Consider the following 121,896-nt stretch of genomic DNA (forward strand, 5'->3'; position numbering starts at 1 on the left):
ATGGATCTGCCCCAGCCCTCTTAAATCTTGGGTCTGGAGCCCACACAGCACCACATCTGGCATCATGCATTGGTGAGTCGCAGGCAGCTCAGATTCAGTGTAGGAGGGGACAACTCCAGAGAGACAGCACCAGAGATGTAGTTCCCAGGGGCCCATTGCTAGGGACTAGACACCAGAGATGACGTTATCAGCGACCTAGGGCTGCTGTAACAGGCTACCACCAACTTGCTGGCTTAAAATAACACACATTTATCATCTTACCATTCAGGAGGTCAGAAGTTCAAAACAGGTCTCACTGGGCTGAAATCAGGGCATAGAAAGGCTGTATTTCCTTTCTGGAGGCTCTGGAAGATAATCTTTTTTTTTTTAACACTTGGTCTAGCTCTGGTGCCCAGGTTGGCATGCAGTAGCACAATCAAAGCTCACTGCAGCCTCGACATCCTGGGCTCAAGCAATCCTCCCACCTTGACCTCCCACAGTGATGGGATTACAGGGGTGAGCCACCACGCCCAGCTGGAAAATCCTTTTTCTTGCCTTTTCCAGTTTTTCTTTTTTTTTTTTTTTTTCTTTTTGAGACAGAGTCTTGCTGTGTCGCCCAGGCCAGAGTGCAGTGGTGCGATCTCAACTCACTGCAACCTCCACCTCCTGATTCAAGCGATTCTCCTGCCTCAGCCTCCTGAGTAGCTGGGATTACAGACATGCACCGTCACACCCGGCTAATTTTTTGTACTTTTAGTAGAGACGGGGTTTCACCATATTGGCCAGGCTGGTCTCAAACTCCTGACCTCGTGATCCGCCCGCCTCAGCCTCCCAAACTTCTGGGATTACAGGCGTGAGCCACTGTACCAGATCCTTTTTTCTTCTTTAAGCCTTCTGCCTCCTCTTGTAAGTACCCTTCTGATTACACTGGGCCCGCCTGGATAAGCCATCGTATTCTCCCCATCTCAGATCAACTGATTAGCAACCTTAATTCTATCTACAAACTTAATTTCTCATTGCCATGTAACATAACATATTCACAGGTCCCAGGGATTAGGACGTGGACACCTTCTGGGTCATTATTCTGCCTACCTGCCACAGGTAGAAAGAAAGTCACTTTATTGAACTTACACCATTTCCTCCTAAAACATTTTTAGAGATTAAATTTATTATGAACCATGTTTCAGGAAAAATGTTCCTTAAACTCTTTGTTTTTGTTTTTTTGAGACAGGGTTTCACTCTGTCGCCCAGGCTGGAGGGCACTGTTGCAATCATAGCTCACTGTAGCCTCAATCTCCCAGGCTCAAGTGATCCTCCCACCTCCTACTTCCAAGTAGCTGGGACCACATGCACACGCCACCACACCCGGCTAATTTTTTGTTTTGTAGAGAAAAGGTCACAGTATGTTTTCTAGGTTGCTCTCGAAATTCTGGGCTCAAGAGATCCTCCTGCCTCAGCCTCCGAAAGTGCTGGGATTACAGACGTGAGCCACTGCAGCTAAATCAAACTCTTAAATAAATTCTCTTTTGCTTTTTTTTTTTTTTTTTTTTTTTTTTGAGACAGTCTCACTCTGTCACCCAGGCTGGAGTGCAGCCCAGGCTGGTGCAATCTCGGCTCACTGCAACTGCAACCTCCGCCTCCTGGGTTTAACCCACTCTCCTGCCTCAGCCTCCCAAATAGCTGAGACTACAGGCATGAGCAACCATGCCTGGCTAATTTTTATATTTCAGTAGAGCTGCGGTTTGGCCATGTTGGCCAGGCCGGTCTCAAACTCCCAACCTCAGGTGATCCACATGCCTCGGCCTCCCATAGTGCTGGGATTACAGGGTTGAGCCACTGTTCCCGGCCTGTTTGGCTTTTTTCATTCACAAACATTGCTTGAGTTACAAGCACCATGTAGGCAAAAGGAGACACACAAAACATGGTCCCTGCCTTCGAGAAGTTCGGTGTGGTTCCCCCAGCAGCCACTTTCCCCACTTCTTGCTCACAAAATCTCAGTTTGTGCAGATGAAAATAGGCCTTGGCTGGACGCGGTGGCTCATGCCTGTAATCCCACAACTTTGGGAGGCCAAGGCAGGCAGATCACTTAAGGCCAGGAGTTCGAGACTAGCCTGGGCAACATGGTGAAACGCTGTCTCTACTAAAAATACAGAAATTAGCTGGTATGGTAGCTTGCGCCTATAATCCCAGCTACTTGGGAGGCTGAGGCAGGAGAATCGCTTGAAGCCAGGAGACGGAGGCTGCAGTGAGTCAAGATCACGCCACTGCACTCCAGCCTGAGCAACAGAGTGAGACTCTGACTCAAAAAAAAAAAAAGTTACTAGGTCTGAGGATTGTCAGCCTTATAATACTGACTACTTATTTGATGGCTCCCGCTATGTGAGTTTCTTTGGGAAATTGACATATTTGCCAACTTGAGTCAGGCTTGGTAATGCATTATAAGAATTTAAAATCATGGCCAGGTGCAGTGGCTCATGCCGGTAATCCCAGCACTTTGGGAGGCTGAGGCAGGTGGATTGCTTGAGCCCAGGAGTTCAAGACCAGCCTAGCCAACATGGCAAAACTCCGTCTCCACTAAAAATACAAAAATTAGTTGGGTGTGGTGGCATGTGCCTGTAATTCCAGCTACTTGGGAGGCTGAGCCACAGGAGGTGGAGGTTGCAGTGACCAGAGATGCCACCACTGCACTCCTGCCCAGGTGACAGTAGGAAACTCTGTCTCAAAATAATCAATAGACCAGGTGCAGTGTTGCATGCCTGTTACCTCAGCACTTTGGGAGGCCGAGGCACGTGGATGACCTGAGATCAGGAGTTCAAGACCAGCCTAGCCAACATAACAGAACGCCGTCTCTACTAAAAATACAAAAATTAGCCAGGCGTGGTGGCACATGCCTGTAGTCCCAGCTACTCGGTAGGCTGAGGTGGGAGGATCGCTTGAGACCAAGGGGAGGAGGTTGCAGTGAGCTGAGATTGTGCCACTGCACTCTGGCTTGGGCAATGAGTGAGATCTTGTCTCAAAAAAATAAAATAAAATAAAATGAAGGGGGAGGGGGGAGGGATAGCATTAGGAGATATACCTAATGTTAAATGGCGAGTTAATGGGTGCAGCACACCAACATGGCACATGAATACATATGTAACTAACCCACACATTGTGTACATGTGCCCTAAAACTTAAAGTATAATTTAAAAAAGGAAAGAAAAAAATAAAAAAATAAAAATAAAAATGAAAAATAATTAATTAATAAAATAAAATAATGCCAAGCTGGGCGTGCTCACTCCTGTAATTCCAGTGACTCTGGAAGTGGGAAAGGGAGGATCACAAGCCTGAGAGGTCGAGGCTACAATGAGCTGTGATCGCACCACTGTACTCCAGCCTGGACAACAGAGTGAGGCCCCATCTCATAAGCAAATAACATAACATAACACAATAAAATAATGCCAAGTCTTCAGGAATAAATCCTAGAAATAAAGGGTATTCCACCCTGTCCCTGCTCCCTGGAGCTGTCATGACAAATGACAATGTGCTTAGCATTATGCCTGGGACCAAGATCTACATTAGACACAGTGCCTGGGTCCCTCAATATTTTTAGGGGCCCAGGGAATTGTTTAAATTTCTTTTAATATTAGAAGTAAAAAAAAAAAAAAAATAGGCTGGGTGCAGTGGCTCACGCCTGTATTCCCAGCACTCTGAGAGGCCAAGTTGGGTGGATCACTTTAGCTCAGGAGCTCGAAACCAGCCCGGGCAACATGGTGAAACCCTGGCTCTATAAAAAAAAAATACAAAAATTAGCCAGGTGTAGTGGCTTGTGCCTGTGGTCTCACCTGCTTGGGAGGCTAAGGTAAGAGGATTGCTTGAGCCCAGGAGGCAGAGGTTGCTGTGAGCTGAGATGATGCCACTGCATTCCAGCCTGGGTAATAGACTAAGACTCTATCTCAAAAATAAGTAAATAAGAAGTGAAAAATGAATATAATCCGCTCTCCCTTATATTTCTCTTTGTACCAATACAGTCATGAACGACAATATTTTTTCATGAAGGAAGGGTCCATGGAAGTTATAGTGTGGCCCCAACGGTACCTGGCACAGAATAGACCTCAGTAGGTGTGAGTTGTTTGACTATCCTCATCCTTGTCACTATTATTGGCAAGAATGAGGCACTCCTCCTTACACTACGGTCACCAGACCAGCCTAGCCAGCTAGGAGGGTAAATAGAACCAAAGTAATTATAAGGCTGGGTGCGGTAGCTCACACCTGTAGTTCCAGCTACTCCGGAGGCTGAGACAAGGACATTGCTTGAGCGCAGGAGTTACAGGCTGCAGTGAGCTATGACTGCTGTGATTGCAACACTGCACTCCAGCCTGGGACACAGAGCAAGACCCTATCTCTTTAAAAAAAAAAAAAAAAAAAAAAAAAAGGCTGGGCGAGCTGGCTCACACCTGTAATCCTAGCACTTTAGGAGGATCATGTGAGATCAGGACTTCGAGACCAGTCTGGCCAACATGGTGAAACCTCGTCTCTACTACAAATACAGAAATTAGCCGGGCACGGTGGCCGGCGCCAGTAATCCCAGCTACTCGGGAGGCTGAGGCGAGGGAATCGCTTGAACCTGGGAGGTGGAGGTTGTGGTGAGCCGAGATCGAGCCACTGCGTTCCACCCTGGGTGACAGAGTGAGACTCTGTCTCAAAAAAAAAAAAAAAAAAAAAATTAGCACAAAGTAAGCTGGGTGTGGTGGCTCACGCCTGTAATCCCAGCACTTTGGGAGGCCAAGGTGGGTGGATCACGAGGTCAGGAGATCGAGACCATGGTGAAACACTGTCTCTACTAAAAATACAAAAAATCAGCCGGGCGTGGTGGCGGGCCCCTGTAGTCCCAGCTACTCAGGAGGCTGAGGCAGGAGAATGGCGTGAACCCGGGAAGCGGAGCTTGCAGTGAGCTGAGATCGTGCCACTGCACTCCAGCCTGGGTGACAGAACGAGACTCCATCTCAAAAAAAAAAAAAAAAGATTAGCCAGGAGTGGTGGCATACACCTGTGGTCCTAGCTCCTTGGGAGGCTGAGGCAGGAGAATCACTTAAGCCTGGGAGGCCAAGGCTGCTGCGAGCTGTATTCAAGCCATTGCACTCCAGACTGGGTGACACAGTGAGACTCTTTCTCAAAAAAAAAAAAAAAAGAAAGAAAACACCATGTAATAATAATATGGACTCACAGTGGTAAGTGCTCATTACACACTCAGCTCTGTGCTGAAGACATCATTGTCCCTACAAGGTGGATATTATCATCCCCATTCCACAGCTGAAGTAATGGAAGCCAGAACAGTGAAGTGACTTGCCCAGGATCACACACCTACCAAGAAGGGGAGGCAGGACTTGAATCCAGGTCCCTGGGATGCCACAGCCACATCCTGTATGTGCTAAGAGAGCTGATGCTAATCAGACGGTCTTGCACGAAGTCTAGAAAATTTGGACTCACTCACACAGAAGACAGTGCTGGCAGGTTTTTGGAAAGGAGCTAAGTGGTGCTTTGGGAGATGGATTTGGCAGTGGTGCTTGGAGTCTCAGCGGGTTGTCATAATTCCAGGGAATATTCCAAGAGGTGTCTAAGATTGGTAAAGGGAGGCTGGGCACAGTGGCTCATGCCTGTAATCCTAGCACTTTGGGAGGCCGAGGCGGGCAGATCACAAGGTCAGGAGGTCGAGGCCAGCCTGGCCAGCATGGTGAAACCCCATCTCTACTAAAAATACAAAAAATTAGCTGGGCGTAGTGGTGCGTGCCTGTAATGCCAGCTACTCGGGAGGCTAAGGCAGGAGAATCACTTGAACCCAGGAGGCAGAGGTTGCAGTGAGCCGAGATTGTGCCACTGTACTCCAGCCTGGGCAATAGAGCGAGACTCTGTCTCAAAAAAAAAAAAAAAAAAAGATTGGTAAAGGGGTGGGGTGCAGTGGCTCACACCTATAATCCCAGCACTTGGGAGCCTGAATCAGGTGGATCACTTGAGCCCAGGAGTTCAACACAATGTAGAAAGACCTCATCTCTACCACAAATTTTTGTTAAATAAAATTAGCCAGGTATGGTGACACTTGCCTGTGGTCCCAGGTACTTAGGAAGCTGAGGTAGAAGGATCATTTGAGCCTGGGAGGTCGAGGCTGCAGTGAGCCATGGTCCTACCACTGCACTCCAGCCTGGGTGACAGAGCAAACTCCAGCCTGTTGCAAAAAAAAAAAAGCAAGAAGAAACAGGTGAAAATAATTTTAGCGACATATTTTATTTAACCCAGTATGTGCAAAATATTATCATCACAACTTAAAAAGTATTAACTAGGCCCAGCAGGGGACTGGGGTGCTTTAACTAACATTTTGGAAGCTCCTTCCGGCCAGCCTCGGTGGCTCATCCCTGTAATCCCAGAACTTTGGGAGGCCAAGGCGGGTGGATCACCTGAGGTCAGGAGTTTGACACCAGACTGGCCAACATGTCAAAACCCCATCTCTACTCAAAATACAAAAAAAAAAAAAAAAAAAAAAAAAATTTGCCGTGCTTGGTGGCTCACATCTGTAGTCCCAGCCACTCAAGAGGCTGAGGCAGGAGAATCACTTGAACCAAGAGGCAGAGGTTGCAGTGAGCTGAGATCTCGCCAATGCGCTCCAGCCTGGGTGACAGAGGGAGACTCCATCTCCAAAACAAAAAAGCTCCTTCCTTTCTTCCCCTAGTAAGTTTAATGCTGGAGTTCACCATTGTGTGTGATTAGTCAGACTTTCCAGGTTGAAATCTCTGCTCTGTTTCGTACTGCTGTGTGACCTTAGACAAATTCCTTAATCTCTCTGTGCCTCAGGAGGCACAACTGCCTATCTATAAGGAGGAATGATAATAATATAACTTACCTTGGGAGTTGTTGCAAGGAGTACATGTTAAGCACTTAGACAAGCGGTGAGCATGCGGTTAGCATCCTTTTTTTACACTTGGAAAGGTTTTCCACTCCTAAATTAATGATATGCAAGAGGCCGGGCACAGTGGCTCAGGCCTGTAATCCCAGCACTTTGGGAGGCTGAGGTGGGCGAATCATCTGAGGTCAGGAGTTCGAGACCAGCCTGGCCAACATGGTAAAACCCCGTCTCTACTAAAAATACAAAAATTAGCTGGGTGGCACACGCCTGTAATCTCAGCTACTCAGAAGGCTGAGGCACAAGAATCGCTTGAACCTGGGTGGTGGAGGTTGCAGTGAGCCGAGATCACTCCACTGCATTCCAGCCTGGGTGACAGAGTGAAACTGTGTCTCAAAATAAATCAACAAAAAATAAGGCCAGGCAGTGGCCTTTTTGGGATTACAGTGTCTCACACCTATAACCCCAACACTTTGACACACCAAAGTGGTGAGATAGTTCAAGCCCAAGAATTCAAGACCAGCCTGGGCAACATAGTGAGACCTCATCTCTGAAAAAATTTTTTAAAGAATTGGCTGGACACAGAGGCTCAAGCCTGTAATCCCAGCACTTTGGGAGGCTAAGGCAGGTGGATCACTTGAGTCTGAAAGTTTGAGACCAGCAATGGCCAACTCCCCACTCCCAGCCTCCCAGTCCATCTCTACAAAGCAATACAAAAATTAGTCAGGCGTGGTGGTGCACACTTTTAGTCCCAGCTACCAGCTAGTAGGAAGGCTGAGTTGGAAGCATTGCTCGAGCTCAGGAGTTCAAGGCTACGGTAAGCCATGATTGTGCCACTGCACTATAGCTTGGGAAAACAGTCCCAGACCTGTTTCAAAAAAAAAAAACGCCAGACACGGTGGCTCACACCTGTAATCTCAGCACTTTGAGAGGCCGAGGCAGGCAGATCACTTGAGATCAGGAGTTTGAGACCATCCTGGCCAACATGGTGAAACCCTGTCTCTACCTCTACTAAAAATACAAAAATTAGCTGGGTATGGTGGCCTATGCCTATAATCCCAGCTACTCGGGAGGCTGAGGCAGGAGAATTGCTTGAGCCTGGGAGGCAGAGGTTCCAATGAGCCAAGATCGAGCCACTGCTCTTCAGCCTAGGCTAGAGTGAGACTCCATCTCAAAACAAATAAATAAATAAATAAGGCCAGGCGCAGGGGCTCACATCTGTAATCCCATCACTTTGGGAGGCTGAGGCGGGCGGATAACCTGAGATCAGGAGTTTGAAACCAGCGTGGCCAACATGGCAAAACCCCGTCTCTACTAAATATACAAAAATTAAACTGGCATGGTGGCAGGGGCTTGTAATCCCAGCTACTCAAGAGGCTGAGGCAGGAGAATTGCTTGAACCCGGGAGGTGGAGGTTGCAGTGAGCCGAGATCATGCTACTGCACTCCAGCCTGGGTGACAGCAAGATTCCATCTCAAAAAAAAAAAAAAAAAAGCCATGGTGGCACACTCCTGTAGTCCCAGCTATTCAGGAGGCTGAGACTGAGGGATTACTTGAGGCTGAGAGGTCAAGGCTGCAAGACTCTTGTCTCAAAAAAAAAAAAAAAGTAACTATTTTAAATAATGAATGCAGGTTAGGCCGGGCGCGGTGGCTCACGCCTGTAATCCCAGCACTTTGGGAGACCGAGGCGGGCAGATCACGAGGTCAGGAGATCGAGACCATCCTGGCTAACACGGTGAAACCCCGTCTCTACAAAAAATATAAAAAATTAGCCGGGCGTGGTGGCGGGTGCCTGTAGTCCCAGCGACTCGGGAGGCTGAGGCAGGAGAATGGCGTAAACCTGGGAGGTGGAGTTTGCAGTGAGCCGAGATGGCGCCACTGCACTGCAGCCTGGGGACAGAGCAAGACTCTGTCTCAAAAAAAATAATAAAATAAAATAAATAAATAAAAAAGAATGAATGCAGGTTAATCACTTAAAACTGTGCCTGAATGGCTGGGCAAGGTGGTTCACACCTGTAATACCAGCATGGCTGAGGCAGGTGGATCACCTGAGGGCAGGAGTTCGAGACCAGCCTGCCCAACATGGCGAAACCCCGTCTCTACTAAAAATACAAAAAATTAGCTGGACGTGGTGGCACATGCCTGTAATCCCAGCTACTCAGGAGGCTGAGGCAGGAGAATCGCTTGCACCTGGGAGGTGGAGGTTGCAGTGAGCCGAGATCACACCATTGCACTCCAGCCTAGGTGACAAGAGCGAAACTCAGTCTCAAAAAGAAACAAACAAAAAACCAAAAAAAAAGAAAAACAACAGTGCCCGATACATGATAGATATTCAACAATTATTAGCTCCCATTATTCTTGTTGTTGTTATGAGTTGTCTTGCAGAAATGGGGGTGATGGGACACGGATGCTCCAAGCTAATCCTCATACTGGTGTGATTAAGGGCATTAGCCTGGAAGCCAGATAGACCCAGCTGTGCCATTTACTAGCTGAGTGACTCATTTATATTACATAACTTCTTTGAGTTCAGTTTTCTCAAATGTGAAATGAGAGTAATATCTACATATATCCACCAGATGTTTTTGGCTGTAAGGAACAGAAATTGGTTAGAAGCATAAGAGAATACATTATCCTACATAGCAAAAATCCCAGAAGTAGGCTGGCCTTCAGAAATGGCTGATCCAGTATCCAGTGCCCGGTAAGGTGGCTGACGCCTGCAGTCCCAGCTACTCGGGAGGCTGTGGTAGGAGAATCACTTGAACCCAGGAGGCGGAGGTTGCAGTGAGCTGAGATTGCGCTACTGCCCTCCAACTTAGGGAACAAGAGCCCAACTCCGTTTAAAAAAAAAAAAAAGAAAGAAAGACAGAAAAAGAAAAAAAAGGCCAGGCGCAGTGGCCCAGGCTTGTAATCCCAGCACTTTGGGAGGCCGAGGAGGGCGGATCATGAGGTCAGGAGTTTGAGACGAGCCTGGCCAACACAGTGAAATCCCGTCTCTACTAAAAATACAAAAATTAGCTAGGCGTGGTGGCAGGCGCCTGTAGTCCCAGCTACTCCGGAGGCTGAGGCAGGAGAATTGCTTGAATCCAGGAGGCAGAGGCTGCAGTGAGGCGAGATCGTGCCACTGCACTCCAGCTAGGTGACAGAGGTAGACTCCGTCTAAAAAAAAAAAAAAAGAAAAGAAAAAAGAAATGGCTGATCAAGAAGCTGAACCTGGTCACCAAGGACCCAGAAACTTTCCATCTCTATATCTAAGATTCACCTTCAGCTTAAGGTTCATTTTGTTTTTGCTTTTGTTTTTGCTTTTGTTTAGAAACACGGTCTGGCTATGTCACCCAGGCTGGAGTGTAGTGGCACTATGATAACTCACTGCAGCCTCAAACTGCTGGGTTCATAAACCTTCAGCCTAGCTTCAAAGTTGTGGGGTTTTTTTGTTTTTGGTTTTCGTGTTTGCTAGATGGCTTCTGGTGGTAATTCAGGCCACATGCCTGTTGTTGTTCATATCCAGTGAGCAATAGATAGTCCTCCCCCATCGTGAAATAAAATTCCTTCCTTTCAATGTAATTGGTCCAATATAAGTCTCATACCCACCCATAGACTGAGAACCTATTCACGGGGTGGGATGCCTGAAGCTGATTGGCTTAGGTATGTCTACTTGAACCAATCACAGGCAGGGAAATGGGATAACCATGTTCAAACCAATCAGAGCCCATCCTTGGAGCTGGGAGTGGGGCTGGCCCCCTCCGTCACATGGGCTACATGCAGACGTTTGGTCTTAAGAAAACGCAGAGTGGATGCAGAGCTGCAATCCACAGTGTGCCTTATGCTGCCTCTCGGGTTTCTCAACAAGATTAAATATGAAAATGTCTTTAAAGCACTTAGCACAGTACCTCACACCTATTATTAAGCTTTTCTGTGTTGTTAGTGGGAGCTGAATTGAGTGCACGGAGCTGCTAAATTGGTTACTAGAGGAGAGAACAGAGAGTACCGGTGAGATTAATTTTTTTTGATACAGTTAACAGAGAAACAGTATAAATATTCTTAACCATTTGCCAGCTATCAGGAGCCTTGTAGACAGAGGCTAATGCAGTCAAGACACAATGCTTTAGCTTAATCTGACATAAGTTCAGAAGAAAGTAATAACTGAAAACAAATGAAGTGACTGATTCTGGGGTGCAAACAGAGGTGACTTCACGGTAGAGTCATGAAGCTTGAGCTTTGGGATCCTAAATTGTCCCTTCCGAAATCCTGGAATGGACCCTAGCAATTTTTGTTGTTTTTTGTTGTTTTGTTTTGTTTTGTTTCGTTTTGTTTTGAGATGGAGTCTCGCTCTGTCGCCCAGGCTACAGTGCAATGGCGTGATCTCGACTCACTGCAACCTCCATCTCCTGGGTTCAAGCGATTCCTGTGCCTCAGCCTCCAGAGTAGCTGGGACTACAGGCGTGTACCACCACACCTGGCTAATTTTTGTATTTTTAGTAGAGACCAGGTTTCACCATGTTGACCATGGCTGGTCTCAAACTCCTGACCTCAAGCCTCAGCCTCTCAAAGTGCTAGGATTACAGGCTTGAGCCACTGTGCCTGGCCAATCCTAGAGAAAATTCTGATTGGTCCAGCCTGAGTCACATGCCTGTCTATTGAGCCAATCCAGTGGCCAGGGGGGAGGAGTCAGTCTGACCAGCCTTAGGCATACCGAGAGATGAGAAGAGACAGGACCACCTGAAGTTCTCCCAGAGAAACGTAGAGAAAAGGCAATGAAAATGCACACTGTGGCCAGGCGTGGTGACTCACGCCTGTAATCCCAGTACTTTGGGAGGCTGAGGCAGGTGGATCACTTGAGGTCAGGAGTTCGAGACCAGCCTGGCCAACATAGTGAAACCCCATTTCTATTGAAAATACAAAATAGGCCGGGCGGGGTGGCTCACGCTTGTAATCCCAGCACTTTGGGAGGCTGAGGCGGGCGGATCACGAGGTCAGGAGATCAAGACCACGGTGAAACCCCGTCTCTACTAATAATACAAAAAAATTAGCCGGGCGTGGTGGCGGGCGCCTGTAGTCCCAGCTACTCGGAGAGGCTGAGGCAGGAGAATGGCGTGAACCCAAGACGCAGAGCTTGCGGTGAGCCGAGATTGCGCCACTGCACTCCAGCCTGGGCGACAGAGCGAGACTCCGTCTCAAAAAAAAAAAAAAAAAAAAAAAATACAAAATAGTCAGCCAGGTATGGTCGCGAGCGCCTGTAGTCCCAGCTACTCGGGAGGCTGAGGCATGAGAATTGCTTGAACCCAGGAGGCAGAGGTTGCAGTGAGCCAAGATAGTGCCACTGCACTCCAGGCTGGTTGACCGAGCAAGACTGTCAAGAAAGAAAGAAAGAAAGAGAGGGAGGGAGGGAGGGAGGGAAAGATGGAAGGAAGGAAGGAAGGAAGGAAGGAAGGAAGGAAGGAAGGAAGGAAGATGCACATTCAACTACAGTCCCTTAAACCAAAGGACCGCAGCCACCTATTCCAAGCACGTCGTGTTATCACTGAGGGTACTGTGACATAGCAGGCGACATTTAGATTTACGCAAGGTTGCCAGGCGTGGTGGCTCACGCCTGTAATCCCAGCAGTTTGGGAGGCTGAGGCAGGTGGATCACGAGGTCAGGAGATGGAGACCATCCTGGCTAACACGGTGAAACCCCGTCTCTACTAAAAATACAAAAAATTAGCCAGGCATGGTGGCAGGCGCCTGTAGTCCCAGCTACTCTGGAGGCTGAGGCAGGAGAATGGTGTGAACCCAGGAGGTGGAGCTTGCAGTGAGCTGAGATCGCGCTACTGCACTCCAGCCTGGGGACAGAGCGAGACTCCGTCTCAAAAAAAAAAAAAAAAGATTTACACAAGGTTATGTTATGTTTGCACAGTAGATCAATCCATATGATGAAATCATGGATCTGGCCGAGCTGGGTGGCTCGCACCTGTAATCCCAGCACTTTGGGAGGCTGACTGGCCAACATGGCAAAACCCCATCTCTACTAAAAAATACAAAAATTAGCTGGGTGGGGTGGCAGGTGTCTGTAATCCCAGCTACTCGGGAGGCTGAGGCAGGAGAATCGCTTGAGCCTGGGAAAGGGAGGTTGCAGTGAACCAAGATAGCGCCACTGCACTCCAGCCTGGGCGACAGAGTGAGACCCTGTCTCAAACAAACAAACAAACAAATCATGGATCCAATATAAAAAAATCCTACTCCTGGTGTTTTACAGAGCAGGGAGAAATCACCACATTCACCATGAAAAGGACATGGACTCACTGTCCTGGGCATTGTGACCCAGAAAAATGGGAGAGACCTGTAGTCAAACTGTCTAGCAGGACGCTTTTAGGGTTCATCAAAAGGATTTCTTTTAATATACCCACGGAGCCTTCTCCTTGTGGAAGCTACTCTCACTGATGCCAGAGCTGCTTCCTAGAATAGCTACAGTTCAGGGGGGTGGAAGTGGGTATATTCTCATCCATCAACCACAAAGAGTCAAACATCATTTTTCATCACTACCTCCAGGGACAGCCAGCATCACCACCACCAACCCTTCCTTGGTAAACTGGGTATAATCCCAATCTCACCTCGCCGGGGTATTTGGCAAGTCTCTCCCTGTTAACGCAGGAGAATGATAGCTGTAACCAAATGCTTCCTCTGTTGTTAGGCATCTGCTGAGCCAGGAATGCAGCTATCTTAAGCAAAAGGGAGGGTTTGCTATAAGGATACTGGGCATCTTGCAAAACTTAAAGGCCCCAGGAGGACCCAGAAATGGAAGCCATCAGAAACACTGGCCAGGGGTCGGGCACAGTGGCTCATGTCTGTAATCCTGGCACTTTGGGAGGCTGAGATGGATGGATCACCTGAGCTCAGGAGTTCGAGACCAGCCTGGGCAACATGTTGAAACCCCGTCTCTACTAAAAATACAAAAGTTAGCTGGGTGTGGTGGCACATGCCTGTGGTCCCAGCTACTTGGGAGGCTGAGGCAGAAGGATCACTTGAGCCTGGGAGGTGGAAATCGCACTGAGCAGAGATCATGCCACTGCACTCCAGTCTGAGCAACAGGGTGAGATAGAAAGAAAGAAAGAAGGAAAGGAAGGAAGGAAGGAAGGAAGGAAGGAAGGAAGGAAGGAAGAAAGAAAGGCCAGGTGTGGTGGCTCACGCCTGTAATCTCAGCACTTTGGGAGGCCAAGGCAGGCGGATCACTTGAGGTCAGGAGTTCGAGACCAGCCTGACCAAGATGGAGAAACCCTGTCTTTACTACAAATACAAAATTAGCCAGATGTGGTGGCGCATGCCTGTAATCACAGCTACTCGGAAGGCTGAGGCGGGAGAATTGCTTGAACCTGGGATGTGGAGGTTGCAGTGAGCTGAGATTGTGCCATTGCACTCCAGCCCAGACAATAATAGCAAAACTCCATGTCAAAAAAAAAAAAAAAAAAAAAGAAAGAAAGAAAAAAGAAAAGAAAAAGAAAAAAGAAACGCTAGCCAGGGGGAGTGTGGTGGCTGTGGCCTGTAATCTAAAAACTTTGGGAGGCCGAGGCGGGCGGATCTCTTAAGGTCAGGAGTTTCAGACCAGCCTGGTCAACGTGGTGAAATCCCGTCTCTACTAAAAAGACAAAAATTAGCTGGGCATGGTGGTACTCACTTGGAATCCCAGCTATTCGGGAGGCTAAGGCAGATGAATCTCTTGAACCCAGGAGGCGGAGGTTGCAGTGAGCCGAGATCCTGCCACTGCATTCCAGCCTGAGAGCCAGACTCCATCTCAAAAAAAATATAAAAATAAAAAATAAAGTCAGCTTGGATCAGGCGCAGTGGCTCACACCTGTAATCCCAGCACTTTAGGAGGCCAAGGCAGGAAGATAACTTGAGGCCAGAAGTTTGAGACCAGCCTGGCCAACATGGTGAAACCCCATCTTTACTAAAAAGACAAAAATTAGCTGGGTGTGCTGGTGGGCGCCTGTAATCCCAGCTACTCTGGAGGCTGAGGCAGGAGAATTGCTTGAACTCAGGAGGTGGAGGTTGCAGAGGGCCAAGATTGCGCCACTGCACTCCGGCCTAGGTGACAGAACAAGACCTTGTCTTTAAAAAGAAAATAAAAATTAAAAATAGCTGATTAGCAATCTTAATTTCTGCTTGACATGTGACGCAACATATGCACAGGTTCTGGGGATTAGGGTGTGGACATGTTTGGGGAGCCATGATTCTGCCCATCACACCACCCCTCTGAGGAAATGAGTAACTGGAGCAGCCACAAATCAGGTCTCATTTTACATCTTACATAGAATCCGGCTCTGCTGGCTGCTGCGAACCGGGGGCTACCCTGGGACGCAGAGTGCATGTGGTTCTCACAAACCGGAAGAGACAAAAATAAGCAGGGTCTCTCAGAGGCATCTCTGACCTCTGCAGAGGAGACAGGGACCACCAAGTACCATACCTGCTATCTGCTTTATCTTCCCACTGTGTTGATTTGCATAGGGATAGGGGAATAATCATCAATGTTTATAGCAATAAAATAAGAAGCAATGTTTATAGCATAAGTGGTGCCCTGCTTAAAATAAGCTTATTGTTTTGGGGGGGTGATTTTTTTTTTTTTTTTTTTTGCTGTTGTTTTGTTTTGTATTTTTGAGATGGAGTTTCACTCTTGTTGCCCAGGCTGGAGTGCAGTGGTGAGATCTTGGCTCACCGCAACCTCCACCTCCCAGGTTCAAGCAATTCTCCTGCCTCTGCCTCCCAAGTAGCTGGGACTACAGGTGTGCGCCACCACGCCTGTTTGGACTTCCTGTTCTTTCTGCTCATGGGAACCTACCATATGCGTAGGGTATCTAGTCGATGAAAGCAGCACAGCCTGGGGGTTAAACACTCAGCGTTGATTTCAAATTCCAGCTCTCCCATTTACCAGTTGGGATTGGCTGTTTCCTCTGAGAAATGGAGATGATTATTATAATACTGTCTCCTGGGAGTGTTGTGAGGGTAAAAATACAACTGCGGATGCAAATGTCATGCAAATTTGCCTAGTAGGTCCTAAATGAATGTTTGCTCTTGCTTTTACTATGATCTCAATAGGAGTGATTAGAAATTAAGAGCTCAGGCCGGGCGCGGTGGCTCACGCTTGTAATCCCAGCACTTTGGGAGGCCGAGGCGGGCGGATCACGAGATCAGGAGATCTAGACCACGGTGAAACCCCGTCTCTACTAAAAATACAAAAAATTAGCCGGGCGTGGTGGTGGGCGCCTGTAGTCCCAGCTACTCGGAGAGGCTGAGGCAGGAGAATGGCGTGAACCCGGGAGGCGGAGCTTGCAGTGAGCCGAGATTGCACCACTGCACTCCAGCCTGGGTGACAGAGCAAGACTCCATCTCAAAAAAAAAAAAAAAGAAATTAAGAGGTCAGACATTTTCCAGACCCGGGTGATTCTATCAGCTGTTACAAAGGTGTGTGAAGAGAGAAAAGACATTCACGCCCAGTTTAGCCATTCTCATGTAAAATTAAAATACCTTTCTAAAAGCTGGACATGGCTAGAACCCAGGAGTTCAAGTCCAGTCTGGGCAATGTAGGGAGACCCTGTCTCTAGAAAACATAAATTATGGGGCCGGGCGTGGTGGCTCACGCCTGTAATCCCAGCACTTTGGGAGGCCAAGGCGGGCGGATCACGAGGTCAGGAGATCGAGACCATCCTGGCTAACACGGTGAAACCCCGTCTCTACTAAAAATACACACACGAAATTAGCCGGGTGTGGTGGCGGGCGCCTGTAGTCCCAGCTCCTTGGGGGGCTGAGGCAGGAGAATGGCGTGAACCTGGAAGGTGGAGCTTGCAGTGACCTCCGATCACGCCACTGTACTCCAGCCTGGGCAACAGAGTGAGACTCTGTCTGAAAAAATTAATTAATTAATTAATTAATAAAATACCATATAGGCTGGGCATGGTGGCTCACGCCTGTAATCCCAGCAGTTTGGGAGGCCGAGGCGGGTGGATCACTTGAGGTCAGGAATTTGAGACCAGCCTGGCCAACATAGTGAAACCCTGTCTCTACTAAAAACACAAAAATTAGCCAAGTGTGGTGGTGTGTGCCTGTAGTCCCAGCTACTTGGGAAGCTGAGGCAGGAGAATTGCTTGAACCCCAGAGGAGGTTGCAGTGAGCCGAGATCACACCACTGCACTCCTGCCTGGACAACAGAACGAGACTCCGTCTAAAAATAATAATAATGATAATAAAACACCATATTGCATTCCTAGGGTTTCTCAAAGGGTAGTCCAAGAATCACCTTTATTTTTCATCTTTAATTTTTTTGAGAGTGGGTCTCACTGTGTCGTCCAGGCTGGAGTGCAGTGTCGTGATCTTGGCTCACAGCAGCCTCGACCTCCTGGGCTCCAGTGATCCTCGTTCGTCAGCTCCCCAGGTAGCCAGGACTACAAGCATGTGCCACCACGCCCCGTTAATTTTTGTAGTGTTTCTGTGAGCTCAGGCAATCTGCCTGCCTTGGCCTACCTTGGCCTCCCAATGCTGGGATTACAAACGGGAGCCACTGTGCCCAGCCCATAAGAACCACCCTTCTGATGCTGGGAGGGGAGGTGGTGAATACCGCAGAGGTAGGAGGACCGAGGAATCTGCTTTTTAAAAACTCCCCAGGGATTCTTGGATTCTTATTCTACTAAATATAAAAATGATTCTCTCTTTGTAAAGAATCTCAGCAGGAAAAGGGAAATGACTGTGTATGTGTGGTTTTTGTTTGTTTTTGAGACAGCGTCTCGCTCTGTCCCCCAGGCTGGAGTGCAGTGGCACAATCATGGCTCAGTGCAGTCCCGACCTCCCGGGCTCAAGTGATCCTCAGCACCCCAAGTAGCTGGGGCTATCAGTGTGTGCTACCACGCTGAGATAGATAGATAGATAGATAGACAGACAGACAGACAGACAGACAGACAGGCAGATAGATAGATAGATAGATTTTAATTTTAGTAGAGACGAGGTCTCACTATGTTGCCTAGGTTGGTCTGGAATTCCTTTTTTTTTTTTTTTTTTGAGACGGAGTTTTGCTCTTATCACCCAAACTGGAGTGCAATGACATGATCTCAGCTCACTGCAACCTCCACCTCCCAGATTCAAGCGATTCTCCTGCCTTAGCCTCCTAAGTAGCTGGGATTACAGGCATGCATCTCCACGCCCAGCACATGTTTGTATTTTTTTTAGTACAGACGGAGTTTCACCATGTTGGTGAAGCTGGTCTCAAACTCCTGACCTCAGGTGATCCGTCCGCTTTGACCTCCCGAAGTGCTGGGATTACAGGAGTGAGCCACCGCGTCCGGCCTGGTCTGGAACTCCTGAGCTGAAGTGATCCTTCCACCTCAGCCTCCCAAAGTACTGGGATTACAGGCGTGAGCCACTGTGCCCACCAGGTCTATGCTTGGGATGTCCTGAGCATCTGGGAGTGGCAGCTGGAGGGATGGAGCCTCTTCCTTGCCACTGTCTGGCGGTTCTTTTCCCTCTGATGGCAGACAGGCTGAGAGGAAGCTGAGTGCTGGGCCTGAATCAGCTCCCATCCTGCCCATGTCAGGACTGAAAGAGTGTTTTGTGGTTTCCATGAGGGCAGCAGAGCCGCTCACAGGTCACAGCTGGTCACAACCCCTGGGGAAAAAGGCACTCGGAAGCTCATGACCTGCTTCCCGCCCAACAAGCGACAGCCAGGCTAGAAGAGGCCACACATCAAAGAGAAGGGGCCGGGGGGAGGGGGGTGGGCAGGAGGATGCCTTCTGGGAATCCGCCCTGTTTCACTGCAAGCAGCAGGTTTGTGCCACCTACAGGTGGCGCCTGGGTTGAGTAAACCAGCCCCTGCCCCCAGCCCCCAGTTATTCCTTGGGAAGCTTTAATTTCTAACCCTGTCCTGCTTCTGGGAAAACACCAACTGCTCTGGTTTTGCCTCAGGTTGGCACTGCATGGAGGTTAAGAGTGTGGACTTTGGGCTGGGTGCGGTGGCACACGCCTGTAATCCCAGCACTTTGGAAGGCCGAGGTGGGAGGATTGCTTGAGCCCAGGAGTTCAAGACCAGCCTGGGGCAACATAGTGAGACTTTGTCTCCAAAAAAAAAAAAAAAAAAGTGGGCGTGTCTCTGGCTTGAGCCCAGGACTTTAATACCAGTCTGGGCAACAATGTGAGACCCCGTCTCAACAAAACAATAAAATGAAAATTAGGTAGGCATGGCCATGCACACCTGTAGCCCCAGCTTCTCAGGAGACTGAGGCAGGAGCATCACTTGAGCCCAGGAAGGTCAAGGCTGCAGTGAGCTATGATTGCACCACTGCACTCCAGCCTGGACAACAGAGCGAGACTGTCTCCAAGAAAAAAAAAAAAAAAAGAATGTGGACTCTGGAACCAGGCTGAATCCCCATCTCTGCTGTGTGATATTAGGCTGGTTACTGAACCCCTCTGTTATCCTCGTTACTTCATCTGTAAAATGGGGATCACATAACCTGTACCTCATTGAATTGGGAAAAGGACTGAATGAATTTACAATTGTCCAGGGGCCCAGAGCACTCACTGCTTGCGCGGACAAGTGTAAAATAAGTGTTTATTGGCATCATTGTCACACTACTACTAATAATTAGCACCGTTTTTGGCCAGGTGTGGTGGCTCACACCTGTAATCCCAGCACTTTGGGAAGCCGAGGCGGGTGGACCACAAGGTCAGGAGATCGAGACCATCCTGGCTAACACGGTGAAACCCGGCCTCTACTAAAAATACAAAAAAATTAGCTGGTGCGGTGATGGGTGCCTGTAGTCCCAGCTATTCAGGAGGCTGAGGCAGGAGAATGGCGTGAACCCGGAAGATGGAGCTTGCAGTGAGCCGAGATCATGCCACTGCACTCTAGCCTGGGCGACAGAGCAAGACTCCATCTCAAAAAAAAAAAAAAAAAACAATAATAATAACAATTAGCACCGTTTTGAAAGCATTTCTCCCATCCCTGAGCCTGGGCTGAAAACTTTAGGACCATAATGTCACCGAATTGCACACCTGAAAATGGTGAAAATGAAGCTGGGCACGGGCCTGTGGTCCCAGCTACCCAGGAGGCTGAGGTAGAAGGACTGCTTGAGCCCAGGAGTTCAAGCTTGCAGTAAGCTGTGATCCCACCACTGCAGTCCAGCATGAGTGACAGAGCGAGACCCTGTCTCTAAAAAACAAAGAAAAGAAAATGGTGAAAATAGTAATTTTTTTGTTATACATATTTTAACTCAATTTTAAAAATTCAATAGGCAATCGGGCAAGGTGGCTCACACCTGTAATCCCAGCACTTTGGGAGGCCAAGGGGGTCGGATCACTAGAGGTCAGGAGTTCAAGACCAGCCTGGCCAACATGGTGAAACCCCGTCTCTATTAAAAATACAAAAATTAGCTGAGTAAGGTGGTGCAAGCCTGTAATCCCAGCTATTCAGGAGGCTGAGGCAGGAGAATTGCTTGAACTCTGGGAGGCGGAAGTTGCAGTAAGCCGAGATCAAGCCATTGCACTCCAGCGTGTATGACAAGAGCAAAACTCTCTCTAAAAAAAAAAAAAAAAAAAAAAAAAAATCCAATAAAGCAGGAGCTACCGTGATCACTCCATGTTACAAATGACAAACAGTGAAGTTCAAAGAGCCCACACACCTCACCCAGGTTGGGCCCTGGGAGTGGCTAAGCCTGGACTTTATCCCAGTGTGCCTAACACTGTCATGAATGCAGAGACCTTTGTGCATTTATCCTTCTGTTCTTTCATTGAACAAACCTTGCCTGGGCACGGTGGCTCAAGCCTGTAATCCCAGCACTTTGGGAAGCCAAGGCAGGCAGATTGCGTGAGTCCAGGAGTTTGAGACCAGCCTGAGCAACATGGCAAAACCTCGTCTCTATCAAAAAATACAAAAGTTAGTCGGGCATGCTGGTGCGTGCCTGTAGTCCCAGCTAGTCGGAAGGCTCAGGCGGGAGGATTGCTTGAGCCTGGGAGGTCAAGGCTGCAGTGAGCTGTGGTTGCACCACTGCTCTCCAGCCTGGGCAACAGAGCGAGATCCTGTCTCAAAGACATAAAACAAAAAAACCAAGTTGCCTCCCTACTAAATGGCAGGCCCTGTATGAGATACTGAGGGTTCTGCAGACAACAAGGGAGTCGATTATTAAACACTTGCCCAAATAAACATGTATTGACAACAGGAACAAGTACTGAGGAGGAAGGTGCCCGAGGGAGATGTTGATGAGGGGTTGAACTAGTCGGGGAGTGCATGAAGGGAAGTAGGAAGCAAAGAATTTTCTGGGCAGAGGGAGCCACTTTTGCAAAGGCCCTGTGGCCTATGTGGCTGGTAAGGAAGGGTTGGGAGAGGTGGAAGCAGCCAAGGATGCAGAGAAGTGCAGAGGCCAGACCACCCCCTGGAAAGCTTCACCTTTGTCCCAAGAGTAATGGGGACCCTTGAGGGTTAGAAGCCAGGCTGGGTGTGGTGGCTCACGCCTGTAATCCCAGCCAAAGCTGGCAGATTCCTTGAGGTCAGGAATTCAAGACCAGCCTGGCCAACATGGTGAAACCCCATCTCTACTGAAAATACAAAAAATTAGCTGGGTGTGGTGGTGGGTGACTGTAATCCCAGCTACTGGGGAAGTTGAGGCAGGAGAATCGCTTGAACCCAGAGGGTGGAGGTTGCAGTGAGCCGAGATCGCACCACTGCACTCCAGCGTGGGTGACAGAGCAAGACTCTGTCTCAAAAAAAAAAAAAAAAGAAAGAAAGAAAGAAAAGAAGAAGGAAGAAGAAAAACAAAGAACCCAGGGAGCCAGAAGGAAGAAGAAGAACAAAGAGCCCAGGGAGCCAGAGAATGACACACATCTAATTCACCACCCCTAGAAAAGATCGACCACCTCTCCCTGGCCCCAGGCTTGGCATCCCATCAGCAGCAATCAGAAGTCCCAGCTGTTGGCCACTCCTGATGAGACCCCTCCTGCCACACCCTCCCCACACCCCTCCCTGCCTGGACACCACCCTGACCTCCAGAAGCCAGGGTTCTCCTGGTTCTTCGCTCTCCTCCTGCTTTCTCCCTGACCCCAGTCCACTGAGACTCCTGTGTATTTCACTTCTCGCCTAGTCTCTCTCCCTGAACTGGAATAAAAGCTCTTCAGGGTCAAAGACGTCTCGCTCCACAGTGACCACAATACCTAGGACAGGGCCTGGCATCTCATAGGGACTCAATAAAAAGGCACTGAACTGTTCAGTGGAGTCCTAACAGCCCCTGCAAATGGGAAGGGAGCAAGAGTAGCCATGGGAGGTAGAATAGGTACCAACCGCAGGAGACAGTCTCACTACGTTGCCTGAATTTTTGTTCATTTCTTTGCAGCCCTGTGTCCAAGGACCATTGCCCCCTGCACAACCATCCCAGACAGAAATGGGGTGCGGGGGAGGCAATGGTGCTTGGACACACGGCTGCAAAGAAACCAGGAGGCAGAGGTTGCAGTGAGCCAAGATCCCACCCCTGAAATCCACCCTGGGTAACAAAAATCTCTCTCAAAAAAAAAAATGGCCGGGTGCGGTGGCTCACACCTGTAATCCCAGCACTTTGGGAGGCTGAGGTGTGTGAATCACGAAGTCAGGAGATGGAGACCATCCTGGCTAACACGGTGAAACCCCGTCTCTACTAAAAATACAAAAATTGGCCGGGCACGGTGGCTCACGCTTGTAATCTCAGCACTTTGGGAGGCCGAGGCGGGCAGATCACGAGATCAGGAGATCGAGACCACAGTGAAACCCTGTCTCTACTAAAAATACAAAAAATTAGCCGGGCGTGGTGGCGGGCGCCTGTAGTTCCAGCTACTCGGAGAGGCTGAGGCAGGAGAATGGCGTGAACCCGGGAGGCGGAGCTTGCAGTGAGCCGAGATCGCGCCACTGCACTACAGCCTGGGCGACAGAGCGAGACTCCGTCTCAAAAAAAAAACAAAAAAAACACAAAAATTAGCCGGGCGTGGTGGTGGGTGCCTGTAGTCCCAGCTACTCGGGAGGCTGAGGCAGGAGAATGGGGTGAACCTGGGAGGCGGAGCTTGCAGTGAGCCGAGATGGCACCGCTGCACTGCAGCCTGGGCGACAGAGAGAAACTTCGTCTCAAAAAAAAAAAAAAGGCCAGGAGCACTGGCTCACGTCTGTAATCCCAGCACTTTGGGAGGCTGAGGCGGGCTGATCACCTGAGGTCAGGAGTTCGAGACCAGCCTGGCCAACATGGAGAAACCCCATCTCTACTACAAATACAAAATTAGCTGGGCATGGTGTCGCATGCATGTAATCCCAGCTACTCGGGAAGCTGAGGCAGGAGAATCGCTTGAATCCGGGAGGCGGAGGTTGTGATGAGCCGAGATCGCGCCATTGCACTCCAGTAGCCTGAGCAACAAGAACGGAACTCTGTCTCAAAAAAATAGAATAGGACATGGTCCAGAAATGGTCGGGAGCACCCCTAGAAGGGCTTCTAAAGGTCATCTCATGGTGGGAGATGAGCCAGTGTTTCCTTCTCAGAGGAAAGATGGCTTAAGATCAACCTGGGTGTTGGAGCATTGGAGCCGAAGGAGATGAGAAGCTAAATCTAATCTCCACTCAGGAGCCCAGGGGCTTTTTTTATTTAATTATATTTTTAGAGATAGGGGTCTTATTGTGTGGCCCAGGCTGGTCCCAAATTCCTGAGCTCAAGCCAAACTCCTGGGCTCAAGCAATCCTTCCACCTCGGCCTCCCAAAGTGCTGGAATTCCAAGGTCTTCTGAAAACCCAAGTCTGATCAAGTCGACCCAGGGAGAGCCCATCCCAGTCTTCTCACTGCTCCAGAAACAGCCAGTCACGTCCCTGCAGGCGGGACACCTGATGCCTTGGAACTTCTGTCTGTGTGGTTCTTCCCCACCATCTTTGTCTAGCCTCAAGGCTCGATTTATTTTGTTTTATTATTAGAGATGGAGTCTCACTCTGTCGCCCAGGCTGGAGCGCAGTGGTGCAATCTCAGCTCACTGCAACCTCTGCTCCCCGGGTTCAAGCGATTCTCCCGCCTCAGCCTCCCAAAAAGCTGGGATTACAGGCACCCACCACCATGCCTGGCTAATTTTTTTATTTTTATTTTTTTTATTTTATTTTATTTTTTTTTTTTTTGAGACGGAGTCTGGCTCTGTCGCCCAGGCTGGAGTGCAGTGGCGCGATCTTGGCTCACTGCAAGCTCCGCCTCCCGGGTTCACGCCATTCTCCTGCCTCAGCCTTTGGAGTAGCTGGGACTACAGGTGCCCGCCACCGCGCCCGGCTAATTTTTTGTATTTTTTTAGTAGAGACGGGGTTTCACTGTGGTCTCGATCTCCTGACCTCGTGATCCACCCGCCTTGGCCTCCCAAAGTGCTGGGATTACAGGCATGAGCCACCGCGCCCGGCCTTTTTATTTTTAGTAGAGACGAGGTTTCACCATGCTGCCCAGGCTAGTCTCAAACTCCTGACCTCGTGATCCGCCCGCCTTGGCCTCCCAAAGTGCTGGGATTACAGGCGTGAGCCACCGTGCCCGGCCTATTATGTTGAGCGTTCTGTATGGAGGTGAATGGACCCATTCCTCAGTCCCAGGCACAGCATCAGAATCAAGGCAGACGTCTTAGAAACAGGGCTTGCTGCCCGCACACTCAGGATAATAACGGCGCACACCTGGGGGCCTCTGTTTCATTTCATTGCCTCATTCCATCTTCAGAGTAACTCCAGGGGGGACCATCAGTACCTCCATTGTTACGAATTCAAACACTGAGACAGACCCAGAGGGGGGCCTCCGCCTGAGAAGCAGTGGTGCTGGCTGTCAGCGAAGCCCAGGGCTGTCTGACTCTTGGTCCCGGTCACCTCCTACAAGATTGTCTTAGGCCCCATTCTGGGAAGAGTGCCCTCCACCACTCTCTCCCCCCTCTGCCTCCTGCCGCTCACAGATGTGTTCATTTCTTGTCTCACTTTCCCACCAGAACGTAAGGTGAAAGGGACACTCAAAGATGAATTATCCCCTGCCGGTGGCATCACGGACACAGCTGAAAGTCATTTGATTTAGGGAGAAATGAGTATAACAGACTTGAATGAACCCTTTAAAATCATGCCACTTTGTGTGTTTTTTTTTTTTTTTTTTTTTTGAGACAGTCTCACCCTGTCACCCAGGCTGGAGTGCAATGGCACGATCTGAGCTTACTGCCACCTCCACCTCCCAGGTTCAAGCAATTCGCCTGCCTCAGCCTCCCAAGTAACTGGGATTACAGGCATGTACCACCATGCCCAGCTAATTTTTGTATTTTTAGTAGAGACAGGGTTTCACCATGTTAGCCAGGCTGGTCTCAAACACCTGACCTCAAGTGATCCACTGGCTTTGGCCTCCCAAATTGCTGGGATTACAGGTGTGAGCCACTGCGTCCGGCCAAACCATATCACTTCTGGCAGCTCTCATAGTTGCTGAGATGGTTGCCACACTTGTTTTGTTCACACCTGTGTTCCCAGTGCCTAGTACAACACCAGGCACACAGTACGTGCTCAGTAAATGCCTGTTGAGAGATTTAATTAATGAATGGAACGATTTCAGTCTTTTCTTTTACTGCTAAATTATATCCATGTTGTCCTCATCCCCTTCCCTCCTTCCTTCCTTTCTTCCTGCTGTTCACAGCTTTTGACCCCCTACCAGATGTCATGCACGTTTATACAGGCTGCTATAAAAAGCTAAAAGTGACATGAAGCCCATGATAGTTGCTTCAATGGGTGTTTTAAAACTCCCCCCTTCTTTTTTTATTTTTATTTATTTATTCATTTATTATTTATTTATTTTGAAATGAAGTCTCATTCTGTTGCCCAGGCTGGAGTGCACTGGCACAATCTCGGCCCCCTGCAACCTCCAGCTCAAGGGTTCAAGTGATTCTCCTGTCTCAGCCTCCTGAGTAGCTGGGATTACAGGTGTGCACCACCACGCCTGGCTAATTTTTGTATTTTTAGTTCAGACGGAGTTTCACCATGTTGGCCAGGCTTGTCTCGAACTCCTGATCTCAGATGATCTGCCTGCCTTGGCCTCCCAAAGTGCTGGGATTACAGGTGTAAGCCACCACGCCCAGCCTAAAAATTCCCTTTCATATAATCTGAAGGCTGGGCACGCTGGCTCATGCCTGTAATCCCAGCACTTTGGGAGGCTGAGGCAGGCATATCACCTGAGGTCGGGAGTTCGAGACCAGTCTGAACAATATGGAGAAACCCCATCTCTGAAAAAATACAAAATTAGCCAGGCATGGTGGCGCATGCCTATAATCACAGCTATTCAGTAGGCTGAGGCAGGAGAATCACTTGAACCTGGGAGGCGGAGGTTGCTGTGAGCTGAGGTTGCACCATTGCACTCCAGCCTGGGCAACAAGAGCGAAACTCCGTCTCAAAAAAAAAAAAAAAAAAAAAAAAAATATATATATATATATATATATATATATATATATATATATATATAAAATGTGAAAAGCACTATTTTATTTTTTCGTCACTTGTTCTTTTCTGCAGCTTTATTGTGGTATACTTATTTATTTTTTGTGGGTTTTTGTTTTTTGGAGACAGGGTCTCGCTCTTTCTTGCAGGCTGGAGTGTAGTGACACCATCACCGCTCGGTTCAGCCTTGACCTCCTGGGCTCAAGGGATCCTCCTGCCTCAGTTTCCCAAAGTGCTGGGATTAGAGGCATGAGCCCACACTTGGCCTACTCTGCCATTTGATAATGGACTTCAGCATCCTCAAATTGTGGAATCAGTGGAACCAGTCTCCTGCAGATGCAACGGTGGACTTTGTGCCTTTTTTTTTTTTTGAAACAGAGTCTCGCTCTGTCGCCAGGCTGGAGTGCAGCGGCACGATCTCGGCTCACTGCAACCTCCACCTCCCAGGCTCAAGTGATTCTCCTGCCTCAGCCTCCCAAGTAGCTGGGATTACAGGTGTGTGCCACCACGCCCGGCTAATTTTTGTATTTTTAGTAGAGACGGGGTTTTACCATCTTGGCCAGGATGGTCTTGATCTCTTAACCTCACGATCCGCCTGCCTCCACCTCCCAAAGTGTTGGGATTACAGGCATGAGCCGCCATGCCCTGCCAATTTTGTACATTTTAACAAGCTTGGACATATGCATATACCCATGATACCATCACTATAATGAAGGTAAGAGACACATCCATCATTCCCAAAATATTTGCTGGGTCCCCTTGCTTTCTTTTGTGTGGTTTTTGTGGCAAGAACACCTAATTAATATGAGATCTGCCCTCTTCACAAGATTTCCAGTGTACAACACTGTATTGTGTATTAACCGTAGACACAATGGTATCGAGCAGATCTCTAGAACTTATTCTTTTGTATTCTAAAAACAAAATTAGAGGCTGGGTTGGTGGGGGCAGGGGGTTGGTGGCTCATGCCTGTAATCCCAGCACTTTGGGACACCAAGGTGGGTGGATTACCGGAGGTCAGGAGTTGGAGACCAGCCTGGCCAATATGGCGAAACCCCGTCTCTACTAAAAATACAAAAATTAGCCAGGCATAGTAGTGGCATGCACCTGTAGTCCCAGCTACTTGGGAGGCTGAGGCAGGAGAATCACTTGAACCCAGGAGGCGGAGGTTGCAGTGAGCTGACATTGTGCCACTGCACTCCAGCCTGGGTGACAGACTGAGACTCTGTCTCCAAATAATAATAATAATAATGACGTTACCAGATTATTTCACATTAATAAACTTATGAGCAGAAGTAATGTATAAACTAAGCAACTTGGGAACTACTTGTAAAGATGTAATATAAATAAATAAGCAACAACAATATATAGTATGGCCTGCAATTGTGCTATGTTAAATTATGTTTCTGTTAACCACGCAGAGACCCTGTTCTGTAATGTAAACAATGAGATACTATGGTGAAGACGATAAGGATACTATCCAAAGTGGACCTGTCTGCATAGCCCCCCAAGGCACATGGCAGAAGCAAACACTGGGACCCGTGAAGGGCTAAATCTGGAAAACAATATGTACAATGAAATGCACAACATTTACATGGCAGACACTTATTTGGACCATTGCTAAATTTATCTGTGTATGTATGTATTATTCATCAAATTGTCCTGGCAGATATTTGGAGAGTGACAGTGTTTTTTCTTTTTACTTTATTTTTGTTTTATTTTTATTTTTTTGAGATGGAGTCTCACTCTGTCGCCCAGGCTGGAGTACAATGGCACGATCTTGGCTCACTGCCACCTTTGCCTCCTGGGTTCAAGTGATGCTCCTGCCTCTGGCTCCTGAGTAGCTGGGATTACAGGCGCCCACCACCGTGCCTGGCTAATTTTTGTATTTTTAGTAGAGACGGAGTTTCACCATGTTGGCCAGGCTGATCTCAAACTCCTGACGTCAGGTGATCCACCCACCTCAGCCTCCCAAAGTTCTGGGATTACAGGCGTGAGTCACCACTCCCAGCCTTATTTTATGTTTGAGACAGGTTCTTGCTCTGTCGCCCAGGTTGGAGTGCAGTGGTGTGATCATGGCCCATTGCAGCCTCAACTTCCTGGGCTCAAGTGATCCTCGCACCTCAATCTCCCAAGTAGCTGAAACTACAGGCATGTACCACCATCCCCAGCTAATTATTTTCTTTTTGTCTTTTTTTTGTAGAGACGGGGTTTCACTATGTTGTCCAGGCTGGTCTTGAACTTCTGGGCTCAAGCAATACTCCTGCCTCTCAGCCGAAAGTGCTAAGATTGCAGGCATGAGACATCATGCCTGGCTTTATTTTTATTTTTCATTTAATTTTTGTAGAGAGGCGGTCTTGCTATGTTGCCCAAGCTAGTCTCGAACTCCTTTGCTCAAGTGACTCTCCCACCTGCTGGGATTATAGGCTTGAGCCACCACACCAGGTCCTGTTTGTTTGTTTGTTTGTTTGTTTATTTATTGTTCTGAGACGGAGTTTCATTCTTGTGGCCCAGGCTGGAGTGCAGTGGTGCAGTATCGGCTTACTGCAACCTCTGCCTCCCGGGTTCAAGTGATTCTCCCTGAGTGGCTGGGACTACAGGCATGTGCCACGAGCACCAACTAATTTTTGTATTTTTAGGAGAGAGTTGGGTTTCACTACGTTGGCCAGGCTGGTCTCAAACTCCTGACCTCAAGTGATCCTCCTGCCTCGGCCTCCCAAACTGCTGGGATTACAGGCATGAGCAACTGCTCCCGGCCTGTTTTTACATTTTTTAGTGAGTCAAGTCTCACTCTGTCATCCAGCCTGGAGTGTGGTGGCGTGATCACAGCAATCCTCCCACCTCAGCCTCCTGAGTAGCTGCGACTATAGGTGTGAGCCACTACTCTTGGGTGATTTTTTTGTTTTTAAGTTTTTTGTAGAGATGGGGTGGCCATGTTGCCCAGGCTGGCCTTGAACTCCTGGCCTCAAGAGATCTTCCTGCCTTGGCCTTCCAAAGTGCTGGGATTATAAGTGTGAACCACCAGGACCAGTGCCTGCACCTTTTTCTAAGTACACTACAAAAATGTCTCAGGTAAAGACTTTCATTCTCTCCTTTACTTGGGAGGCTGGGGTGGGAAGATCACTTGAGCCTAGGAAGTCTAAGCTGCAGTGAGCTGTGATTGCACCACCGCACTTAGCCTGGGAGACAGAGAAAGACAATAAAGAAACAAATGAAAAGAAAATGAAGGAAGAAATGAAGGGAGGAAAGAAGGAAAGAAGAAAAAGAAAGAAAGAGAGAAGAAAGAAAGAAGTGCAGTAGTTTCTCATAGAAATTTCTGGGGCGGCACATTGCCAAGACAATCCTAAGCCAAAAGAACAAAGGTGGAGGCATCACGCTACCTGACTTCAAACTATACTAGAAGGCTACAGTAACCAAAACAGCATGGTACTGGTACCAAAACAGAGATATAGACCAATGGAACAGAACAGAGCCCTCGGAAAGAATACCACACATCTACAACCATCTGCTCTTTGACAAACCTGACAAAAACAAGAAATGGGGAAAGGATGCCCTATTTAATAAATGGTGCTGGGAAAACTGGCTAGCCATATGTAGAAAGCTGAAACTGGATCCCTTCCTTATACCTTATACAAAAATCAATTCAAGATGGATTAAAGACTTAAATGTTAGACCTAAAACCATAAAAACCCTAGTAGAAAACCTAGGCAATACCACTCAGGCCATAGGCATGGGCGAGGACATCATGACTAAAACACCAAAAGCAATGGCAACAAAAGCCAAAATTGACAGATGGGATCTAATTAAACTACAGAGCCTCTGCACAGCAAAACAAACTACCATTGGAGTGAACAGGCAACCTACAGAATGGGAGAAAATTTTTACAATCTACCCATCTGACAAAGGGCTAAGATCCAGAATCTACAAAGAACTTAAACAAATTTACAAGAAAAAATCAAACAACTCCATCAAAAGTGGGCAAAGGATATGAACAGACGCTTCTCAAAAGAAGACATTTATGCAGCCAACATACACATGAAAAAATGCTCATCATCACTGGCCATCAGATAAATGCAAATCAAAACCACAATGAGATACCATTTCACACCAGTTAGAATGGCGAACATTAAAAGTCAGGAAACAACAGGTGCTGGAGAGGATGTAGAGAAATAGGAACACTTTTACACTGTTGGTGGGACTGTAAACTAGTTCAACCATTGTGGAAGGCAGTGTGGTGATTCCTCAAGGATCTAGAACTAGAAATACCATTTGACCCAGCCATCCCATTACTGGGCATATACCCAAAGGATTATAAATCATGCTGCTATAAAGACACACGCACATGTATGTTTATTGCAGCACTATTCACAATAGCAAAGACTTGGAACCAACCCAAATGTCCATCAATGATAGACTGGATTCAGAAATGTGGCACATATACACCATGGAATACTATGCAGCCATAAAAAAAGGATGAGTTCATGTCCTTTATAGGGACATAGATGAAGCTGGAAGCCATCATTCTGAGCAAACTATTGCAAGGACAGAAAACCAAACACCGCATGTTGTCACTCACAGGTGGGAATTGAACAATGAGAACACATGGATACAGGGTGGGGAATATCACACACCGGGGCCTGCTGGGGGGTGGGGGGAAGGGGGAGGGATAGCATTAGGAGATATTCCTAAAGTAAATGACGAGTTAACGGGTGCAGCACATCAACATGGCACATGTATACATATGTAATAAACCTGCACGCTGTGCACATGTACCCTAGAACTTAAAGTAACATTTAAAAAAAAAAGGAATGTCTGGGGCTGGGCGTGGTGGCTCATGCCTGTAATCCCAGCACTTTGGGAAGCCCAAGGCTGGCGGCTCACTTGAAATCAGGAGTGTGAGACCAGCCTGGCCAACCTGGTGAAACCCTGTCTCTGCTAAAAATACAAAAAAATTAGCCAGGTGTGTGGCACGTGCCTGTAATCCCTGCTACTTGAGAGGCCGAGGCAGAAGAATCATTTTAACCCAGAAGGCAGAGGTTTCAGTGAGCTGAGATCGCACCACTGCACTCCAGCCTGGGTGACAGAGTGAGACCCTGTCTCAAAAAAAAAAATTAAAATAGAAGAAAAAGGAAAGAAAATAAAAACAAAGGTGGAGGCTTCAAAATTACTTTAGCCTGTTCTTTTGTTCTGGGACCGCCTTAAGTAAACCTTTAAGCTATGCAAATAAGGTAAGGAGTCCAGATCCAGCCCTCAGTGAACGGGGTGGGGAAGGGTGGGGAGGTGGGAGTTGAATTATAAGAAGCTGGAGGCAGAGAAGGCAGGGATCACATCACTTTCTCTTATTTCCTATTTTCATCTGAATGGGCTCAGAAAGCTCAGGAAGGCCCCAGAGAGCTTGCTTGCCGGAGATTCCCCATGCCGCTCTTAAGACCGATTCGGAAATCGAGGCATCAGCCAAGCTTCAAGGGTAGCCAGAGGCGCAAATCTCAGCCCCTCCCCAAGGCCCTGAGGTACCTTTCCCAGGAAGACCCAAGTACCAGCCACCAGTCCCTGTGGCTACTGGCTGAGTTCAGCTGCAGTGATCGCAGCACAAAACAAGGTATGTTTTGTAAAATTATATTTTCCAACTTTATTGCTGGCTATAAGAAAACTTCATGGACATAGATAATGCTGTTGGTCACTTGAGAGAAAATGTACAGTGCTTTCGATAGCTTGTGTTTCCTCTGGAGGGTTTTAGGCATGCAAGCATGACATTTCCACATCCGTGTTTGGCCTCTTCTGCTGCAGTTGAGCTTGTGTTTTCTCTTCTTGCCTTTCCTGGTGTTCCTTGGAAATGGATTGGATTGATAAAAATGGAGTTGGTCGTGTTTTTTTTATTTGTTTATTTGTTTGTTTGATTTTTGAGATAGGATCTCGCTCTGTCACCCAGGCTGGAGTGCAGTGGTGCCATCTTGGCTCATGCAGCCTCAGCCTCCCAGGCTCAAGCAATCCTCCCATCTCAGCCTCCCGAGTAGCTAGGACTATAGGCGTGCACCACCATGCCCAGCTAATTTTGTTTATTTTTTGTAGAGATGAGGTTTCACTGTGTTGCCTAGCAGAATCCCCCTCATCTTGGCATCCCACAGTGCTGACATTACAGGCATAAACCACAGTACCTGTCTAGGAGTTGGTCTCTTGAGCAACAAGTGGAAGGATGAATTTGGGACACAGGCTAGAGGCAGGGTGAAGAGCAAAGGGTGAGATGCGACCTAGGGCAGCAAGGGTAATGGCTAAGGGACTCCTGCATAGAACAGAGGTTCCGAGATTGAAACAAATGCCAAAATCAAGTAGGATCATAATTACCCTTAAATCCCTTAAATCACCTTTGTAATCTCTTCCAAACTAGAACAGATCACCTCATTGAGTGCTGCTGAATTGACTATTTAGCAATATCATTACATCTCGCCAACAAAGGTCTGCTGGCATTATCGATGTGAGCCACTGTGCCCGGCCCACACTGAACGTTTTCAATACTCAATGTACAATTCAATGGTTTTCAGTGTATTCACAAAAGTATGCAACCATCACTACCATCTAATCCCAGAACATTTTCTTTTTCTTTTTTTTTTTTTTTTCCTGAGACAAGGTTTCACTCCAGTTGCCCAGGCTGGAATGCAGTGGCACAACTTCGGCCCACTGCAGCCTCGACCTCCTGGGCTCAAGTGATGCTCCCAGCTGAGCCTCCTGAGTAGCTGGGATTACAGGCGTGCGCCACCACACCAAGCTAATTATTTGTATTTTTAGTAGAGATGGGGATTTCACCATGTTGCCCAAGCTGGTCTTTAACTCCTGGGCTCAAGTGATCTTCGCATCTCAGCCTCCCACCATGCTGGGATTACAGGCGTAAGCCATGACACCCAGTGTCCTCAGAACACTTTCATCACACCGAAAAGAAACACCATACCGGGGGTGGGCGTGGTGGCTCGTGCCTGTAATCCCAGCACTTTGGGAGGCCGAGGAGGGTGGATCACTTGAGGTCAGGAGTTCGAGACCAGCCTGGCCAACATGGTGAAATCCCGTCTCTACTAAAAACAAAAAAATTGACTGGACATGGCGGCTTGCACCTGTAGTCCCAGCTACTAGGAATGCTGAGGTGGGAGGATCACTTGAACCCAGGAGAGGGAGGTTGCAGTGAGCTGAGATCCTGATACTGTACTTGAACCTGGGCAACAAATTGAGACTCTGTCTCAAAAACAAACACCGTACCCATTAGCAGTCAGTCCGCTTTTTTCCCCCTCTTTTCAGCTCCTGGCAAAAGCTAATCTACTTTCTGTTTATAATTTGCGTAATCTGAATATTTCTTATAAGTGGAAGCATATGTGACCTTTTGTGTCTGGCTTTTTCTCTTAGCATAATGTTTTCAAGATTCATCCAAGTTGTAGTATGAATCTAGTTTATTTCATTTTATGGCTGAATAGTATTTTATTATATGGAAGATATATTTTATTTATTATTATTTTTAGAGGTCATGTCTGTGCTATGCTGCCCAGGCAGTTCTTGAACTCCTGGCCTCGAGCAACCCACCTCAGCCTCTGGAGTAGCTGGGATTACAGGCAGCTGAGAGCATAGTGCTCAGCTGTTAGATCCCATTTTATTCATCCATTCATTCTTTGATGGACATTTGGGTTGTTTCCACCTTTTGGTGACTGAATAACACTGCTATGTGTGTGTACATGTATTTGTTTGAGTCCCTGTTTTCAGTTCTCTTGGGTGTATACCTAGGAGTGGAATTCCTGGGTCCTGTGGTAACTCTTTAGCTTTTGGAGGAACTGCCTTTCACTTTGTAGAAGTTAATGTCGGGCGCAGTGGCTCATGCCTGTAATCCCAGCACTTCGGGAGGATCACGAGATCAGGAGTTCAAGACCAGCCTGGCCAAGATGGTGAAAACCCATCTCTACTAAAAATACAAAAATTAGCCGGGTGTGGTGGCAGTCGCCTGGAATCCCAGCTACTCAGGAGGGTGAGGCAGAGAATTGGTTGAACCTGGGAGGCCGAGGTTGCAGTGAGCTGAGATCTGAATTCGCGCCACTGCCCTCCAACCTGGGCAACAGAGCGAGACTCCATCTCAAAAAAAGAAAAGTGGCTGGTACAGAGTGGATAAGGGAAAACAATGGCTATTTGTATACATTCAGTGGCAGAATATTAATTTAGGGTTTTCTTTGGATGTGGGTTTTGAAAAATTGATAAGCCTGGGTGAAGACATGATAGGACTCATTAAGAACTCCAGTGGGGAGTTGAAACCTCTTAAAAATAAAAACTAACAATAACAGCTTTTTTTTTTTTTTTTTTTTTTTTTTTTTTTTTCTGAGACAGAGTCTCACTCTGTTGCCTAGGCTGGAGTTCAGTGGTACAATTTTGGCTCACTGCAACCTCCACATCACAGGTTCAAGCAATTCTCCTGCCTCAGCCTCCTGAGTAGCTGGGACTACAGGCTCCTGCCACCATGCCTGGCTAATTTTTGTATTTTTTGTAGTGACAGGGTTTCACACCATTGGCCAAGCTGGTCTTGAACTCCTGACCTCAGGTATCCACCCACCTCAGCCTCCCAAAGTGTTGGGATTACAGGTGTGAGCCCCCACTGTGCCCGGCCAATAACAGTTTTATTGAAATATAATTCACCTACTGCACAATTTATCTGTAGTAAATGTACAATGCAATGGTTTTTACTATGTTCAGAGAGTTGTACAACCATTACCACAGTCAATTTTAAGACATTGTCATTTCTCCCCCAAAATCCTATACCCATCCGCAGCCACTCCCCATTACCCACCTCCCGTGAACCGCACGCGATTGCTAGTCTGTTTTCTGTCTCTATGGATTTGGTTATCACGGGCGTTTCATAATCAATTAATCATATAATATTTCTCCTTTGTATCTACTTTCTTTCACTTAGCATCGTATTTTCAAGGTTCATCCATGTTGTAGCATGAATCAGTACTTCATTCTTATTTATGGCTGAATAATATTCCATTGTGCTGATAGATCACTGTTATTTACCCACTCACTTGTTGATGAATACTGGGGTTGTGTTCAGAGTTGACATCTTGGTGTTGCTTCTTACTGGACCAGTTTTGGGGCCATTAGCCTCTTGCTGCCTTCGTGTCCTGTTCTGTAAAATGGGAGTAATGATAGCACCTCTCATAGGCAGGGCTGGCACTAGCTTTTTTTTTTTTTTTTTTTTTTTTTTTTTGAGACAGAGTCTCACTCTGTCGCCCAGGCTGGAGTGCAGTGGTGCAATCTTGGCTCACTGCAAGCTCTGCCTCCCGGGTTCACGCCATTCTCCTGCCTCAGCCTCCTGAGTAGCTGGGACTACAGGCGCCCGCCACCGCGCCAGGCTAATTTTTTGTATTTTTAGTAGAGACGGGGTTTCAGCGTGGTCTCGATCTCCTGATCTCGTCATCCGCCCGCCTCGGCCTCCCAAAGTGCTGGGATTACAGGCTTGAGCCACCGCGCCCGGCCAGCACTAGCTTTTACAGTGCCCTTGTGCAAGCTAATGGTGCCCCTCTGGGCAGACACCTGCCTCATCCCATGGCCACGTAAGTAGGTGAAGCCTTTGGTGCCAAAAGCAATGTTGGTTGGGGATAGTTCTTGGGCTAAATTGAGTCCTACCCCTCTTTAAAACATGTAGTTTTAGGCCGGGCACAGTGGTTCACGCCTGTAATCCCAGCACTTTGGGAGGCCAAGGCCGGCAGATCAGCAGGTCAGGATGAGTCCATCCTGGCTAACACAGTGAAACCCTGCCTCCACTGAAAATACAAAAAATTAGGGGCCAGGCACGGTGGCTCACGCCTGTAATCCCAGCACTTTGGGAGGCTGAGGTGGGCGGATCATGAGGTCAGGAGATCGAGACCATCCTGGCTAACACGGTGAAACCCCGTCTCTACTAAAAAAAAAAAAAAAAAAATGCAAAAAATTAGCCAGGCATGCTGGCGGGCGCCTGTAGTCCCGGCTACTCGGGAGGCTGAGGCAGGAGAACGGCGTGAACCCGGAAGGCGGGGCTTGCAGTGAGCCGAGATCGTGCCAATGCACTCCAGCCTGGGCGACAGAGCGAGACTCCATCTCAAAAAATTAGCCAGAATGTGGTGGCATGTGCCTGTAGTCCCAGCTACTCGGGGAGGCAGAAGAATCGCTTGAACTCGGGAGGCGGAGGTTGCAGTGAGCCAGGATCGCACCACCACTCTCCAGCCTGGGCAACAGAGCAAGAGAATCTGTCTCAAAAAAAAAAAAAAAAAAAAAAAATGTAGTTTTAAGGCCGGGCATGGTGGCTCATGCCTGTAATCCCAGCACTTCGGGAGGCCGAGGCGGGAGGATCACCTAAGGTCAGGAGTTTGAGACCAGCCTAGCCAACATACAATGAAACCCTGTCTCTACTAAAAAGATACAAAAATTAGCTGGGTGTGGTGGCACACACCTGTAGTTCTAACTACTTGGGAAGCTGAGACAGGAGAATCGCTTGAACCCAGGAGACGGAGGTTGCAGTGAGCCGAGATTTGGCCACTGCACTCCAGCCTGGGCGACAGAGCAAGACTCTATCTCTTAAAAAAAAAAACAGGTAGTTTTAAATTTTAGCTTTACACTTTCCATTTAAAATGCCATTTTCTAGCCAGGAGTGGTATAATCACAGCCTATAATCCCAGCATTTTGGGAGGCTGAGGTAGGAAGATCACTTAAGGCCAGGAGTTCAAGACCAGCCTGGGCAACAGCAACATAGCAAGATCTTGTTAGTAACAATTTCACCGATTTTCCTAAAAATAAAAAATAAGAAAAGAAAAAGATGACGCTGATGCTGCCTGTCCATGTTCTCACTGACTGTCATTGCAACTTCATCTAAATGTGAGCCAACCCAGTCACTCTACCAAAGCATCTCTGTCAAGCTGTTTTCTTAAAAATGTTGGCCGGGTGTGGTGGCTCATGCCTGTAATCCCACCACTTTGGGAGGCTGAGGCGGGTGGATCACCTGAGGTTGGGAGTTCGAGACCAGCTTGACCAACATGGAGAAACCATGGGCATGGTGGGGCATGCCTGTAATCCCAGCTACTCTGGAGGCTGAGGCAGGAGAATCGCATGAACCCGGGAGGCGGAGGTTGCGGTGAGCCGAGATCGTGCCATTGTACTGCAGCCTGGGCAACAAGAGTGAAACTCCGTCTCGAAAAAAAAAAAAAAAATGAACACGACTCCAACCACTATACACACACCTGGCCAACTGGGAGCAGTCGTTTTGGCATAAAGCTTACATTTGCCTTTGGCTGTCTCTCTTCCAAAACCAATCCCAGAAGAATGCTGGTCACATGACTTCCTTTTATTTAGCCACTCTGTGGCAGTCACTTTTGCTATTCATTTAGCCTAAGGCAACAGGGTCCCTATCTCATAATAGGCACTCATCCCATAAACACATTTGAGTGAAAGGATGGTGGATTTCGGGGGTCAGGAATTGGAGGCTGGGGTCTCATTCTGTTCTTTTTTTTTTTTTTGAGAAGGGGTCTCACTCTGTTGCCCAGGCTAGAGTGCAGTGGCGCGATCTTGCCTCACTGCAACCTCTATCTCCCGGGTTCAAGCGATTCTCTTGCCTCATACTCCTGAGTAGCTGGGATTATAGGTGCCCGCCACCATACTTGGCTAATATTTTTGTATTTTCAATAGAGGCGGGGTTTCACTACATTGGCCAAGCTGGTCTCCAACTCGTGACCTCAGGTGATCTGCCCGCCTCAGCCTCCCAAAATGCTGGGATTACAGGCGTAAGCCACTGTGCCCAGCCTCATTCTTTCTGTTCTTAGAACAATGATCTCACAACCTCTGATTTTTTTCCTTTTTTCTTTTCTTTTCTTTTTTTTTTTTTTTTTTGAGGTGAAGTCTGTCTCTGTCGCCAAGGCTGAAATGTGGTGGTGAAGTCTCAGCTCACTGCAGCCTCCACCTCACAGGTTCAAGCGATTCTCCTGCCTCAGCCACCCAGGTAGCTGGGACTAAAGGAGTGCACCACCACGCCTGTTTTTTTTTTTGTTGTTGTTGTTTGTTTGTTTGTTTTTTGAGACAGGGTCTCACTCTGTTACCCTGGCTGGAGTGCAGTAGTGTGATCTTGGCTCACTGCAACTTCCACTCCTGCCGGGCGCGGTGGCTCACGCTTGTAATCCCAGCACTTTGGGAGGCCGAGGCGGGCGGATCACGAGGTCAGGAGATCGAGACCACGGTGAAACCCCGTCTCTACTAAAAATACAAAAAATTAGCCGGGCGTGGTGGCAGGCGCCTGTAGTCCCAGCTACTCGGAGAGGCTGAGGCAGGAGAATGGCGTGGAGCTTGCAGTGAGCCGAGACTGCGCCACTGCACTCCAGCCTGGGCGACAGAGCGAGACTCCGTCTCAAAAAAACAAAAAAACAAAAAAAAAACTTCCACTCCTGGTTCAAGCGATCCTTCCATCTCAGCCTCCTGAGTAGCTGGGACCATAGGCGCAAGCCACCACACACATCTAATTTTCTTTTTTTTTTCTCCCCCTGAGAAGGAGTTTCACTCTTGTCGCCCAGGCTGGAGAGCAGTGGTGCCATTTTGGCTCACTGCAACCTCCACCTCCTGGGTTCAAGCGATTCTCCTGCCTCAGCTTCCCATGTAGCTGGAATTACAGGTGCGCACCACCACACCCAGCTAATTTTTGTATTTTTAGTAGAGACAGGGTTTCACCATGTTGGCCAGGCTGGTCTCGACCTCCTGACCTCAGGTGATCCATCCACATCAGCCAACCAAAGTGCTGGGATTACAGGCATGAGCCACTGTGCCCGGCCACACCCCGCTAATTTTCTTGTATTTTTTGGTAGAGACAGGTTTTCACCATGTTACCCAGGCTGTTGTCAAACTCCTGAGCTCGAGCAATCTGCCCACCTCGGCCTCCCAAAGTGCTAGGATTACAGGCGTGAGCGAATGCACTGGCCAACCTGTGGATTTTGAAGCGTTTAATATTCTATGGTTCCAGGTAGACTGTTTTCCCATTTCCCTGATAAGAATCCAGAATTAGAAAAGGTTGGGCCGGGCACGGTGGCTCATGCCTGTAATCCTAGCACTTTGGGAGGCCGATGTGGGTGGATCACCTGAGGTCAGGAGTTTGAGATCAGCCTGACCAACATGGTGAAACCCCGTTTCTACCAAAAAGGCAAAAATTAGCCAGGTGTGGTGGTGTGCACCTGTAATCCCAGCTACTCAGGAGGCTGAGGCAAGAGAATCGCTTGAACCCAGGAGGCGGAGGTTTCAGGTAGCCGACATTGCGCCATTGCACTCCAGCCTGGGCTGGACTCCATCTCAAAAAAAAAAAAAAAAAAAAAAAGAAAGAAAAAAGAGAAAAGAAAAGGTTAAGTAAGCTTCCCAAATTCAAGTTTATAGAACCCTGTATAGAGCTGGGTTCCATCTGGTTTCTGAATCCTAAAGCCCCTTACTTTGCCACACTGCTTGACCTTGGCTAGGTCCCTTATCTTCTCTAAACCCAAATCCTCATCAGTAACCTTGTGGTATGGGATTAGGTCATCTTTCTAGGTATGGATTATTTAGGAATTTAGTTATCCCGGCAGGGCGGGGGTGGGGGCACATGAAGGCGTGGAGAGGGAGAAAGCTGGTAATCCCATTTCTTCTCTGACACTTCTATTAAATAATTTTAGACCCTGACCAACATAGCTTCCAAGTAGATAAATATTTTGGTTCTCAAGAAGAAAAACCAACCCTCTGTTTATGCCAAGTCATGGCATGGCCCTGGGAGCAGCAAAATATGTTTTGCTCCAAGTAATGATAGCGTGGCCCCTCCCTGCCCTTTACTGGCTCTAGCTAATGACAAGTCAGTTTCTCCAGCGGTTCCTGTCTCCCCGGTTTTTCATCGTCTCCTTAGTCCCCAGTTTCTGAACCACGGTAGGGGATCATGAATTTTTTTTTTTTTAAATTGGCAGTGATCAAAAATGGTGCCCTCAGTCATCTTCCCCTTCAGAGCCCTTCATGTTCTTTGGAGGCATCTTGGCATTCACCCTCCGAGGAAGCAGGCATTACTCAGCGGATTCACTTCTGCCGAGTCCTTCCAAACACACCCGTTCTGTGTGCAAATGGACTTTATAGCCAATGCAGGCTCAATTCTACCAGGGGAGGAAGAAAACAGGCCAGCCGAGCCTGCTGGAATAATCGAGTGGGGGCCTTTTTAGTGGGCCTCCAAGGGCACTGGTCTTGCTTTTCTCATAGCTGTGGTGCCCTAGAAATGAACTCTCCCTCCACCATCCACTCCTCAGTGAAAGATGTGTACCAGCCAGGAAGAAGCAAAGAAGTGCTGTTTTATTGACTCCAGATGAGAGGCCTTCCAAGCAAGCAGGCACTGTCATTCCCAGCCTGTATCCCAGAGGCTCTGAGCTCCTAGCAGGCAGTAAACAGTTGCAGGGGTGAAAGCATTCATTCGGCAAATCGGCAAATCTTCACTGAGCATCTACTATAAGCTTGGTGCTGTACTGAGGATAGAGCTGTAGACAAGACAATTTCTTCCTCAAGGTGCTTCTATAAAGAAAGATAGATATTGTTTTTTGTTTTTTTTTTGAGATAGAGTCTCGTTCTATAGCCCAGACTGGAGTACAGTGGTGCAATCTCGGCTCACTGCAACCTCCACCTCCCAGGTTCAAGCGATTCCCGTGCCTCAGCCTCCTGAGTAGCTGGGATTACAGGCGCGCGCTACCACGCCTGGCTAATTTTTGTATTTTTAGTAGAGATGTGGTTTCACCATGTTGGTCTGGCTGCGAACTCCTGACCTCATGATCCGCCCGCCTCAGCCTCCCAAAGTGCTGGGATTACAGACGTGAGCCACCGCGCCCAGCCAGATTGGTTTTGAACTCAGTGATGAGGATAAGGTTGGCCAGTGTGAACTGACAGCCATGTACATAACTTTCTGCCACCTCTTCCTCTGCCAGAAAGGCACTTTCTTCCCTCCTCCAAGCTTCTAGAATACTAGAGAGAAGGATTCTTTTGCATCTGAACACTGTTGATTAACATTTGTGAGAATCTGTGTGAATAACAATACCTCTTCTTCAGATTCTGGGGGTGACCCAAGGGATTCCTTTGAAGTGACTGGGCTCTCCCCTGCTCACCTCTGTGGTCTGGCAGGAAATATACTGGTGAGAAACCTTCAAGTGTACGAAATGCTGGTGAGGGGGATCCAGTCACGCTTGGATCATATGTTCATTCAACCAGTTGACTGATGATTGATTAATTGATTGGATGATTGAGATCAGGTTTCCCTATGTTGCCCAGGCTGGTCTCCAACTCCTGGGCTCAAGTGATTGATCCTCCCACGTCAACCTCCCAAAGTGCTGGCATAAGGGGTGTAAGCCACTGTGCCTGGCCCATTCAACCAATATTTATTTATGTATTTATTTATTTTAGATGGACTCTCGCTCTATTGCCCAGGCTGGAGTGCAGGGGTGTGATTAGCTGACTGCAGCCTCCACCTCCTGGGTTCAAGCAATTCTCCTGCCTCAGCCTCCTGAGTAGCTAGGATTACAAGCGTATGCCACCATGCCCAGCTAATTTTTGTGTGTGTATTTTTAGTAGACATGAGGTTTCACCATGTTGGCCAGGCTGGTCTCGAATTCCTGACCTCAGGTGATCCGCCCACCTCGGCCTCCCAACGTGCTGATATTACAGACGTGAGCCACCGTGCCTGGCCCAACCAAATTTTTTTTTTTTTTTTGAGAAGGAGTTTCGCTCGTTGCCCAGGCTAGGGTGCAATGGCGCGATGTCGGCTCACCGCAACCTCCACCTCCCACGTTCAAGTGATTCTCCTGCCTCGGCCTCCTGAGTAGCTGGGATTACAAGGCATGCGCCACCACGCCCTGCTAATTTTGTACTTTTAGTAGAGACGGGGTTTCTCCATGTTGGTCAGGCTTGTCTCAAACTCCCGACCTCAAGTGATCCACCCGCCTTGGCCTCCCAAAGTGCTGGGATTACAGGTGTGAGCCACCTCGCCCAGCCTGGCCCAACCAATTTTTATTGAGCACTTGCTGTGTATCCCAGGCATTTGTGATACAACAGTGAGCAAAACATTCTTTCGGGGGGCGGGGAGATGAACAGTACATAAACGGGAGAAAAATGCAGGGAAAGCTGGTATAGGGAGATGGAGAGAAGACAGGTACCACAATCTTGTGCCCTTGTTAGGGCGAAATTCTATTCTCCCCTGAGATGTGTAGAAATGTATATCGGTTTGCTCCATTTTTATTGACCCACACTGCCTTGATTAACTGGAAAAGTTGAGACCCTAATCATCAGTCTGTCAATGACTGAATGAGATAGGACAGCAGATACATTCACTGAATGTCTCCTGGAATAGGGAGGCCCCAGGTGAATGATCCCAGACTGGGTTGATAGGAAGGAAGTAAATTAATGCCAAATGTGAGGGGTAGTGGGCTTGTTTTATTTTTATATTATTATTTTATTATCATTATTAGTTGAGACAGGGTCTCATTCTGGAGACTGGAGACTCAGGCTGGAGTGCAGTGGCGCCATCTTTGATCACTGCGGCCTCAGTCAACCTCCCAAGTGAAACTCCAGCCTCAGCCTCCCAAGTAGCTGTAACTACAGGCGCGAGGCACCACACTCGGCTAATTAAAAATACATTTCAAAAATATAAAAACAAAAACCAAAAACTTTGTAGAGAGGGTGGTGGTCTCTTACTCCTGGCCTCAAGTGATTCTCCCGCCTCGGCCTCCCAAAGTGCTGGGATCACAGGTGTGAGCAGGTGCGCCCCGCTTGGGGTTGCTCTTGAGGAGCCAAACTTTGCCAGATTAGGCTGACAGTGAGAAAATAAATTCTTCCACGGTAGATATTGGGTGAAAAAGTGCAGGTCAGCGGGCGTGGGTAAATAACGACAATAACAGGAACTTCTAGGCGCTGACCCCAAGCTCCCTTCCGGGCCCTATCCCGAGCAGTCCCCGGGCAACCTCCGCCGGTCGCCACGGCACGCTAGGCTAGGACCTGAACCCCGGCTGCCGGGTGGCTTCTGGGCCCCTCCTCATTGCCGCTCCTGGGTCTTTCGGGGTGTTCGGCTCCCCAGCATGGGGAGGATTCCGCATCACCCCCGCAGGGCTAAGTCACCGGGCGGCCCGCCTGGGCCCCCAGGGCCCGGGGGCGGCGAGCGCCGAGGGTCCGCCGCGGGGCTGCGGGGCAGGCGGCGCCGGGGCGCGGCGCTGCGGGACAGGCGGGCCTCGGCGGCGGCGGCAGGCGGGTCGCTCCCTGCTCCGCCTCCCGTGCTCCGCCCTGCGCTCCCGCTCCGCCCTCCTGCTCGGCGCCCGCCCGCTTGCTCTCCTCGCTCGCTCGCTCGCTCCGCGGCCCCCCATGCGGATGTGACATTTCACGCCGCCGCCATTTTGAGAGCGAGCCGAGCCGAGCTGCCGGGCGCCGCGTCCGCTGCCGGAGCCCCGACGACGACGCCGAGGAGGCGGAGGCCGCGGCTCTCGGAACGCGGCCGGCCCGTCGCCCGCCCGCGCCGCCGCTCCCGCCTGCCCCAGGGCCCGCAGGCCCGCCGCGGCCGGCCAGGCCTCCCGTCCGCCGCGCCCGGCCCGAGGCGGGGCTGACTCCGCGGCCCCCGCCCGGCCGCCCTCCGCCCCCGGCCGGCCCGCGGCCCCGCAGCCCCGGCCCCGGCCCCGGCGGCGGGAGGCGGGCCCCGCGGCGGCGGCGGCGGCGGCCGCAGCGAGCGACGAGGCCGCCCGGCCCGGCCCGCCGGCCGCCCGCCCGCCTCGGCGCCGAGATTGGGCGAATCGCGAGCAAGTACGTGCGCGTCTCCCTGCCGCCGCCGCCGCCCGCCGCGGGCCGCCCCGGGGCCGCCGTCGCCGACGACGCGCGGGAGGAGGAGGAGGAGGCCGCCCCGCCGCCGCCGCCGCCGCCGCCGCCCCGGCTCGCCGCCGCCCGCTCGCCGGGCTCGCAGCCCCGGCCCCCGGCCGCAGGCGAGGCCCAGGCCGCGGCCGACATGAACCACCAGCAGCAGCAGCAGCAGCAGCAGAAAGCGGGCGAGCAGCAGTTGAGCGAGCCCGAGGACATGGAGATGGAAGGTGAGGCCCGCGGGCCAGCCACGGCGGGGCCGGGGGCGCCTTTCATTGTGGCCGGGGGAGCCGCGGGAGCCACGCGAGGGGCTCGCCATCTTTAACCAGGCCCCGGGCGGCCGCCGGGCCTCGGCCTGGCCTCCCGGCCCCGGCCCGGCGAGGCTGCAAAGTCATGCCGGGTCCGCGGGCGAGGGGCGGCCGCCGGGACCCCGGCCCCGTGCATTGTCCCGACCCCGCGTCCGCCGGGCCTCCCCGGCACAAAGCGCCCGGAGTTGTAAATTCGAGCGCTGTGGTAGCGGAGGGACCGGAGGTGTTTTGTCACCCAGGTTGGGAGGCGGACTCCGGGAACTGTCCCCGTTCTGGGGCGTCCGGTTGGATCTGGTGTGGCTGGGGAACTCCTGACCTCCCCGGGCGCGGGGCTCGCCCGCACCTGCTCCGGTGCGCTCCCCCGGAGGGCGCGCCGTGGCTCGGAAGCGCTCTTCCAAATCACTTTCTAACAGCACTACCTAGCGTCGTGCTTAGGTTCGAAAACACCTGCAAGGATCGCAGATGTTGTCAGGCTTTGGACTGGCCCAGAGTTCTGACCCGGGCGCTGTTGGTTTCCGAATGCACCTGTTTTTCGGGGAGTTTGTACCTGGCAGTGTGTGGTGCAGCCAGCATCCGGCCAGGTGTGCGCTTGCAACCGTGCGAAAGCCTCGCCGCACATGGCTGACTGCATCAGAATCAAACCTGACTCGAAAGGTAACTCGGTTTTCTGCTGATGTGGCAGTAATTTTCCAAGGCACTGTAGTTTGAGGTATAGAGTCTTGGTTATAAAGGTTGGATGTAAAGACACTGTAAAGAGAAGGGTGTTGGATTTACGGAGTTGGTCATTGGAAGGCACTTTTTCTCACGACCCATTCCACTGAAACAAAGCAAAGTCCAAATGGTCTTTAAAAAGTTTTCTTACCTACGTGACGAGTTCAGGCTATCGGGAGTCAAATGGAGGCCACCTGAATGAAAAGGGCGTGGAATGCTTTAGTTTTGCTTTTAGCAAGGGATCTTGGGTTGCCTCAATGAATGAAGCTCCAGGGGAGCTCAGGAAAAGCAGTATTTGTCCTGTGCGGTGGCTCCAAGTGTGGGGCGCTGCACACCGGTTGGTGGGAACACTTAAGCGTGACTGGTGTTCACCTCTGAATAACTTACTTCCAGCGATTGGATAGTCACTGAAAAAATGGCTGGCCAGGTTGCAAATGGCAGAGTGGCTGGGATTCTGCAGTAGGCACTCCCCAGTGGTATTTATCAATGGCAGTAATGGGGGACAGAAGAGCGGAGTCCACGCCAAGGACTGGGTTATCTGTTTCACTTGGCCCCAGCAAAGCAGCAACTAAGCAGAGCGCCTGGTATATGTGATTAAACCAAATAGCTGAAAAGAAGTACTTTACTGAGGGAATTTTGTGTATTCCTTTTGTGCTGTATTTTGCAGCCCATCTAAAACATAAAAAAAGGTTGCTTTTCGGTTTCCTTTTCAAATGGTACCCGGTCAAGACAAATATCCAGTAACACAAGCATATGGATTTCCCATGACATTGTCCTACCGCTTTCCAGGTGTTTGGACACTAGTGAGAATAAACAGACGTTACTGCAGAGCATGTGTGTTACAGACCTGTATCTTTGGGAAAATGAACAGGTCCACAAATTTCAAGGTTTTTGCCCCCCCGCCCCCCTTTTTTTTTTGAGACGGAGTTTTGCTCTTGTTACCCCGGCTGGAGTGCAGTGGCGCGATCTCGGGTCACTACAACCTCCGTCTCCCGGGTTCAAGCGATTTTCCTGCCTCAGCCTCCCAAGTAGCTGGGATTACAGGCATGTGCTACCACGCCTGGCTACTTTTGTATTTTTGGTAGAGCCTGGGTTTCTCCATGTTGGTCAGGCTGGTCTCGAACTCCCGACCTCAGGTCCTCTGCCCGCCCCGTCCTCCCAAACTGCCGATGTGCCCGTCTCTATCTCCCAAACTGCTGAGATGACAGGTGTGAGCCACCGCGCCTGGCTGATGTTTGCTTTTAAAAGACTAGAGGGTGTTGAATTTTTAGAAATTCAGCAGTCTCCATGCACGTTTTCAGGGCTACTTTCTTTTCTCATAAAATGAAGCTTTATTTTCATATTACAGTTTGTATTGGAAAGGTAACCCCTAGGACAGTTAATCTGTAAATTTACCAGAATGTCAAATTGGATGGCAGAGGTTTTAGTTACTAATGCTGATTCCTTAAACTTAAGAAACTCATTTCTTCTGACTGGGCCTCTGTTTCAATTTCATTACCCAGAAGGTCCCTTGTCTTGTAGTGAGCACATGAGGCTGTGGACAAATAATAGTGCCCTGTGAGTACCCACTGGTGTGTGGTTTCAAAAGCTACTTGTGTCTTAGGCCATCTATTTCAGCCTTCCCAATCCTGAAATGTGGTGCTAGCCTTACGATTAGAATGTGACTTAGGACCCGAAAGAGTGACAGAACACTTCTGTTAAAAAGCCAGAAGGGTGGAATTTAGTGGACTCTGGTTGGCTTCATGGACCAGGCTGTGAGTGGGGTGCTGGTCAGAGCTGGAGACTTGGCACCTGTTTAGTGTCTGCCTCGGTTCCTAACGAACTAGCAGCTGGAAACTGTCAGGGTCTGAACAGCTTGAGGAAGGGAAGGCTTTGTAATAAACCTGGAGCATCCTGCCTGCACCTCCTGGGCAGAGTGGTTTCGAAGGAGCCTGGGAGACTGGTTCGGTTGGTTGGTTTTTCTCTATCAGTAGGTCAGCGTGAGTTTGTTCTCCGGCCTCACATTCTTGGGGTTGCATTTGGTTTTGAGTGAACTCTGCACAGCCCTTGCATATTCACTGGAAAACAGCGGTGCTCTGGAATAGTTGTTTTTGAAATGCCCTGAGCAGTTAGGAAAGTGATGAATGGTGAAGTGCGGAGAGGGAAGAGGTGAGGGGCCTGATGCAGTTTGCTGGGGTTGCAACCACACACTCCCTGTAAGGCCTGAAGCAGCCAGTTGCACGTTTCTAGTTGGAGGGCAGATAGAGCTGTGGAGGTGGTGGCATGATTAGGTCTGGCTGGGAATAAGGTTGCTTGGCAGTGTATTATTTATTCGCCAACTTTGGTGGCCATGGAGGTCTACGGGCTGAAGGGAGTGACTTGCATGGGTCTCTGCCCACTGAATACTCAGATGGTCCGTGTAGACGCTATTGAATCAACAGGAAGTTATCCGGAGGCCTTGCTTCTGCATACAAACTGTTTTTTCCCTGGTGTGGTTCTTCTGCCCGAGTGAGCAGTCTCTGTTTCAGTGTCAGCTCTGAGACGAATGGGATAGATGTTAGACTTTTGTATGACACTTAGACTGCTGCTATTAGGAGCAAATTAATGGGTCAGCTGCAGCTTCTGATCTAGGCTTCTGTGTTTTTGTTACGGGGGTGGTGGTGGGTTTCTTCCAAACTCGTGCAGTCAGTTTTCTGCTGAAGCACGTTTGGGAGTAGAAAGTGAGTTCTCTTGAATACACCCAGCCAGATAAACTTGTGCTGTTGTAATTATAACCAATAGAAGATTCTTTCGGGCCGAGCGCGGTGGCTCACGCCTGTAATCCCAGCACTTTGGGAGGCCGAGGCGGGCGGATCACGAGTTCAGGAGATCAAGACCATCCTGGCTAACACGGTGAAACCCCGTTTCTACTAAAAATACCAAAAAAATTAGCTGGGCGTGGTGGCGGGCGCCTGTAGTCCCAGCTACTCGGGAGGCTGAGGCAGGAGAATGGCGTGACCTCTGGAGGTGGAGATCGTGCCACAGCACTCCATCCTGGGCGACAGAGCAAGACTCCGTCTCAACAAACAAACAAAAAAGGATTCTTTCAAATAGCACTGTAACAAGACAAAAGTCAAATAATTCGAGGGTGTTGATTTTCCTTACATTGGCTTATGTTGCTAAGATAATTCTTTGCAAAGTTACAAGATGAACATCAGCTCAGACAACCCAGTAGAGAAGAAATTAGGCCAAACCTAGCATCTCACTCTGATGTGAGCATGTCAGGTTTTAATGATTCAAAGCGATTCCCCAGGCTCCAGCTCTCCTGATTCTTTCAGGCTGCTGATATCCTCATTATTAATTTTTTCTCTATAATGAAATGATCGATATTAGCAAATATAGGAAGAAAGTATCCTTTTTTTTTTGAATTGGTGTTTTGGAAAAGGAAAAAGAGGTCATTAAGTTAAAATTCATGATAGAACAGACTGTGGTGGCTAAGGCAGTCTAGATTTAGAGCCATGCCTGGGTTTGAATCTGGGTTTTGCCATTTAATTGCTGTGGGACCTAATGCACATTGCTTAAGCCCTTGGTTCCTCAGTTTCTCCATCCCTTAAAGGAGGTCATTCATGCCCGTCAAGGTTGTTGTGAGACTGGAATCGCCAGGCACGTATAAAGTGCCTGGCATGGAATTTGCAGCATAGGAGGTGTTCAGCGCGTAGTGTTGCCTTGGTAGTAGGGCTTTTGCAGCCAAGAAAACGTGACGCTTATGTTAGAACTAAAGTGGGGCACACACCACAGGTGGGGCCATCGAAATGGGTGCTATGCCGAAAGGGCCCACAGTAACCATATTCGATGTGGATTAGGAAGAAGCCATCCGGCCTGTGCCTAAGCAATGCTATTCATGAAATCTTGGGCTTGATGTGCCTGAATAGGGATTTTAATATTAAATGTGTAATATTTTGAGAATAATTCACTGTATGATAAAAGTCAAGGGGATTTGGTGCCATGCGCCACTGATGCTTAACTCTAGTCAGCCTGGTGGCCTTCTGATGATTCTTGCATGAGTGCTAGAGCTCCCTGCGATGAGTGTGGGGAAGTGGAGCACTAGATAGTGGCAGGAAACCAGGTCCCTTAGTGTGCAGACGTTGGGAGTCGGCCTTGAACTCTGCCGTCTCTATCCCACATCCTGTTGCCAGGCCCGTTTGGCTTTCTCAGACATCCCCTGAAAGCAGGCCCTTGCTGCCTCATGCTGGAATTGTGGTGGTAGCCTCCCTCTTGGTCCTGCTTCCAGCCTACCCGACCCCACACATTATGAAAGCTGCTGCCCACAGGACTTCTGTCGTCACTGCCTTGCTGAAAAGGACTCCTTTTCTACAGGAGTCCTGCCTTCTCTACAGGAAGTCGCACAGCCAGAGTCTCAGGATGGCCCCAGCCTCCTTGGTGCTACTGGTTCCCAGCACACATGCACTTGTGTGGGCACAGACAGGACAGATACCCCAGGAAAGTGGTTCAGAATCTCACTCAGGGGCCACCTTTCCCCTAAGCCTTTCTGGTCGCCTCTCCCCGTTGGCTTGCATAAGACCCATGCACGTTTTGCCCCACTTGCTACTGTGCTGGTGGGATGGGCGCTCGGGTGCCTCTTCTACACCGTTAGCTTGTTTGCTCTGAAGGTGACCATCTCAGTTTCCTTTTTTGTTAAATTTATTTGCGCGAGATGCTCATTCAGGAAACACTTTTTTCAGTGTACTCTGAGAATAAACGGTAATGCAGGAGATGGCTGGCTGGCAAGTGGCTCTGAGAAAGAGACACTGAAGCCATAAAACGGTATTGCTTTGATAGACGCTCATTCAGTTTTATTGCTTTTAACGTTAATGTAATGGTGTTTTTTTGATCCTTTTGAAAGCAGAAGCCCGTTTTCCAGACAAAGACATTGATAGACTTTCATAAATAACTGAAAATTTCTTTTGGGTATTTTGTAAAGTCTATTTTTGTTATCATTTTTGTGTTTTTAAAATTTTTTTGTTTTTTTTAATTTAAGAGACAGGGTCTTGCTCTGTTGCTCTGGCTGTAGTGCAGTGGGTGATCATAGCCCACTGCAGCCTTAAACTTCCGGGCTCAGGTGATCCTCCCACCTCAGCCTTCCAAGTAGCTGGGACCACAGGGTCGGGGTGACCACATTTGGCTAATTTTTTTTTTTTTTTTGAATTTTAAGTTTTGTAGAGATGGGGCCTTGCTATGTTCAGGCTGGTCTGGAATTCCTGGCCTCAAGCAATCCTGCCTGAACCTCTCAAAGCACTGGGATTATAGGTGTGAGCCACCTCACCCAGCCTGTTTATGGTTTTTTGCATGAGTAACAAATAGCGTGGATACCCTGCTTGATTTCCAAGGCAGAGAAATTTTATCCTGGAGAACAAGAGTTGTAACAACATATTTCTTGCCATGTACCATGACAGAGTTAGATGTTAAATGTCACCTACTTTAGAAATTACTTGTTCTGAACTAATTTGGACTTAAGAAAGTTGGAGGAAGCAGGGTTTTAAGTGTCATGCGTAGGCAAGAAAGTCAGTTATGCCATTTTTCTAGTAAGTTAACACATGCCTCAGCTAATGAGAAGTCAGACGTGTTGAAATTTTTGAAGAGAGGCAGGTCTACTTCTGAGGGTTGGTAATTTTAACTTTTTATTTGGAAGTTGGAAACAATAATTAGTACGTTTCTTGTATGGGGAAATACACCAACCTGAGCCAGAGCAGGGATGCTTCCAGAATTCAGTGATGACACTCCTGAGAGAAGCTGGCAAGAACCCAGCATGGGATGGGCAGAGGGGTGTCTGGGAGAAGGCACCCTGAGAGATAGTGTCGACTTGTCTGTGTTGTGCTGCCCAGAAGAGCTGGGCATGGCTGAGGCTGCGCTGGGAGTCCTGGTGGATAATGGGGCACTGCCTGCAGGGGGGCTGGGCTCTCACTGTCCTGTGCCTGTGGCTGTGTAAAGCAAATTCAGTTTTTTTTTTTTTTTTTTTTTTTTTTTTTAATACGAAGTCTTAATTTGTTGCCCAGGCTGGAGTGCAGTGGGACGATCTCAGCTCACTGCAACCTCTGACCCCTGGGTTTAAGCCATTCTCCTGCCTCAGCCTTCTCAGTAGCTGGACTATAGGCACACGCTTACCACGCCCGGCTAATTTTTGTATTTTAGTAGAGATGGGCTTTCACCATGTTGCCCAGGATAGTCTTGACCTCCTGAGCTCAGGCAATCTGCCCGCCTCGGCCTCCCAAAGTGTTGGGATTACAGGCATGGGCCACCGCACCTGGCCCGAATTCAGTTCTTAGCATGCCCCTTGAGGGGTGGAGACACTGTTGTGAGGTCACAGCTGTTCATAGTTGCAGAGATGCCCATGTGTCCTTGGAAAGAGCCCATGTTATCTGCCAGGAGCTTTAACTTCATGAATGTTTGAAACCTGAGAGCAAGCATTGTGGCCCATTCTCAAGGTGGTGATCATTCTCTTTGGGTCATTGAGAATCTAAAAGCTATGTAGAAGGAAGGAGGCTCCCTTGTGAAACCAGGACAGGTCATGTGATTTTCCTGCCTGCCATAGAAGATTAAAAAATCCAGGCCCCTCTGTTTTGATTACATGTCAGTAACTAAGGTTTCCTGACATCCCGATACTGGGAGGACAGCGTCCTGTGTTATGTACTAACCTCCAGCTCTCGCGATAAATTGTTAAACTGGCATCTGGTTTGGAAAGTGTGCTGTGTGAGTTTGGTAGGGTGACTTGTATTGCGGAACGTGGTCCCATCCCAGGGTGGGGCTGCAGGTGTCTGGGTGGTAATCTAACTTCTGGCTGTCTCTCTTGCCACCCCATTCACAGTACTTCAGAAAAAGTTGAGAGGAGTGTTTCCAGGGGACACCATGTGGCATTGCTCTGAATGTGTAGGCTGAGCAAACCTTTCTACTGCACAGCCCCTTCAAAAAGCTGTAAGCCATTGATCTCAAGTTGCAAGCACAGTTCATCAATAAGACTTTGGGGAATAAATTATATTTCATGACTCTTAATTGACCCTGTGCAATGTCTTTTTTTTTTGAGATGGAATCTCGCTCTGTTGCCAGGCTGGAGTGCAGTGGCGTGATCTCTGCTCGCTGCAACCTCCTCCTCCCAGGTTCAAGCGATTCCCCTGCCTCAGCCTCCCAAGTAGCTGGGACTACAGGTGCGTGCCGCCACACCCGGCTAATTTTTTGTATTTTAGTAGAGACAGGGTTTCCCCATGTTGGCCAGGCCTGACCTCGTGATCTGCCCACCTCAGCCTCCCAAAGTGCTGGGATTACAGGTGTGAGCCACTGCACCTGGCCATGCAATTGCTATTTTAAAACAAGCTTGTGAGCCTGGGCATGGTGGCTTATGCCTGTAATCCCAGCACTTTGGGAGGCCAAGTGGGGGAGGATCACTTGAGCCTTGGAGGTCGAGGCCACAGTGAGCCAAGAGTGCATCACTGCACTCTAGCCTGGGGTGAGACACTGGCCCCAGTACTGTCCATCATATGGAAATGAAATGCAAACAGATTAATAAGAAGTAAAAAAAAACAGCCTTACAGAAAGAGAAACCCCAGTTTATTAAATACAACAAATGTAAAATTACATTTCAGCAGTTATTCTTAGAACAAGCATACGTGGGAAGAAATAAAAGAATTGCAGAAACTGCAGATTCATAGAAAGTGGGTATAGGTGGTTAATTGAGTGACTCGTCCACACATCACTGTCATTCATCCTGTGGTAGCTGAACAGAATGTTGTGTGAAACAGCAATTGCTGTTACTGTTTTTTTATTTTGTTTTTATTTTTTGAGATGGAGTCTCGCTCTGTTGTCAGGCTGGAGTGCAGTGGCACTATCTTGGCTCACTGCAACCTCTGCCTCCCAGGTTCACGCCATTCTCCTGCCTCAGCCTCCTGAGTAGCTGGGACTACAGGCGCCTGTCACTGCCCTGGCTAATTTTTTTGTATCTTTAGTAGAGGCGGGGTTTCACCACGGATGGTCTCGATCTCCTGACCTCGTGATCCACCCGCCTCAGCCCCCCAAAGTGCTGGGATTACAGGCGTGAGCCACCGTGCCAGGCCCGCAATTGCTGTTATTAAACTACGAAAACCTCAAATGAATACATATCTTCATATTTAGTTAGTAAAGTTTTTGGCAAGTCTTCATCTCTGTAGAAAGCTTCCAGAATACATCCTATAAACTTATAGCTAAATTGTCTTCCTTTGCAAAAAATAGATTCTGGATTTGACTTTTTGAATTGTGGTTAACAGGGCAATCCTAAAATCTCACAAGCTGTAATGTGGTCCCGTTGCACGTGACCTGAATGCAGTCATGCCTCATGTGATGAGTTTGAGAACACCCGAGCTACCTCATGCTCTGTTTAGAGAGATGAGCAAGCCCACTGAACACGTTTGGATGTTGCAGCAGAGTCAGATTTCTTAAAAAGGTATCTAAGGCTCAATCTCCATTTCCTTTAGTTTCCCAGGGGCACCTGTTCGAAGCCTCTGCTTCCAGTGGCACTGCATGGGGCATGTGTCTTCTCCCCAACCCCCGTTTCTTACTGTCTCTGTTTCCCCTTGGATCGTAGCTCAGACTTGACTTAGTGGCAGCAGGGGTGTCCTTGGTGTCCTGTAGTGTCTACAGAGGCTGGTGTAGGCTTTCATTCATCAAACATCTCCTGACTGGCAGGAACGGGTCTGGCTGCTGGGCTATGGTCCCAGCTCTGCCCCCGATGGGACTGCCTCCGAAAGTGAAGGAGCCCTGAAGACGTGTGCAGGGGAGGGCTTCAGCAAAGTAGCTGTGGCATAGGAGAGACAAGAGTGGCTTACCACGGGGAGGGGGAGCCTCAGGGTAGGCCTCACAGAGAAGGCGACACAGCTGATTGTGAAAAGAGGAGGTGAGGCCAGGCATAGTGGCTCACGCCTGTAATCCCAGCATTTTGGGAGGCCAGGGCGACAGATTACGAGGTCAGGGGTTCAAGACCAGCCTGACCAACATGGTGAAACCCCATCTCTACTAAAAATACAAAAAAATAGCCTGGCATGGTGGCACGCGACTGTAACCCCAGCTACTTGGGAGGCTGAGGCGGGAGAATCGCTTGAACCCAGGAAGCAGAGGTTGCAGTGAGCTGAGATTGAGCCACTGCACTCCAGCCTGGGCGACAAGAATGAGACTCCATCTTAAAAAAAAAAAACGAATGTGGTCACAGGCGGGAGGGGTGGAATAGCAGGATGAGTTTGGGAACTGCCACACTCTGTGACTAGAGGTTTAGGGTCTGTGGTTGGCAGAATGATGCTCCTGTCCCCGAAAAGTGTCCATGTCCTAATCGCTGAAACCTGCAAATGTTACGTTACGTGGCAAAGGGATTTTGCAGACCTGATTGAATTCAGGATCCCTAGTGAGGAGGTGGGCCTGCATGCCCCAGGTGGGCCCAGTGTACTCAGCGTCATCAGTGCCAGAGTGAGGGGACCTGAGAAGACAGGTGCAAGGGGGAGCCCAGGAATGGGGTGGCTCTAGGACCTGGAAGCGGCAGGGAAACTTTTCCCCCTAGAGCCTCCAGAAGGAATGCGGCCCTGCTGGCACCTTGGTTTTAGCCCAGTGAGACTCATTTCAGACTTCTGACTTTCAGAGCTGTGAAAGAACAAGGTGTGTCAACTTACGGTCCCTCCAGGCGAGTGCATGCGCATCTCCCCCCCCCCCCCCCCCCCCCCCCCCCCCCCCCCCCCCCCCCCCCTATTTTAGAGACCTCCCTTCCAGACTCTCCCTGACCTTTCCCCCCCCCCCCAAGCTGGAACAGCACCACCGCCCGCTGTGTCAACTTACCTGGGTCACCCAGAGCAAGTGGCAGAGCTGGGATTGTAACCCATGTGGTCTGGCTTCACCATAGCCAGTACGTGCTATTGGTCATAAAGTAGTGGTTACTGATTTTTAATTAATTAATAATTAAATTTTAATTATTATTTTTTTTGGAGTCAGGGTCTCCCTCTTGCCGAGGCTGGAATGCAATGGTGCAATCACCGTTAACTATAGCCTCAAACTTCTGGAGCTCAGGAGTCCTCCCACCTCAGCCTCTCTAGTGACCGGGACTACAGGCACACCACCCCCAGCCAGTTTTTTTTTTCTTTTTTGTATAGCTGGGGGTCTACTTTTTGATTTAAACACCCTCCTGCGTTCATCCATTTTCGTACCTCACCACCCAAAAGTCATGAACTGCAGTTGGGCTTCCCAGTCTGAAGGTTGTGGTGTGGTTCCCCACATGCTTTGAATATAGAAAGTAGCCCACTGCCTGAAGTAGGCCAGGGCCACTGATACGCTGCAGGTGGCATTTGGTGGCATCAAAAGAGATGAAGCAAAATAACGCACGTTGGTAGATTTCTTCCTTCGTGAATCAGGTGTTCAGTAACAAGTTTTAATGAGATCCTGAGCTGAATGAATTGTTCCTAAAGCAAACCATCCTGAGCTGTATGTGTCTGAGTGTATGGAGAGATTTAAATGTGAAAAGGCCTGAGTCTTGTCTGCCAGGGCTCAGGGTGCAGGTGCACAGCGTCTCAGCATACCCAGGTCTCTAGATGTACAGAGTTAGATATTACAGCATTTTACACCTAAGTATAGCCTCATGCGCTCAGGTCCTCAGTCATCCTCATGCCCACAAGCCCTCTGCATTTACAGATGAGCAAATAGGATATCCAGGCGCTCTCTCCAAGCCAGCAGAGCTCATCACATGAATCCGGCTGGCTCCGGGCCAGGTGGGTAAGTCCCCTGCTCCGCGGGCCGTGTTCTCTGTGGAGCCTTGGCCAGTTGGGGTGGTGTCCTTCCTGTTGCCTAAATCACCTGGTTTCTTTAAGATGGCAGCTTTCCCAAGGTGGAAGAAAAACTGGGTCAGGGCTACCAGAGGCTCAGGATTCCTTAACTGAGCAGAGGTTGAAGGAAATTAGGTGACTTAAGAGGCCAGTCTCCTTGCTTCATTAACTTGTAGCTAGCTGTGTGGTATTTATTGTTTTTGTGGCATATTTTGAATATTTTCCATGTGGGCCTCATTCCCTGACAGTAGATTTTAAAGATTAAATATATATATATGATGTACATCTTCATAGGCAACTTTGGAAACAATATTTAGTTTGTAAAGTGACTGTAGCAGTCAAACAGTGGCAAGACTACAATTTTAAATACAGAAATCCTTACTTGGTTTGACTTTAAGTCTTGCCTGTTGAGTCACTGAAGAAAGCCGAAATAAACGTGGCTTTTTAATCTTAGTTTTCTGCATGTCGCTGCTGCTTACACAATGCACAAGAGCTGTGAATTCTTGGGACGTTGCATCAGATCAGTTTTTTCAGTCCGTGCCCAGATAATAGCTTGAATGGTTACTTACTGGTCACCAATTGTACATGAGGTTCTCTTGGGAAAAATAAGACAGGAGACCCAAGTTCTGGCTCCAGTGAACTTGGTCAGGAGTGACTGTGTGCGCAGAAACAAATGACACATAGTGCCCGCTCAGATCACTGTCGTGCGCTCGTCAGTGCCTGGGGAAGACATGCATGTAAGCCAGGTAACCCTTGGGTCCCTCGCCAGTAGGATGTGGCCCTCCAGGTGAGTGGTTGAGCTTCAGGATGCAGGGCAGCCAGGCACATAGCTTCTGAATCTTGGACAATTAGCAGTGGCATATTCGTGGCAGACAGGGCTGGGGTGGTAACTGAGACTGTTGTCTCTGTCAGCGCCCAGTCCTCTGGGAAATGTGCTGCTGAAAGCTTTGTCTCAGCCCAAGTGATCAAAGTCTTCAGTGTTCTCAAGTTGGGGTTAATTGCCTTGGGGTAAGGGGTCTGGAGAGGAAGAACTTGCACCACACTTATTCTTAATGATCACACTTTACTCTTAATGATCAGTATTTCCTTTGGAAATCAGAAGCTGTTACTTAAAATCGAATTCTTTTTTGATGACATTAAAGGGCTTTTATTTTTCTTAAAATACTGTTTTAATCTTGAGTGTTTATCAGAGAGCACTGGGTCCCATCTTTTTTTAGAGCAGAAAATGTCTGTTGTGTCCTCTACTCTACAAGCCTAGAAAGCAAGGCTCTGAGTGATAAAATTATTTCTAGACCTTCGCTGTCCACTGTGGCAGCCACTAGCCACATGTGGTTGATTAAATTAAATACATAAATATTTGATTTTTTGGTCTCCATGGCCATATTTCATGTGCTCAGTAAGCACATGTGGCTATTTAAATAAAATTAAATTGAATAAGATTAATAATACCAATTCCTCTGTCACAACAGCCATGTTTCAAGTGCTCAGTTGCCACAGGTAGCTCCTGGCTTCTGTGGTTGATGGGACAGCGCTGCTGTTTAGACAGAGCCTGTGAATGGGGGTTTTCATTTGCTATTCTAGGGAATAGCAACCGTTAGACCTCCTTGACCAGGATGGTTTAGAATATGGAAAGCCAGGCATTTTCATGTAATAACTTCTTAGAAGGAGCTTCCTCAAGCTCAGCTTAGGGCATACTTGCTGGTAATCACTGCTTCAGGCCCTGGGGGCTTGGAGGGGAAGCAAAGATGAAGTGATAAGGTGTCTCTGCCTAAGGAAAGCCAGCATGGTTCAGATAGGTCATATGAGCAAATAATGAGGGCAGAAGGTGATGAATGCCCAGAGGTGAGCAGATAGGGGCCTGGAAATTGAAGAGTAGGATTGCACTCTGAGAGCAGGAAGGCATGGTGAAGAGGTGGTGTTGTGGTGGGCCTTAAAGTAGGGTTAGGACTTGAGCTTGGGGAATTGGAGGTAAGGATGGCAGCAGCAAGGTTTCTGGGTGGATGAAAATAGAAGCACCGGCTGTCCTGGGCATGTCCATTGTATTGGAATTGCCACGTTGTGTTGTGTTACTTTGCTTTTTTTCTCCACTAGACTTTGAGGTTGTAAAGTTCAGGGACTGTTCCCTGGGCATTTTCAATGCCTCAAACAGTAGTTTCTCCCTCCATAGTACCCAATAATCATTTGCATTGCATTTTTATGTCTTAGTTTCAATCCGAGTGGAATGTGCCATGATGTTAAATGCCAGTTAACCTTAATTTTACCTGGTTTGGTAACAGTTGTAAAGGATTAGATTTGCATCTGTGCTTTTTGATAAAGTTCGCTAACAATCATGATTTTTAAAATAACTTCTTTGAGAGATAATTCACATACCACAATTCACTCATTTAAAGTGGGTTCAGTGGTTTTTAGTATTCACAATTGTGTGACTATCAGCATTCAATTTGAGCACATTTTCATCACCACAAAAGGAAATCCTGTACCCATTAGCAGTCACCACTAATCTATGGATTTGCTTATTCTAGACATTTCTTTTTTTTTTTTTTTTCTTTTTTTTTTTGAGACGGAGTCTCGCTCTGTCGCCCAGGCTGGAGTGCAGTGGCGCAATCGCAGCTCACTGCAAGCTCCGCCTCCCGAGTGTGCGCCATTCTCCTGCCTCAGCCTCTCCGAGCAGCTGGGAGTACAGGCGCCCGCCACCATGCCCAGCTAATTTTTTTTTTTTTTTTTGTATTTTTAGTAGAGACAGGGTTTCACGGTGGTCTCGATCTCCTGACCTTGTGATCCGCCCGCCTCGGCCTCCCAAAGTGCTGGGATTACAAGCGTGAGCCACCGCGCCCGGCCTATTCTAGACATTTCATAGACTGTAAGCTTTTTTTTCCCCCTTGGGAGACAAGATCTTGCCACCCAGGCTGGAGTGCCGTGGTTTGATCATAGCTCACTGCAGCGTTAAGCTCCTGGGCCAAAGCCATCCTCTCCCATCAGCCTCCCGAGAAGCCAGAACTACAGGCACACGCCACCACGCCTGGCTAATTTTTGTATTTTTTTCTAGAGACGGGGTCTTGCCATGTTGTCCATGCGTATTTTTGGCTGCTCTTACTTAGCTTAATATTCTCAAGGTTCATCCACATCGTTGCCAGTAGTCGTTCCCTTTTCTTGCAGAATAGTATTTCATCGTGTGGAACTTCACCATGATTTAGCAAAGAGATATGCAGGTTCCTAGGATTGTGTCATCTGTAATAGGCTTTAGTCAGTATTTTTAAAGGGATTTGAACTTTTTTTGTAGTTAGGAATATGCTTCACTTACTAAGTTGAGTTAACTGGGGGCCAGGTGTGGCAGTTTATACCTGTAATCCCAGCACTTTGGGAGGCTGAGGCTGAGTGGATAGCTTGAGCCCAGGGGTTTGAGACCAGCCTGGGCAACACGGTGAAAGCTCGTCTCTACAAAAAATGCCAAAAATTAGTCAGCCATGATGGCGTGTGCTTGTAGTTCCAGCTACTCCAGAGGCTGTGGTGGGAGGATTGCTTGAGCCCAGGAAGTTGAGGCTGCAGTGAGCTGAGATGGTGCCACTCATATTCCAGCCTGGGCTGGTGGGAGGGAGGAACCAAGGTCAGTTGAGGGTTCCATCAGGGGAGCAGAACCGTGGGAAAGGGATACGGGGATTTATTACTGGGATTTTACCGGACACAGTAGTGGGTGCATCTGGGTCTGGTGCTAGAGCTGACTGACGTCTACAGGGCATGCAGTCTTCGAGAGGTGGTAGGTGGGAGAGGGGAGCCAGGCAGTGCTGTACTCCAAAGTGCCTGTCACCATGTCCAAGCCTCCAGGGCAGTAATGGAGCCTAAAGACCCTGGAGGCAGAGAAACCCCCAGGCATAAGGGCATGTGGCAGCTGCTTTACTCTCATGTTCCAGATTGCACACTGAGGGTTTCAAAAGTGGGAGCTATGCAGGGAGGGGCATGGCATGCCCACCTAGTTGAGGCAGCGTGGCACAAACCCATCACGCAGTCCCACATCTGGAATAGCTAAGCATTTGATGGCAGGATCCTGTCCTACTGTTATTTACCATATAGAAATTAAGGCCAACCTTAAATATTTATTGACTGAAAAACAATAAGCGCACACTGGTAATCCCAGCATTTTGGGAGGCCGAGGTGGGTGGATCACTTGAGGCCGAAAGTTCGAGACCAGCCTGGGCAACATGGTGAAACCCAGTCTCTTCTAACAATACAAAAATTAGCTGGGTGTGGTGGTGCATGCCTGTAGTCCAGCTAATCAGGAGGCTGATGTGGAACAGTCGCTTGAACCTGGGAGGTGGAGGTTGCAGTAAGCCGAGATGGCACCACTGTACTTCAGCCTGGGTGATAGAGTGAGACCCTGTGTGTGTGTGTTGGGGGGCGGGGGGGGGCGCTGTGGAACAACAATAAACCAGCACATGGTAATGTTGTATAAAAGATAATTATTTTCCAAAAGTGTATTGAGAGGAATGGCATTGCTTTACATTTTTGTGAATTTCTTTATTGTCTGTCGCAATAGAAGACTTCTTTTTTTTTTTTTTGAGACGGAGTCTTGCTCTGTCACCCAGGCTGGAGTGCAGTGGCGCAATCTCGGCTCACTGCAAGCTCCGCCTCCCGGGTTCACGCCATTCTCCTGCCTCAGCCGCTCCGAGTAGCTGGGACTACAGGCGCCCGCCACCACGCCCGGCTAATTTTTTTTGTATTTTTTAGTAGAGACGGGGTTTCACCGTGGTCTCGATCTCCTGACCTCGTGATCCGCCCGCCTCGGCCTCCCAAAGTGCTGGGATTACAAGCGTGAGCCACCGCGCCCGGCAATAGAAGACTTCTTACCTGCCTGTGCGTTCAGTCAGCTGCAGTGTAATTTTAATTAAAATATGAAAAAAACCCAATCTTACAGACATATACCGAAAAAAACAGGAGGAATGCTTTAGTAGCCTTTTTGGATGACTGGCTATTCTCAGATACTACAGCAAAGCAAAACAAGTGGTGACTTAATGGAGGTTAACTACCCCCCTCCCCGTTACCTGAAGTTCGTCATGCACTTTCAGTGGATTTTTTCCAGTTGCATTAATTGGCCATTTGGAAAATACGGATTCATCAAGTTATAGAGGTCTGCTCAATGTTGATACATTTTATTATACAGTTATATTAAAAAGTTGAGTTTATATGCCCAGACATCTGCATTGTTGGAAACCGTGCTGCTGTTTGCTCTGTAGGTGGAGCCTTTTGTGTGCTGGCAGTTGGTTGAGTGGTGGAGCGTGGGTGGCTGTGTGGAGGCTGCCTTTGCATCTGCCGGCGTGTGGGGCTGGGGTACAGGCCAGTGACCAGACTATCGGAGGTGTGCATTTGCCATGCCTGTGTGCTCTTCAGAGTGCCAGTTCAGGTGTTCTGACTTTTTAGTTGGGTTGTGTCCAGCTGTTGAGTTTTGTGAACTGTTCATATATTTGAGATTTGAGTCTTTGTAAGATATGCGATTTGCAGATATTTTCTGCTGGTCTGTAGCTTGTGTGTATTCTCTTAACAGCTTCTTTCTGGAGCAGAAGTCTTTCTGGAGTGCAGTTGATCAGCAGTTTTTTTTTTTTTTTTTTTGAGACGGAGTCTCGCTCAGGCGCCCAGGCCTAGAGTGCAGTGGCGCGATCTCGGCTCACTGCAAGCTCCGCCTCCCGGGGTCACGCCATTCTCCTGCCTCAGCCTCTCCGAGTAGCTGGGACTACAGGCGCCCACCAGCACGCCTGGCTAATTTTTTGTATTTTTAGTAGAGACGGGGTTTCACCGTGGTCTCGATCTCCTGACCTCGTGATCCGCCCGCCTCGGCCTCCCAAAGTGCTGGGATTACAAGTGTAAGCCACTGGGCCCAGCCTAGTTTTTTTCTTTTTAGAGATGCGGTTTCACCATGTTGGCCAGGCTGGTCTTGAACTCCTGGCCGCAAGTAATCCTCCTGCCTCAGCCTCTCAAAGTGCTGGGGTTACCGGCGTGAGCCGCTGCCGTCTGCCGTTTTTTTTTTTGTTTTTTTGAATCTTGCTTTTGGTATTATGTCCAAATATTTGCCCCACCTATCATGACAGATGTTTTCCTGTGTTTTCTTACAGTCTTATGGTTTTACATTTCATCGTGAGCTACGTTTTGTATAAGGTGTGAGGTTTAGGTTGAGAGTCTTGTGGGGGAGGGGCTATAGAGTCCAGTTGTTCCATGGTTCCATGACTTTTGTTAGAGACTGTCTTTGTCCATTGAATTGCTTTTGTACCTTTGTCAAAAATCAAATGGGATCTGTTTCTGGACTCTTCCATTCTCCCCTGTCCGTTCCTTTGCCAGCAGTGCTGCCTTGATTATGGAAGCTTCACAATCGGGTAATGTGATTTCTCAATCTGTGCTGTTGTTTTTTAATTTTTACTTTTTTTTTTTTTTGGAAATGGGGTCTCGCTGTGTTGCCCAGGCTGGTTTCTGACTCCTGGCATCAAGCAGTCTTCTTGCCTTGGCTTCCCAAAGTGCTGGCATTATAGGGTATGAGCCACCACACCCGGTGGATCTGTGTTATTCAAAATTGTTTCACCTACTCAATCTTTTATTGTTCCATATAAATATTAGAATCAGCTTGTCCATAGCTATTAAAAATCCTGCTTTTTAATTGGACTGTGTTTAAATGTATGGATTAATTTGGGGAGACTATCTTTACTGTGCTGTCTCCCACTCCACGGGCACGGTATGTCCCCAGTCTCAGTGATTTTACCTCTTACGAATGGCTAGTATTCACAGTACATCACTAGTGCACAGAAATGTTCAAGGTGTCTGTTGGTTTATAGGTTGAACTGTTCCCCAAGCCCCCACTACCCCATGAACAAATAAAACAAGATTTCCTTTGCTACTCTCTGGACAACTAGTCATCCCAGGAACTTTTTGTTTGTTTGTTTGAGACAGCAACTTGCTGTGTTGCCCAAGCTGGAGTACAGTGGCATGGTCTTGGCTTACTGCAATGTCCACCTCCCAGGTACAAACGATTCTTGTGCCTCAGCCTCCCGAGTAGCTGGGATTACAGGTGTGCACCACCACACCTGGCTATTTTTTTTTTTTTTTTTGAGGATGGAATTTCGCTCTTGTTGCCCAGGCTGGCGTGCAATGGCAGGATCTCGGCTCACTGCAACCTCTGCCTCCCGAGTAGCTGAGATTACAGGCGCCCGCCACCACGCCCAGCTAATTTCTGTATTTTTAGTAGAGATGGGGTTTCATCATCTTGGTCAGGCTGGTCTTGAACTCCTGACCTCAGGTCATCTACCTGCCTTGGCCTCCCAAAGTGCTGGGATTACCGGCGTGAGCCACTGCGTCCGGCCCACCCGGCTGATTTTTGTATTTTTAGTAGAGGCAAGGTTTTGCCATATTGGCCAGGCTGATCTTGAACTTCTGACCTTATTCCATCTGCCTCCCGCCCCCCGAGCCTCCCAAGTGCTGGGATTACAGGCATGAGCCACCGTGTGCAGCCGCCAGGAACTTTTCAAAATACCTTTGACGCTAGTTTTTCAAAAGATCTGACAGCCCTTGAATTGCAGGTGTTCCATGAGAGTCTGCGTAGGTCTCCTCTGAAGGAGATTAAAATCTGAATGGTGTTCTGTGACTCCGGTGGCCTACAGTAGACTGGCAGCCTGTGACATGGTGCAAAAGAAAAGAAGTAGTTTTCTTTCTGTACTAGGTTGTTCCCATTTGTGGTTTTATTCAAATAAAGGCAACTGTTTGAAGTTGGTTATGTTTGACTATTTTTAAAGGACTTAAATTAGCGCAACCAACAGTTTGTATAAAAATCTCCTTTCTACCTCTGACCTCATCCCCAGTCCCCAAACTGGCCTGTCTTTTCAAATAATTTTTAGGGAAAAACAGACATTTAAGAGAGGAAGCTGCTAGTTAGTTGCCAAGGTGTAAATGGACCTTCCAGGCCACAAATAGCCCAGGCAATTCCTTTGTTCCGGGACACTGGCCTCCTCCTGACTCCACGAGGGCAGCTGTTGCACCCCCTCTCTCAGCTGCCAAGGGGGTGTCAAGCCTCAGCCAGTATTTTGGCTGTGCTTTTTTTGCACCTCTGTTGCTCTGCGTATTTTTGCTTTTGTTTTAAGAATAATGCATATTCCCAGAAACATTCAAACATGCAAGCAAAAAGGCAAGAAGGAGAGTTTCTGTTCCTCAGAGGGAACTACCATTATATACTTGATGTATTATGGATACCATCCCAGTTCATTCTTTTTTGTTTGTTTTTAATTTTAGAGATGGGGGTCTCCCTGTGTTTGCCCAGGCTGGTCTTGAACTCCTGGATACTGCCTCCCCTGCACCTTACAGTTTTGCCTTAAAACCCAATTATTGTAGAATAAGCAATAAAATAAATTTAATAGAGAAATGAAATTTTAAAAACCAAAATGTTTTCCTGTAAAAAATTAAACTTATGTTTAATTTAAAGTTGTGTGTCAGTGCAGGAAGCACTGTTTGTGTTTATCCCCGGGTATGAATGCTCATTTTCTTGGGGAATGGGTTTTTGTGGTGACATTTCAAAATGAGTGAAAGGACATTCACCATTTTGGTTTTGATACATATTGCCTTTGGGAAGGACAGTTTAACTCTAGAAAAGTGTGTTCCCGCCAGCCATTTGACGCTACCCATATGCTAGACCTTCAGTACTGGTGGGTATCTCCATTGCTTTTCACCATTAATCCAGTAGAGGAAGAGTGGTATCCCATGTTAACGAGGGAAGTGGAGCCTGTTGGTTAGTCCTTTGTGTTTCTCATGGCATTGGGGCCCTGCATTCTCGGTGTTAATCCTTTGGCTCTTGTGTGTCACAGATCCCCATCCAGGTGGTGGCATCCCTTGCCCTAACTGCGTCTGTGTAGCTTGCTTCCGGCCATGCGTGCTGCGGCTTCCACTTGCGTTGTGCTGCACAGTTGAGCAGATAATCCTGTTTCTTTTGTGGAGCAAACTATACATGTAGGAGCAGTACAGGCATAATTATAAGCTCTTTACTTGTGCTGTATTTTAAACCCCTGTCAGTGTGCGACACAGCATTAAAACCAATCATCAGTGTTTGGATAGGCACTTTTGGTAGTTAGGATGATCTCTAGGGAACAGATGATTTTTACATAATGAAGCTAAACTGAAAGCTCCAAACAAATAGTTTTATTTAAGGATCACATATTATATGTGGCCTTCTTTGGGGCTTGGTTTTCATATAGCTAATTTACATCAGGATTATTTCAGCATATAGAACAAACTGTCAAAGTGGGTCCACTTCGAACACTCAGGCTCCAGTGCCTTAAAGCCAGGTGGGTGGCTGACCTCAGGGCCCGCAGTGCCTGAAAAGGCACAGGACTGAAGGCAACCTAGCTTAGTAGGATAGGACTGTCCCCTGGAAATGGCTTTCCAGCCAGCCTAATGAGGGTGCATATGGCCAAATAACTAGAGTGTATAAAATCACAAAGTGGCTGGACGTGGTGGCTCATGTCTGTAACCCCGACACTTTTGGAGGCCGAGCTGGGAGATTGCTTGAGGCCAGGAGTTCAAGACCAGCCTGGACAACGTAGTGAGACCCAATCTCTACAAAAAATACAGAAACTAGCTGAGTGTGGTGGTGTGCACCTGTAGTCCCAGCCACTCGGGAGGTTGAGGTGGGAGGATTTCTTGAGCCTGAGAGGTCATGGTTGCAGTGAGCCATGGTGTCAGCACTGCACTCCAGCCTGCCCAACAGAGCGAGACCCTGTCTCAAAAAATAAATAAGCCATAAGCCAAATATTGTTAATAAGACCAGGGGAATTCAGAGTTACTTAGGAGGGCCCCTGTTTTAGAGTACACAGGGATCTACTTTGACAGGCTGGGGTGAGGTGCGGGTGGTCACACCCTCACAGTCCTGCAGAACAGCAAAGGAGCTTGTAGGGAGACCCCTAGCATGTGATAAGGGTGGGACAAACGCCACTGCTGTGATATTTGGCAAGGGCTGGCACCAGGATTCCCATGCTGGGGCTGTCTCAGGTCCGACAGAGCTCTCCACCAGGCATCCCAGTCACCCCGAGTGTCCCATTACCTCCCAAGGACACGGATGGCTTCCTGTTCATTGGGTGGAGCACCTGCTGGGAGGGAACATTTTAGAGTGAAGTTAAGAATCCTTATCATGGCCTTCAAGGCCCTCCACAGCCTAGGCCCTGCCCACCTTCTACTTCCCACCCACCCCCTTCCCACTGCCCTGTTCCTGTTCTTGTTCCTGTTGCGGTTTGCTCTACCTGGACGGCACTTTTCCATCTCTGGCAGGCAGGCTTCTTGCACTCTGTGCTTGCCACCCAGTTGTCTCCTCCTTCATGACTAAGGGACATGAACCAGCCCCGTGGCTGTCACTGTGTGCTGTTTGCCCTCTATTGCAGTGATCACCAAGGGATTTGCCTCGCACTTTCTAGTGAGCACCAGGAGACCAGGGGGCTTGTCCACCCAGTTCCCTACCGAACCCTGGGCCCAGCCATGCTTGGGGCACGTGCAAGTTACTGGACATGTCGGTTGACCGGCGAGAAGTGGGTGGGCTCTGCTGAACTGCGGCTGGAGATACATGCCTTTACCTCTCAGGTCCTTCCTGCCTTGAAAAGTAATGTATTAGGCTACAGAATAAAATGTTGCCTTTGTTAAAAGAGTTGTTTTTTTTTTTTTTTTTTTTTTTTTTTTTGGTGTTGTTTTGTTTTTTTGAGACAGAGTCTGGCTGTGTCCCCCAGGCTGGAGTGCAGTGGCACCATCTCGGCTCACTGCAAACTCTGCCTCCTGGGTTCACGCCATTCTCCTGCCTCAGCCTCCCGAGTAGCTGGGACTACAGGCGTCTGCCACCACGCCCTGCTAATTTTTTTGTATTTTTAGTAGAGACAGGGTTTCACGATGTTGGCCAGGATGGTCTCGAACTCCTGACCTCGTGATCCGCCCACCTCGGCCTCCCAAAGTGCTAGGATTACAGGCTTGAGCCATCGCGCCCGGCCTAAAAGAGTTGTTAACTGCAGACTGCAGGATATATAGGGTATGTCCACCCTTTAGGGGATGCATGAAATCCTAGCTAGTGGCAACAGCTTAGAAAGGTGCTTTCAGGATTATTTTTGAGCATAGTTGAATTTTTCCACTTAGGTTCATGTTCTGGAATTGGTTCCTTCCAAGAGGTTTCAGGTGTCCAGTCAGGCACAGAGAGCGTGAGGGCTGGGAAGTATTTGGGGGGGGGGGTCCTCATGGCCCATGGGCATGGGACATGGGCCCCATGTGAGTGGGGCAGCAGCTTGTTAGCAAACAAGGACAGTGTGGCCTGGCCAGCACCTACCACTTTCCAACCAGTGGCTGGAAGGGGTGGTGAACCTTGAGTCCCTGAGTGCTGGACGAGAAGAAGGGTCCTGGGGTGGGAGGAGAGATAATTATTTCCTGCTGTTTCTGACTTGATTGTATCCTTTTATGACCTTCACCCCCACTTGATTACCTCCACGTTCTGGAGACTGTATATATTCCAGGTTCTGGACACTGTATATAAGCGATTTTCCTGCCTCAGCCTCCCGAGTAGCTTGGATTACAAGTGTGCGCCACCACGTCCGGCTAATATTCCAGGGCCCTACCTGAAGCCAGCTTGAGCTTCACCTAGGAGACACCTCGCAGAGGGGATTGATCTCACTCCACAGCCTCTGATCTTTCCCACTCCCTGGAAATGTCCAGAAGATGGCTGTCAGGAGCTTCTTAGGGAGTGTGGTAACTCCGTCTTTTTTGGCTACCGCCATCGTCCCTGTTTCTGTGGATGCCTTGGGAGCTCACAGGCTCCCACCTCTTCCTTCCTGATGTGGGGGCCATTGCTGTAACTGCCCCACCTCCTGCCCTGGGTTGCCTGGTCCCAAGGTAACCCCTGCCCTCCCACTCTGATCAACAGCCCTGATGGTGGCACTCAGCTTCTTGGACATTCCTAGTACACCTTCTGCCTCTCATTGTGTTCAAGAAGCTGAAGAGTTCTCCTGAACACTGTGCTGGAGCTCGCCAGAGCATTTGGTGGTGTTCTGGTTCTTGGATAACAGTGTTGACATTTGCCATTGGACAAAGTATGGTTAGCTACTTGCAGAGGCCAGATGTGTATATGACCTGGTTATAGGATGTGTAGACAGGTGACCTGGCTATAGGATGCGTAGGTAGGCAGCAGAATGGGGAGCCACAGGACAGAGCTGTTTGTGAGAGCATCATTTGGAGTCACAAAAATAAAGAAAAAACCTGGATGGATGTCCAACAATGATAGACTGGATTAAGAAAATGTGGCACATATACATCATGGAATACTATGCAGCCATAAAAAATGATGAGTTCATGTCCTTTGTAGGGACGTGGATGAAACTGGAAACCATCATTCTCAGTAAACTATCGCAAGGACAAAAAACGAAACACCGCATGTTCTCACTCATGGGTGGGAATTGAACAGTGAGAGCTCATGGACACAGGAAGGGGAACATCACGCTCCAGCGACTGTTGTGGGGTGGGGGGCGGGGGGAGGGACAGCATTAGGAGATATACCTAATGCTAAATGAGGAGTTAATGGGTGCAGCAAACCAACGTGGCACATGGATACATATGTAACAAACTTGCACATTGTGCACAAGTACCCTAAAACCTAAAGTATAATAATAAAAAAAAAGGACAAAAAAAAGAAAAAAAAGAAAAAACCTGGATGGAAACAGTCTTTTTTTTTGTAGACAGAGTCTTGCTGTGTCACCCAGGCTGGAGTGCAGTGGCGTGATCTCAGCTCACTGCAACCTTCGCCTCCCTGGTTCAAGCGATTCTTGTGCCTCAGCCTACCAAGTAGCTGGGATTACAGGCATGCGCCACCATGCTTAGCTAATTTTTGTATTTTTAGTAGAGTCGGGATTTCACCGTGTTAGCCAGGATGGTCTCGATCTCCTGACCTCGTGATCTGCCCGCCTCAGCCTCCCAAAGTGCTGGGATTACAGGCGTGAGCCACCGCACCTGGCCAGAAACAGTCTTCTTTAGGGGAGTGGTTGATAAATCATGACAATGTTTTGGAGTTACTAAACCTACCCACATAATGTGGATAGTATATCTGTTTTCCTTCATGAGAAAAAGTGCATGCACAATGTACATAATATGTACATATGAACATTACATTGAGAATGCCTGGAGGCGAAACATTCCTGGTTTCCTTCATGTTAGCAGTCGGGGAAGGCCAGTTGATTTCTCCTTATTCACGTTTGCATCGTTGCTAGCTAACATTTGCTTGCTTGTGTTTACGTCTTTGAGAACTCAAAAGTAGAAATAAATAGAAACCAGGACCAGTCAAATATTTTCATAGCAGCTTTATTTGTGAATTTCCTCTATCTGGAAAGGACGCAGAATGTCAGCAAGTGAATGGTGAAATGGCGATCCATCCCTGCCATGATATCCTAGAATACCAGAGAAGGGAACAACTCATTCCACACTGTGTCCATTTGTATAGCATTGGTGAAGTGACAAGATCCCAGAGATGCAGAACATATGAGGGTTGCCAGGGATGATGGGGGAGCACGCACGCCAGGGTGGGTGGTCATAACAGGGCCACCGAAGGGATCCTTGTGGTGTTGGAACTGTTCAGGAACTTAACTGTGGTGGTGGACACACAAATCTACACACAAAATAAAATTGCAGAGAACTAAATACACATAAGTACATGTAAATGTGGAGAAATCTTCATTGGGTTGGTGGGTTACATCAGGACGCTGGCTGTTGATACTGCAGGGTAGTTTTGCAAAGTGGTGCTGTAAGGGGAAACTAGGAAAAGGGTACGTGGCCTCTCTCTGTCCGTTGGTGTTAATGAGGGATTGGTTCCAGGACCCCTCTCGGTATCAAAATCCACAGATGCTCAAGTCTTCCTCATACAAAACAGTGTAGTATTTGCATATAATCTTCACACATCTTCCTGTATGGTTTAAATTATCTCTAGGTTTGCTTATAATATCTAATATAGTGTAAATGCTATGTAAATAGTTGGTAGACTATTGTTTTGGAAATAATGACGTGGAAAAAAATCTGTACATGTTTAGTACAGACTCCCCTCCCGCCAATTTTTTTTTGAGATGGAGTTTCGCTGTATCGCTCAAGCTGGAGTGCAGTGGTGTGATCTCCCCTCACTGCAACTCTGCTTCCCGGGTTCACGCCATTCTCCTGCCTCAGCCTCCCGAGTAGCTGGGACTACAGGCGCCTGCCACCGTGCCCAGCTAATTTTTTGTATTTTCAGTAGAGACGGGGTTTCACCGTGTTAGCCAGGATGGTCTCCATCTCCTGACCTGGTGATCCACCCGCCTCGGCCTCCCACAGTGCTGGGATTACAGGTGTCAGCCGCCGCGCCCGGCCCCCCGAGTGTTTTTGATGTGCAGTTTGTTGAATCCACAGATGTGGAAGACTGACTGTATTATTTCTTAAGACTGCGTTTGAATCTACAGTTATCTCAAAGTTTAATCAAGAAAAGTTTAATCAAGTCAGTATAGTATGGTGTAGTAGCAGTCCTACAGGAATCTGGGTTATTTTGGGAATATCCATATTTAAAAGCATATGTAGTCAAAGAACTTCAGCCTTCTCGGAGTGTCGTGCCTGTTTGCTCAGGACTTTTCCATTCTTCCTGCCTAGGGCCTCTTTTGGCAGTGCCTTTGCCAGTCCAGCTGTGACCCTGGTCTGGTAACATTGGGAGGATATTCTGCCCTACCTTACCCTGGGGCCAGTGACGATTACCTGAGAATTGTACAAGGCCTGGCACATAATAGGGGCTCATTGGAGTTACTGATTCATGAAATACTTAAGCAGATGGTAGTTCCTTCTCACGTGGTCAATATTTTCTCTCCCCCTCTTGCGCCCACGTAGATGCAAGCTCCCCAGACTGGCGACAGGTCTCCTGAGCAATTCTCTTGTCCAGTTGTCTCCTGGCATCTGTGTGGGAAGTGTTTTGTGTTTCAGCTCCCAAACTGCTTTTTTGTCTGCCTTGAATTGCTTGAGAATTTAAGCCATGCTTCTATGTAGGTGCATAGTGCTGACATTTTTCCTTTTCCATTTTTTTTATAGCCTATTTAGAGACAGGGTCTTGCTTTGTTGCCCAGGCTGGAATGGCAGTGGTGCAGCCGCTGCTCTCTGCAGCCTTTACCTCCCACCTCAGCCTCCCAAGTGGCTGGGATTACAGGTGTGCACCACCACACCCAACTTACTAATTTTTTTTTTTGAGACAAGAGTTTTACTCTGTCCCCTAGGCTGGAGTGCAGTGGCGTGATCTCAGTTCACTGCAACCTCCGCCTCCTGGGTTCAAGTGATTCTCCTGCCTCAACCTCCCGAGTAGCTGGGATTACAGGCATGGGCCACCACGTCGGGCTAATTTTTGTAGTTTTAGTAGAGATGGGGTTTTGCCATGTTGGCCAGGCTGGTCTCAAACTTCTGGCCTCAGGTGATCTGCCTGCCTCAGCCTCCCAAAGTGTTGGGATTACAGGCTTGAGCCACCCTGCCTGGCCCAGATTGCTTATCTTATGCACGTTGTTTCCTGTTAATCCTTTTTTTTTAAAAGACAGAGTCTCACTGTTGCCCAGGCTAAAGGGATCTTCCTGCCTCAGGGTCCTAAGTGCCTGGGATTACTGATGTGTGGTAAGGTGCCCTGAAATTTTTCACTTACATCAATTATTCCTCCTGGTTGTTAGGCTGAGAGGGCATTCTACTTTGCCGTTTTAAAATTAGCTTTTAATTTTGGAGTAATTCTAGATGTACAGAAAAGTTGCAAAGTTATGACAGAGCTCCTGTGTGACCCCCACCAACTTTCTTGGGTTGTTAACAATTTCTGTCACTGGTGTTTGATCCAGTGTTTTAAACTAGAGTTCGTCACAGCCAAGGAACTGGCATTGGTGTGTTATTGTTAACCAGACTCAAATTCTTTCAGGATTTCACCAGTTTTTCCATTAATATCCTCTTCTGTTCCTGGACTGCCTTATCTAAATTGATGTTGATTGAATATGTTTCTGGTCCTAAAGACAAGGCTTCTGCGGGATGCTTTAAAAAATAAAAAAGAATGCTGAGGTAGAGCTCCTAGAGATTCTATGCAGTCACTCTGATGTGGGTAAGAGAACCTCCCCCATCCCCCAGCAGACGCCACTGCAGAGCCATGCAGAGATGGCTGGGAACCACAGGCTTGGGCTGGAAGGTGAGTCAGGTTTTCAGGTTGGGCTCCTTATGCTGGTGATGGATGGAGATAACCAATACTGACATGTCTCAGCCAGACTTCTGAAGTATATTTGGGGCTATACATGTAGAAATTGTATCAGTAAAATTTATATAAAGATCACTGCTTTCTTTTTTTTTTTTTTTTTTATTATACTTTAGGGTTTTAGGGTACATGTGCACAATGTGCAGGTTTGTTACATATGTATCCATGTGCCATGTTGATTTCCTGCACCCATTAACTCGTCATTTAGCATTAGGTATATCTCCTAATGCTCTCCCTCCCCTCTCCCCCCACCCCACAACAGTCCCCGGAGTGTGATGTTCCCCTTCCTGTGTCCATGAGTTCTCATTGTTCAATTCCCACCTATGAGAGAGAACATGCGGTGTTTGGTTTTTTGTCCTTGCGATAGTTTACTGAGAATGATGTTTTCCAGTTTCATCCATGTCCCTACAAAGGACACGAACTCATCATTTTTTATGGCTGCATAGTATTCCAAGGTGTATATGTGCCACATTTTCTTAATCCAGTCTATCGTTGTTGGACATTTGGGTTGGTTCCAACTCTTTGCTATTGTGAATAGTGCCGCAATAAACATACGTGTGCATGTGTCTTTATAGCAGCATGATTTATAGTCCTTTGGGTATATACCCAGTAATGGGATGGCTGGGTCAAATGGTATTTCTAGTTCGAGATCCCTGAGGAATCGCCACACTGACTTCCACAATGGTTGAACTAGTTTACAGTCCCACCAACAGTGTAAAAGTTTTCCTATTTCTCCACATCCTCTCCAGCACCTGTTGTTTCCTGATTTTTTAATGATGGCCATTCTAACTGGTGTGAGATGGTATCTCACTGTGGTTTTGATTTGCATTTCTCTGATGGCCAGTGATGATGAGCATTTCTTCATGAAGATCACTGCTTTCTAATTTACCTCTATAGCCTCTATTTTAAGTCATACATTTAAATGAGGTCAGTGTGGGGAGAGGAGATGAGAGGTCAAGAGAGGACCATGCAAAAGCCAGAGGGAGTTGAAGGTCAACTGATGGGGGTGGGGTGAGATTGGCTGTAGGGCGCCATTTGAGCTGCCCAGAGACCAGGTGTTGGCCCGTGCGTATCTGCCGTAATAACAGCTGTAGTTTTGATCACTAGGTTGTCACTATTGGAAGGATCTGGGGGGCTGAGTGGAGACACCTGTGGCTCAGAGGCTGAGCTGGATCTTCATGGACAAGGCACCACCTGGTGGCAGGACATGGACTTTTAGTTTCAACACATCAGGGTTTTATTGTGTTCACAACCCCCGCCTCCTGCCAGCTTTTTCGGGGAGGATTGATAAATCTTTGTGAAGTGGCAGAAAACATCAAAGCCAGCCAGTTGGAATCTTGCTTATTGTGATCTGTTATCTCAGGAGTGAGATTCGGGTGCTGAAGTGGTCTACCTAACTTCTATAGCGATTGGGAGGTGTTCTCTGGTGGGGTAACAGTTCTGTGTTATGACATCACAAATGGAATTCATGGGGAGGAAAGCTCGGTATAGGAGTAGGTGCCCAGTAGAGCAGGTGGGAATATAGGCCCTGGAACTAGCCAGGGAGCCTACTTGGTGTTTCGAAAACATATTTTCTGCCTTTTCATATACATATTGCATTAAAAGGCCTAGCAATCACCAATAATGGAGACTGTCTTTTATTTCTGGGTGGGATATGCATATTATGGGATGGTAATTTCTTTATATCCTACAGACGTTTTTCATCCAGGGCTTGTCTGTTTGACATTGCACATTGTCACTTGTGTTTGCCAATCATGTCCCCAGTCTTTTTTTTTTTTTTTTTTTTTTTTTTGAGGTGGAGTCTTGCACTGTCGCCTGGGCTGGAGTACAGTGGCTTGATCTCAGCTCACAGCAACCTCTGCCTCCCCAGTTCACACGATTCTCCTGCCTCAGCCTCCCAAGTAGCTGGGATTACAAGCATATACCACCACACCCAGCTAATTTTTTGTATTTTTAGTAGAGACGGTGTTTCACTATGTTGGCCAGACTGGTCTTGAACTCCTGACCTCGTGATCCGCCCGCTTCGGCCTCCCAAAGTGCTGGGATTACAGGCGTGAGCCACAGCGCCCGGCCCCCAGTCTTATTTGAGATAATTTTGTGTCAAAAATAGTGCCATAGCCCAGGCATGGTGGCTCACGCCTGTAATCCCAGCACTTTGGGAGGCCGAGGTGCGCAGATCACGTGAGGTCAGGAGTTCGAGACCAGCCTGGCCAACATGGTAAAACCCCATCTCTGCAAAAATTAGCCGGGAATGATGGCAGGTGCCTTTAATCCCAGGTACTCATGAGGCTGAATGGGAGAATCACTTGAACCCAGGAGGCTTGAACCAGGGAGGTTGCAGTGAGCCGAGATCACACTGTTGTACTCCAGCCTGGGTGACAGAACGAGACTCTGTCTCAAAAAAAAAAAATTAGTGCCTTAGCTCAAGTGTTTGGCCAAATCAGTTCCCAAGTCTTAAAAACTTCCGAAAAAGTGGGATATAAAACTTGGTATTACATCACACTTACATGGCAGTAAATGTATGTGCATGCCAATCTTGTACATCTGTCTTGAACAACAAAAGAAGGCAGCCTTATCATTTAAGCTATTTCTAGAAGCCTAGTACAGATTTCTTGTGTGTGTGGCTGTCCTGTGCTTTCATCATTTACTTCTGGACCAGGGATTTACCATGTCTTAATTAAAATTTTAATCCTCTTGTGGAGCTAACTCATTTATGAGGAGCTTTTAAAAATGGGATCTCCTGCCCCTGGGAGCTGGGCTGGAATCACCTTGGCGGCTGCTTGGGCACCCATAGGGCTGTTGGTGGCCAGGACCCACCCCTTATGTACTCGGTGGCCAACCAGTGGCCTTTTGCCATTTCACAGCCACTGGCCTTGACCACTTTCTCTGCACCTGTCAGGTGGAAAAGGGCAGATTGGCCAAATCAACTCAGATGTGTTAATTTGGATGTAAAAGCTGGGGTCTTGCTCAGATTCTGTGGCAACCGCAGAGCTCTGCTTGCTTTGCTTTTTCAAGGCCAACTGCAGAGAAGCCCTAACTTCACACAAAAACCATTTCAGAAAATAATAGGCTTTCTTGGCCAGGTGCGGTGGCTCACGCCTGTAATCCCAGCACTTTGGGAGGCTGAGGTGGGCGGATCACGAGGTCAGGAGATCGAGACCATCCTGGCTAACACGGTGAACCCCCATCTCTACTAAAAAAATACAAAAAACATTAGCTGGGCGCGGTGGCGGGCACCTGTAGTCCCAGCTACTCGGGAGGCTGAGGCAGGAAAATGGCGTGAACCCAGGAGGCGGAGCTTGCAGTGAGCCGAGATAGCACCACTGCACTCCGGCCTGTGCAAAAGAGCAAGATTCTGTCTTAAAAAAAAAAAAAAAGAAAATAATAGGCTTTCTTGAGTCATCACACTGCAGTTAATCCCACTGCTGAAAAATGGGGGGTAGAGCTTACACATTTCCCCCACCCCATCCTGTAAGATGTTATGTGCTCTTGAATTGATTTTGGTTTTTATGATTGCTGTAACTTTTGTAGACGATGCGGTCTCTCTCAAGTCACCCAAACAAGCCCTTCTTTGAGCTCTATTGTGAATTCACTTGTGTCTTAGTCTGATTTTACTGGACCTCGTGAAACCATAAGCTGTACCTCAGAATTACAGAGCAGTTGTAGAGTTCAATTATTTTCCACGCTTTAGAGTGCTTACACTTACATATGATCCTGATTTTAGACATGAAGTTTTATGTACAGAAAATGAACCCTCATTTTTGCATCCATGCATTAAAACCATGTTTTAAAGCTATTGTTGTAGGATAAGTTTGAACCAAGGAAGTTAAAAGTACTAGGTGTACCTCTAGCAAATTACTTCTAAGATTTATAGGCCAGGCGTGGTGTCTCATGCCTGTAATCCCAGCACTTTGGGAGGCCAAGACTGGCAGATCACCTGAGGTCATGAGTTTGAGACCAGCCTGGCCAACATGGTGAAACCCTGTCTTTACTAAAAATACAAAAATTAGCTGGGCATGGTGGCACACGGCTGTAATCCTAGCTACTTGGGAGGCTGAGGCAGGAGGATTACTTGAACCCAGGAGATGGAGGCTGCAATGAGCCGAGATCACACCACTGCACTCCAGCCTGCGAGGCAGAGGAAGACTCCATCTCCAAAAAAAAAAAAGGTTGTATAGGCCTGGCAGGGTGGCACATGCCTGTAATCCCAGCATTTTGGGAGGCTGGGAGGGGTGGATTGCTTGAGTCCAGTTCAACACCATCCTGGGCAACGTTGTGAGATCTTGTCTCTTTAAGGAAGAAAGAAAATTGTAGCGCATACACATAGTGTGAGTGTGTGCATATACAGTGAAGAAACTCTACGTTGCTTCTGTGTAACCTTAATCTCTAGTAGGTTCTTATGTATCCTGCTGTTTCTGTAGACAGCTTTTGAATTTGTAAAGGGAAATATGAAATTATATATTTCTATTTCAACACAGCTCTCTCCTTTTCTAACAGAGGTTGTATGTGATACATATCGCTTGGTACCTGAATTTTTTTGTTTTTAATAGAGTTGGGGATCTCACTAATCGTCCCGTCCTGGCCTCCCACAAGTGCTGGGATTGATTATATAGGCATGAGCCACTGTGCTTGGCTAAATTTTTTTTAACATTCATTATTTAGAGGATCCAGCACTGACCACCAGAGATCACTGAGAGGAGGAGACCAGCCTGACCAACATGATGAAACCCTGTCTCTACTAAAAATACAAAATTAGCCAAGTGTGATGGTGCACACCTGTAATCTCAGCCACTTGGGAAACGGAGGCGGGAGAATCGCTGGCATCCCGGAGGCAGAGGTTGCAGTGAGCCCAGATCTCGCCACTGCACTCTAGCCTGGGCAACAAGAGCAAAACTCCATCTAAAAAAAAAAAAAATTCCATTGGAATGTGCCATAATTTATTTAATAGGCCTTCATAGGTTTTTTTTTCCTTTTCAGTTAGTATATAAATATATTCTTAAGTTTAAATATATGTTACTTCTTAAAAATTTTTCATCTTTAAATATCACAGATAAGGCACTAGCCTGCTTTGTCCATCCCCAGCCCTGTTCCCTTCTTGCCTCCTCCACTTTCTAGGGCCAGTCACTTTCCTTGGTTTACAATTTATAAATAATATAAAACTTTTTAAAGATTTGATGTAGTTCTAGGAAAATGAATGTGGATGAAAGACATTTCAGAGTACCTGATTTTTCTTTTTTTTTTTAATTTAGCACGTATGTTTGATTTAGAGCATTTGAGCTAGTTAACCAGCAAAAAGACATTTTTCCTTTTCTCCATCTTGTGTCTTGAGTGTACATCTGCGTTCTTTTCCTTAACCCCCTTCCACAGTATTTCTGTCAAGACATGATGGTCTAGGGACTAGTTCAGAAGTATGTGTATATGTTTTCAGAAATAAGCTTTAAAAATAATAATAAATTGAAATGAGGTCTCACTATGTTTCCCTAGTTGGTCTCAAACTCCTGGGCTCAAGCAGTTCTCCCACCTTTGCCTCCCAAAGTGCTAGGATTATAGGCAATGGGCCACGGGTCGGACCAGAAATAACTTTTAATGCATCATTAATTAAGTGTATTAAGAGACTGTCAACACTGAAATTGATCTTTAATGTCTTAATCTTAAATGTCTGGATGGTAATACCTGTTTCTTGGTATTTTGTATGTTTTGAGATGCTTGGGTCGTGGGGAGTACCATTTTATTCAGGAATTATTGGAGAGGTTTATGATATAATCTAAGCATTGGGGTTTTGGAGAGTTCCGGGAGGAGGAAGTGAGCATGGCACTGTCCGTGGTGCTGAATCAGATTACTTGTTGGTTCGAATGGCAGAAAGGCTTTGAAATTGTGAAGACCACACACACAACTACCTGGCTGTTAAAAAGCACATCTCCTGTCTGCAGTTGAGATTCTTAATTTCTGTTGGTGTCCAATGCACCAGGGAAAGCCAACTGTGTGGGCAACCGTGGGGCCAGCATTAGTTGCAGTGAGCTATTCTAATATGTGGAAAAACAAATTGATTTAAATGGGACGTGTGAACCTAGGTAAAACCTAAAAGTCCTGCTGTGATTATTCTGCTTGTAGAAGAACCACCTGTGTCAGAGTGAGAAATTTATGCTTTGAAATTAACGAAAAGTGATTGGAATGTTGTTGTAATTTACACCTTATTTGCCAATGGTAACTTAAAATGTTTTGAATCCGAACTTGAGTTATATGTGTTTTTCAGCCCAAGCATTTAGCCTGCATTTAGAGTGATCAAACAGTTTTATCCTTTCCTAAATACTTTGCAGGCTCTTTACATAATTATACAGTAATTGTCCACTGACACCTTGAGGATGATGATTTGATGTTTTAAGACATTGGCCATGGGTGGGCGATCCCAGCACTTTGGGAGGCCAAGGCAGGTGGGTCACTTGAGGCCAGAAGTTCGAGACCAGTTGACCGACATGGTGAAACCACATCTCTACTAAAAATACAAAAAATTAGCTGGGGTGTGGTGGCACGTGCTTGTAATCCCAGCTACTCAGGAGGCTGAGGCAGGAGAATGGTTTGAACTGGAAAGGCAGAGGTAGCAGTGAGCTGAGATTGCCCACAGCACTCCAGGCTCAGGGACAGAGCGAGACTCTGTCTCAGAAAAAAAACAAACAAACAAAAAAACAAACCAGATACTGGCATGTGTTCATGATGGAAAAAGTTTAAAATATTTGTTTTAATGTATACCATTTGCATATGTTCAGCAATCTTCACAACAAAATTGCCTGTAGAGTTGTTTTAATTACTAGGAAACCTATAGTAAAATAATGACTTTGCACAATTAGATAAAGGTTCTTTACGCTGATTAGCTATTGTAAAGTAAGAACTACCTAAGGAATTTTTTTTTTTTTTTTTTTTTTTAATTTGAGTCTGAGTCTCACCCTGTCGGCCAGGCTGGAGTGCAGTGGCACGATCTTGGCTCACCGCACCCTCCGCCTCCTGAGTTCAAGTGATTTTCATTCCTCACCCTGCCGAATAGGTGGGATTACAGGCATGCGCCACCACACCCGGCTAATTTTTGCATTTCTAGTAGAGACGGGGTTTCACCATGTTGGCCAGCCTAGTCTCGAACTCCTGGTCTCAGGTGATCTGTCCGCCTTGGCCTCTCAAAATGCCAGGATTACAGGCATGAGCCACCATGCCTGGCCTCCATAAGAGATTTTACATAAAAAGTTTTGTGCAGAATATCATTGCAAATAAAGCCAATTACAGTGTGGTATAGCTTGTTTTCAAATTCCATTTAGTGTTTTGAAACAACGAAAGTTTATACATAGTAAACGTTAGTATAAATATTTTTTGGATTAGAATGAACCTTTATTGTGTTACAATTGGAATTTATTAATGATTAGGCAACATCAAAAGTATAAGTTTATATTTTGCTTATTCCATTAAAGCCATAAATGTAAAACTCGTGGAATTTCTTTTTCTTCTTTAAAGCTGGAGATACAGATGACCCACCAAGAATTACTCAGAACCCTGTGATCAACGGGAATGTGGCCCTGAGTGATGGACACAACAACGCGGAGGAGGACATGGAGGATGGTAAGTGCCTGTGGTTCGCCTCCTCGCAGCGGGCGGAAACCTTTCAGAAAACAGATTCAGATCCATGTTTTTTCCTTGGGTACTTCTGAGCTTGAGTGTAGCTAGTTTTCAGGAGGCTGTAACTGAGGAAAATCCTGTTTGGGTTTTGAGTTTCAAGATTGCCTACACCATTTCCAGGTAAGTAGAGTCTCCCTAGCCTAGGCGAGGAGGTGTAATGTAGGTTTAAATGTAATAGGTGGGTATTTACTCATGCCTGCAGGTCTCCAGCCACTGCTAGTATTGGGAACAACAAGCATGTCTTACTCTCCTTCCTGTTTGTTTGCAGCAAGATACGTGCAGACATTGGAACTTGGCTTTCCATTGCATTCTCATTGCAGGGTGTATATCAGTTGATGATAGCTGAGAATCCCTCCCCGCTCCTGTTAGGGATGAAATCAGATTCAAGCTTTGGCCTTCATTCTCCCTCACTGAGTTTTGGTCTATAGCTTCTCTGTGAGAAAGCATACTCATATGTATGTGCATGGACATTTTTTGTGTAGGAAATCAGTTTTGTCTTCCGAGACCATTCCTTCTTTAAATTTATCAGATTAGTGACCTCAACATTTGCAAGGTCACACTTGTGAGTAGGGAGCAGCCAGTAATTGCAGTATGCAGCCCCTGGAGTCTTGAGTGTAATATGAAACCATGTTCTGTCAAAAAGCATGTCCATCAATCCTCATGAGGGTTGTGTCCTTCCCAGGGGAGTAACGGGGCAGTTGAAAGAAACCATCAGTCACGGGCTGCACCACCAGAAGGACTGCTGTTCAGACCTCCTGCCAAAAGTTCAGCCTCCATGAGAAACTGCAGCCGTAGTTGAGAGTTCTCTCACAGTGCGGTTTACCCCTGGCAGCTGGCTGAGGCAATATCTGAGGAAGGTAAAAAGGCGTGGTCTAAACCCGCTGCTTTGTTACCTGTGGAGTGCGCTTTCCACCGTAGACAAGGGCAACGGTGTGGGTGTGGTCTCGCTGGTTGTTGGGCTTTTGGAGGTTTTACTTCAGACATCAGAGATGCTGAAAGCGGTTGAGTGAGTGCATTTGGGAAGGCATGGCCAGCTCTGAGGCGCCAGGTGTGCGTTTGGGATCAATTCTAGCCACTTGTGTAGCAGTGACAGGCCCTGCCCTATCGGAGCATTCCCGGTGTAGTTCCCACAGAGCAATCTTTTCCAACATTTCCCTACTGTTTTTTTCTTTTTTTTAGGGGGGAGGTCTTGGGAGGAGACATAGATATAGGGCGGAGCTTCTCAGCTTCTCATGGCAACTTGGATAATTCTTGGTTGTGGGAGGCTGTCTTGTGCATTCCAGGATGCCCATGGCCGCTGCCCCCCGCTTGCAGTCATGACATGTCTCTAGACATTGTCAGGTGTCTCCTGGGGAGAATGACTTATGAGGGGACAATATGGGTAAAAGTCCCCTTCCTTTTGAGGTACACTTCACTAAATTAGTAGACAGTGGTGCCACGCCATAGGACCCGAAAGTGGAAATGCCCTTCTTGTGACCTCCTTGATGGAAAAAGCCTATAATCCGAGAGGGTTGAGTAATCTTCAGTAGCGCCTTTCCTTGGTTTGGAACTGTGGTTGCAGTTGAAAGACCCAGCATGTGATATCTTTCTGATGGCAAAGTGCACGGGAGGGAGGTGGTCCTGACTGTAGGAGAAGAACTTGTAGCTGAGGGCAGCGTTTTCCAGCTGCAGTACAAATTGCGCATCCCTCTTCTTCAGGGGATAAGTGTGTTGTGAAAAATGCACAGGATTCTAGGAAGTTGGACATGTGCTGGGCTAAGCAAGCTTTATTTACCGTCATAAATCTCAGGGTTGTCATATCAGAAGCAACATAAATTGCTTCTCCAAAAGAAGTTTTTGTTAATGATTCCCTAAGACTCTGAACTTCAGAGCTCCCCTTTTTTTGAGTGTCCTGTTTCCTTGAGTGTTGAGTGTCCATTTCAGACTAGGACACACAATCTGGGAAGCACCTCATTAGAAGTTTTGTCTGTAGCCAAACTATCAGCGACTTGACTGATTTGCACAGAAGACTTCTTAGTAAGGGACATTTCTTGTGTAAGATGCTAAATAGCTAATGACAGAAAGAGATGGAAGACATATATAGTTGAGGAAGAAAACTTATTTTAAAATCCTGTTAACATAGAATTATTGGCAAGTATCAGAATTATCTTTTACTGTATCTACTCATTCTACTTTTAGTTCCTCATTCACTGCTTTTCATGAGATGACCAAGGAAGTACCGCCACGTGTGGCTAATTGTTTGTAGTGATGGGATGTCACTGTGTTGCCCAGGCTGGTCTTGAACTTCTGGGCTCAAGCAGTTCTCCTGCCTTGGCCTCCCAGTGTGTTGGGATTATAGGCATGACCCATTGCACTTGGCCCAAGGAAGTTTTATTTTATTTTATTTTGAGATAGGTTCTTGTTGTGTCGCCCAGGCTAGAGTACAGTGGTGAGATCTCAGCTCACTGCAGCCTCCACCTCCTGGGTTTTTGCGATTCTCCTGCCTCAGCTTCTCGAGTAGCTGGGATTACAGGCACATGCCACCACGCCTGGCTGATTTTTGTGTTTTTAGTAGAGACAAGGTTTCACCATGTTGGCCAGGCTGGTCTTGAACTCCTGACCTCAGGTGATCCACCTGCCTTGGCCTCCCAAAGTAATGGGACTGTAAGCGTGAGCCACCAAGGAAGTTTTAGAGCAAATGTGGCCTCTGAAGATCTAGATGGATCTAGATTTAGAATGTTGTTCTCCATGAAACTAATTGTGGGAATTGACTAGGACTTGCAAGAACTTGTATTAGAATGAAGAGCTGAACTTTGCTAAAATCACTGCAACAGCACCATTTGGAGAAATTTCATACCAACCTTTCTGATTCAAAAATTTGAAGTATTGTGTTTTTCTTTAACTTTGTTTCTTTTTTTTTTTTCTTCTTTTTCTTTTTTTCTTTTTGGCCAGGCTGGAGTGCAGTGCCGCAATCTCGGCTCACCACACCCTCTGCCTCCTGGGTTGAAGCGATTCTCCTGCCTCAGCCTCCCAGGCAGCTGGGACTACAGGCACCTGCCACCACGCCTGGCTAATTTTTTGTATTTTTAGTAGAGACAAGGTTTCGCTATGTTGGCCAGGCTGCTGGTCTCGCACTCCTGACCTCATGATCCGTCTCGCCTACCCCGGCCTCCCAGAGTGCTGGGATTATAGGCGTGAGCCACTGCGCGTGGCCTACCCTTCTTTTTGCAACTGAAGCCCAGGCCGGTCCATTGGCCTTTGCCCTGGGAGGATAAAATTGGTGTAACAAAATGCACAGTGGGAACTTCGTGCTGTAGGTAATTGTCACTGCCCCTGCTACAAGAGTCTCCAGGGGCCAGATTGGAAGGTAGTGAGTTATCAAGGAATCTGGTTGAGGATTTGTGGTGACACCAGTTTGCAGAAGTTTGTTGCTCTGTCATTTACAATAAAAAGAAGCATGCGGTAATAAAATGGTGCTCTGGTAATGTTAGTGGCATCGAGGCAGATTGGAGTCTTTGTGGCATCCAGGCAGATTGGACTCTTTGTGCATGAAGCGCTAATTTTGCAGTGAATGTGGGTGTCCTTGCTAATCTCTAGTATACTTGGAAGTTGCAAAAAATAGTACATAGGATCCAGTGTACTGTTAACTATTTTCTTGGGCAAAGATCTCCATCGACTCAGTCTCATGTAATAACTCGTGGGAGGACAATCTGCCTGACCGTATCTGTGAAAGCTAATTTCCAAGACCACTTCTCCTTTTTATTGGCCCTCCTATCTTGACTTTTTTTGGAGACCAGAGTTTTTAGCTCTTGTTGCCCAGGCTGGAGTGCAGTGGCGTGATCTCAGCTCCCAGGTTCAAGCGATTCTCCTGCCTCGACCTCCCAAGTAGTTGGGGTTACAGGCACGCACCACCACACCTAGCTAATTTTTGTATTTTTAGTTGAGACGGGGTATCGCCACGTTGGGCAGGCTGGTCTCAAACTCCTGACCTCAGGTGATCTGCCCGCCTCTGCTTCCCAAAGTGCTGGGGGATTATAGGCGGGAGCCACCGCACCTGGCCGACCTTTTGTTTTTTAGTAAAAGTTTTTCTTTTTCTTTTTTTTTTTTTTTTTTTTTTTTTGAGACAGAGTCTCGCTCTGTCGCCCAGGCTGGAGTTCAGTGGCGATATCTCAGCTCACTGCAAGCTCTGCCTCCTGGGTTCACGCGATTCTCCTGCCTCAGCCTCCCTAGTAGCTGGGACTACAGGCCCCAGCCTCTGCGCCCAGCTAATTTTTTGTAGTTTTGGTAGAGATGGAATTTCACCGTGTTAGCCAGGATGGTCTCGATCTCCTGACCTCCTGATCCACCCTCCTCTGCCTCCCAAAGTGCTGGGATTACAAGTGTGAGCCACCGTACCAGGCCTAGTAAAAGTTTTCAATTATTCTATTAGTATGAAGAGTTTTCAGGAAGCGAGGTGAAATTTTAATACACCTGAAGTGTCATCTAAACTTTGTGCTTAGCAGATTTGATAAGTCTGTTCTAAGAAATGTGCCTTGAGTGTGAGGCTGAAATTGAGTGTGCAGTGCACTAATTGTGAACTAACCACTGTGTGTCAGGGCAGTGCCACACTCGGGGGCACAGAGACGGATGCGTGGTGGCGTCTGTGGGGCTGGGCAGCAGGTGGATCAAGTGCAAACTTCAATTCTGAGTCTCACCATTGTTTGGGTCTTTTTAATGTTTTAGGAATACCTTGGGAAATTTAATGTACAGGGTGAAAGTTCAAAAAGCACTTATAATATGTATTGATTTTGTATACATAAAATAAAACCCTATAAAGAGCTGAATTATAGAAAATAGATTAGTTGGAAGAGAGGCATAACCTTGTTTCTTTAGCTTTTTAGGTCCTGCAGTGATTTTCCATTTGGTTGCTTCTGTGCAGTTCTGTATACATGGGCTGTGTAAAGCGGGCAAGCTAGTAGTCTCATTTTGTTGAGGCCTGCGTTTTGTGAGTGTCATGGTAACTTCCAGAAGTGCTATTTTAAAAACCAGAGTCAGGGTCACTGCGCATAGTGTCTTGATAAATCTTGGATATTAAAATCCTCTATTGTCACTTTGTAAAACAGCCTTGGCGAATCTCCGTTTCCTCACCTAAAATGTGGGCCTTGACATCTGTCTCTTGTCTACCTTGCAGAACTTAACTCCTGATGAGCTGTGAATTGCATGATCCTAAAAACACATGGCAAAACTTATTCCACCACGCCATTCTAGACGTTATTATCTTAAACAAGTTTCTTGCCTTTTAGTAGACTTCTATCCCTCAAAAGGATTAGGGGAATACCACTTGAAGAGGCTCAAATAAATAATTCTTTTGGACAAGATGCACCTCTTTCAGCTGCTCTTCCTTCCGAAGTGCCTGTGCTGTAAACAACTCAGCAGGGTTGTGTGGAATACAATAATTTGGGATGAAGAGTGTCTCAAAGGAGGTAGAAGTGCTTACCGTCACACATACTTTTGATATTTTAGTACTACCCTCCCAGGAGGACTGATGGACATGTTTTCTTAAGACCAAACTCAGTCACAAACTTCAAGCAAATTCTGTTCCCTGAGAAGTGGCTGATGCTGAGAACTCAGTTGTTAGTGAACTTTGGAGTCTGAAGGGTTGTTGGATGCCATGGTGACTGCCTTCAGGGGCCTGAAGATGAAGGATGGGAGGATGTTCTTATGCGCTCTTTACCCAAGCCTACAAGTCTCGTTTTGTGCCTTAGGAGCCTGGTGGTCAGGGATGTCAAAATAGCACCTGATTCTAAGCCGGGAGCAGCCTTCCAGGCACTGCCTGTAGAGCTAGGCCCTTGGTGTGGCCCTGGGTCTCCTTCCAGTCAGTGAGCTGTGTGCAGGCTATAATGAGATAGGTACAGAAAGTGAAAGGAAGCGTTTAGAAGCTTGTGTAGCATGTTGACCTTGCTGTGGCAATTTCATGATGCTTTATAAAAGTATTGGTCCATAACAGATTGGTGTGGGCGTGGGAGGACTGTGCCTTCGCAGGAGTCGTTTGAGAAGCAGTGAGATGCTGCAGGGTTTGTCAAAGGTGATTGACCCATGGCCACATGCAAATGAATAGTCACTGTCATCAGTGAAAGATTGGATTTTAAATGGAGACCTTCAGTTGGACCTCTGCTAAGAGGCACTGTGTTGTCAGCAACTTAAATATCTTAAATCAGCCTTTGGTCTTGTTATCATTGAACAATTTATACTACTCATGTGGGAAAAAATACCAGTTCTTAAAAAAAAAAAAATTATTCCCCCTAGGGTATCCAGGCTAGTATTTTTGCAAAACTCGTGAACTAACGAGGTTACCGTTTATTATTAGGCTACTGTTGTAGCCATTGTCTTGCCTCTGAGCAGTGCTGAGCTTCCAGGGGGATGGCTGTTTCCCTGGCTCTCAAGTCCTACCTGTGTGTTCCGTGCTCTCTAAAGTCAGCCCAAGTCCCATGTCGTGGTCTTTCCCCCCAGAAGTCCTGTCCTTGAACAGATATGAGCCATGTCGTTCCTTCTCTCCAAGGTCTCTCCACTCACTTGGTGCTCGGGGTCTTTGGGAATTCAGCTTTAGTGAAGTAGACATTGTTCTCATGTGGAACTCAGTCTGACAGGGATGGCAAGTGTATGGTTAGCACTGTTGAGTTTTGGACTTCATAAGGAAGAATTAATCCATTCAGAAACTGTGTGTCATCTCAGTCTTAGGCTTTTAATAAATTGGAAGCAATGTTTTCAAACTGTTAGATTTTAGCAGTTAAATCAAGATGTATAGAACAGTTGACTCCATGTCGATTAATGCTAGTGCTTTTGGTCAAATGCACAGGCTCTGTGACTGATGATGTGTTTTTTTTTGCAGACACCAGTTGGCGCTCCGAGGCAACCTTTCAGTTCACTGTGGAGCGCTTCAGCAGACTGAGTGAGTCGGTCCTTAGCCCTCCGTGTTTTGTGCGAAATCTGCCATGGAAGATTATGGTGATGCCACGCTTTTATCCAGACAGACCACACCAAAAAAGCGTAGGATTCTTTCTCCAGTGCAATGCTGAATCTGATTCCACGTAAGACAGTTTAAATGATGCAACTACAAACCCCCACATAGTCGTATTACATTACTGGAAGCCAAATTTGATCAGCCTAGTGCAATTTTGTCTTAAGTTATTTGCTGCCTCTACATAGCCTTTTGATTTTTAAATTAGATTAAATACATCTTTCTCTTTAAAACCCACTGGTGTATGTATAATACCCAAGCTAGAAAAGTATATTTTTACCTTGTAAGTAAAAAAACTAAAAATAGTTTGTTAGGATCTACCAGCCCATGGAATCAGGGCTGGCTGGATTAGCTGACCATTGAGCCACCAGGCTTAATTCCTACTCTGTCAGTGACTGCCTGAGCAGAACATGGCAGCTGTCAGAGCCAGACGTCCTTTCCATTGTGTGATAGCTAATTTGTACGGGTTGTTCAGAAAGTACAAGTAAAACATACTTTGTGAAGGATTTATACAACACAGCCCTCGACTTGAGGAACATTTAAACATTCATGTATTTTATGAAATGTTCAAAAACTGAGAAATATTTGTTTTGTTTTGTTTTTGAGAAGGAGTCTCGCTCTTTCGCCCAGGCCGGAGTGCAGTGGCGCTATCCTGGCTCACTGCAAGCTCCGCCTCCCGGGTTCATGCCATTCTCCTGCCTCAGCCTCTGGAGTATCTGGGACTACACGCACCTGCAACCACGCCCGACTAATTTTCTGTATTTTTAGTAGAGACGGGGTTTCACATTAGCCAGGATGGTCTCAATCTCCTGACCTCGTGATCTGCCCGCCTCGGCCTCCCAAAGTGTTGGGATTACAGGCGTGAGCCACGATGCCCGGCCTAAAACTGAGAAATCTTGATGGTCCTTCTATTTAGATGAATTAGAAAATTAATTCATCTTTTATCAAAAACACAGTTGATTCTGGGAGTGTGGACCACTTTGTCAACCTGTCTGCATTGGAGCCAGGGGAGGCTGCTGACTTGGACTGCACCTGTCCTAGTCTCTCTGCCACCCCACACAGTGGCCCTTTGGAACCCTCAGTAACATGTTCCCCGGAGTGAACTGGCTCTGGCTGTTCTATCAGTTCCCCCAGGGAATAAAATTTACGGAGTCTTGGTCTGTCGCCAGGCTGGAGTGCAGTGGCTCGATCTTGGCTCACTGCAACCTCCACCTCCCGGGTTCAAGCAATTCTCCTGCCTCGGTCTCCCAAGTAGCTGGGACTATAGGCGTGTGCCACCACACCCAGCTAATTTTGTATTTTTCATAGAGACGGAGTTTCGCCATGTTGGCCAGGCTGGTCTCGAACTCCTGACCTCAGGTGATCTGCCTGACTCGGCCTGGCAAAGTGCTGGGATTACAGGCGTGAGCCACTGCACCTGGCCGTACTTTCATTTTCTTTAATGTTTAAGGTAATTTTATGATGCAGCCAGGGCCTGTGGATGGTTAAAGTTTTCCTCTTCTGTTCACATTATGATGTGATCTGATGAGTATTTGGGCTAGGTTTGGTTTAGTCTAATGGACAACTTTAGCCTGAAGAGCACTTTGGAAAAACAGTGAATGGTCCATACCCAGTGTCAGCGGCCCGAGCAAGCAGGAAGTACTGTGGGAACAGCACTGTCCTACCCTTGTCCTGAAGAGTCAGACCATTTCAGGGTTCATTGCAGCATTGATTGATAAGGCCCCACTTTAATCGCAAACCTTAACTTTCTTTGGCTTAAGTGTATGTATGGTTTTTGAACCTGGATTTAGAGGCCCTTTTGTGGTTCACCCTACACTTGACTGCATGTACAGTAGTTCTCTTGTGGTTGTAATTGTGTGCCTCATCAGTGAATTCCTCGATGCCAGGGGAGGACAGCAAGCTCTAAGGCCACAGAGCTCCCCGGTGCTGGTTTTTCCCCAGCGTGTGCTGGAGGGCATCCCAGGAGAGCTTGAGAGGCATGGCACTGAAGGGCTCCAGGGGCAGGAGCGACGCTGAGAGGTGAATCCTATATCAGCAGTGGAAGCAGAGGTCAAAATTGTATAGATACAATTAAAGAAAATTTGTTTCAACTTCTGAGGAATTAAAAAATGAAACCATGAGTGAAATCACTACAGAATATACTGGGGGAGCCCCGAACACCCTTTTCTCTATTAAAGGTAAAAATGCCTCCGTCCTACCTTTAACCCCAACCCGAAAGGAGAGAGCAATGAAAACATAAATGGGAATTTTGGTGTGCTATGTTTACTGTCTTTAAAAATGTGTAACATCTGGTAAATAATGTCAACTAAGGCTCAGATTATTCTTTTAAACAGGTCATGGTCTTGCCATGCACAAGCAGTGCTGAAGATAATAAATTACAGAGATGATGAAAAGTCGTTCAGTCGTCGTATTAGTCATTTGTTCTTCCATAAAGAAAATGATTGGGGATTTTCCAATTTTATGGCCTGGAGTGTAAGTAACAGTGTATTTAGTCTGAACAATTGGTGCATTACTGCTTGTTGTTCCCTTAACTTTTTGATTTTTCAAGTCCTTTATTCATTTTAGAGTCAGATTTTTGCTTTCTAAATTGGACAGGTGTCTTTGAAAACATGTTTTCTCCAGTTTCATATCTTAGGTTTTTAGCAGCTTTCTGGATTCATGTCTCACTTTTTAGTCAGACATTCAAAGGGAGTTCCCAGTGGGCTAAATTTCCTTTAAAAGACATAATGCTGTTTGAGGTCCTTTCATGATTCAGGCACAGTACTGAGTGGTTCCATGTGACTCCAGTAACTTCATTCAGTTCATTTTGGCTCCTTTTTGCAGAGGTGGTAGCCAGTGGAACAATCTTAGGAATGTTACTTCTTACTACGCTAAGTCACTTATCATTGCATTCTCCAGCCCCTCCCCTGCTTAGAGGGGCACAGATTTCTCCTGTCCATGCTGTGGCACTGAGCCCCTGCGTACCTCTGGGATGCCTCTGAGGTGCCAAACATTTGCTGTATTTGTTGCGAGACCACTGTTAAAAGTAAATTGAAACAGTCTAAAATTAGCAACAAAGTTGGGATGTATTTTTTAAAAAAGTATTTTCATCTCAAGTAAAGGGCACTAATGTAATTTGTCTCTTGGGAATAAAGTGTGTGTTCTTATTCAAGCTGGATATTCTTACTTACGTTTTATAGGAAGTGACCGATCCTGAGAAAGGATTTATAGATGATGACAAAGTTACCTTTGAAGTCTTTGTACAGGCGGATGCTCCCCATGGAGTTGCGTAAGTTTTTCTTTAATTGGGTGCTGTTAAAAATGTCTTTCATGCTGCAGTGAAAGAAGCTTTAGCATGCGTGTAACAGAGATGCACATATTTAATCAGTAAGCGTCCTCTCTGCGCTTGCCCTGTGGCACACGGAGTCACACCTGCTTGACACTCGTTTAACAGATTGATTGAGCAGTTTCTATATGTTAGACCCTTGGAACATAATTGTATAATTATGGCCAACTAGACAGCTGTGGTTTTCTGTTCTTAAAGAATGTACACTCAGCTTTCATAGAGGAGCTAAGACCAGTACATAAATACCCAGAGCAGAGATGCTCTGTTACTTTGATGAGGACAGGGAGGAAGTCCTCTCCGAGTGTGAGGAAGGGGGGATTGGGGGAAGAGGTGAGCATCACTGACAACATGGTGAGCGAGGAGTAAAGAGGGGTGACCAGGTCGTTAGGTGTACTTGAGCATTTCCAAGGATGGGAGCTAACCCCTGGAGTGGGAGGGTGCTGGTGAGTGGTACTGTGCAGTAGGTGTCTCCTCCAGCACTGGTCCCGCTTGGTGACTGTCGTGTGTTGAGGTCGTGGCAATGTGTACAGAGGGAGATGGGCGTGGAGGTGGGAGGATTGCTCTGCTTTCTGGCGCCGTTCTCTGTGGCTTCCTTTTACTACTTGGGGTGGGGGTGGGAAGGTACGAGACACAGTTAATTCTGAGAATCTTATCTTGCTCCCAAACAACCACCAAAATCACAAAATAAAAAAAGCTGGGAGTTTAGAAGTCTGAGGCGAAACTTGGCGAATACACACTTCTGTTTCTTCTTGTGTGTCTACAGAAAAGATGAGTTTCAGCTTTTTCCATGTTGTGCTGACCTCGCGTGTGATAAGTGTAATTATGTAACCAAACTCTACCGTGAGGCATGTTGGGTATGAGCATGCAGGTCTCTGTTAAGTGTCTGTTGATGCCGGGCTTGATCAGTGGCAGGAGTGCCACTGTCAGCAGGCAGGTGCTTCGAAGGCTGTGTGAATGTGGGGGTTGCATTTGCACCAGTTCACACACTGGGGCAAGCAGAAGGGAATCAGTGACCATGGAAGGATGTTGTGTGATAAGTGTTCCTGGCCTCGGATTCCTCAAGGCTGACCTTGACTCAGATTGCTCCACACATAAGGCAGGAGCAGTGGGGTATCTGTAAGATCCCCTCAACCTTGAACTGATCTTTCAGGTGGGATTCAAAGAAGCACACAGGCTACGTCGGCTTAAAGAATCAGGGAGCGACTTGTTACATGAACAGCCTGCTACAGACGTTATTTTTCACGAATCAGCTACGAAAGGTAAATGGATAGTGTTCCTGTCCTGCAGCCTTCCGCCCACCCTTTCCTCTCAGGTATATCAGAGCAAAGTCCTCTCAGCAAACATCCCGTCTCCCTCCCCTAGCCCTGTCTAATTAGATGGGTGCTAGTTCATGCTGTGTTTTCATTTCCAAGTGCTGGGACACCTACTTTGTAACCTGCCTCAGTGATTCAGAGTTACCACCGCCAACCTTTTTCTTTTTTGAGACGGAGTCTTGCTCTGTCGCCCAGGCTGGAGTGCAGTGGTGTGACCTTGGCTCACTGCAGCCTCTGCGTCCTGGGTTCAAGTGATTCTCTGGCCTCAGCCTCCCGAGTAGCTGGGATTACAGGCACCCACCACCACAGCCTGCTAATTTTTATATTTTAGTAGAGGCGGAGTTTCACCGTGTTGTCCAGGCTGGTCTCGAACTCCTGACCCCAAGCTATCCACCTGCCTCAGCTTCCCAAGGGGCTCAGATTATAGGCGTGAGCCACCATGCCTAGCCATGACCTAATTTTACAGACTTAAAATTCTGTTAGAAATCACCTTGTGAAGGTATTTAGAAAAACAACCATAAAATTCATTAACAGCAACATTTGGAAAGTTTTATATCAAAACTGAGTTGAAAAGTCAATGCAACTTTTATTGAAAATTTTAATAAAAAGAATAGACATACATTAAATCTAATACAGATGTGTCAGTTCTATTTTGAGAATTACTTGTGATTATTATGAAGCAGTACAGGAGATCGGCACTCCTGGTTGTGGGATGGGCAGGGAGCTGGCTGGCTTGTCAGCTTTCAAAGCATGTTTGCACAGCCACCCAGACAGGTTGTCGTAATATATCCCAGGGACAGCTCAGTGTGGGTAATTCTAGTCACATTTAAGTTTTTATCAAATCTTTTGTTCACAAGTAATGGTAAGTTAAGAAATGGTGCTCCATGGCCGGGCGCAGTGGCTCACGCCTGTAATTCCAGCACTTTGGGAGGCCGAGGCGGGCGGATCACGAGGTCAGCAGATCGAGACCATCCTGGCTAACGCGGTGAAACCCCGTCTCTACTAAAAACACAAAAAAATTATCTGGGCGTGGCGGCATGCGCCTGTAGTCCCAGCTACTGGGGAGGCTGAGGCGGGAGAATGGTGTGGACCTGGGAGGCGGAGATTGCAGTGAGCCGAGATCACGCCACTGCACTCCATCCTGGGTGACAGAGCAAGACTCCGTCTCAAAAAAAAAAAAAAGAAATGGTGCTCCAATAAGTAGGAAATAAAAGTAGTTCTCCGAGGGGTGATTTTGTTTTTTGTTTACTTCTTTCTGTATTATCTTTTTATCAAGAACCTATGGGTGAGGCTGGGTGCGGTGGCTCTTGCCTATAATCCCAGCACTTTGGGAGGCCAAGGTGGGCAGATCCCCTGAGGTCAGGAGTTTCAGTCCAGCCTGGCCAAAATCCCGTCTCTACTGAAAATTCAGAAATTAGCCTGGCGTGGTGGTGCGTGCCTGTAATTCTAGCTGCTTGGGAGGCTGAGGCAGGAGAATTGCTTGAACCCAGGAGGCAGAGGTTGCAGTGAGCTGAGATCATGCCACTCTCGCTCTGGGCGACAGAGTGGGACTCCGTCTCACATGGGCAGTGATTTTTAAAATTTATTGTTGCGTTGCTGTGTTTTCCAGTATCCCTAAAGACGTTCATGATTGTGTTACTAGAAATGATTTTTTTAAACATGAAGATTAAATTCTTACTGTTTTTTAAATTCCCCTGCATCTTCTCAGAGTAAAGATCCTTATTTCTGAATTAATTCTTTCAGGCTGTGTACATGATGCCAACCGAGGGGGACGATTCGTCTAAAAGCGTCCCTTTAGCATTACAAAGAGTGTTCTATGAATTACAGCACAGTGATAAACCCGTAGGAACAAAAAAGTTAACAAAGTCATTTGGGTATGTATTAGACATCTGCCTTTGCCATTCTGCTTCCTCTTTTTTTTTTTTTTTTTTTTTAGGGCAAGTGAGTAGAGAATAGAAAAGTTAGTAGAGCATACTGTAAGCACTTAATTTAGGGAGGCTTGAGCATTTAATGGTGTCAGTGCTTTTATCATTGTATTTTGTTTCATCTCTTTGGAAATAGACACTTTGTTTTAAAATTTTGCTTGAGAAAGAATTCACCGGTTAAGGTTTTTACGTTTCAACACAAGAACCTGTACTGCTTTCAGATTTGTTACATTTTTTTGGAAACACCACTTCCCCAGCAGTAAATCTATCTTTGAATTATGACTCCCAAAAATAATCTTCACAGAAAAGGAATTTGAGAATAATAGCTGATTATCCAGTTTAGTTTTTCCATCTAAGTTACTTTTGATTTGCTCATTTCAAAGTTGAGCGTTTAAATGGAGATGTTTGTTTTATCTTTGAAAGGTGGGAAACTTTAGATAGCTTCATGCAACATGATGTTCAGGAGCTTTGTCGAGTGGTAAGTTTCAAGCAATACTTGTATATTTCTTACAGTGAATATTTTGAAGCATTGTCAGAAGTTATTACCAAGTAAAACCTCAGACCTAATTCAGAAAATGCCCATCTTTGTTTAGGATCAGACTACAAAAGGCCACAAAAAGGCAGCACCTGTCTAGTTTTAAAGGCTGTTAAGAATTATTTGAATAGGGATTTAAAAGTGAAGTGAGGAAGCTTGAATTTTAATACTAGCAGGCAGTAGGCTTTTAAGTTGTTAAATTGGTGTATATACATGAGTTATGAATCCAGGAACCAAAGACTGGCTTTGTTGGCTGTCCTGTTGGTGCTGAGTCACTGTAGAGTGGTGACTTCTGTTCTTACTCCAGTGTCCAGACCCCTCCTGTGCAGCGAGGTTCTCACTGAGCAGACCTCAGTATGCGGTGATTACTCTCCCAGCAGCATCACTAGTCACTAGCAAATCCTCATTCTTCCAGTTGTGATAAAAGACACAGAAGCACACACACACAACATGAAATGGCTATTCAAGGTGATTGGCTGGGCAAGGTGTGTTTTCTTTTTTGCAGCACTAGCTGGATTGAATCCAGTTCATTAAATATCCATGGACAAACCAGTCAATCCTGTTGACAGGCTCAACCTCATTAATCTCTTGGTGTGGACCATTGCGAGTTAAGTTTAGTGAACAATTTTACATGCTTTTCCACAGAGGTAAAAAATATAAAAATGCTTCTAAAGGCACTACAGATTACTAATTTATTCCAAAGGCTGTATAAAAGGTTAACCTCAACTGTTGCATGTAGAGATGTTTGTAAAAATCCAACCAAGAAAGAAGATTTTGTATGTTTTTGATAATTGCATGCCAGAGGTCATATTTTTATAGTCTACAACTTCTTTGAACATTGATATTTCTAGTCAATTATAAAATTACTGTATATATTACTTAAGTATAAAAAACTTTTTTTAAAGCCAAAACATTCTTTTTCAGTTGCTCGATAATGTGGAAAATAAGATGAAAGGCACCTGTGTGGAGGGCACCATACCCAAATTATTCCGCGGCAAAATGGTGGTATGTGGCTACCAGTTCTAAAAGATGATTTTTCAAGGTTTTAGAATGTGAATTTTTTGACTATTACTAGTTAAACCACTTTCACTTTCCTTATTTGCAGTCCTATATCCAGTGTAAAGAAGTAGACTATCGGTCTGATAGAAGAGAAGATTATTATGATATCCAGCTAAGTATCAAAGGAAAGAAAAATAGTAAGTGTTGTGTGTATCTAATGGCATGGTCTTTTGATGATTTCTATTGTGGTTTAATGTTTCGTTTACACAAGTGATATTTTTTTAAATAGTCTAAACACAGAGAATGACTCAGATCTTAAGCAAACAGCTCACTGGGTGAACACAGGCTTGTCACCTCCACCCAGCTCTAGTGTTGGCCAGCACCGCCACAGCCCTTCCCAGCCACCACCACCTTCTCCTCACAGGAAACCACCACGTGCACTTCTAATATCCTAGGTTAACTTTGCATGTTTTAGGTGTCTGTTTAAATAGAACCTTACAGTAGGATGTATTTGTTTGTTTATTTTGCTGTTGTTTTTTGAGATAGGGTCTTGTTGTGCTGTACCGGCTGGGGTGCAACAACAGCTCACTGCAGCCTCGAACTCCAGGACTCCAGCAATCCTCCTGCTTCAGCTTCCCCAGTGGCTGGGAACAGAGGCGTGTGCCACCACACCCAGCTAATTTTTTTTTTTTTTTTTGGTTAGATGGGGTCTTGCTTTGTTGCTCGGGCTGGTCTTGAACTCCTGGGTTTAAGCAACCTTCCTGCCTTGGGCTCCCAAAGCACTGGAATTAGACATGAGCCGCCATGTCCAGCCTGTGTATGATTTCTTTTGCTCAGCACATTCATGAGATACATCCACACTGGGAGTAGTCATAGTTTGATCATTTTTGTTGCTTTATAGTATTCCATTTTGAGAATATAGCACAAAAATTTTGAAATCTTTCTTCTTTTGATTGATATTTGGGTTGGTCTCCATTTGAGGTGGTTAGGCATAAGGCCGATTGACCATTCTTAATGCCTGTTTGCATTTGGAGGAAGAGAATTACTGACCTGTAGGGTGTGCATATGTTCAGCTTGATGGATAAAGTTAGCAAGATTCCCAAAGTGGTTTATCAATATCACAGTCATCAGTAAGGTGTCAGAGTTGCAGTTGCTCCACACCCACACTGGAGCTGTCAGTTGCCAGACTTTGAAAGATTTTGGTGGTAGTATAGTGCTATCTGCGTTTTAGTTTGTATTTCCTTGAAGATCAGTGAGGTTGTTCTTACCTTTTCAAATGCTTATTGGCAATTTGGATGTCTTCCTTTATAAAATGCTTGTTTAAATACTTTAACAATTTTAGTATTGGCTTCTTCTTTTTTTTTCCTTAACTGATTTATAGTCATTCTTTTAAAGAAATATTTAAAATAAGGGGGAGGGAGGATGGGTGTAATTCAGCACTTCGGGAGGCTGAGGTGGGAGGATTGCTTGAACCCAGGAGTTTGAGGCCAGCCTGGGCAACATAGTGAGACTCCATCTCTACAAAAAATAACAAAAATTAGCTGGGTGTGGTGGCATGCACCTGTAGTCCCAGCTACTCGAGGCTGAGGTGGGAGGATAGCTTGAGCCCTGGAGTTCAAGTCTGCAGTGAGCGATGATTGCGCCACTGCCCTCCAGCCTGGGCAACCGAGCAAGTACCTGTCTCAAGAAAGTAAAACAAAATAAAAACAGTGAGGAGTGGAAGTGCTTTATGTTGACCCGCATATTTACAGCTTGCAGTGCTCCTCCATTTTTAATTTGGGTATGGATTCTCGTTAGGAATCATTTAGTGCAGGTCGGCTGCGATGAGTTTTTTCACCTTGCATGCCTAGAAAGATTTTATTTCATCTGCAGTTGTGAAAGACATTTTAACTCGGTGTAGACTTCTAGGTTGGCAGTTTCCTTCCTTTGGTCTGTTAGATGTTCCACCATCTTCTTGCTCGCATCGTTTCTGAGAAGTGGGTTGTAGTGACGTTACTCTTTTTTGTTCATCTGTTTCTTGGCGCCTTCACTTCTCCTCTCTTCTCTCTTCCCTGTTCTCTCCTCTTTTTGAGAGGGAGTCTTGCTCTGTTGCCCAGGCTGGGGTGCAGTGGTGTGATCTTGGCTCACTGCAACCTCCACCTCCTGGGCTCAAGTGATTCTCCTGCCTCATGCTCCCAAGTAGCTAGGATTACAGGCATGCGCCACCATGCCCAGCTAATTTTTGTATTTTCAGTAGAGACGGGGTTTCACCCTGTTGGCCAGTCTGGTCTCAAGTTCGTGGCCTCAAGTGATCTACCTGCCTTGGTCTCCCAAGATGTTGGGATTACAGGTGTGAGCCACCACACCCAGAGCCCCATGTGCTTTTAAGGTTTTTTCCTTCTCACTGGTTTTCTTTTTTTTTTTTTTTTGGAAAGGAGTCTCGCTCTTTCACCCAGGCTGGAGTGCAGTGGCGCGATCTCGGCTCACTGCAGGCTCCGCCCCCCGGGGTTCACGCCATTCACCTGCCTCAGCCTCCCGCGTAGCTGGGACTGTAGGCACCCGCCACCTCGCCCGGCTAATTTTTTGTATTTTTAGTAGAGACGGGGTTTCACCCTGTTAGCCAGGATGGTCTCGATCTCCTGACCTTGTGATCCACCCGCCTCGGCCTCCCAAAGTGCTGGGATTACAGGCGAGAGCCACCACGCCCGGCCCTCACTGGTTTTCAGTTGTTTGATCCTGGCTGCCTGAGGTCACCCCCAGCCTACAGATGCCGTAGTCTCCTTTTTCTGGGTTTTGTGCTGCGGTTTCTGTTGCTCTGTCTTGACCTTCACTAATTGCCTGCAGTGTCTAGTTTGCTGTGAATCCCATCCATGGTGTTTCATTTTCAAACTTTTAAAAATTTTTTTTATTTTTAGAAGTTTGACTTGGATTTTTTTAAAATGAAAATCTTTATCTCTTCTTTTTTTTTCTATGTATTTATCAATTAATTTTAATTATTTGGAGACAACGACTTGCTGTGTTAGGGCAGGCTAGTCTCGGAGGTCCTGCGTTCAAGCAGTCTGCCCACCTTGGCCTCCCAAAGTGCTGGGACCATGCCCAGCCCTGTGTCTCTTCTTAGTACGCTCTTGCTTTCTTTTCCTTTGGATTTAAGTATAGTTGATAATGCTCTTGTGTACTAATTCTGTCATCTGTGAGATTTCTGCATCTGTTTCTATTGAAGGATTGTTCTCTTCATCGTGGGTGGTGGTTTCAGCTTCTTTGCATGCTTGGTAATCTTTATTTTCTTTTATCTTTCTTTTCTTTTTTTTTTTTTTTTTGACATGAAGTCTCACTCTGTCGCCTAGGCTGGAGTGCAGTCGTGCAGTCTCAGCTCACTAAAACTCTCTGTCTCCTGGGTTCAAGCAATTCTCCTGTCAGCCTCCTGAGTAGCTGGGATTACGGGTGCCTGCCACCACACCCAGCTAATTTTTGCATTTTTAGTAGAGACGGGGTTTCACCATGTTGGCCAGGGTGGTCTCGAACTTCTGACCTCGGCCTCCCAAAGTGCTGGGATTACAGGCATGAGCCACTGGGCCACTGCTCTGGTTCACATGCTTGGTAACTTTTTTATTGAATAGCAGGCATGGTGGTTTTTATCTTGCTGGGTGTTAGATATTCCTAACCTTTGCTCCTATGCACAGATAAGTGACTTGTAAATCATTTGCTTCCTTTGAGGCTTGTTTTTAAGCCTTGCTAGGTGGGAGAACAGGTTTTACTTGAGGGATAACCTGTCCCCACATCCTTTCAGTTTTTAGCTGAGTCTCCCAGGTGTTCAGAGGTTTTTCCACAGTGACTGGTGGGAACACAGACTTCCCAGCCTGTCATGAGTTCTGAAGGTTGTTCCCCCCAGTCCTCATCCTCTTGCTGGTTCTTTTCCTTGCCCCAGGTAATTTCCTCAAGTTCACTGATGAGTTCTCACCGACAGCTTTGGAAGAAACTGCACATCCCCAGTTCTTGCTTTCTGGGCAGCATTCTGCTTTAGGCTACTCTGCCCAACAGGTTCCGGCTCCCTTGAGCTCCTCTGATTCTCACTTCTTGGATCTGTCTGGGTTTGCCTTCTCCGGACTGCAGCCTGTAAACTCTCAGCAGGGCTGAGCCTATCACGGGGCTCTCATTTGTCCCTTCAGGGATCCCTGTCCTGTACCTCATGCGTCTGGAGCATGACAACGCTGTTTTCAGTGTTGTGCAGTTGCATTTTTCCTTCATGACAGGAGCAGGAGGAGCTCTCCATACACTCTGGATATACAGTTCTGTGTTGGATTGAGAACTTGTCCCTCAGCATGTGGCTCGTCCTTTCACTCTTAATGTTACCATTATTAATTTTAGGGAAATACAGTGTGTCCTTGTTTGCTTATGTCCTGAAAAATTGTTACCTTTTCCTATTTTGCCTTTTCCATTTATCTACAATCCACCTGGAACAGGTGGGGGTGGGGAGATGTCAGGACCAATTTCCACCCCCGTCCCCCCACCCCTGTGTTGACCTCTGAGGAAATCGAGGTTTTCCTTGTCGTTCTGCCACATCAGCCAGCCATTCACATTTGTGCATCTCTGCTTTTGAGACCAAGGGGTTGTCCACACTGCCCAATTCCAAGCTATCTTCATAATCATAGCTTTACAGTATGTGCTTTGTTCAAATAACAGTAAAACGTTAACTGTTACCTCCATGTTGTCATTTTAATGTCCTTAAGAAAGATACCAATGACCTTTGGCCAATGAGCAAAGGTGCTGACAGCACATTTACATAGAGTCTTGGCTACAGAGGGAGAGTTACTGTTCTTAGTGTTGTTTACCTTCTCTGCTATTCCTAAAATGCTGATTTAAATAACTTATACCTGGGTTGGCTATATTATAAATGAAGCTTTAGCACTTGACCTTTCTCTCTCTCTCTTTAAAGTATTTGAATCATTTGTGGATTATGTGGCAGTAGAACAGCTCGATGGGGACAATAAATACGACGCTGGGGAACATGGCTTACAGGTAAATTGAGTGTTTTGTGCTAGTGTCCTGTTGTAGCTTTCTTCTTTATTTTCAATTCTTTTAATTGCTAAATAAAAAATTTGTTTGTGCCTTTTCATGTGTTTCTGGTATTTAGAGTATACAAGCATTCTGTTTCTTGGATAATGGAATGGGGAGGGAGAGGGGGTTGTTGGGAGATGGGAGTGTAGCTGGTTTATCCTGTAGAAGCACATCCAGCAGGCAGGAAGGTCTTGTGGGGTTTTAGGCATCTTGTCCTTTCCCCGTTCCTCACCTTACTGGTGTCACTGCTGCAGTTTTCCCTCAGTTTTTCCTGGTCACAAGTGGCATTTCTTAGTGAGTTGGACTGTGTTCAGGTTGTGTTGCTTTATTTTTATTTTTATTTTTTTTATTTTTTATTTTTTATTTCTTATTTTTTATTTTTTTTTTTTGAGACGGAGTCTCGCTCTGTCGCCCAGGCTGGAGTGCAGTGGCGCAATCTCGGCTCACTGCAAGCTCCGCCTCCCGGGTTCACGCCATTCTCCTGCCTCAGCCTCTCCGAGTAGCTGGGACTACAGGCGCCTGCCACCACGCCCAGCTAATTTTTTGTATTTTTAGTAGAGACCGGGTTTCACCGTGGTCTCGATCTGCTGACCTCGTGATCCGCCTGCCTCGGCCTCCCAAAGTGCTGGGATTACAAGCGTGAACCATCGCGCCCAGCGGCTTTATTTTTAAATGTATTTTTAATGAGTTTAGTTTTCTGAGGATCACGACCTTAGAATGAGTAGTGTGTTCTTTAGGGTTGTGGCCCCCAGGTTTCTGGGCATGTGACAGAGCAGTGAGCATGGTGGGCGACCAGGTGGCCAGCCCCTGCTTGGATGAAGGGAAATGGACTGTTCCTGGTTGCTGGTCTGGCTAGTCTGTTGTATCTGCAGTGTCCTCATGGGTCCAGTGATCCAGGGTCTGTTTTGTAATCTTATAACCTTGACTCGTTGACTCAACTAATTTATAATTAAAAATGTCAGTCTGGCCCGTGCTTACAAAGCCTGCCAATGTATAGTTCATGGTGCCCGTGTACCCATTTTGTACTCAGCTGTCACCTCCAAATGTACTCTTCTGTTAGGTCAGTCCAGTTGGACTGAGGGACTGAGGTATAGATCAGAAAGTTGCTTTTTTTTTTGGAGATGGAGCCTCGCTCTCTTCCCCAGGCTAGAGTGCAGTGGTGTAATCTCGACTCACTGCAACCTCTGCCTCCCGGGTTCAAGTGATTCTTCTACCTCAGCCTCCCAAGTAGCTGGGACTACAGGCGCCCGCCACTATGCCCAACTAATTTTTGTATTTTTAGTAGAGATGGCATTTGACCATATTGGCCAGGCTGGTCTCAAACCCCTGACCTTGTGATCCGCCTGCCTCGGCCTCCCAAAGTGCTGGGATTACAGACGTGAGCCGCTGCGCTCGGCCAAAAAGTTGCTTTTTAATGAGAACTTTGGCAGCTTGGTGTGATTAAGAAATATTCTGGTCTATTCACAAGAATTATTGTTCTCTATTCTGGATGTTTTAGGGTCTGGTTGAGCAATGTTTATTTGAGTCAAAGCCTCAGTGGACAGTGGTGGAGACAGAATCCTTTTATCTTTCAGACTGTGTTAAAAACAGGCCCTTCCCCATTGTGGGGTGGGCACCTGAGGTCTGTTTTTGTCTTTCCTGAGATAGCCCTGTCTTCTTAAATGAGCTCATGTATACCAAAGAACCTTGGCATATGGGTGCGCTTTGTCATGGCCCCCAGTTCCTCCAGGTCTCTCGCTGGCTGCTGGGCAGGTGGGTTTCCAGCCAGAAGGAAGGTCTGCATTGGAAATCGAGCGGTGAGTCAGACGTGCAGTGAGCGACTCTGACCGCCTGGCCACGGTTGAGATTGGCAAAGCCTGATTTTACTGAGGAACAAAGAGCTGGCCAAGATGGAGCAGAGGGAGAGCGGGGCGAGAGCTGTAGAGTCCGGTGTCCCCAGAGAAGGCTTGTTGAGAAGTTGGGGTGTCCTGTCCCACAGAGTCCGGCAGTCAGCTGGGGAAGGGCCTTGCTGACACTGAATCAGAACATTTTCTTAGAAGTGGGATTGAACCATAAGCACTAAGGGCGTGCCCTGTGATATATGGGTTCTTATGCAAACATCAAAGAGCCCAAGGAAAGGAAGTTTATAATCTTGCCGACCCATCACTGTTCATTGCTGCTTGTTCTGTTTGAGCATTTCATAAGCATACCTAATCTTGCATAATTGTAACCAGAGTTTTCTGATTTTCCATGTAACGATTTTTCTGTGGATCTCCATAATTTGCACAGTGTTTAATGACTGTATAATACAGCAGCAAACGACTGTCTAAATTTTCTTAACCATTTCCTCCCCAATTGCTGGGCATCAAGTTAGAATATAATCCAAGGTAAGAGAATCTCTCACAGTCAGTGCTGGTGCAGCATTATTTTAATAAAGAGACCCATAAAGAGACCTAAAGAAAACATTTCAAAGATGCCCTAAATGGACACCTAAACTTCCCTGCCTTTGTCTCCAGAGTCCTCAGACACGTCCCAATCTTGCTGAACCGCTGTTGCTTTCATTGCTTGTGGGAGTCAGTAGAGGCTAACTACATTTGTATTTCTTTTTCAATGTTTAGGAAGCAGAGAAAGGTGTGAAATTCCTAACATTGCCACCAGTGTTACATCTACAACTGATGAGATTTATGTATGACCCTCAGACGGACCAAAATATCAAGATCAATGATAGGTAATCTATAGTGGGATATAAAGTTAAGATTTCATCATCATGCTGGTCTAGGGGTTAGTCTCATTGCTTTCCTCAATCTTTATATTTTCAGTCCCACATCTGATTTATTTAGATTTCCCTTCTACCTCTGTGTTCCAAGAACAGCAGTGTTAAAGGAATGATTTTATGTCAAGTTTCAGAGGTCACCTCTGCCAAGTCCATTTCCCCTTTCTGGATGCTTTGCCCAGGCCTAGCCCTGCTCTCAGCTGTGGCTGATTTAAGTCCACAAGGATGGGGTTGTTTCTGCTTCACAGATCTTGCATTCACAGGATTTCTAATAAATTTAATTTTGACCGATTCTAAATGTTATTTCAGAGGGGACTTTTAGTGTATTTGTTTAAATAGGATTTTCCACTATTTTGTTATCTCTCAGTTGGTGTCAACTTCTAGAATGTGCTAGAGTTTTCAAGAATGCTAAAGTAGTTGTTTGTATGCCAGTTACAAGTAGTTATTTTATTTTTATTTGTTTTGTTTTATTATGTTTTCGAGACAGAGTCTTGCTCTGTCGCCCAGGCTGGAGTGCAGTGGCATGATCATGGCTCACTGCAGCCTTGAACTGCTGGGCCCAAGCGATTCTCCTGCCTCAGCCTTCCAAGTACCTGGCTGATTTTTGTATTTTTAGTAGAGACACGGTTTCACCATGCTGGCCAGGCTGGTCTCAAGTGATCTGCTGGCCTCAGCCCCCCAAAGTGCTGGGATTACTGGCGTGAACCACCACACCTGGCCACAAGTAGTTTTTTAGATTGTTAAAATACCAGATGCAGGAGTGACAATGTGCACTACCTTATCTGATTTAGAATACAGTATTTTTATCCCGATTAGTTTGAGCGCCAGCTTTGTTTGGAATATAGGTTGGTCATTCAGCCTTCAGGTTTGAGGGAGAGCATAATCAAATCACTTTACTTGCCACCAGCTGAGCCTTTGGTCACCCATTCAGTCTTTACCGTGGTCAGAAACTGTCTCAGCCAGAACTCACAAACTGGCAGCCTTCAGACCAATTCCAACCTGTTGGTATGTTTCTTTGGATCCTCACTCTGTTTTTGTTTTTATTGGAGCCAGTGGCAAACATTTTTTAAATTGTGAGATTTCACATAAATGTACAGATTTGGGCATCATTTAGGAATCAGAAGATTTGGCAACTTAAGGCCACCATTCCTGAAGGCCGCAGGGGCTGTGAGCTGCGTGGTGGCTGCTTCGCAGGCCGGGTGCATGCTGTGCTTGGGACCAGTCCCTACCCATCTAACTTGCCTTCCTGCCTCTGTTAATTTTGCAACACCGATGGTGAAATTTGGTCAAGTAAATCAAAATTTGTAGAGCCGGTTAAAACTAAGTCAATTTCAGGATGTCTGTAGAATATTAAAACTAAATCAGTATTCAGAGTGGGAAGGGAAATACTTTTACATGTCTGTCTGAATTTTTTCATGTTTCTCAGTTTGCAGATATCCTTAGTAGTCTTAACGTCTCGACCTTCAGAATCATTTCTTGATGTATTTGGAATTCCCCCACCCTAAATTATTCATAGTGTATATTTATGTTGACTAGGAATAATTATTTCTGTCGAGTAGGGATTACGTTATGTACTTCATAGGCCTTCCCAAGGAATTCATGCTTATCCCATTAAAGATGAGCCAGTACATTAAATGGCCTTACTTACTGTAAAGTGTGATTTTTTTTTTGCGTAAATTAATACTGAATTTCTTTTAAAATGTTTTCTAATAGGTTTGAATTCCCCGAGCAGTTACCACTTGATGAATTTTTGCAAAAAACAGATCCTAAGGACCCTGCAAATTATATTCTTCATGCAGTCCTGGTTCATAGTGGAGATAATCATGGTGGACATTATGTGGTTTATCTAAACCCCAAAGGGGATGGCAAAGTAAGTGCTGGGACCCAGGGCTGAATGCGAGCTCATCAGAAAGTTAACACTGAAGCTCTGCTTCAGCCTGTTCTGGTTCCTACTCGGAACCTTGTCAGGGACCCCTAACTGATCCATGTATTCTCTGGGTGCTAAGTGCTATTTTCCCATCCATTTAATTGCTGAGATTTGAAGGTAAATAATAAATTAGCATTTGTGCTTCTCTTTGTTAGTAATCAATGTTGGGCCCTACAGAATCCCCTATATCTCATATGAGACACTTATATTTTCTTCTTAATGCTCGTGGGATAATTACCCATGCCGTGGGCCCAGTCGAGGAGGCTGGCTGGTCTCATGTCCCTCTGCATGCCCCGTGGTCCTCCCTTGTTTCCTCTCATGGGGATCTCATGCAGTCTTCACCACCAGTCTTGGGAGTGTACAGGGCGCCATACTCATTTGGCAGATGAGGATCTTGGAATCTACCCCCAAGACCACAGGGCTGCACCCAGCTCCTGCCAAGGGGATTTGATGGAGGGACCCGACAGCACGAGAGAACAGTGAAGAGTGCCTGTAACAGCAGCGTTCGTCACTGTTTAATATGGCTCCATCCACAACGCAGATGGGAAGATAACTGTTAGGAACATGCTATGTTGACTTCAGTCTGGCCTTTAACTTGATTCCATAAAATGCCATGGGATAGGATAAAACAGCCCATTTAATTTTATAACTAAAGGATAAAATTTGAGCTCTCATTTGGTGTGCTCAGTATGGCCTTTTTAATTCTGTAAAGAGTTGATAGTGTCAGTAGATTGAATGTAAGTGGAAAATGGGCTATTTGAGTAGATTATAAAAATTGCCATTGGGCTTATGGTAGCAGTGCCCACAGAATGTTGAATGGGGAGTGCGCAGGTCCTAGTGAATTGTTATGAGCGGATCCATCAGGTTGTGTAAGTATACACATGGATATTTTTTCAACTAGGGGCATACCTAGAAGTTCACACATTTTAGAACAACGCTGCCTTCTAGTGTTGGGTGCTTGTCACAGTGCTTGATCGCTGCTGATGTGTGTTGCTTTCCCTGCAGTGGTGTAAATTTGATGACGACGTGGTGTCAAGGTGTACTAAAGAGGAAGCAATTGAGCACAATTATGGGGGTCACGATGACGACCTGTCTGTTCGACACTGCACTAATGCTTACATGTTAGTCTATATCAGGGAATCAAAACTGAGTGAGTAGCGTTCACTTTTGTTCTGTTCTTTACTGTGGTGGACTTGGACATTTGTACCATGAATCCCCAATATCCTTTTATGTCCAAACACATTTTATGCTTATTCCACTGTATTCACAGCAACCCAGAAACAAGTAGGGTTGGGTTTGCACATTTTGATGCAGACTCATGGTACCAAGTAATTTCATATTAATAGATTGTTTTATTTTATTTATTTTTTTTGAGATGGAGTCTTGCTCTGTTGCCCAGGCTGGAGTGCAATGGCGTGATTTCGGCTCACTGCAAGCTCCGCCTCCTGGGTTCTCACCACTCTCTTGCCTCAGTCTCCTGAGTAGCCGAGACTACAGGCGCCCGCCACCACGCCTGGCTAATTTTTTGTATTTTTTTTTTTTTTTTTTTTTTTTTTAGTAGTAGAGATGAGGTTTCACCGTGTTAGCCAGGATGGTCTTGATCTCCTGATCTGGTGATCGGCCCTCCTCAGCCTCCCAAAGTGCTGGGATTACGGGCGTGAACCACCACGCCCAGCCTAATAGATTATTTTATTAATGATGACCTAGAATCGGAAGCTTCTAAGGAGGGGAAAGTCCATCTGCAGAGATCAAAGAGGATGCCTTTGTCCTGCAGGTGAAGTTTTACAGGCAGTCACCGACCATGATATTCCTCAGCAGTTGGTGGAGCGATTACAAGAAGAGAAAAGGATCGAGGCTCAGAAGCGGAAGGAGCGGCAGGAAGCCCATCTCTATATGCAAGTGCAGGTCAGCTCCCGCCCTTCTGGGACTCCCAGGTCACCATGCAGCAGGGCACCCCATCTCTGTACGCAAGTGCAGGTCAGCCCCCGCCCCTCTGGGTCTCCCAGGTCACCATGCAGCAGGGCACCCATCTCTGTACACAAGTGCAGGTCAGCTCCCACCCCTCTGGGACCCTTGAGTCACTGCACAGCAGGGCAGCTGCCAAGAGAGAAGCTGCTCCATGTGCTCTCCTGAGCTTGGTCTCAGCCCCAGAGTAGTTCCTGATACACAAACCGGGACTGTTGTGCCCTGAGCTGCTCTGGGCAGCTGCCTGAGTATTTGTAACACCTGGCACTGTTGGTGGCGGGCAGAGCCAGTTCAGGAGTAAAGACTTGGGTGTCAGAAGTCAGGCCACCAGACAGAGTAGTGATCAAGTGCACGTCAGGTTGCTTCAAAAAGTACTGAGGGGGTTGGAGAAAGGGAGGAGGTCATCTCACGGTTGGCTGTCTAGCTAGGTCCAATTTATAGGTGAGTTAAGTTATTGCAGTGAAACACAGCCTCCTTTTCTTTTTTTTTCTTTTTTTTTTTGAGACAGAGTTTCACTCTTGTTGCCCAGGCTTGAGTGCAGTGGCGCGATCTCTGTTCACCTCAACCTCTGCCTCCCGGGTTCAAGAGATTCTCCTGCCTCAGCCTCCCTAGTAGCTGGGATTACAGGCATGTGCCACCACACCCAGCTAATTTTGTATTTTTAGTAGAGACAGGGTTTCTCCTTGTTGATCAGGCTGGTCTCGGAACTCCTGACCTCAGGTGATCCGCCCGCCTCGGCCTCCCAAAGTGCTGAGATTACAGGCATGAGCCACCGCGCCCCTCCCACAACCTCCCTTTCTAAATAAATACCTGATTTAAGTTTTGGTTATTTTATGCTGTTTTTCTTCATTGGTCTTCTGAAGAAGTTTCTTTGGAACAAAAAATGAGTTTTCAGCATTTTAGTGTTTAAATGTGTTCAGTGTGGACTCGTTTTTTGTCAGTTGTGAAGTCTTTTCTGTGTTTTCATACATATTTTCAGATTGTCGCAGAGGACCAGTTTTGTGGCCACCAAGGAAATGACATGTACGATGAAGAAAAAGTGAAATACACTGTGTTCAAAGTATTGAAGAATTCCTCGCTTGCTGAGTTTGTTCAGAGCCTCTCTCAGACCATGGTACGTACCGGTCCTGTGGACATATCCCACCCTGGCTCCCAAGGTCCACCTTCCTTCCGTGTCACTAGAAAATACTAACTGCCTTTGGGGGTAGATGCTGTGTCCCGCCACTGCCTAACGGTGAGGAGAGTGACCCAGGAACATTTCCTGCCTGAGAAAGTGCAAGAAAACCGTTGAGCCCATGACTCCTGCACAGGGGAACCCACATGATTTTGCAGACATGTTTCCACCCCTTTTCCTCATCTCCCACTCCACTTCCTGCACCCCCAACCCCCTTTTTATTTTTGTAAATGGGCATTTGATCCTGAAGGATAAGTCACAGGTGTCCAAATCAACCGGGGAAGAATTCGAATTCTTTTTCTTACAATCACAGTCTTTTTTCTTTTTTTTTGAGACAGAGTTTCACTCTTGTTGCCCAGTGGCGTGATTTCGGCTCACTGCAACCTCCGCCTTTCGGTTTCAAGCAATTCTCCTGCCTCAGCCTCCCGAGTAGCTGGGATTACAGGCACCCGCCACCATGCCCAGCTAATTTTTGTATTTTTAGTAGAGACGGGATTTCACCGTGTTGGCCAGGCTGGTCTTGAACTCCCGACCTCGTGATCCACCTGCCTCGGCCTCCAAAAGTGCTGGGATTACAGGCATGAGCCACAGCACCTAGCCTACAATCCCAGTCTTAACATTGACTATATATGTATATGTATATATATGTATATGTATATATATATGTGTGTGTAATATAGAGGACTAAAATATGAGTGTGTTTTTATTTTAATCTATTAATATTTTTTCAGGGATTTCCACAAGATCAAATTCGATTGTGGCCCATGCAAGCAAGGAGTAATGGAACAAAACGGCCAGCAATGTTAGATAATGAAGCCGACGGCAATAAAACAGTAAATATTGTTAATAGCGTATCTGGTTTGGAACTGTGCAGAAGGCGTTAGTCCTCTGCACTTAGTGCAGCTTGTTTCCCTTTTGGTCCACTTAACTAGAATTGGACGTTTTCTTCAGTACTTGACTGTAGTTTTTCGCTCTGTCACCTAAGCCATTAGACTCTTCTAAAATCAGCGTCTCTTTTGGAAATAGATGATTGAGCTCAGTGATAATGAAAACCCTTGGACAATATTCCTGGAAACAGTTGATCCCGAGCTGGCTGCTAGTGGAGCGACCTTACCCAAGTTTGATAAAGATCGTAAGTGCCCACGAGACGCCTGCCTGCACTTAGAGCAGTAGCGTTGGATTCCTGGATTGTTGTTCTAAACACACAGGGTTAAGCCTTCTTCCCTTGCAGAAAGATCTGTTGATCAATTCCACAAATGCTCATTAGACTTCCTGATGAAGTCAAATAAGACTGACTTGGCTGCGAGTTTCCTGTGAGGCCCGGAGACAGTAGCAGTCACGTGGGGCCGTCCTGTTCTGTCTTCAGTCTCAGCTGCTGTGCTGTGCTAATCACGTTGGTCAGAACCTAAAGAGCAGGGTTGCAAACGTTGTGTGTCAGGGACCAGATAGGCAATATCTCAGGCGTTTCAGGCCTTTCTGTCTGTACTAAGGCGGCCACAAAGAATATGTAAATGAACGGGCTGGCTGTCTTCCAGTACATCTTTATCGACAAAACAGGTGGATCGGAATTTGCTGACCCTTGCTATAAAATGACAGACTTCTATTGCTGTGAGTGGTCACTTCTGGCAAAGACACAAGACCATGCGCAATCTTCCCGTGGCAACGCTCTTCCAGCCAGTCAGTGCCAGGTCTCAGAACTAGGAATTCTAAGTTTGCTGCACTCAGTACCGTCTTGACTGTCTAAATGTAGTGGGTTTCCATCGGTCTGATGTTTGGAAACTCAGCGGTCATAGCCTCAGCTTCGGGAATAAGCCACATCTGAAGTAACTTTTGGGTACCTTAAGCTGTCATTTCACTTATCATTGAGCTATTCAGCTTACTGGTTTTTTTTGGTTTTTTTTGGTTTGTTTGTTTTTTAAGCATTGTGCTGAGTGTTTGGATCTTAACAAAACTTGTTTATTAACCTTGTAGATGATGTAATGTTATTTTTGAAGATGTATGATCCCAAAACACGGAGCTTGAATTACTGTGGGCATATCTACACACCAATATCCTGTAAAATACGTAAGTCCTTCGTGCACTTACCTTCTGAGTAGATTTTGCTCAGTACATTACAGCTACACATTTAAAATATCTTCTTTCTCCTAGGTGACTTGCTGCCAGTTATGTGTGACAGAGCAGGATTTATTCAAGATACTAGCCTTATCCTCTATGAGGTTTGAATGGTTTATTTTTCCATAATTAGTATATTCTTAGTAGTATGTGGAGGGTTTTGTTTGTTCTTTTTACCCCGAATTTGTTACAGTGTTAGGTCTACCAGCTAACTCAGGGCCTCAGATGATCTTGAGAATGACATATTTAGATTTGTGATTTTTTTTTTTTTTTACCTGTTTTAGAATCAAATCTGATTGTTACATATTTGTGGATTTATTTATTTAGCTTTTCCCGTTAACATTTTAACTTAAAACGTGGATAGAGTTGGGTGTAGAGAAAATACTTAAGTACATGGAAGACTATCTGGCCATATTAAACGTTAGACAAACTTTTCAGTGTAACAATTTTATATCTTTCACTGTAGGAAGTTAAACCGAATTTAACAGAGAGAATTCAGGACTATGACGTGTCTCTTGATAAAGCCCTTGATGAACTAATGGATGGTGACATCATAGTATTTCAGAAGTATGTACTTTGTGAAGGATTGTATCACTTTGTACTAATTTCAGGATTTTTTTAAGTTGTAAAACCAAGAAACATTTGTACCTAGATCCTGAGCGACATTTTTTTTTTGTTTTTTTAACGTAACTCTGTTGACAGGCTTTCTCTGGGTTTTGAAATTAGGCGTGGTGAACAATTTTCATCTCATAAAGCTCTTCTCAATTCCTTAAAAATTCCTTAAAATGTCTCAAGTGCACGTGGCAACTATTAGCAGAGTGGGAACAATTGCTTCATTCCTCTAAGATTTATGAAATCGAAACTCCTTAGAATGTACTTACTTGGGTAATTCATTTCAGTCTGTCTTCATGTAAACCAGCCAGTCTTTGGTCTTAGACACTCAGTGTCTGAAAGTGGCTCAATGGCACAGGAAAGCCCAGATTTGCTGACTCATGGTTAGAGACTGGGCTCCCACCACCTGTCAGGTCTGTGGGCAAGACACTGCGTCCGAGTCTGCTCCTGTAGAGGAGAGCAGGTGCTGTTACCTAAGGGGGTTTTGTTTTGTAGTGGGATGAGAATGTAAAGCCACTACTTTCTGCCTGGCTCAGTGCATCCCCATACATACTTGCCTCACTTACAGAGGGAGTTCAGGCAGATGCCTGGCCCCTTCAAAGGGGAACCTGAATTTATCTTGCAAGAGAGCCTGTTAGTGTCACTGTTGTGTAAAAGATGATGCCATTTTTACCAGCTACCCCCTGCCATGATGGACTTTGATTCAGACTGCAAACTTTCTCCCTCCACCAGGGATGACCCTGAAAATGATAACAGTGAATTACCCACCGCAAAGGAGTATTTCCGAGATCTCTACCACCGCGTTGATGTCATTTTCTGTGATAAAACAATCCCTAATGATCCTGGATTTGTGGTTACGTTATCAAATAGAATGAATTATTTTCAGGTATTTAATAAATGCTCCTTTCCTCTTCAGATCCCACTGCAGAAACACAAATTTCTTTCTTAAAATGCTTGTTGAAGAAGCTATCTCATGGTTTTGGTTCAGAAGGGGCTATGCCCAAGGAAATGTCCCACTGAAGTGGATTTAGGCTGAGGTTGCCGTGGGAGCTAGAATAATCGCCATCAGGAAAGAACCTGTAGACCTCACCATTAAAAGTGAAAACCTTTTCAAAGTTATCTTTATCAGATATGCGACTCCCATGGTGATTCATTAAGGAATAATATAGTGTATTCCTGTTTAATAAATTTCTAGGGAATTTACATTCAGGCTGCTCATAGCACATTTTAAGTAATTAATCATGAAGTTTATGACCAAGTTTCAATTTTTTCCCAAAATGTGAACCTTCCTTTGTGTGTCTCAGGTTGCGAAGACAGTTGCACAGAGGCTCAACACAGATCCAATGTTGCTCCAGTTTTTCAAGTCTCAAGGGTAAGTCGCATGCATGGACACTTGCTTGGTCTTGCCTGCATGCTTTCCACAGTTCGTTGAAACATCTTGGAACTAATTTTAATAATTAGCTCGCCATTTCACCTGACATGCCATTTCTTGCTTAGTTTCAGAATTATCACCACTCACATCTTGACCACATTACTCTGAGATGTTAAAATAATTGACAGCCTCATCCACAGCCAGACTGACTTTAGATACATCCTCAGTGCATCTCCCATGTGTCCAGCTGGTCAGTCCTGCCAGGCTGCTGTGTGTTTTGTCACTATTGCAGAGAGCATTCAAGTGTGAAAGCGAGTGGGACTTAGTTCTCGGGAAACAGGAGTATTAAGTTAAACCCCATGCTAGGTCCAAATTTCAAGACCAGGTGTAAGGCCAGCGGTTTGCTTTTATGCTCACTCACAGATATTTGTTTTTAGGCAAATAAACAAGTCATTTATTTATATGCTGTTTTCTTGTGTAGTTATAGGGATGGCCCAGGTAATCCTCTTAGACATAATTATGAAGGTACTTTAAGAGATCTTCTACAGTTCTTCAAGCCTAGACAACCTAAGAAACTTTACTATCAGCAGGTATGAGTCCAAATTAATGTAACTATGGGTCATAAAGAGAAGGCTTGGGGTTTTGGTGACGGTATCTGATGTGAATCTTTCTTTTCTTAATAGCTTAAGATGAAAATCACAGACTTTGAGAACAGGCGAAGTTTTAAATGTATATGGTTAAACAGCCAATTTAGGGAAGAGGTAAGTTTTTTTAATACTATGAATTTTAATTTTTATTGGAACTTGCTTATTATTTCTACCTGTTCCTAGACATTGAAAACTAAGACACCAAAGAAAAGCACTAAACGACAGCACATGACGGGGGCTGGGGTATCCCTCGGCCAGTCTTTCCTGCCTCCTGGCAAGACCTCCTGAGGCCTCTGGGCTGCATCACATGTTGAGCTAAGGAACCATTCAGCAGCCAGCCCTTCTCTCCCGGGTCCCACTGTGATGCTTGCGCATTGCCACTTGGCTGATGGGGAGGATCCTTCTCCAGCTATTCCTGCCGTGGCCTGATCTCAGGGAGTCCAGCAGGCCTGTAAATGGAGCAGTCCTTGACTCTGCGCTTACTCCCCAAGCTGCTAGTGTAGACAGCTCGTGTCACATGCTTGCTCTAAACAGAAGACACACCCAGCCACATTTTAGGTGGTTCTTTTTGAGACAGGGTCTTGCTGTGTCACCCAGGCTGGAGTGCAGTGGCACCATCACAGCCCACGACAGCCTAGACCTCCTGGGCTCAAGTGATCTTCCCACCTCAGCCCCCCAAGTAGCTAGGATTACAGGTGTATGTCACCACGCCCAGCTCATTTTTATATATATATTTTTTTGTAGAGACAGGGTCTCACTATATTGCCCAGACTGATCTTGAGCTCCTGGGCTCAAGCATCCTTCTGCCTCGACCTCCCAGAGTGTTGGCAGTACAGGCATTAGGTGGTTCTTCAAAAAAGTCTGTGTGCCTATTTGGATGCCAAATCTCTCACCCTTTCTAGCTCTACAAGTATAGAGGGAAAATTTGAGACATAAATCGCCTCACCTTTGTAGAATTGAGCTCCCTGAAGGCCCACAGTCTGCCTCTGGTCTTGTATCTGGACCAGCGTTCCTCTCTCATTGTGCTGAGAGTTGGGAAGGCCCTGGGTGACCCCTCGGGATCATTTCCTGAGAAGGTGTTCTGTAAATGACAGGTTTTTTGCATCAAGGCCACTTTTGTTAAGCTCCTGTCAGTATTTGGTTGGTTCTACATTAGGGCCAGTGTTCTCACTGTGAGTGAATTCACAGATGAGGGAGTTGGGGTGGGAATGACAGCAAGAACATGGGGGCCAGCTGGGGACAGTTGAGAACAATGATGCAACTTTCTCCTCTCTTCCTTTGTGGTAGCAGACCTTTTATGCTTTCTTGAAAGCACTTATTTTATCTTTTCATTACTTAGGAAATAACACTATATCCAGACAAGCATGGGTGTGTCCGGGACCTGTTAGAAGAATGTAAAAAGGCCGTGGAGCTTGGGGAAAAAGCATCAGGGAAACTTAGGCAAGTATTTCCTGAGCCCAATTGTGGACGGTTAGTTAGGGGTGGCAGTAACGCTGACCTCTGCAGTTGTGTTGGTGGAAATCACCCAGCCGGGATCCATGCGCATCATTCCCAGACTCAGTGGGGTGTGCCTCAATTGCAAAGACAGTTGCACAGAAGCTCAACACAGATCCAGTGTTGCTCCAGTTTTTCAAGTCTCAGGGGTAACCCTCAAGCCGGTGTGGTGCAAAGGGTTATGCCGTGTTTCACAATTAAGCCATGTTTTTCGTCCTTCCCATTGTACCTTCTGATAACATTAGCTGTAGTAAAAAGGCGCAATTCCCAGAGAAAAGCCAAACAGAGGAAGGATATGATTCCATCTGAATGACGAACTGAAACTGGAAAGGGTGACTCCTGATTTTCTTTTTGACAGATTGAGTCACTTCTGATCCATCTAGCCAACATTTGGGCTGTAGAAAGAAGCCCCTGAATTGATTATTTCAGAGAGATGGGCATGATTCTCACTGCTTTGCCGTGTAGTCGCTTGGAGGACAAATGGCTTTTGGGGCCATTTGGTTCCCAAACTTTCTTTAGTTTCAATAAAACAATTATTAAACAGTGAGACCCTAATCTGTTACCTAATAAGAGTAAGTGAGGAGAACCCCTCAATCAGCTGAATGTGAATTCCCTGTGGGAAAGGTTTACACAACTTTCGGAGGCCCAGTCTGTACATCTCTGTGCCCAAATGTGGCCACTTCCACTTTGTCCAGCAGAGCCGTTTAATCTTATTCTTCGAGGGGACCCCTCTCCTTGCCTTGCCGCCAGTCTCTGTTTCTGATATTTCAGATCCTCTTTAAAAAAAAAAAAGAAAAAGAAAAAAAAAAAAAAAAAACACTAGGCGTGGTGGCTCACGCCTATAATCCCAGCACTTTGGGAGGCTGAGGCGGGCGGATCGCGAGGTCAGGAGTTTGAGACCATCCTGGCCAACCAACATGGTGAAACCCCGTCTCTACTAAAAATACAAAAATCAGCCCAGTGTGGTGGCACGCACCTGTAGTCCCAGCTACTCGGGAAGCTGAGGTGGGAGAATCGCTTGAACCCGGGAGGCAGAGGTTGCAGTGAGCCGAGACCATGCCGTTGCACTCCAGCCTGGGCGACAGAGTGAGACTGTCTCAAAAAAAAGAAAAAAAAAGGACAAGCATGTCATGGTAACTTTGTTTCTTTCTAGAAAACCATTTTGGCCGGGCGCGGTGGCTCAAGCCTGTAATCCCAGCACTTTGGGAGGCCGAGGCGGGCGGATCACAAGGTCAGGAGATCGAGACCATCCTGACTAACACGGTGAAACCCCGTCTCTACTAAAAATACAAAAAATAGCCGGGTGTGTTGGCGGGCGCCTGTAGTCCCAGCTACTCGGGAGGCTGAGGCAGGAGAATGGCGTGAACCCGGGAGGCGGAGCTTGCAGTGAGCCGAGATCGCGCCACTGCACTCCAGCCTGGGGGACAGAGAAAGACTCTGTCTCAAGAAAAAAAAAAAAAAAAAAACCATTTTATTTTTATGTGAATATATATACTTCATTTTGCCCTATTTTTTTTTTTTCCTCTCTGTTTAGGCTGCTAGAAATTGTAAGCTACAAAATCATTGGTGTTCATCAAGAAGATGAACTATTAGAATGTTTATCTCCTGCAACGAGCCGGACGTTTCGAATAGAGGTATCTGTCCCCGACACTGTTGGCACCAAAGAGAATTCATGAGCCCCATCTGCTGCATATTTAAATATCACAGCAAGTTGTAGAAGTAGCTTGGTCTGTGTTTTTATACCAGTCATTGAGGTATATGATTCCATGAGTGGACCTACAGTGTTTTTGCACAGAAATTAGTCCTCAGTTTGGGTTACCAACCCAATCCAGACAGAAACTGTGGATCACTTGAATTTAGAGCTACTGACACTTCCACAGGAACTGGTATAATACAGTATTTGGCCTCTTAAAATTCCGTTTTTTGGGGGAGGGGGAGGAAGCTTGGATATCTTCTGGCTGAGACTCCCATGAGTGCCCATCACTCTGGCTGGATCCAGGTGTGGCATTTTTAGCAAAAACAGGCTTTACCCTCCGGGTTAGAGTAGTGTGAGAATTGAGATGTGGACACTTTGACCACGTGACTTGCACTTAACAGAACTGTGTCTGTCATCCGTGTCCCCAGGAAATCCCTTTGGACCAGGTGGACATAGACAAAGAGAATGAGATGCTTGTCACAGTGGCGCATTTCCACAAAGAGGTCTTCGGAACGTTCGGAATCCCGTTTTTGCTGAGGATTCACCAGGTATGATGTTGTGGTTGGCCGAGCGGCTCGCGTCAAAACCTGGAGCCTTTGAGTGGCCGCTGTTGCTGAATCTGTGCTCCTGCTGGGGTTGGGCGTTGGTTTTGGCGGCTGCCACGTGACGTGGCCCGGGGGTGCTGGGAGTGACCGTGTGAGCACGTGTCCTTTGCCATTCCAGGGCGAGCATTTTCGAGAAGTGATGAAGCGAATCCAGAGCCTGCTGGACATCCAGGAGAAGGAGTTTGAGAAGGTGTGCAGCTGGGGCGTCCTGGGGGCTTGGCGGGCCACAGGCTACAGGCTCACAAAGCCTAGCATAGCGGCCCAGGCTTTTTTGCCAGAGATGTGAGTTTTCTGATATACAGAAATAACGGAGGAGTTTTAATTTTTTTTCTTTTAGTTTAAATTTGCAATTGTAATGATGGGCCGACACCAGTACATAAATGAAGACGAGTATGAAGTAAATTTGAAAGACTTTGAGCCACAGCCCGGTAAGGGTTCTCCCCCCGGGGGCTGGTGTGGGTTTCAGACTAAGAAACAAGTGGTCTAGGGCTGAGAGGGGCAACCCCAGGGTCAAGTGTCAGCTCTTCGCTCTCCACTGGGCGACCTGTGGAACCAGGAGCAATAGCATTCCATAACCTACGAGTTCTTAACAGATCCTTACATCCTTTGTAAGCTGTGAGTTCTTCAAGGAGAGAAGCTTGCACGTGTGTGCAGGGTGATTGAGACTCAGGGTTGTGAGGGCAGTGGCTCTGAGGCGCAGTCAGGGTGTGGGCCTCCTTAGCTCCAGGTGGGCGTGCAGCTCAGGTCCTGGCTTCCCTGCGAACTTACCCCTTGCGGAGCCACGGGGATGCATGCCTCACTGGCCACCACCCCGTTGAGGGGTTCCAAGGGCTGCTCTGTGGCCTCACTTGCTTTTCTTCATCCCTGCCAGGTAATATGTCTCATCCTCGGCCTTGGCTAGGGCTCGACCACTTCAACAAAGCCCCAAAGAGGAGTCGCTACACTTACCTTGAAAAGGCCATTAAAATCCATAACTGATTTCCAAGCTGGTGTGTTCAAGGCGAGGACGGTGTGTGGGTGGCCCCTTAACAGCCTAGAACTTTGGTGCACGTGCCCTCTAGCCGAAGTCTTCAGCAAGAGGATTCGCTGCTGGTGTTAATTTTATTTTATTGAGGCTGTTCAGTTTGGCTTCTCTGTATCTATTGACTGCCCTTTTTGAGCAAAATGAAGGTGTTTTTATAAAGCTTGGATGCCAATGAGTTATTTTATGGTAACCACAGTGCAAGGCAACTGTCAGCGCAATGGGGGAGAAGAGGTTAGTGGATCGGGGGGTCCCTGGCTCAAGGTCTCTGGGCTGTCCCTAGTGGGCGCGAGTGGCTCGGCTGCCTTCCTGGGGTCCGGTGCACCAGCCCTGCAGCTAGAAAGTCTTGTGTTTAGGCTCGTCTGACCTATTTCCTTCAGTTATATTTTCAATGACCTTTTGTGCATCTGTAAAGGCAAAACAGAGAAACTCACAACCTAATAAATAGCGCTCTTCCCTTCATTGTGTGCATTGTCGGCCCTTCCTCGGGTTCTCCTCCTCCAGCTGCCTGGGGGTTTTTAATAAACTCGTCTCACCTCGTCAGCCACTACTGTCTGCAGCCCCTTTGCAAAGTGGATGCACTGAATACAGTCTGGACAGACATTGTGGGGGTCTTTTTATTAAATCGAAAACGTTGTTAAATTCAATTAAGGTTTACTCTGCTGCCTTGGCAGACTTATGATCTCAACAGTTCATTCGAGCAGGTGAAAGAATTATAAATAGAATTTCGTTAAAGTGGAACAGACAGCAAGAAAGCCTTTTAGCAAGAGGGCATGCTCACTAGTGGTTAGTAAGCTGTCGACTTTGTAAAAAAGTTAAAAATGAAAAAAAAAGGAAAAATGAAATTGTATATTTAATGAATGAACATGTACAATTTGCCACTGGGAGGAGGTTCCTTTTTGTTGGGTGAGTCTGCAAGTGAATTTCACTGATGTTGATATTCATTGTGTGTAGTTTTATTTCAGTCCCAGCCCTGTTTCCTTTTATTTTGGAGCTAATGCCAGCTGCGTGTCTAGTTTTGAGTGCAGTAAAATAGAATCAGCAAATCACTCTTATTTTTCATCCTTTTCCGGTAGTTTTTGGGTTGTTTCTGTGGGAGCAGTGTACACCAACTCTTCCTGTATATTGCCTTTTTGCTGGAAAATGTTGTATGTTGAATAAAATTTTCTATAAAAATTATAATTCAGTGAGTGACGTGGAAGTGGAGGAAGATTTCTACTCTCCCTGGAAACAGGCCTGGGAAACCTTGGCGTTTGTAACAAGGTTTCACTGAGATGTACTTTTCCTTCTAATTCCGTTTTGCGGGGGCAGGGTCTCTTGTTTTCGTTTCTTTTTTTTTTTTTTTTTTGCCTCTAACTAGTCACATTTACTCTTAAGAAATAAAAGGTTTTCCAGGAGGGAACTGTATACAAATAAGGTGACTGGAAATGTGACCTGACGTGTCACGAGGCCCCTCGGGGCGGCAGGCGCTGTCGTGGGCGTGGTCCTCGCACCGCCCCATCAGCCCTGCCTTCCAGCTCCGTGGCACGGTTTCCTGGTCTCCCGGCCAGTGTGTACCTTGGAGGGACTTCCTTTCTCAACTTCCACTGCAGTGTGTGTGCCTTCTGCTCTGAGAGCTGCCTTGTGACCCGTATGATAGAAAGAGGGAGTGAGGGTCCCCGGGGTCCTGGCCCTTCCCTCCTTCCTCCCCCAGAAAGAGGAGTTAGAGCAGGGGTGTGAGAGCCGTTCGCTGTGGGTTTGTCTTTGAACGAACATTAAGGTGTCTTGTTTTTGTTCTAGGCTGGGGGTTGGCTGTAGTCTTAGGTAACTGAAAGTTCCTACTCTCCCTTAAGATATTAAATGACTCTTTTTCCAAAGAACGTGTTGTAATGTTTCCGTCGTGTGCCGCGTTCCCTTTTCCACTCACTCCCAGTTACAGTGTCAGGAGTTTGAGTTTGTTAAACTAGTTTTGGGGAGACAAGCTGAAATTTTAAAGAAAGAAAAATGAACTCCTCTTCGCTGGCCTGACTGTAACCCCTGGGACTATTGTGTCCTCTCCCTCTATGGGATGTGGATGCTATCTGTTGACAGCATTTGGAGTCTTCACAGCAGGGGGCCCTGAAAACCACTGCGTGACAGCGAGGGCCTGCAGTCACAGTGGCCCTTCCCGCACCCTCACACACAAGAGCAGCGAGCTGAAGCAGTCTTGTTTCCAAATGAGAAGAGCAGCCAGGCGCGGTGGCTCAACGCTGTGAGCAAAGCCCAAGGGAGACACTATGGAACCCGGCAGAGTCCCCTGCAACGTGGGTACCGTGACAGTGGCGAGAAGCCACGTCTAGACACCATCTCTTCCTGATGGAGGCCCTAACCCAGCTTCTCTTTCACGAGACAGCAAGGACGTTTGGCGTCATATATAACATCGCTCATTTGCTGTGAGGCAAATGTTTATGGTGTCTGGGGTGGAAATTGTGAGTAGTTTAAAGTCTTAACTCTGAAACCACCTTCACAGTTAAAGCAAACGCAATAAAACCCATAGCACCTGGGCTGGATGCGGTGGCTCACCCCTGTAATCCCAGCACTTTGGGAGGCTTGAGATGGGTGGATCACCTGAGGTCAGGAGTTCAAGACCAGCTTGGCCGGCATGGTGAAACCTTGTCTCTACTGAAAACACAAAAATTAGCTGGGCATGGTGGCAGACACCTGCAGTCCCAGCTACTCCAGAGGCTGAGGCCAGAGAATCACTTGAACCCAGGAGTCAGAGGTTGCAGTGAGCCGAGATGGTGCCACTACACTCCAGCCTGGGTGACAGAGGGAGGGAGACTCCGTCTCAAAGCCATAGCACCTGAAGGTTCCTTGAATTACTAAGGTGAGGTGTGTAAGACAGACTTCTCTTGTGGTTTGGGCTTATGTTAGGGTCAGGGTTGGTAAACTTTCTGTAAAAGGCCAGAGAGTAGGTATTGTTTGATGGTCTCTGTTGGGACCCTCAGCTCTGCCAACATAGCATGAACGCAGTCACAGACAACAGTTGAGTGTGAGGCTGTCCCCGCAAAGCTTCGTTTTTAAAAACCCCGTTTTGTAGGTTTACCAACCCTGGATTGCAGGGAAATGATCTGTCTTCATGGCTTGATATAAGGGTCTCTTGGGCCAAGAGAGCTTCAGATTAGATAGCTGAGTCACTACCTCCTAGTGGTGTAGGTAGGTCCCCTGGGGAGGAGGGGAGCCAAGATAACAACCAGGCCTTGCCAACCCCATTGGACTACATCCCTAAGGCTTTTGTGTGAGTGAGTAATGGGGCAGTGTTTCCGGCCAGCCTTGCTACCACCCTGTTCTCACCCAGTCGTGTTCACCAGAACTTTGTCGCGGTGGAGCTTCTGGCCACCTGTGGCTATAAAGCACTTGAAATGTGGCTTAAGTGGCAGAGGGGGTTGAATTTTAATTTTATTCTAATTTGCACATGTGGCTGATGTCTTCCTTACGGGGTATGCAGTTCTAACAAAACATTCCCCACCTCGGGAGTTACAGTGACTAACTCGAGGGCTGTTGAGTGCTACGTGAAGCACACGCGTTGGAGTGGTCGTTCTTTATGGCCTACTCCCTAAAGCCTTCGGGACATTGGTTTTCTGGGTGAGAACAGTTAAGGACAGACTCCCCCATCCCTGCATCTTGCCGTTGGGGGAGATGGGTGCCTGTGCATCTTCTTCTGACTTGCCTTTAACTGAGTGAGGCCTGGGAGCTGGAGGCCATGAATGGTCTGTGAGCAAAACTGCAGGTTCCAAAGGGAGGCCCCTTCCCATCAGCTCCAAGGGGTCACTGACCCCCTACAGGCTGCCAGCTGTCAATGGCTGGATCTGGGGGTGGGCCTGGGAGTTCACAGCACGGTGCCTGCACAGCTCGTGGACAACGTCGGAGAGGAAAGAAGTTACGGATTCAGACCACTCTTGAAGTCCAATGACCAGGAGTAAGAGACTGGCACCACCTGTCCTTCCCCACCGGTACTCGGCGTCACTCAGCCCTCTGAAGCTCATTGCTGCAAAGCTGGTTTTGCAGCGAGGAGGCAGAGAAAGGTGGTTAAGGCCAGCCCCTACCTGGTGGTGAGGGTTAGTCCAGGAGCTGCACAAGGCTCCCAGCCTGGCCTTGATGGCGCCTCCATGCCTTTATCCCACAGGGCATGGCTGGAGGCCACATGCACCTGGCGCATCTTTCTGCCCCGCCTGAGCTGAGAGCTCCAGTAGGGAAATGGTATGGGTGGCATTGTGAGGAAGGTCACCAGCCACCACCGAGCTCTGCCCACGAGCTGGCGCCAGTGCCACACCTGCCCACTGGGCTCCTGTGAGAAGGTGGGGTGGGGGCTGTTCTGACTCTTGCCTCCGGCTAATTAGGAGGGACAGTAGCAAGAAACCCCTTGTGATAACCATTGTGTACAGTGAGCCAGCCCTGAGGGGTCAGCAACGAGGTGTCTGGTGGCCCAAAGTAGGCCAGAACCCTGAGCCATGGGGGCTTGAGCCTTGCCCAGTGTGGAGCTGGCATTCACACCCCCACTGGCTGCCTGCCTCACCTCCCTGTTTTACAGGTAGCCCTAGCTCAGCCCTCCGTGCGGGG

General features: G+C 47.1%; 1 protein-coding gene across 2 annotated transcripts; it reads left to right on the forward strand.

The window, feature by feature from the left end:
- The first annotated feature begins 43,661 nt into the window (after window positions 1-43,661).
- On the forward strand, window positions 43,662-119,174 carry USP7 (ubiquitin specific peptidase 7). Of its 2 annotated transcripts, none has more exons than XM_003269264.3 (31): window positions 43,662-44,359; window positions 79,673-79,777; window positions 86,682-86,880; window positions 89,144-89,282; window positions 89,990-90,078; window positions 91,286-91,394; window positions 93,192-93,322; window positions 93,797-93,851; window positions 94,833-94,913; window positions 95,014-95,104; window positions 99,820-99,902; window positions 102,539-102,648; window positions 104,407-104,563; window positions 105,626-105,770; window positions 106,395-106,525; window positions 107,565-107,699; window positions 108,491-108,592; window positions 108,786-108,891; window positions 109,731-109,823; window positions 109,908-109,975; window positions 110,338-110,438; window positions 111,216-111,369; window positions 111,788-111,855; window positions 112,337-112,445; window positions 112,539-112,616; window positions 113,842-113,942; window positions 115,531-115,630; window positions 116,121-116,240; window positions 116,416-116,487; window positions 116,635-116,725; window positions 117,169-119,174. In XM_003269264.3, exons 1-31 carry the CDS (start codon window positions 44,278-44,280, stop codon window positions 117,273-117,275), a joined length of 3,312 nt encoding a protein of 1,103 aa, XP_003269312.1. In that variant the 5' UTR covers window positions 43,662-44,277; the 3' UTR covers window positions 117,276-119,174. The 2 variants fall into 2 exon arrangements, with proteins under 2 accessions (XP_003269312.1, XP_030653805.1); XM_030797945.1 differs by lacking the exon at window positions 43,662-44,359 and adding an exon at window positions 80,517-80,691.
- Window positions 119,175-121,896: the final 2,722 nt, after the last annotated feature.

Source organism: Nomascus leucogenys, chromosome 18 (assembly GCF_006542625.1).
Source record: "Nomascus leucogenys isolate Asia chromosome 18, Asia_NLE_v1, whole genome shotgun sequence".
NCBI lineage: Eukaryota > Metazoa > Chordata > Mammalia > Primates > Hylobatidae > Nomascus > Nomascus leucogenys.

Excerpts from the sequence above, each read along its gene's own strand:
- USP7 (XM_003269264.3), top strand. The coding sequence starts at position 44,278 with ATGAACCACCAGCAGCAGCAGCAGCAGCAGCAGAAAGCGGGCGAGCAG. Across the intron at positions 93,323-93,796 it reads AAGTTAACAAAGTCATTTGG|GTGGGAAACTTTAGATAGCT; the intron begins GTATGTATTAGA and ends TATCTTTGAAAG. Across the intron at positions 108,593-108,785 it reads AAGCCGACGGCAATAAAACA|ATGATTGAGCTCAGTGATAA; the intron begins GTAAATATTGTT and ends TTTTGGAAATAG.